This window comes from Canis lupus, chromosome 4, assembly GCF_048164855.1.
Source record: "Canis lupus baileyi chromosome 4, mCanLup2.hap1, whole genome shotgun sequence".
NCBI lineage: Eukaryota > Metazoa > Chordata > Mammalia > Carnivora > Canidae > Canis > Canis lupus.
The window spans coordinates 75,910,938-76,016,158 of NC_132841.1; the positions used below are offsets into that span (position 1 = coordinate 75,910,938).

The window sequence follows — 105,221 nt, forward strand, 5'->3', positions numbered from 1 at the left end:
TGAATAAATAAATAAAATCTTAAAAAACATAACATGTGCATATTCCAGGACTAAGGTGCACATGATATGACATATAATACATAAAATATGACATCTACTCAAACGCTTGCTTCCCCCATTTAATAATCAATTGCTGCCTGGGTTGCTTTCATCTGATGGCGTGTCACTCACTTAAGTGCAAAGATTGAATTCCTACTGTGCGCCCGCACCACCCGCACCAGATAAGGATGGGTAACACACCGGCATGGGTGCTGCAAGGGGCTCCAAGGAGGAGGGAATGCAAATGCGGCTAGGCTTCACTCTGCGGAGGAAAACGTTTCCCCCCTATTTCGGGGTATGCTGTAGGTTTCACTTCTCTGTGGGAAGCCCTGCCTTTGGTCTGCCACTTGTTTCTATGTGAGCTAAGATTTGTTCCTGTTTATAATTCTCCAAGAAAGCTTAGGGCAGCATTAGGAGAAAAGAGTGACTTTAAACTACCGTGTGTAAATTAAAATATTTCAAGGTCTAAAGGCTTCCATCTGTGTTTATGAATAGATGGAGAATTATTCGACCTCAGCATGACAGGAATTCTTCAATCAGTTGGGAGAGACTCTCCCAAGGAGATCTGACCCACACCCTAAAGATTAAGTAAAAATATGCTGATCGCTACAGAACCTTAAGAGCATGATGGAAACAGATGTTATTTTGTTCTCATTCCCTCACTGGTTCTTAAAAAAAAAAAAAAAAAAAGCATGTTTTATTTTTTTCTTTTTTTAAGGGGCACCTGGCTGGCTCAGTCATTGGAGCATGTGACTCTTGATCTCAGGGTTGTGAGTTCAAGCCCTACATTGCGTGTAGATCCTACTTAAAAAAAAAAAAAAAAAAAAAAAAAAAAGTGGGTTTTCATCATTGAGTCTAAACTGCCCCTGGAGGCAGCTAGTCTTTCCACTCTTTAAAACATTTCTTTGGGGACACCTCTGTGGCTCAGTGGCTGAGCCAGACCAGGGGATTGGCTCCCTGCAGGGAGCCTGCTTCTCTCTCTGCCTATGTCTCTGCCTCTCTGTGTGTCTCTCATGAATAAATTTGAAAAATTAAAAAAAAAATTTCCTCACTTACTGGTTATAGTTTCCTGAGAGTGCATGAGTGGTTGTGTCAAGTGTCCAGAATGATCACATTGCCAACCAACTTGATCATCGATGGATGTTGAAGAGTAGGATAAAGTAATTATTATAACACATGATGACTTGAAGAGAGATAAATTTGGTGCAGTCGATTAGATATAAAAGCCATTATTTCTAGTCCAAGGATTGAGCTAGAAATTAAAAATAAAAACAAACAAGCAAAACCCAAAACCTCTTTGTTAAACAAAGTCCCTGACCCTAATGGTCTCCTATTCAGTGTCCAGGCACCCATGGGGGTGAGGGGTGGATGGTGATGATGGAACACAGGATTCCTTCCTCATCTCTTCCTCGCAATGAGGTTGCTGCCCCCACAGAGGTGGGCAGCAGTCATGGGATTAGCTGGGGAGAGCCGAGGTGTCAGGGGAGTGGGCATCAGAGAGGAGGTGGGGAGAGGATGGGAGGCAGGACTGTGGAGGAACTGAGGCTCCAAGACCCTTGGGCTTGCTCCATGGGCCCATTAAATTTCACTTAAAAAACATACATTCAAGATAAAGTGATTAAGAATTTCAAGGTTGTGACTGCAGAGCATTAAACCCCAAACACTTCTAAGTGCCAGCTCTGTGTAACTGCACTGGTTGCGTGTCCAAGAAGCCAGCCCTGGCCATAGATACCCAAGCTAACACACAATGGTCGAAGACCATGGAAATTCAAAGTCCTTTGAAAAGAAAGAAAGCAAATGTTGTGCCCAAGATTTCGAATCTGAGAAACCACCAAGGGGCTGACACTGATGCAAACACACGAGGGTTTATTTACAAGCTCGAGCTTGGGTCCAAGTATACCCGACAGGGGAGCAGGGACTTGGACCCCAAGGTGGGTTACAGCTGGGTTTTTATGGGCTGGTCTAGGGGACCTCCAGAAGGGGTGGAGGAATTTCTCAAGTTCTGTTTACATTCTGATATGGGGCTTTCAAGGGCATTGAGCTCTGTTTTTTGTTGTTTTTTTTTTTAATTGAGCTCTGTTCTTATTCTAATATGGGGCTTCCTGTCACTGGTTTGGGCTCTGTTCTCATTCTAATATGGGGCTTTCTAGGACGTTAAGCTGAAAGCTGTTTTCTTCCTGTAACTGAAGTAAGGTAAATTTCAGCTCTTATTCACAGGGGCCTGGGATGGCTGTACTTGTGCTAACGCTGAACTTAACGTGGAATGGCCTTAATTTTTTTGGCCTCCACAGTAAAAATTTGCCCTGTCTTTTCACTTTAAAAATAAAAACTGCTGTGAAATAGAAAGTGATATTTTAGTCTGAACAATAGCTTCATTCCTCACCTCAACATCTCCCTAAAGAGTGTCTTCCTTTATGAAGACTGACCTGGCCTTCTCAAATAGAGTTGACTGCTTTCGTTGCACTCCTTCCTAATTTGCATAATCACAATGTTAAAAACTTGGATTTTGGGGGGTGCCTGGGTGGCTCAGTGGTTGAGCATCTGTCTTTGGCTCAGGTCATGATCCCAGGGTCCTGGGACTGAGTCCCACATCGGGCTCCCTACATGGAGCCTGCGTCTCCCTCTGCCTATGTCTCCGTGTAACTCATGAATAAATAAATACTTTTTAAAATTTGGGTTTTGGAATCAGATAAACCTGGGTTGGAATCCTAGCTCTGTGAGTGATTAGTTTTGAAACCTGGGCCAATTACTTGCATCTACTGTGTCATCTGAAAACCAGGTGATGATGCTACTCAACTGTGGCTCCAGGGCCACCATACTGGGGAGGCTTGACGATGAGAATCTAACTGGATGTGCGGCTACAGGACTTGTCCTGAAACTGCAAAAGTAAGCACATTCGTTTTGACTTGGGTTTTATGTTTATTTGGAATGGCTTTGGGAGGCGGGGGTGGGGGGGACACACTCATGGAGATCAAGAGGGTAAAAGGCATTAGTCACAAGTGCCTGGCAGCAAAAAATTAACCGCAAATATTACTTTTCTACACTAGACTCAATTTCCTGAGAGCAAGGTCCTATCATATTCACTTGGCTCTAACACAAGTGACACTTGGGAAATAAGTCAATTGGAGAAGGACAAACATTATATGGTCTCACTCATTTGGGGAATATAAAAAATAGTGAAAGGGAATAAAGGGGAAAGGAGAAAAAATGAGTGGGAAATATCAGAAAGGGAGACAGAACATGAAAGACTCCTAACTCTGGGAAAGGAACTAGGGGTGGTGGAAGGGGAGGTGGGCCGGGGGTGGGGGGGTGACTGGGTGTCGGGCACTGAGGGGGGCACTTGATGGGATGAGCACTGGGTGTTATTCTATATGTTGGCAAATTGAACACCAATAAAAAGTAAATTTATAAAAAAAAAAAAAAGTGACACTTGGCACCAAATGTGAAATTTGAATGAATTTCTTTGCGATTTTCACTAAAATGAGGAATTTATCGGTAATTTGGGAGTGGATAACACCTTTTTTTTTTTTTTTTTTTAATCTAAATTCAATGAGCCAGGGCGCCTGGGTGTCTTAGTGGTTGAGCATCTGCCTTTGGCTCAGGACGTCATCCCGGGGTCCTGGGATCGAGTCCCACATGGGGGTCCCTGCAGGGAGCCTGCTTCTCTTCCCTCTGCCTCTTTCTTTCTGTGTCTCTCGTGAATAAACAAAATCTCTAAAAAAATAAATTCAATGAGCCAACATACAGTACATCATTATGAGTTTATTTTATAAAAGAAAACAAATTAAGGGCTATTGTTAGAAACGCCAAGAAGCAACAACAGCAACAACAAAACTGGAAAGATGAGGTCGACAGGACCTTTATGATCAAATATTCAAACCTATTCCTAGGTGCCTGTTAAGGATGATGGGTCTCCTCTCTGCCTGGATGCAAAGTAGCCAACCAGGACGTCATCGGTGTGGACCTGGAGCTCACACGGCGGATTCGACACACCACTTATTTTTTTTAAGATTAAAAAAAAAATGTATTCATGGGAGACACAGAGGCAAAGACCCAGGCCGAGGGAGCAGCAGGCCCCACGCAGGGAGCCCGACGCGGGCCTGGATCCCGGGTCTCCAGGGTCACGCCCTGGGCCGCAGGCGGCGCTAAAGCGCCGAGCACCCGGGCTGCCCCGACACACTTTTTAAAGTTTTAAAGCCAAACGGCCAACGAGGAGAGGAGAACGCCCGCCGGGCACCGCGGCTCGCGGCTCAGCGACCGCAGCATCATTGGCCCGCAGCGCCGCCCCTGCCGCCAACCGCCGCGGAGTCCGGAGGGAGCGCTCTCGGGATTGGCCCGGGAAACCTCTCTCCCGGTTCATTCAAGAGGTAGCTCGGCGCGGGGCTAGGCCGGCGGCGCCGCCTGCCCAATCAGAGGGCGCGGGGGGCGGGCTTTGCCCGAGCGGAGCCAATCCCCGAAGGCGAACCTCCGCCCGCGCGACGCGCCTGCGGCGAGCGGGGGGCGTGGTCTCCGGCCGCGGGCTCCCGACTCCCCGGGCCCGCGCGCGGGGTGGGCGGGGCGAGCGGTGTCGGCGGCGGAGCCGGATGCGGGCGTCGCCGCGGCCGCCGCGGCCCTGGGGATGGGCGGAGCCCCGGCCGCCAGAGCTGGTGGCCGCCGCCGCTGCCGAGCCCGAGCGGCCGCCTCTGCTCCCGCGCGGCGCTGCTTCCTAGGGCGGCGGTATGCTGGGGAAAGGGGTCGTCGGCGGTGGCGGCGGCACCAAGGCGCCCAAGCCCTCGTTCGTGTCGTACGTGCGCCCGGAGGTGAGGGGGCGCCGCGCGGCCGGGGCGCGGGCTGTGGAGCTGCCGGGGCGGGGGGCGGGGGGCGGCGGGAGCCCCCTCCCCGCTGCGGCCGGGCCGCGGGCGCTTCCTGCGCGGCTGCCGGAGGGGAGCCGGGCGGCCCGGGGAGCTCGGGGGCGCTCGGGGGCGCTCGGGGGCCCCGCGCGGGCAGGCAGGTGCCGGAGCGCCGGGCCCGGTCGTGGCGACCAGGTGAGGGGCCCGAGCGGGGAAGGGGCCGCGGCCCGGGGCGGGGGGGGGGGGCGCTGGGCGCTCCGGGCCGCCGGCGTCAGGGCGGGTGGGCCCTGCCTTTGGAACCGCTCCGCTGAGGCTTCGGGGCTGCCCGTGTCCGCTGCGTGCGGCTCCGGGAGCTGCTGGGAGCCGCCGGCGGGGTCCGTGCGCCGCCTCCCGCCTCCCGCCTCGCGCCTCGCGCCTCCCGCCTGCCGGCGGCGCAGCCCTCCCCTTCCTCGGCGAGTCCCCCTCTGTCATTCCCTCCCCCTCTCACCGCCGTCTCGCCTTCCTCCTGGAGTTTTACGGTCAAGTTCATTCATTCACGAGCTGTTTTCCCGGAGCTCCTGCACCGTCCTGGACGCCCGGGACGCGTACACAGAACTGCGACCCCTGCTCCCCGGGAGCGTATTTGTTGGCGGGGCGGGGGGGGGGGCGCGAGTCGACGCAAGTAAAATATAAGCAGATGAAACGGTTACGTCAGGAGGGGATGAGGGGTCAAGGGCCGAGGAAAGAGAGGCGCCGTCGTCCTCCCCGGCACGGTGGCATCTGAGCAGACCTGAGGGCTGTGTGTGGGGTCTGAGGGGGAGTGCGCGGCGCTGGAGGCACAGCGAGGGAGCCGGCCCCGGGGAAGCCGAGTGGGCGAGGGGGGCCCTCGGGAGCCGGGTTAGAGACGCCGGAGCCTGTAGGCCCCGCCGCGGGCTTCCCGGGCGGTAGTCCCCGCTCCAGGTGCCTGATGAGGCGCCGTCTCCTGAAGGTTCTCCGGCGCCCGCCCTCCCCGGTACGTGAGGCAGCAGCGTGCAGGAGGAGCACCGAGCCCCTCACGGTCCTCAGCCGCCTCCCCGCCCCTGCAGGCAAAGGCCGGCGGCTGTGGGTGACAGGTCTTGACTGGGGACTGTTCTGCAAGAACACCTGAGGCCTGAAGCCTTTACACGCGCCCCTTCACATTCACGATTGCATGTGTTTTCTCTCTAGTTGAGAATACTCTTTTTTTTTTTTTTTTTTTTTGAGCATACTCTCCAAATCGGTTTTATTTTTAGTTCTACTTTGAAAATAAAAACCACTTCCTCCTTAGATGCTTGATAAGGAGTCAGGGTCATCTTGAATTTTCAACGGGCTTCCCTTGTGTTGTGGGTAAGTAGATGTGGGTTTCTCTTCGCGTCTTTTTTGATGCGGCCCTTGTTGAAATTCAACTGATCTTTAACCTTTCCTCTTCAGTGAGATTAAGCTACAAATGGAAAGTCTTCTGAAATGTGGCCAGAGTTCAAGAATGTTCAGATTTTTCATCCACCAAGTGCACATGTTGTAATTAGACATGTTTTCCCTCTTTGCCCGCAGTGCCTGATATATATTTCCTTTGAGGGATAATTAGGGAAGGGGAGTGGTTCAGCCCCAAAATGGTCACATTTTTCGGATCCTTAGAGTTCGCAGTTTTGTTTTCTTGCCATGAAATAGTGCTGTGTAGACACTATGTTTCTTTGTTGTAATCCGTCTCTAAAAATATTTTGTAAGGGAGGAAAGGGCTCTGACCTAAATTGCTTACAGTTTAAAAGATAAGGGCATGAGGGAGGGGACGAGAAGCAGTTTGTTTTTAAGTGTATAGCTTTTCCTAGACATCATATTGTTGGAAATTGGAGTGTGCAGCTTTGAGGCTTACCTCTTAGAACAGAGTCTGCTAACCTCATGGCTCACTCCATAACAGGAGTCCCTCAGAACACTTTCTGGACTGTTCTGTTTCTACTTCATACTGCTTTCATCTTTACTGTGTTTGGTGTATGTCTTCCAATCACTTATTTCTTTGTATGTGCTTTGCTCTTGTTAGCTGGGAAATCACACGTTTCTCAGGCTTTTTTTTTTTTTTTAGAGATTTTATTTATTTACTCATGAGAGACACAGAGAGAGGCAGAGACACAGGCAGAGGGAGAAGCAGGCTCCATGCAGGGAGCCCGATGTGGGACTTGATCCTGGAACCCCAGGATCACACCCTGAGCCAAAGGCCGACGCTCACCCACTGAGCCACCCAGGTGCCCCTATCTCAGGCACCATTTTGCTGGTGGGTCACTGAGCTGTCAGAACAGTCTTCATGCCGTATGATCTAATGATACCTGTGCCTGGTGTTGAACTGGTTCTTGGCTGACCAGATCTTGGAAGGCTCAACAGTGGCTTTCTTCAGTATGCCAGAGTCTGTCAAGAGTCAGCAACTTTGTGTTAAAAGCAGTAGCACTTTACTGGATAAAGGATTTGAGGACGATGCTTTTAAACATGATGGCTTTTTTTTTTTTTTTCTTGTGGTTAGACGGATTGACATTGAACAACCTGAAAGGAAGGGTGGTAGTTCGAACATGGATCTCTGCCAGAGTTAACTTGGGCTCTTCTGTCATTGATTCTAAGTCAGTGAATGTGAACATTAAAGTGCTGAACTGTAGTTCAGGACCTTTGGTCGTGTTTTGTAAACGCTGCCCGCTGCCCGGAGAGTTGCAAATCAGTAGAGCTTGTAAATGGGAAGCTTGGGAAATTGAGGTGAATGGGAGAGAGAGAGCGCGCGCGCTGGGTCATTCTTGGTGGTACCAGATGGCTGGTACCTAGAAACATCTCAGCATCACCACCTCAGCTTAGTCCCAGGCAAACAGTACAAAGGACATTGTGTCTCCGTGCAGGGGAGCCCCTGAGTGCTGAGCTCCCTATCAGGGAGGCATTTGGTTATAGTTTGGAAGCCAGATCTATTTTTCTTGCTAAATAAAACACTTGTTTGAATTATTATTTCAGAAGCCATAAGTGTTCATTTCATTGTGGAAAAATAAGAAAATATAGATATGCAAAGAATTTAAAAAAAATTATAAACAACTCAGACTGTACCCTGTCAAAGATGTGTGTGGGTGTATGCATATGTTTTTTCTAAAATGGGCTTAATATTGCTGATCATATTATTATTTTTTTTTAAGATTTTATTTATTTATTCATGAGAGACACATGGAGAGAGAGAGACATAGGCAGAGGGAGAAACAGGCTCCTCACAGGGAGCCCAATGTGGGACTCAATCCTCATACTGGGATCACGCCCTGAGCCCAAAGGCAGACACTCAACTGCTGAGCCACTCATGTGTCACTGATCATATTATGTTTTAATCTGCCTTTTCCCCAGAAATCTATATTGTAAATGTCTTTTCATGTCTGTTGTTAACCTATAATGTCATTTTAGATTAGACCCACAACAGAAACACACATTGTGGTGGGGAGATGTTAGATAGCACAAAGAGCCAAAGAAAGCAGTGTGTGTGTGGGGGGGGTTTATGTGTGTTTTTTTTTAAGATTTTTTTTTTTTTTTTTTTTTGAGAGAGACTGCATACACAAGAGAGAGGGTGGGGAAGACAGGCAGAGGGAGAGAGACTCTCAAGTGGACTTCACACCCAGTGTGGAGCCTGCTGCGGGGCTGGATCTTATGATCCTGAAATCACCAGCCACAATCAAGAGTCCCACACTTAACTGGCTGAGCTACCCAGGCGCCCCGTGATTTTTTTTCTTAAGTTTATTTTATTTATAATCTTTACACCCAACATAGGGCTCAAACTTGAGATCAAGAGTTACATGTTCTCCTAACTGAACCAGCCAGGTGCCCTCTATTTGAAGATTGTTAGATTTGGGGGATTATTTATTTATTTATTTATTTATTTTAAAGACTTTATTTATTTATTCATGAGAGACACAGGCAGAGGGAGAAGCCTCCATGTGGGGAGCCCAACATGGGACTCGATCCCAGAACTCCAGGATCACACCCTGGGCTACTCTTCCTCTGTGATACAAATATGGGCCCTGTGAGGTTAAATGTCCTGCCCAGCACCACAGAAGTATTGCAGTCCGGAGATAAGAACTGTCCCCTGGAGCTAGCAGTGCCTGTGGTTAAGCCAGGCCCATAGGAGGGTAGGGAAGGTTTTTTTTTTTTAAGGATTTTATTTATTTATTCATCACACACACACACACACACACACACACACACACACACACAGACAAGAGGCAGAGACACAGGCAGAGGGAGAAGCAGGCTCCATGCAGGGAGCCTGACGTGGGACTCGATCCCAGGACTCCAGGATCATGCCCTGGGCTGAAGGCGGTGTTAAACCACTGAGACACCTGGGATGCCCAGGGAAGGTTTTTATGTAGATGGGAGGAGAAAAAACAAGATTGAAGAAGGGTCAAAAAAGTTCAGATTTAAGAGCCAATTTTTTATTTTCATTCCTCAGGGAAAAGAATGCATTTGATTGCTTAATCTTCATTTAGGGTCATATCTTTTCATGGAGAGAAGTGACCTTATCTATGATCTTGTGTTTTTCCAAGAGATAATGGCTGGGGTTATATATCAAAATAATACAATGAATAGTTAAGAATATTTGTTAAGGGGATCCCTGGGTGGCGCAGCGGTTTGGCGCCTGCCTTTGGCTCAGGGCGTGGTCCTGGAGACCCGGGATCGAATCCCACATCGGGCTCCCGGTGCATGGAGCCTGCTTCTCCCTCTGCCTGTGTCTCTGCCTCTCTCTCTCTCTCTCTCTCTCTCTCTCTCTCTCTGTGACTATCATAAATAAATAAATAAATAGATATTAAAAAAAAAAAAAAAAAGAATATTTGTTAGGCACTTATGTGTGCATATCTCATTTCATCCTTTCAGCTCTCTTAGGCAGCAGACACTGCTACTCCCTTTTGTGTGTTTAGATGTAGAGAGACCCACTGAAGTTAGTACCTTGTGGGGGGGAGGGGGCGGTAACAGCTGGCAAGAGGTGGTGCCAGGATTTATTTATTTATTCAATTCATTCATGAGAGAGAGAGAGGGGCAGAGACACAGGCAGAGGGAGAAGCAGGCTCCGTGTGGGGAGCCCAACGTGGGACTCGATCCTGGGTCTCCAGGATCATGTCACCCTGGGCTGAAGGTGGCGCTAAACCGCTGAGCCACTGGGCTGTTCTGTGCCAGGATTTAAATTCAGGCAGTCTCACTCCAGGGCTGTTCTTCCATCCTTATGTTTATGAATGCAGGTAATTTTATAGTGAAACATGCCTGTAGTCATGATTGGCATTCACACACTAAAGTGCTTTCTCATTCACGTTCTCCAGTAGTGGTTTCTTTCTTGGCTTTTGTTAGCTTCTCCAGCAGGTGACTGAGAGGATTCAGGGCCCCTTGGAGATACAGCTAATTCAGCAGATATTTACTTAGTACCTGAAAGTACCAGGCTCTATTTTAGATGTTGGGACTACAAAACAGATAAAATAATTGAGATGATTATTTTTTGGTGGCACACTACTGTTTTGGACCACCAACTTTGACGGCTTCAGTGGATCCATAACTAGAAGACATTGGCTTATCCTAAACAGACTTCCTTGCTCAGTCCTAGCAAAAAAAAAATACCTTTAAAAGCAAGATCTAGATCTGTCATTTTCCTTTTGTAAAGACTTTTTTTCCATTCCAAACTAATTTTTTTATGCCAGAATTTTCTTCTGGACCATAGAGGTCATTGACAGTGATTTAAAGGACATCAAAAGTTCTTCCTAAAAGATCTTCCTAAAATGATCACTTTCTTAGCTGTGGCTGGCTTTAGCCTGATAATCTATCCAAAGCTTCCGCTTTTTCTCTCCTGCATGTGCTTCCTGCGGCATCTCCCTGGATCTTTTCCAGTACCTCTCAACTTCTGCAGATGGAGCATCAGAAGATGTCATGAGGCTATGTCAAGAGATACTTCCTGTAGCCTGATCAAACAGCTGCCACACAGACACCCTCTGTCTTAGAACCTAATGCTCTTCTGCAGCCTACTTCCTTCTCTGTTATTAAAACCAGGACTGCTTTTAAAATATTAGGTTAGGGGTAGCCCGGCTGGCTCAGTGGTTTAGCGCTGCCTTACAGCCCAGGGCGTGATCCTGGGGACCCGAGATCGAGTCCCACGTCGGGCTCTCTGCATGGAGCCTGCTTCTTCTGCCTGTGTCTCTGCCTCTCTCTCTCTCTCTGTCTCTCATGAATAAATAAATAAAATCTTTAAAAAAAAATAAATAAAATATTAGGTTAGGATGCCTGAGTGGCTCAGTGGTTGAGTGCCTTCATTCCAGGGCGTGATCCTGGAGTTCCAGGATCGAGTCCCGCATTGGGCTCCCTGTGTGGAACCTGTTTCTCTCTCTGCCTGTGTCTCTCATGAATAAATAGATAAAATCTTTAAAAAATATTAGGCTAAGGGCAACCCATACTTAGAAGTTTCAAGTTCTAGATTTTTCCCTGAGCATCACCAACAGGATATTTGATATTCTTGGAATACTTCACATTAAACCATCCTGTGTGACATTGTTCTTTAGTGAGAATTGGGTTTTCACAGGCCAGAGCTTTTGAAAAAAAAGTTTTCTCTTGAGCCATCTGGGTCAATGTGGCTTAGTGGTTGAGCATCTGCCTTTGGCTCAGGTCATGATCCGGGGTCCTGGGATCGAGTCCCGCATCGGGCTCCCTGCAGGGAGCCTGCTCCTCCCTCTATGTTTCTGCCTTTCTCTGTGTCTTTCGTGAATAAATAAAATCTTTAAAAAAGAAAAAAAAATCTTATTTTAAATTTTCTTTTTTTAGAGGAAGGAAGGCCCAGAGGGAGATGGAGAGAGAATCTGAACCAGGCTCCATGCGCAGCGCAGCTCAGTCTCTCAATCCTGAGATAATGACCTGAACTGAAATAAAAAATTGGTTGCTTTACCAACTGAGTCATCCAGGTGCCCCAACCAGAGCTTTTTTTTTTTTTTTTTTTTTTCTAAGATTTATTTATTTGAGAGAGAGAGAGAGAGAGTTTGCTCATGCCTGCTCTGCTCAGGCAGGGAAGGGCAGAGAGAGAGAGAGAGATCCCCAAGCAGATTCCCTGCTGAGTGTGGAGCCCAGTGTAGGGATCATACCACAACCCCAAGATCATAACCAGAGCCAACCCTGAGATCACAACCAGAGCCAAAACCAAGAGTCAGATTCCCAACTGGCTGTCCACCAAGGTGCCCCCAAAGCTTCTTTTTAATCACTTAAAGATGTATACCTATTTTTATGATAAAGACAATGTTCAAAAAAGACAATATAACGAAGTTGCAGATACCAGAAGTTAGAAAAATAAAATTACCATCAGTTGTGCTACCTTAACCAAAGCAATTAGTTCCATTGTTTAGTATGTTCTTGCTTTGTCTGTGTATCTCATATAATTGCAATCATAATATATGTAAGAATTTGTAACCCGCATGTGGTTGTCAAGTTTGAAGATAGTACTGCTGACCTGTCACAGTAGAGCGTGTGTTTTTTGAGTTATTTTTCCAACAGAAAACCATCTTAGTTTCTAATAAGTTACCGTTGTGACTTCTGAGGTGTTTTGGGGAGCAACAAAAACAGTGGGTTTGCAGTTTAATGAATCGTTTAAAATAAACCTCTTGAGATAGGTTGGGAGGTAGGATTAAACTGGAACAATTTTTATAATCTCTTCTGTTGCTTCAAGAGGATGATGAAGGGGCTAAAAGTGGAGAGGGATCTGGAGTGGAGTGAAGCTGCTCCAGAGCAGGGAGGACCATAGGACCTCTTCCTTTCCTTAGTCTGCTCTGCGTGCCTCCGGGGCCACAACTCTAGGGAGGGCAAACAGCCACTTATTATGGCTATGAGTGAGGCCAGTCCTTTAAGCCTTGGTTGTATTTCTACCTGGAAAATAATAATATTATCTGATAGGTATGTGAATATTTATGAATATCAAATATGATTCTGCAATCCTTAGAATACTTGGCACATGGTTAGGCTTCAGTAGATGTGGGCTACTGTTACTACTATTCAGAAGTTGTGGGTCAGGGCCACTTGGGTGGTTTCAGAAAGCACTTAATCATTAATCTTAGAATACAGAAATCTTTCCCAGCTAAGGTATTAACAAAAGTATTTAGTTGTTGTGGTTGTTGCCATAGTATCATGCCAGGAGAGTTCACTGGGTGGTAACTTGCTTAGAGTATTTTTCACCATCTCTAAAAGTTTCTTTTCCTCTTTTCTTTGTTCCTTTATACATTTGAGAATGATTTGGTTATATTTAAAATTCCAACCTAATGAGAACACTTACTAGATGACTTTTTTCATTGTTGACATTTGGCCTTTGGCATTTTGCTCATTTCGTTCTCTGGACCCAGTTTCCCTCTTCACTCATTTCCTTTTTTTTTTTTTTTTTTTAAGTAACCTCTGTCCCCAACATGGGGCTTGAACTCATGAGCCTGAGATCAAGAGTTGCATGCTCTATTAACTGAGCCAGTCAGGTGCCCCCCTTATCTCTCATTTCTAATGACTCTATCGTAGGCCATATTTTGTCTATTTATTGCATCTGTTCAGTGATTTTTTTTTTAAGATTTCATTTATTTATTAGAGAGAGAGAGAGAAAGAGGCAGGGACACAGGCAGAGGGAGAGGCAAGCTCCATGCAGGGAGCCTGGTGGGACTCATCCCACTCATCCAGGTCTCCAGGATCACGCCTTGGGCTGAAGGCGGGGCTAAACCGCATAGCCACCGGGGCTGCCCTGTTCAGTGATTTACTTAAGATACCAGTAAGTAAAGTGAAATTACCTCTGGGAGTAATGCAACTTTTTATCTTTTTCAAAGCCAGTTGCCAGACCATGCAGTTTTGATTTCATATGTAAATGCTTTTCATAGCTTTTCGTTTTGTGCTCATAACATCATAGCTTTTCGTTTTGTGCTCCTGACCATCATTCCTTGTAGACCTGATGGGGGAGGGGGTGGGGGGTGGGGGGGTAGCCTTTTGGAGGTGGCATCTAAGCCCCAAGTTGTTCTCATTTGGCAACAGGGAAAGTCTTCAGCTCAAGAAAAGTAGGGCTTGTGTATGAAACCCTGGCCACCATGGTAAAATACTTTCAAGTCTACCTTTCCTTCTTTTTTTTTTTTATTTTAAGATCTTATTTTTAAGTAATCTTTACACCCAGTGTGGGCTCAAACTCAACCTGAGTTCAAGAGTCCCATGCTCTACCAGCTGAGCCAGCCAGATGCCCCAGTCTATCTTTCCCTATGACAGATTGCCACCGCTCTTTGAGATGATGGTCCTGAGCTGCTTTTTGCTTTTCTTGCTAAGAGAGTTTTAATACTTCTGAGAATACCTTGAAGAGAGTGAGCCCAGTTTTTGGATGAAAAATCTCACTGAATTCCTACCTTTTCTCTAGACAAAAAATTGAATTCCTGTTTTGCTTTAATCCCTCGAGATCTACTTCCAGTGTGATTTTACCTCTTATAGACTTTTTTCCCTCAACTGTAACATTGGGTGATTATCTTCACTGTAGGCTTATTTTGAATGTGAGAAGAAATAAACTTGTATACTCAGGACCTGACACATGGTGGATCCTCAACAACTGCTAGATGCTATTATTATTAATAGTAACTTGACATGGGAATATTATTGATTGTATGCCTGCCATTTGCACTGTTAGAATTTGGAATGTGAAAACAAGTTTGGGCTCTGAGGTGGTTCACGTTCTGTTAGAGAGACAGCATGTCAACAGATGGCTTTAATGTACAGAGGTAGGTGCTGCCTGTTTATGAAGGAGGAGTGCACAGAATGCTTTTGGAGCACAGAAGGCTTGCTGCAGAACCTGCGGCAGCATCTGGCCTCATTTGAAGGCTATATAGAACTTGGAAAGGGCATTGTGAGAGTGGGTGCTAGTGTGGGGGAAGGGGATACATGCAGTGGGCAGGCAACAGGGACAGCTCCCAAGGCTCATAGGCATGTCGGGACCAGGTGGTTGGAGCATCTGTCTCATACCTTATATAAGGCATGGTGGGGGTGCAAGTGAGCTCAGTCCTGAAAAATAGAATTGAAGGGGTGCTGCTAGGATATGCAGGGTTGTTTTCTGCTTTACCATTAAGTCAGTCTGGCCCTTTGTGAGGCTGCAGGTGCCTTCTCATTGGCCTCTGGTTCTTCTTGCCCTGAGACCGTGGAGAAGCTCCTGCTCTGAAGCTTTGAGCTCCTCGCCAGCTATTCAGCTGACCTAGGATTTATATAGCAGTTCTGGGGGGGTCGGGGCAGGAGGTTGGTGCACAGGCAATGCCATGTGTTTTTGCAGCTGCTGTTAGTCACATCAGTTGGCTGAAAGGATGACATTTGGACAGTGCCGTCATTCCCAACTGCTACCTTTCTCTCGAGCTCGTACGCGTTCCAGTGCTGCCCTCTTTACTTTCAACGTAATGTGCTTGTGAAGAGCATGGCTTTGGAATCAGAGCTCTACGACCTGGTGCGTGGATTTGGTCTGGCTCTTTAACTGTTCTGAGCCTGTTTCCTCATCTGTGAAATGGCAGTGAAAATAACAGTATCCAGCTCTGCAGATTGTTGTTAGCCTTAATTGAGGCAATCCACGGGAAGTGGCTAACACAGTCCTCAACATGTAGCCAGCACTCATTAAATGTTCATTGCTGTGGTCGCTGCAGCTTCTGTGTGTGCATGCGTGTTCTTTGGGCCACCAGAGCAGGTCTCCATAGCAACAAGATTTCCTACATTTCCTTCTAACATTGTTCTTCCTTGGTCTTCTCAGAGGCTTGTGTCCAGAGCCAAGGGCACTGGCCCTTTCCCAGGACTGTGCCCTACCTGCAGTGGGTGCCTTTGCTATCCACCCAGAGGGTCTCCCTTCCTGCACAGCGTTCTCTTCCAGTGAGCTTTTCTGTGTGGATTCCTTCTCTGTCTTCCTTTTTTTTTTTTTTTTTTTTTTTTTTAATTTTTATTTATTTGTGATAGAGAGAGAATGAGGCAGAGACACAGGCAGAGGGAGAAGCAGGCTCCATGTACTGGGAGCCCGACGTGGGATTGGATCCCGGGTCTCCAGGATCACGCCCTGGGCCAAAGGCAGGTGCCAAACCCCTGCGCCACCCAGGGATCCCTCTCTGTCTTCCTGTTAGGGTGTTTTGTCTTGGGGGTGCCCAGGAGGAGCTACCTAGGGTTTGGGCAGCATATTATGTCCTGGGTGTTATGTCCAATCCAGTTTGGCTTTTGCCCTTTTAAATTAGCCTTCCTAGCTGCTGCCAGCAGTCCTCCCTTTCCCCAGCAGCCATTTGTACTCCAAACTAGTCACAGTTTCCAGGGTTCCCTTGGGGGAGACCTCTTTTGCTGGCCTGTCTTTATTTCCATTCATTCTGTGATCCCTGCTAGCATCTCCTCAAGTGCTTGGAACCACAGACCACAACTGCTTAACTGGTCTGTCTACCCAAGTCACCCTGCACACCATAGCCAGGTTCCTGCTAGATGCAGCTTTCATGTGTGATTTTCCTATTTAAGAGTCCTCCTGTCCACCTGCCTCCTCCCCACATCTTAACAGCTTTTCCAGACTCACTGCAGATTCCTTTCTTCTTTTGATTTGTTGAAAGAGTGTTAGCTTGCATTTGGGAGGCCAAGGTGCTGCTCATTTCTTTTCTTTTCTTTTTTTTAATTTTTTTTTTTATTTATTTATGATAGTCACACAGAGAGAGAGAGAGAGGCAGAGTCACAGGCAGAGGGAGAAGCAGGCTCCATGCACCGGGAGCCCGACATGGGATTCAATCCCGGGTCTCCAGGATTGTGCCCTGGGCCAAAGGCAGGCGCTAAACCGCTGCGCCACCCAGGGATCCCTGCTCATTTCTTTTCTGTGTGACTTTGAGGGAGCCCCCTTTACCTCTTTGGCTCTCATATCCTGATTCAGAGAGTTGACTTAGGCAAGTGATTTTAAACCTGTTTGCACGAAGGGGCACCTGGGTGGCACAGTCAGTTAAGTGTCGGACTGTTAGTTTTGGCTCTGGTCATGATCTCAGGGTCGTGGGGTGGAGACATGCATGGAGCTCTGTGCTCAGCATGGAGTCTGCACGAGACTCTCCCTTGGCCCTCCCATTGCTCACGCATGCACGCACACAGCCTCTCAAATAAATCTTTTTTTTTTTTTTTTTTTTTTTTAAGATTTTATTTGGGATGCCTGGGTGGCTCAGTGGTCTGCCTTCGGCTCAAGTCATGATCCTGGAGTCCTGGGATCAAGTCCCACATTGGGCTCCATTCATGGAGCTTCTCCCTCTGCCTATGTCTCTGCCTCTCTCTCTCTCTCTGTGTTTCTCATGAATAAATCAAATCTTTTTTTTTTTTTTTTTTTTATTTATGATAGTCAGAGAGAGAGAGGCAGAGACATAGGCAGAGGGAGAAGCAGGCTCCATGCACCGGGAGCCTGATGTGGGATTCGATCCTGGGTCTCCAGGATCGCGCCCTGGGCCAAAGGCAGGCGCCAAACTGCTGCACCACCCAGGGATCCCATAAATCAAATCTTTAAAAAAATTTTTATTTTTTCATTTGAGATAGAGCAGAGAGAGAGAGCATGAGTGGGGGCGGGGGGCAAGGGAGAGGGAGAAGCAGGCTCTCTGCTGAGCGGGGAGCCAGATGTGGGGCTCAATCCCAGGATCCTAGGATTATGATCTGAGCCAAAGGTGGATGCTTAACCAATTGAGCCACCCAGGGGCCCCTCAAATAAATCTTTAGGGAAAAAAAAAAAAACTATTTTGTACAAGGAAACTATTAAAAGATTATTTATTTATTTGACAGAGAACATAAGCAAGGAGGAGGAGCAGGGGGAGAGGGAAAAGCAGGCTCCCTACTGAGCAGGGAGCTCATGCTGGGCTTGATCCCAACACCCTGGGATCATGACCTGAGCCAGAGGCAGATGTTTAACTGACAGAGCCACCGAGGCACCCAAAAAGAAAGAAAAAAAATTCTTTTTTTTTAAACAATGTGTTTCTTTGAAGAATTTCTTCAAAATACACTGTCCCAAGTCCTGCTTTAGAGAGTCACATATATCTTAGGGACAGGAAAGGATGTGTGAGGGAGTGGGCACCTGCTGTAGGAATCTGCATTTTTTGTTGTTAACTATGATCCTTTCCCTCATCCCCATTAAGAACTGCCATTTCAAATGAAGTCATGGAGGAAACCCTAATGGAGAAAGAAAAGTGAGTTTAGTGGGAAAAGCATCTGGCCAGTGAGCGCTTCAGAGGGCCAGAGCCACCTTAGCCTGTGTTTGCTGGGCTTTCCTCACTGGCATTCTCCCTTTCTTTTTGTACTGGGTACAAAAGCTACAGACTGTAGCTCTGGGCTCTTGGTTGCTACAGTGTCTCTTCTCTACTCAGGTATAATCTCTCCACATCTGGGGGTGTTCTTTTTCCAACAGAACCGTAAGCTCCTTGAGGGCAGGGCTGTGGGGCTTGAGTGGCCTTGTGGAGGTCAGGGCGGCTTCAGAGAGGGCTGTGGCCATCCCAGAGGGGGCCTCAGAAGGTAGCTGGTAGGAGCATCATTCTGAGGCTTTTTTATTTCTCCTGGAGAGTAATTTGGATAGCTGAGGTAGACCTTTAATGTGGTTGCTGATTCTATTCTTGGTCTTAATGCCCCAACAGTCAGTCATCTGTTAAAGTGATTTTTTTTTTAAATTTTATTTTAATTTATTCATGAGAGACACAGAAGAGAGGCAGAGACACAGGCAGAGGGAGGAGCAGGCTCCATGCAGGGAGCCTGATGTGGGACTCAGTCCCGGGACTCCAGGATCACGCCCTGGGCTGAAGGCAGGCGCTAAACTGCTGAGCCACCCAGGCATCCCTGTTAAAGTGATTCTTGTCAAGAAGCCTAAATGAGGGATCCCTGGGTGGCGCAGCGGTTTGGTGCCTGCCTTTGGCCCAGGGCGTGATCCTGGAGACCCGGGATCGAATCCCACGTCGGGCTCCCAGTGCATGGAGCCTGCTTCTCCCTCTACCTGTGTCTCTGCCTCTCTCTCTCTCTCTCTCTCTCTGTGACTATCATAAATAAATAAAAATTAAAAAAAAAAAGAAGCCTAAATGAGTAATACTTTCACTGCCATTCAATAAATGATGAGCTGTCAAACCAGAGTGAGGGATTTAATTTGAGTCTTTGTGAGTACTTTCTTCCTTAAAAAAAAACTGAGATAAGGGGGAAAAGCGGTCTAAATGTGAAAGAACTTAAAATAGGCACATGCATAAGTATTTTTTTTTCTTAGCTGTTAGGATGATACACTGTTGGAGGCTGTTTCCTGTTTCCCTGTCCTGAACACTTGTTACATTTGAGAGGATACTTGATGGCATTATTTTGTAATAGGACAGAAGTTTAAGATTGGCAGTTAGTTACCTAGGGCTAGGAGTGGGCTTGGAGGGTTGGTGGCAGGGAGAATGGAGGGGATGAATGCTAGTGGGTACCATGTTCTTTTTAGGTGTGCTGAAAATATTCTAAAATGGTTGTGATTATAGTTGTACAACTCTGAATATACTAAACACCATTGAATTGTGCACTTTTAAATAGGTGAATTATAGGGGCGCCTGGGTGGCTCAACAGTTGAGTGTCTGCCTTTGGCTTAGGGCGTGGCCCCGGAGTACCAGGATCAAGTCCCACATCGGGCTCCCCTCAAGGAGTCTGCTTCTCCTTCTGCCTATGTCTCTGCCTCCCTGGGTCTCTCATGAATAAATAAATAAAAATCTTAAATAAATAGGGGCAGCCCTGGTGGCGCAGCGGTTTAGTGCCGCCTGCAGCTCAGGGTGTGATCCTGGAGACCCAGGATCGAGTCCCACGTCAGGCTCCCTGCATGGAGCCTGCTTCTCCCTCTGCCTGTGTCTCTGCCTCTCTCTCTCTCTCTCTGTCTCTGTCTCTCATGAATAAATAAATAAAATCTTTAAAAAAAAATACATGAATTGTGGGGTGTATAAATTTGTCTTTCTGGAGTTTGTTGTTGTTAAGTAAGCCCAATGCCCAATGTGGGGTTTCAACTCACAACCTTGAGATCAAGAATCACATGCTTTACCTACTAAGCCAGACAAGGTGTCCCTGAATTTATTATGTCTTAGTACAACTTTTACAAAAACAAAGTAAAAACCAAAAGTACTAAATTTTTGTTTTAAGCTTTCTTAGGTGTTGGAATTCCTGAGAACAAGTTCTGGCTTCATCACCTGTTTAGCTGTATGAGCCCAGTCACATGATTATTATTATTTTTTTAAAGATTTTATTTATTTATTCATGAGAATACACAGAGAGGAGAGAGAGAGAGGGGCAGAGACACAGGGAAAGGGAGAAGCAGGCTCCATGCAGGGAGCCTGACGTGGGACTCGATCCTGGGTCTCCAGGATCACGCCCCGGGCTGTAGGCAGCGCTAAACCCTGTAGGCAGCGCTAAACCGCTGAGCCACTGGGACTGCCCCCAGTCACATGATTTAACCTTTTGGAGCTTCATGGGCCTTATCTATAGAGTAGGGGTGAGAATACTTTACAGAATCACTGTCAAGATAAATTACAGGGGACCTGTGAAAGTGAACGTAGTAAAACCTCCGGCAGATTATATATTTATGTGTTTAAGTTAGGCCTATATTTTTGTGGATAATAGATGCTTAGTCTGAAATGTTTTTGAGAGTTCCCAACTAGCCATATGCAATGAACACTTATTAAGGCTGAGAACTGATTTGCATGGCGAGTAAATAGCAGGATCCTCAAGACCAGATACGGGAATGGCTCAATCTGTCGTCTGTTACTCTGAGTCCAGACAGAGATTGTCAGTTTGCCTCTTACTGCATGTCTGCTTCCCTGGCTTCTGTTTTCTTTCAGAGTAATTGTTGTTTGTATGCCAAAGACAGTGTATAGTTAGTAGAGTTGATCTGTGGTTAGCAGGAAAGCTGTTACCTGTGTTTTAGCCAGGAGTAAGCCTCTAGTCAGGCTGGCTCCAGAGTGATTGAAGCCCTCTGGCCAGGAGCAGAGAACCAACAGCCCTGGGAATCAGCTCCAGGAAACAAATCCCGCCTTGATTTCCAGCTCCTAGAACTGGACTGTGGATAGATTAATTTAACTTCTAGCCTATATCTTCAGTGACAGACCTTCAGATTTAAAAGTCTGGCTTTGAATATGCACCTGCCCCACTGATGGGACCAGAATATGTTTCAGAAAGCCAGTGAGACGTGTGACAAGAGTTCAGTAATACTGGCACTAATCATATACTTAGGTAGTCATTTTTATTTTATTTATTTATTTTTTACTTTTTTTTAAAATTTTTTTAAATTTTTATTTATTTATGATAGTCACACAGAGAGAGAGAGAAGCAGAGACATAGGCAGAGGGAGAAGCAGGCTCCATGCACCGGGAGCCCGACGTGGGATTCGATCCTGGGTCTCCAGGATCACGCCCCGGGCCAAAGGCAGGCGCTAAACCGCTGCGCCACCCAGGGATCCCTATTTATTTATTTTTTAAAGATTTTATTTATTTATTCGTGAGAGACACAGAGACATAGAGGGAGAAGCAGGCTCCCTGCAGGGAGCCCAACGTGGGACTCAATCCCGGGACTCCAAGATCATGCCCTGAGCAGAAGGCAGGTGATAAACCGCTGAGCCACCCAGGCATCCCTAGGTAGTCATTTTTAATAGAGCTCTTTTTAAAAAATCTCTTAAGAACTATGCTTCGGATGAAAGAATATTACCAGGATCAAGAATTATTTGTCTTCTTTTTAGGTTTTTCTTTTATGCATTCTTTCAGTAGACTTCTGACAGTTTACTATCTGAGGCTAAAAAATACAAAACAGAGGAGCACAGGGGAAGGGAAGGAAAATGAAACAAGGTGAATTCATAGAAGGAGACAAACTGTGAGAGATTCTTTTTTTTTTTTTTTTTTTAGATTCTATTTATTAATGAGAGAACGAGAACGAGAGCGGCAGAGAGAGAAGCAGGCTCCATGCAGGGAGCTTGACCTGGGACTCGATCCCGGGTCTCCAGGATCAGGCCCTGGGCCGAAGGTGGTACTAAACCACTGAGCACCCCCAGGCTGCCCCAAACTGTGAGAAATTCTTAATCAAAGGAAACAAATTGAGGGTCGCTGGAGGGGAGGAGGGTAGAGGACAGAGAAACTTCGTGATGGGCGTTAAGGAGAGCACATGATGTAATGAGCACTGGGTGTTATTTGCACCTGATGAATCACTGACCTCTACCTCAGAAACCAATAATACACCATATGTTAATTAATTGAATTTAAATACAAAAATGAAAGTTAAAAAAAATATACGGGTACAGCCTCAGCCCCCAGTTTGTGTCACTGGTTAGGAAGGCAGACAAGGTAAGAGATTGTTGCAATACAGGAGAGGGGGTGGATCAGAGAGCTTCGCAGAGGTCTTGAACCGTGTGGACAGTGGATTGACGGGCCATTGGTGGCCGTGTGGCTGTGGTCAGGGCATCGTGAGTGGGCATACTCAACCAGGGAACACAGGCCTTGTGAGGAGGAAAGAGGACCCTGCCAAAAGAAGAGACTTGTGGAAGAGCAGCCAGGCCTGTAACTAATTTCTAATTTTTAGGTGTCAGTATAAATGACACTTCCTGAGGGCAGCCGTCTTCTCTGACCCTGTCTGAATGTGATTAGATGCCGTGCTCCCATCAGGCCTGCGGCCTGTCCTCCAAGCGCAGCACCTTACACACATCTTTATTACGGCTTGTACTGTGGTCGACCCCTGTGTGCTCCAGAGAGGTAGAGGCAGTGTGTTGTGTTCTTTCTGGGGTTCTTGTGCTTGAATATAGCAGGTGCATTAGGAGTGATTGTTCAGTCAGTAAAAGACTATGTGAAAGGGCAGGAGTCAGAGTCCTGGAGAAGGATGTGGTTGGCAGGAATACAATTCTGATCAGGTAAACTGAGGCTCAAGTCCCACTTCACATAACCTTTGTCCACCTCGTTTTCCTCATCTGTAGAATGAGAACAGTAATAGCTGTTAACAGAGTTGTGAGGATTACATGAAATGATGTGGTCTTTATACAATCTTGTCAGCTTCTGGTACTTATTGCATTGTTCATCCAGTGTTCCAGTTATAACTTATTTGTCTGTCTGAAGTTAGTGAGGGCAGAAGTCAATTCTTATTTATCTTTTTATCCTCAGCACTTTGGTATTGAGGATGCTCGGGAGCTGTTTGTTGAAATGAATTGGTATATATCAGAGATGGGTCACCTTGCAGCTCTGAGTAACCAGACGCAGAGCCCGAGTGTTGACGTGCTGGTTTCGCTCCTCAGGCTCATTGGAGCCCTGTACTTTGGGCCACTAAGAAATCTAGTTCTGAGGAGAGATCACAAGGACAACTTTTTCATGCCTTGCCAGCTCTATGATATGGGTTCCAGCATGTCTCTGTTGGGCCATAAGCTTCCGGAAGAATGAGCGGCAGTTCTCACATCTTGTCTGGCATAGATTGCTGGCATAGGAGTGCTTCTGGCTCAGCATGGGGCAGGATTTTCAGATGATGTGGGGAGAGTGGCAGCTGCAGGTCCTGGGTCCTAGGTCCTGGGGATGGTTGATCTTTGCAGTCGGAACAGGAACAGATGCAGTTCCTTTTGATCTGTGGGGTGGACAGTGCGGAAAGGGGAAGACTTGCTATTCATGCCCTTATCCTCTTTTTAAATTAAAACAAACAAAAAGAGTAGCCAAAACATTGGAGCAAATGATAAGGAATTAACAAAACAAACAAAAAACCCCAAATCCCATCCTAGCACTGTGGCTGGACTGTTCTCTATTTCTGCTCAGCCACTGTTCTGACTGAATTCAGGCCACTGGGATACCCTAGTTTTGAAAATGTGGACATGCTGAGACTGCTGGCAGCCGTCTGTGCATTCTTCTGTGCTGTCATGGCACAAAATGTCCACACTCGGAGTAGCAAGAGGTGCTGCACAAAGCATTTGGTCCATTTTACTGCCACATTTGTTGAAAATTTGCATAATTTTCAAATGAGTTCGTTCTCAGGAATCTTGCAGAGTTTGAGAAAAGTCTGTCAGTATAACTAGGAAAAACAGTCTGTGTGATTATTAAAGACCCATACTTTTCTACCTTTTTTCCCTACACATTGAACCAAGATAGTTAATTGGGTCAGTAAGGACTTTTTTTTTTTTTCAGATTTCACTAATTTTTTTTAATACTTTATTTAAATCCAACTTGCCAACATATAGTATAACACCCAGTTCAGGGTAGCCCTGGTGGCGCAGCGGTTTAGTGCCGCCTGCAGCCCAGGGTGTGATCCTGGAAACCTGGGATTGAGTCCCATGTCAGGCTCCCTGCATGGAGCCTGCTTCTCCCTCTGCCTGTCTCTGCCTCTCTCTCTATGTCTCTCATGAATAAATAAGTAAAATATTAAAAAAAAAACCACCCAGTTCAGTAAGGACTTCTATCCCATGTTTCATAGATCCAGAAGTAAGATTGGCACCATTTGCTGATTAGGCAGCTGGGCAGGAAGCATCAGAGTTGAAGGATAGTGGGACAGAAGGAGTAAAGGGTTAAGAGGAAGTCCAGGTCCCTCTCTGAAACCAGGTGGCAATTTCAGGAAGCACAGAGGCAGCTGTCACTAGACACGAGTTGAATTGGCGGTAAGATCCTGGGATGACACCAGCCCCATCCACGGCTGTTGCGCTCCTGCTGGACAGGCTTCACAATTTCTAGTCTTTCTGGATTAATACCACATGCATGACAGTCTTTAATGGAATGCACTCTTTCTCCAGTACTTTACAATATGGTTAGAGCATTTGGTGATGCCATCCATTAGTAATGGCCCAAGCCTAGGTATTGTATCTTAAGCCATATGTTTCTCTGGTCCCTGGTCAAGTGGTTTTAAAACCTCTCACTACTTATTCGTTACTAATTAAATTAGTCAAGAAAACCTTTTGAACATATACCATGTACAAGGTCTGTATTGGATTCTGGGGATATATGGTGATCAAGGACCTGCCCTCAGAGAGTTTAGATTGGTGGCTAGATAGACTTAAATGATTATATAAACAAATGTGAAATTGCAACTGTGATGATAGGGCTAGGAGGGAGAGAGATACGTGGGGCTGTGAGAACCTGTACCAGAAATGGCCCTTGTCCTGAAAGCTGACGGATACACAGAATTCACAGAGGAGGAGAGGAGCATTCTGTAGGAGGAGCATCCTGTGGGAACACCTCTGGATGGGAAGGAAGGTGGCAGGTATGAAAGGCTGAGAGAAGAGCAGTATGGCCAACATGCAGACTAAGGAAGAGGAAAGGTAGGAAACCAGGGTGGACAAGTAGGTAGGGGCCAAGCTGCACAGGGCCTCGTAGACCACATCAAGGCACTGTCTTCATCCCACCAATAATGCAGAGCAAACTGCGCTGAAAGGATCACTGCTGCTTTGGTGTGGAGCATGGATCAGAAAGTGGACAGATACAAGTAGACCAGCTGGAAAGACCACCTTCACATGAGATGGTATCTTGAACTAGGTGATGCTGGTGGAGATAGAGGATTCTAGAGACACTGAACAGGTAATATTGATGGAATTTGGTAGTAGATTGGATACTGAGGCTGACAGAGAAGGTATAAAGGGAGACTCTTAGGTTGGCTTCTAGGCTACATGCTCCTGAAGGGAAGCACGGGATTGTCCAGGCAGTACGTAGCAGTGTTAATTGTGGTTGGAGCCTTTTCTAGAGTGTTGTGAAGCAGAGAATTCCCATTGAACCCTTGAGGGTTTGTTGGGGTGACAAATCAGAGACTTCTGCCTTTGTGGACCCAGAGAAGTAAGTCACAAGAGGTGACTCAGCTGGTGTTGAAGAAGCCCCAAGGTTCTTCCCCACGCAGCCGGCCTTTACTCCTGTGGAGGAGGTGGTTTTCGGTTTTTCCCCTTTGGCCTTCTTTTGCATGTCTACAATACTCTTTGAGGTTTCTATAGGCACTTTCTATGATTCTTGGTTGGACTTGGTTTCAGGTGGGTCTAGCAGATACATTCACCGATCATTTTGTCGTGTTTTTCCATCGTTCCACGTGAATGGCAGTATGGCATCCTCTAAGGACACAGACTGAGCCAGCTACCGTGTTGGACTTGCACCTCCACATGTACTAGTTCCGTGTCCTCGTCTGCAAAATGGAGATAACAGTGTGTATAATAACCCCACTTCAAAGGCTTGCTATAAGGATTAAATGAGTTAATAAGTATCAAACGCTTTAAACAATGCCTGGCATAAACAACTCAAATATTTATCATGGGGCACTTGGGTGGCTCAGTCAGTTAAGTGTTTGGACTGTTGGTTTCGACTTGGGTCATGATCTCCGGGTTGTGAGATTGAGCCCTGTGCATGGAGACTTCCTATGATTCTCTCTCTCCTACTCCCTCTGTCTCTCTTCCCACCTAAAAAATACATATATTTATCATATATTTATTCACCTCTCAACCTCAGTAAGGGCTGGTCCTTATAAGTACCCCCTTTGGCATTTACAGAGTGGACATTTGTGATTTCTGCAGTCCACAAGTGACCCCTGAGTCATGATTTAGTAATTCATAGTGTTGATAGGGAAGAGATTGTATTTACTTGCCTGATTGTAAAGATCAAGTTGGACAGCCTTTAATCACTCATCCAACAAATTTTCCCATGAAGACAACAGCTTATCCACACTCAGAATGCAGCATGATCAGGAGTAGGATGTATGTGTGGGAATTTCATCGTGTCTTGTAACCCACTTTAGGGTTGTCTGTCCATGTCCAGACTCAGCACACCCAGATGTGGGTGCTCCTGTATGCTTGTTGGGAACTGCTTCCCCTCTCTTCCATTCGACTGTGTTTCTTAGCCCAGAATCAACAAGCAACGGATGTTATAACTCTTTTCTCTTACTCAGATGCATTGAGATATTATCTCCATGTTTGTCAGGTTTTTTTTTTTTTTTTAATTTTATTTATTTATGATAGTCACACACACAGAGAGAGAGAGAGAGAGAGGCAGAGACACAGGCAGAGGGAGAAGCAGGCTCCATGCACCGGGAGCCTGATGTGGGATTCGATCCCAGGACTCCAGGATCGCGCCCTGGGCCAAAGGCAGGCGCTAAACCTCTGCGCCACCCAGGGATCCCTTTTTTTTTTTTTTCTGTGCAGTTCAGAACACTATTGTGAAATACAGAAGTGAAGGAGCAATACGACATAGCCAGTGGGACTCCATTCTCTTTCCTGACTCCTCCCCACCACCCAAACAGATAGCTTCCCAAAGTAAAAAAAAAAAAAAAAAAAATTCAATTTTTTTGAAGGGAGGGTTTTTTTTCAAAGTTTATATTTTAAGTAATCTTTATACCCAATGTGGGGTTAGAACTCACAACCCTGAGATCAAAAGTTGCATGCTCTTCTGATTGAGTCAGCCAGGTTCCCCTTGAGGGATTTTTTTTTTTCTTTTTAATGATTCTCTTTGTATACACTGATTTATTGGTGTCCTTTAGGCTATTTCTGTTCTTAGGACTGGTGTCTGTTTTGATTTAGGAAGGAGTATTTGATGGCACCTCACGGTACTTATTTTTTTACGATTTGTAAGAATTGGATAATGTGGGTAGCCCAGGTGGCTCAGCGGTTTAGCACCTGCCTTCAGCCCAGGGTGTGATCCTGGAGACCTGGGATCGAGTCCCACATCAGGCTCCCTGCATGGAACCTGCTTCTCCCTCTGCCTGTGTCTCTGCCTCTCTTTCTCTCTGTGTCTCTTATGAATAAATAAATAAAATCTTAAAAAAAAAAAGAATTGGATAATGTATATTTATAATTATTTTGAAGTATTAAGCAGAGAAGGGTTAGATACTAGTAGTGATGTTTGCCTACAGTGTGGCTCCTTAAATTCCACTGCTTAAGTGCTTATATAGGTTTATTCTCGGTGTGCTACCAACTTTCAGTAGAATCAGTCAAGAAAGCTTTACTTTTTGTACGGTATACCCAAGCAGTCCCTTCCTCGGATGTGGTGTTCTCTTAAGGGAGCCTTTAGTTTACTCTCTGGGTCTTGTAGTGGGTTCAGAGTATTTTGTGTTTTTTTTTTTTTTTTTAGAGTATTTTGTATTGCAGAAGACGAGACACAAAATGACCATATCTAAGTCATTGTGGGCTTTTAGAACACAAATCCTATTAATAGAAAAATGCCATTTCTTTTTCCTTTGCTTCAGGTATTCCTCTATACTCTGTCTTACAGAATTAGGGCCAACTTGGGTGTTGCTAACTGGGAGTTTCTGATCTGCAGAAAAGAAATGAGAATAGATTAAATTACTTTATTGTGGGAAACAGGACTGAGAGAGAAGTAGAAATTATTTTAACTTGTGTGACAGAATCTGGAATAATTGTAACTCTTACGTAGTATTTTTGAACTCTACTCATCAGAGGAAAGGAGGGGAAATGAAAGAAATCAAGAAACACAGATACTGTCGTGTCCAACAGTGATAACTCCCATTTACTGAACTGTGTGCCAGGCATTTGCATACATTTTACTTAAAGCCTCTTATTAGGTAGTATTGTTTCCGTGTACATAGAAGCAAATCAAAACTCAGATGAAATGACACACCCAAGGTCATGTAGGTAGCAGAGCTGGATTTGAACTGTGGCCCCAGATCTATAGTCTTTCTGATGTTAGGGCATGCACTGAGAGAAGTTTGGAGAAACAAGGGGGAAAACAAAATTTATTAGTATTCTGCTGTATTAAAAATACAGCTTTCTGGGCACTTGGGTGGCTCAGTGGGTTAAATGTTGTCTGCCCTTGGCTGAGGTCATGATCGCAGGGCCCTGGGATCAAGTCCAGCATCAGGCTCCCTGCTCAGCGGGCAGTCTGCTTCTCCCTCTAACCCTCCTTCCCTCCTGTTGGTGCTGTGCTCTCTCTCATGCTCATGCTCTTTCTCTCTCTCTCAAATAAATAATTTAAAAAAAATACAGCTTTCTGCTGTAAAAAGGGTAAATTTCATCCTAAGATGCACATAGATTCCCACCTAATATGGGGATGCAAATACATTTTCCTCCCTCACATTTTCTGTTTTAGCAGGGAAAACATGTATTAAATGTCCATTTGAGAGTGGTAGAGCAACTTTAAGGAAATAAAATGTCTGCGTTGTGTCTTTGTAGCACTTTGATGCCAAATGCGATTGAAAGAAATTGTTTTGGAACCTTTAGGAACTTGGCTCTTGGAATTTGCCTTTCTGGCTAGATGAAATTAAACTGAGAATAAAACTTTAGTTTTTGACTCAAAGCCCTCATAAACACTGAAGGGTTGATATGAAGCATTTTGGCATTTGTAAGCCTTCTGGCCTATGAGAGCTTCATTGTAGGAACACCCTCCACAGCTCCCCCCATCTTTTCAAGGTCAGCAGCCTTCTGGCAGGGCCCATTTTCTGCCTTTCCTGAGATGCCCTACGTCTGTCACAGTTTTGAGATGAGCACCTTGGATGTGAACTTGGTAAGAAACTAGAGAATTTACTTTTTGAGAACCAATGGAATGAAAAGCAGTTTGCTTTTCAGCCTCTCAGCAGATTCTCAGGAGTGTTAGCTGACTTTAGCTTTCACGTGCTTTTGTCCTGTATGTGGCAAATCCTCGTACAGTGAAGTGCAGTTTTCTTAAGGGAATTATTTTAGTTTGTCCTAATCAATTCTGTAATAGGAGACTATTAGGAAACTACGAGCAGTGGATATCACAGCCATTTCCCTTTTCTTTTTTTAAAGATTTTATTTATTTATTCATGATAGTCACACAGAGAGAGAGAGAGAGGCAGAGACATAGGCAGAGGGAGAAGCAGGCTCCATGCAGGGAGCCCGATGTGGGATTCGATCCCGGGTCTCCAGGATCGCGCCCTGGGCCAAAGGCAGGCGCCAAACCGCTGCGCCACCCAGGGATCCCGCCATTTCCCTTTTCTAGTAGGAAACCAGGGACCACATATGTGACAACTAGTACTTAGCAGTGAAGAATGTGAGCTCTGGAGCTCGTTGGGGCTTGGGTTGTACCCTGGTTAGTGACTTATTTCCTCTAAAAAGGAAAGTTCCCAAACCTTTTTAAGCCTCAATTTCTTCATCTTTAAAAGGGAGAGAATACCAGTGGTAGAGTGGTCGTACGGATTAATGAGATACCGACATGGGACGCCTGGGTGGCTCAGCGGTGGAGCATCTGCCTTCAGCCCAGGGCATGACCCTGGAGACCCGGGATCGAGTTCCCCATCGGGCTCCCTGCATGGAGCCTGCTTCTCCCTCTGCCTGTGTCTCTGCTTCTCACTCTCTCTGTGTCTCTCATGAATAAATAAATAAAAATCTTAAAAAAAAAATGAGATACTGACAGAGCACTTACTTGGCACATAATAGAAGCTTAATAAATATTGGCTATTATTATAGTTAAAGTGTGCAGTTGAAGTGAAAACTGAGCCTGACAGATTGTGGAGGGCTTTGACCACTGTGCACAAACTTGGGCATATCCTTTTTGTTTTCATGATTTTTGGCAGTGGTTAAAGTAGATGAGATTGCTATACAACCTGTGTTGTGGATGAATATAGTCTTGTTGTAATTCTTTAGTGCCATTTGAGGCAGGGACTCACATGCATTTGATGATTTTTCTTGGATGCTGGCTTTTCAGTGGCAGAGTGAACTTACTGTTTTTCTGACCTCTACTTTTGTGGTGTGAGCACCGAGGGCAGTATGAGGAGTAGTGGCAGTTTTAGTAGAAAGTTGAGCTCTGCAAGGAATCTTGGTGGTGTTTCTGTCATCCTCCTCCAGCGCTGAAATTCCTACATGCTTCATAGTAAAAAAAAGTATGTGGCTTCTGAGTGACTTAGCTGCTTTGTGTGTTTCCTCTCTTATCTATCAGATCAATTATTGGTCAGGAACTTGTTGCCACCATCCAAATGTATTTAACATTATTCTAGGGAAGAAGAGGAGTCAATATTTTGAAAGTGAAAGATGTGTACTAAGCTTTTGGCAAAGAAGATGGTGGGTGGGAAAAGGTCTGCAGGAAATGTTCTGGTAGATTGATATTCATCCCTCCAAGAATTCAGTTGCTTGTCCTGACAGTGTTCTGGAACGGAGAGAGTGGGTCTGTAGGAGGAAGCTTTCTTTTCTGTTTCTAGTGAGGGAAAGCTGTCAAGGACCCTGCTTCCTTTCCAGACACAAATGCTCAGGCTCACCTCACGGTCATGATTTTGACCTTGTATGGATCTCTTGTGCATTATCTCAAAAGGCAGGCAATATGGCTCTTAAGTCCATTCTTTTAGATGGGGACATTGAGGCCTGGAAACTTGTCCAAGACCCCTCTGATATCTTTGTAGGCTAGAACCTACCCAGGTTCCTATTTAGTCCTGTGCTTTTTCCTGGAAGACCTGTATCAGAGATAGTAAAATCTATATGCTTAATTCACTGCCCTGCTTGAAATCCTGCATGTGCTCCCCACTACCCACAGAATAAAGCCCAAGCTCCTTAAATGGCCTAAGGCCCAGCACTCACCCTGCCCTCTTTCACACCTATTACGAAATTACTTGCTTCTGTGTCTTTGCACCTCCTCTCTCTGCTTGACCATCCCTTGAACTGCACATTCCTTCAGAGCCACTTGCGTAGAAGCACTTGTTTGAACAGTCTCCCTTCTCCTCCCTCTTTTGGGGGAGTTAGGCCCCTCTTTTATGCTCCAGGAGTTCCACATCTGTACCCTTATTTATAGCATCCATCATGTTGTACTGTGGTAGTACAAGAGTGCTGGTGTTGTCTGTTCTCCTCCTGGACCACAGGTGCCTGTTCACCTAGCACTTGGTGGAATTCATTTAAATTACCTTTGTGTTGGGGATCTCTGGGTGGCTCACTGGTTTAGCATCTGCCTTTGGCCCATGGCATGATCCTGGAGTCCTGGGATCGAGTACCACATCAGGCTCCCTTCATGGAGCCTGCTTCTCCCTCTACCTGTCTCTCTCTCTCTCTCTCTCACATGAAAAAATAAATAAAATCTTTAAAAAAAATAATTACCTTTGTGTTCTTATAAATCTTTTGTTTCCATGAACAAACCTCAATTACCTTTAGAAGCCAGCATCCTTTGCTTAAAATATGTATGTATATACAAATACATATATGACTTAGTTTAGAAATGACAAGGCTAATCAGCTGAATGATGGCAAAATCCTATGTTGCTTTGTGGTTTGGAGGCCTCATGTGTTCTCAGTCCTTCTAAAACCTACACACTTGCAGTAGATGCTAGTTCTGGCATCTGACTCCTTGCTGCCAGTCTTACTTGTGAGGTAGTAGCTGTGATGTTGGTTGTAATCCTATAGCTGTGGCTATATTGTACATTGACATGTTGAATATGTGATTCTAGTCATTTACAGTTTCTCTATTTTGAACATAATAGACCTAAGTCAATTCCCTTGTGACAATCAGAAACCACTGTATGCCTAATGTAGGCAAACAAGGATTTATTGGAGGGATGCAGGTGTAATTCACGGAACTGTGGGCCAAAGATGTGGTTGGGCCTCAGTAAAGCCTGGGAAGCCGTGAGAGTGTAGGCCATGGTTGTTTGTGTGTCTGGAGGAGGGGGCTTTTATCTCACATAACCTTTTCATGGTTTTTATTCTCGGCAGAACAGCTTTCTCTGCTTTACCAGATCTGTGTGACCAGGTCTACAAAGGTATAGTTTAAGCAGCCAGCTTGATTAACTTCTTTTAGACCTTCAGCCAGATTAATTCGGGACGTAAAATAATTAGCTCTTTGAGGGGCTGCTGTCTGTTTCCCAGACATTTGATGGGGAGGCCATGGTTCACTCCAGGAACATAGGGGAGCAGAGAACAGTTGTATGGGGAAAGAAAGTTTTCAGTAGGACAGAACCCTAGAAGTGCCTCCTGCTTGTTTTCTTTATGGAATGCAAAGAGAGAATTCCACCAACCATTTCAAAAATTCATGTAGGTAGTTTTAAGTAGTATAAATTCTTTATCATCAGAAGAGGCTACTTCTGCAGACATAACAGTGGGGTTGTCCTCTCCAAGCTGGCTGTTCTAATGATTTTATTTATTTATTTGACAGAGAGCACAAGCAGGGGGAGTGGCACGGAGAGGGGGAAGGAGAAGCAGGCTCCCTGCTAGGCAGAGAGCCTGATGTGGGGCTTGATCCCAGGACCCCAGGATCATGACCCCGGGGGACAGCAGACGCTTAACTACTGAGCTACCCAGGTGCCCCTGGCTGCAGTGTTTGAACTGAATTTCAAGCACTAGTCAAGATGATCACTAGTTTTCTGACAGCTGATTGAACTTAATGACTAGTTTTGCTTTTTCCTGTGAGAAATATGACAGACCTGTCAAAAATAATTGTGCTTTAATTTAGTTCTGTGCCAATGACAGATGATGAAAACTCCATGAGAATTTGTAAATTACCAAAACACTCGTAGCATTTCTATATGCAAGATGGACAACCTAGTGCAATGCATCAGAATCATCTGGGGAGCTTTTTGCAAAACCAGGGGCCCAGCTGCATCCCTAGCACTTTGATTTTCTTACACTTGTGAAAAGTGCCTATGCGTAGAGGTAACAGGATCCCCGGATGATATGACACTCCCCAAATCTAAGAAGCACTGCCTCTTCAGGACTTAGTTTATTGGCATCTTTTGGGAATGTGAACATTAAACATCTCTAAAATACACCATACTTAAAATCGGTTCTCTGAGGGACACCTGGGTGGCTCAGTCCGTTAAATGTCTGACCCTGGCTCACGTCATGATCCCTGGGTCCTGGGCTCCAGCCCCATGTGGGGCTCCTTTGCACTCACTGGGGAGTTTGCTTGTCCCTCTGCCCCTCCCCCTCCTCGTGCTCACGCTATCTCAAATAAATAAAATCTTTTAAAAAAATGGATTCTCTGAAATAGCTCTGATTTTCTTCTTCATCCTCAAGATAGGCTGTCTAGCTTCTTCCAGATAGGCTGCTGCTTCTTCTTCTTCAGCTGTGCCCAGGTTTCTTTTAATGCCACATTCCAGCCTGAATTCCCAACTTCAGGGAACTCCTACCACCCAGAGCCTCAGGCCAAAGAACAAAAACAAAACTCATTCATTCTGATTTTGTTAACAAAGCTGGTTGTGTTGTAAAAATTTTCCACAGTTAAGATTTGACTGGTTGCATCTCCATGGTGTCATTTAACATGGTTTTCTGTCCCAGTGTTTCTTATAAATTAGTAGATTGACATAGAAACTCAGGCTGACAGGGTACTTGAGTGGTTTGGTTGGTTAAGCATCTGCCTTCTTTGGCTCGGGTCATCATCCCAGAGTCTTGGGATGGAGCCCCACATCAGGTTTCCTTCTGAGCAGGGAGCCTGCTTCTCCCTCTCCCTCTGCCTTCCCCCCTGCTTGTGCTCTCTGGCTTTCTCTCTCTGTCAAATAACAAAATCTTTAAAAAAAGAAAAGAAACTCAGGCCACTTGGGGATAGATATTTTGGCAAAACTACTTAATAGATGGTGTGGTGGATTGCCTTAGGAGACCCACCAAACTCTTTGTTATGTTAACATCCATTTACGACCTTTGCTTTGTTCTATTAGTTCATTAAGGACTGCTAATTATCTTTGAATACCCAATAAACAGGGCGTGATCCCGGGGTCCTGAGATCGAGTCCCATATCAGGCTTCTTGCATGGAGCCTGCTTCTCCATCTGCCTGTGTCTCTGCCTCTCTCTCAGTCTCTCATGAATAAGTAAATAAAATCTTTTAACCCCCCCCCCCCAAAAAAAAGAAACAAGTGACATAGAACCTGGCCTTGATTCCTTATTAGAAGTGATTGTATCCCATTGCACCGCCTTGTGGTTTTAGGTAATTTGGAGTGTTGCCCTCTGTCTTCCCTGAGTCTTGGTATGTTACAGAGTAGAAGGGTCAGTACTGACTTGCTTGACGCATTCATATTTTCCTTTTCTTCTCTTCAAGCCCTTTACATATGTCCATTTTCTCTCAAGAACACATAATCATTATTTGTTTTTTATCTTGATTCTCACTGGAGGAAGAGAGCAGTCATGCTGTGGAATGTCTCTCATTCCCTTTCTGACTCTGTATTGGAGCTGCCTTACTTTCTGTGACATTTGTTCTTTTAGGAAGGGAGTTGTCCCCTCCCGGTCCCTCCACTGGGGACAACTAATAGTTGTCAATCCTAAATAATTTAGTACATTGAACTAATTTTCTGGAATTCTCTGTCTTCCTTTAGTTAAAATACATTTTTTAAAGATTTTATTTATTTATTCATGAGAGACAGAGAGAGGCAGAGACATGGGCAGAGGGAGAAGCAGGCTTCTCGCAGGAGCCCATGTGGGACTCGATCCCAGGATCCTGGGATCACACCCTGAGCCAAAGGCAGATGCTCAACCACTGAGCCACCTAGGTGTCCCTAAAAATATATTTTTAAAAAGTAGCTTGTCAAAAAAATCCTGAGGGTATATGTTTTAGTGTGTATTCTGAAAGACGACTTTGTTATTCATGTTGAGTCCTTAAACAGAAAAATATTACCATTTGTTCTTCTCTTTTAGGAAATTCATGCAAACGAGAAGGAAGTAACAGAGAAGGAAGTAACTCTTCACTTGTTGCCAGGTAACGGTCGTGTTAGCTTCAGACCTCATGTGCAACTCAAAGCCAGTGATATATGATGTCATCCCTAGTATTGCTATATATAAACTCCTTTGTTTTCATCCAGAAAGCTTATAACAGCGTGAGTTGGACAAAAATATCAAGATCTTTAGTTAAATCACTATATACCCGGTCTGAGTATTACAGCATCTGCCAAGAATTTTTCTTGTTTTCCTCTCCACCCAAGCAGATGAAAATAAACCTGGGAAATTCACCTCTTTCACAAGCAAATTAGGCCTTTTTCAGGTCACTGTATCTGGAGGCATCCAGTATTCTGGTCCTCACTCAGGAAATCCTGGTCCCCCACAGAGCCCTACATCTCACATGCTCTTCCTGCTGCCCAGGTGTAGCTGCCCTGGACTAGCGCAGCTGCCTAGGCCTCCCCAGGCAAGCTTTGGTGGGTGGCCTCACCTGTGGTCTCTGCTTACATATCTGAGCGTGTAAGTGCCAGGCAGCCTTGGGGTTTACTAACCCTGAGCCTGCAGGGGCTTTATTCTGACATCATCACTAAGAGTCTGAATTGGTTAGTTATTTTTGAGATGGAAGAGAGACTCTGTACCTGAGGTTAAGCTTTAATCATTTGTGAATTCAGAAACGGAAACTACTTGATGGTTGTATCCCCTTAAATGTGTGCGGGCTCTCCTGGGGGCTGTGCATTCAGTTCTTCTTCCATTTTCTTTTTTCTAATCCAAGTAGCTTTTTTTGTCAGTTTTTTAAGGTATATTTCCCTAAACCAATAAAGGTCTCATTTTGGTACTTTTTTTTTATCTTATTCCAGTTTGTTGAGAGAATATGAATATGTACAAGTTACTGACTGATCCACCTTTGGTAAATATATTGGGATCCTGGAATTAAAAAAAAAATATTTCTAAGTTTCAGAGGGTTTTTTGTTTTTTGTTTGTTTGTTTGCTTGTTTTACAATAATGACTTAAACCTTAATTCATATACCACATTGTCCTTCCTTTTCTTGGGTCATAGATCCTGAAACTAACTTTCATTTTAGTGTTACCTTCTCCCATTCTCTGTATTACCTGAGGACTCTTCTAGATGTGCAGCCTCCATTTCCCAGACTAGAGCATGATCTTTTCCAGCTTCTGCCTCCCATGATTCAAGACTCTGCACATGTGAGCTGATAGCTATGGTGCAGCACGTCGAGCTTGCAGAGCCTCACGGGATGTTGTATTAGCCAATGCGTTCCGGTGTCTCTAGTTGCCAGTGCATGGCCACGGACTGACATGGCTTGCTTGGGCTTAGGGAGATACTCACTATTAAAAGCTGTTTCACATTAGGAGTTGAAAGCACGGGAAGTCTTGTTCACATATCTTCTATCTTGAACTAGTTGAGGCACTTTTTCTGGAACTATTTTAAACCCTAATGAGGCCCCAATTCATTGTTTTCTTTAAGCTCTGTGGTCCCTCTGGAAGCTGCCCTGGTGACTGAGCCACCTCCCATATTTCCTGAGTAATTAACTCCTTGGGAGATGGAAACATATACCATGAGAGGCATCCCTTCATAGTCTCAGTGTCTGACACTCTTCTTTATTTTCATTTTAAAGTTAGACCAAGTGAATTTTGAGTCCAAAAATAAATTGAAAGACATTGAAGATAATATCCAGAGGGATTCTGAGGGGAGATAGTTGTCTGTTGAAAGAGAAGAAAATTCTTTTTCTTTTTTGTTACAAAACATTTGCACTTGATTTTTATTTCTTCCCTACCCATCTCCTGCTCTCATCCAAATGTCCAGCCCTCATGAACTTCTCTGCTTCCAGGGAGCAGTGAATGCTTACTTATCCTGAAATCCTCATCTCTACTGTAAAGAGAAGAAGTCCCCTCTAACTCCAGGAAATAGAGCTGCTCGTGTAGGCTGGGCACCTCAGATGGAGCAGGAAAGGTGACACACTGAGAGGAAATAGCCTCCAACTAAGAAAGAGAGGAAACCATTTTTTTCCCACAAACCTCTGACCTCCCTTTTCCTCCCATCCTTGTCTGTGGAGCCAGAGTGCATGTGTCTTGCTGCACCTCTTGTGTGAGGAAGCTGCCTATGAGCCCTGTGGCTGGGAACCACCCTGCTTTCTCTTAGCAGTTCCGGAGTGAGAGATGATGGTCCACTCTCACCACAACTCAGGCTGGAGCTCCATATTCTAGAGCCTTGCTCATTTCATTCATTTAGGGGATCACTTCTGTGGAACGCCTGCTTGGGCCCAAGTGACAGGAACACTGAGGTCTGCACTTGCAAGCATCGCTGAGATCATTTCCACGTATTGGAAATGTTCCTTATTCACAGTGAGAAGATAGGAAGTGCGCTATGTGGAGGTGTAGCTGAGCCATTTTGGTTTTACTTATCAGTGGTCTCTACTCTGCTTCATCTTCGTTCCTGCATTTGCAGCTCCTGCTGTGCTGCCAAGTGTGGAGTTCTGAAGGGCTGCCATATATCATGTGTTTGCCTTTACCGTGCATAGAGCTGGGGAAGCCTTTAGTGTTTGCATACTGTGTATTCCCTGAGGACTCTAATGAGGACTTGTTTGGTTTCCATCAGGTGAACAGCTGCTTTGTGAAGCCAGTACAGTGCTGAAGTATGTCCAGGAGGATTCCTGTCAGCGTGGGATCTATGGGAAACTTGTGTGCACAGACTTCAAGATTGCCTTCTTGGGCGATGATGAATCTGCGTTGGATAAATGATGTGTGTGCGAGCTGTATTTGGCTGAGTTGGGGGGAGCAGTGCAGTTGTGTCTCCATCATCTTTTTCCTCAGCTCTGCATTACTCTATCTCCCTCCCCACCCCCAACACACATTAAACACAAAGGACAGGAGTCCTCACTGTTATATTGTTCTCTATCCCTTGGGATCTCTCTTCAGGGTAGGACCACTCTAAAATTTCCTCCAGTGCCTCAAGTCACGCTGGCTTGCATCTGCCTTCAGAGGTTGACACTGTCAACTTTTTTGTTTTTTTTTTTTTCTGTATTTCATCACAGTAGGTAGCATTCACTGGAATCACATCTCCCCAAATATACAAGTTCCCTGTGTTTCCTGCCCCTCAAATTCAGGAACTGAGTTCAGTTGTGAAACTGATGCTGAATGCAGCACTTGAATTTGGGTTTACTTTGCCCTGAGTAGCGGTGTCCTTGTAAGACTTATCTCGACTTGCGGAGAATGGGCAGCGGGACGAGGGAGAAGACTGCCTGCACCACTCAGGGAGCGCTGTATGTTGATGCAAACCCAGCTGTCCCGGCCCATCCTTGCTGCCTTGGAGCGTGGCCTTCTCTGAGCGTGGATCCGCTCTCATGGCTTGGCTCCGTGTCCTGTACACATAAGGACAGCATTCACAGAAACTTGAATCTTTCAGTGTTTTCTTCCTAAGCCTGGCTTCATGTAGCTGTCATTCACTAGTTTGCATTTATGTAGAGAAAATCTTAACCTCTCAAAATGATTGTGTGTGGCATGGGCTGGTTCACTGGGACCAGCCCAGGAATGGCAAGTCATGCCTGGGTTTGGAAAAAAGTGCTTACCAGCTTTCCTTGCACACTTCATCTTCCCTTTCCTAGAGAATGTGGCTCCATTTCCCTGTTTGTTTTTTAGAGTGTACACTCAATTTTTTCCCCAGTTTTTTTAAGATATCATTAACATATAATGTATTATTTTAAGGAGTATAACATAATGATTTGATACATGTGTATATATTGCATAATGAATACTGGAATAAGTTTAGTTAACATCTGTTATGTCATATAGTTACCAATTTGTTTTCCTTATGATGAGATCTTTCTTAGCAACTTTCAAGTATATAATACAGTATTGTTAACTATAATCACCAGGCTGTATGTTACATCCCATGATTTGTTCATCAGTTTATACCTTTTGACCACCTTCACCCATTTCTTTCTCCCCATCTCTGTTTTTCTTAATGTGCAATTGGAAAATGGCGATTTGTTCTGCCTATAAATGTTTAATAGGGCATAGAAAGGAGTCACAGTTGTTTCCTTTTGAATCTTTTAGGAGGCCCAATTTAAGAATAAGGTTATAGGAGAAAATGACATCACACTCCACTGCGTTGATCAGATTTATGGAGGTAAGTATCTTTTCCTCTGGGGTGTTGCCAGCCTTTGAAATGATAATGATATGGTCCTTTACAGTTTACTAAAGTTTCTTTACATATTTATTTTGTTTAAATCAGTTGTATGAATGATAAAATTGAGATGTGAAGTGGCTTATCTGGGACCACTTAGCTAGAGGAGTTTGGACTTGAATTTAGAACCTGTTCTAATATTCTGCAGTGCCATCATATATGCTAGATCATACTTGTGGCTGTCTGTGTTATCTGTGTAGGTTTTACTCCAAAGACTAATCTGATAAAGGTTTGTTGCACTACATTCTGAGTCTTTTCTGCTAAGGGTCAAGCCTCTTTATGCTTCACTTCTCTTTTTCTGCAGTAAGGGCTTTTTTAGAAATTATTCAGTAGCCTTTTATGATGGTCTCGACACCAGTAGGTGCTGCGTGGTCCAAACTTTGTGGCAGGGAGGGAAGTGTCAGGAGAGCCTCTGTCCATAAACCTAAGGTTCCACTGTCCTGACAGCATGTCCTTAGTGACCCCCTTCCATCTTTTATAATCTTAGCTTCTGGAGTCAGAGAGCCAGGGTGGGGTCCCTGCTGACAGTGCCATTTAGAAGACAGCACCTTTTCTCTCACTTTTGAGAGGTGTTAATAGTCTACCTTGTTTCCTCAACATTAACTTTTGACTTATAACATGATTTCCCTTCCCGATTTCATTATCTATATATAGTGTTTGATGAGAAAAAGAAACCTCTTTTTGGACAATTGAAGAAATACCCTGAAAAACTCATCATCCACTGCAAAGACCTTCGAGTGTTCCACTTTGGTCTGAGGTACACAAAAGAAGAGGAAGTCAAAAGGGTAACTAGTTGCATGTATTTGTAGGTTTTCTTTCCCATCAGTGTCCCCACTAGCTCTTATTTGTTGCTTATATTGCACGGAAGTGGAGGGGGAGCATTTCACTCTCTATAGTTGAAATTGCTTTATAATCATATATGCTTTGATTAGAATTGAGAGAGAATTTGGTGAAGCAAGCCTGCATATTAGGTTGGCATATACTACCTTTAATCCTTCAGGTCATGATGGTTTTATTCCTGGTACCTCTGAAGGATGGGAGGTGGTACCAAGGTCAGGAGGCAAGCCTCTCCTCCCACATCTGACAGTCTCTCCAAACAGTAGTAGCAGAAACCCCCAACTCCTGAAATGGATGAGTTCATATCTGGGAAGTAGTAGAAGTATGTGGGAGGAGGAAAAGGTACATGTGGCCCACAGGCAAAGCCAAGTTACCAAATGAGGCCTGTGATTTTGGACACTAAGGAAAAAAATCTCATTGCTGCAGCAAGTCAAAATACATAACTGGATGAACTGGTTACAGTGGTCACTGTAACTTCTCAGATTTCTTACTCAGATATTGAAGGTCTCAGACTTGCCATGGTCATACTAAATCCATCCGGGAAAACCTGAACAGGGGCCAGGTCATCTGTTGTTCTAGTGACAGTTGAGTTAAACACACTTACAGGTAACTCCTTGGTTTTCTTTCAGAGAGTGTGGTACTTCAGTTAGAATAATGAACATGACTCCGGTATCTCTTCTGAGCAGGAAAAGAGTGATGTAGTTAGGGGAAAGTCCTTGAGAAGCCAGAAACTTCATTTTAAATGATGATTTTAGTCATCTGTCCAAACTTTTGTTTGGAAACTTTAAACCAAAAGCACAATGGATTGGTTTCTTTTTCTGATCTTCTAGAAAAAGGTCCTGAAGGCCACAAGTGGATCAGAATATTTAAGTGTCTTGATTCTTGTCTGATATTAGCTCTATGTCTCTGATGTGTCAGATTTTTAGAGTATCTGCATATGGCACTTAAGTTTTTGTAGCACCTTGTTTCTGAGGAATGAGACTGATTTTAAAATTTCCCTAGAAATTGAGGGGTGCCAAGGTGGCTCATTTGATTGGGTGCCTGACTCTTTTGACTTTGGTTCAGGTAGTGATCTCAGGGTTGTAAGATCAAGCTCCACGTCGGGCTCCACAATGAGTCTACTTATGTCCCTCGCTCCCTCCCCTTTAGCCCCATGCACACATGCGCTCTCACTCTTTCAAATGAATGGATAATTTTTTTAAAAAAATAGGCGACTTCCCTGACTCGGGCCACCTCTCCGAGTCATGGAACCTCGCCTGGGAGCACTCCCCATTAAAGCACTCTCGAATCTAAAAAAAAATAAAATTAAATTTAAAAATAAAAATAAAAATAAAAAAACACATTTTTTTTTTCAATTTCCCTAGTGCTTCAGGGCCGCCTGAAGGTGGCTCAGTCAGTTGAACATCCGACTCTTGGTTTCTGCTCAGGGCATGATTTTAGGGTCATGGGATTTAAGCCCTGCCTCAGGCTCTGTACTTGGCACAGTCTATTTGGGATTCTCTGTCCTGCTTCTCCACTCCTTCCGGTGCTCATTCTCTCTCTCTCTCTCAAATAAATGAGTAAGTAAACTCTTTAAAATTTCCCTAGAAATTCAAAGCTCTTAAAAAACCTGACAAAATTGTTAACATTCTGTTTGTCTGGAATTATTCCAAAAGATAATATAGGGACCTTGGAGTTTTCTGCTGCCCAGAGGAGCCTATTAGCATGACTGAAACCTAGACAACTTAGTATTTATCTGCCAAAAGCATGACTTATCCATTGTTTGATTCTTTTCTAGATTGTCAGTGGCATAATTCATCATACCCAAGCTCCTAAACTGCTTAAAAGATTATTTCTGTTTTCCTATGCAGCTGCTGCACAAAACAATACAGGTGAGTCTCCTGGGCTCTCATTTGCAGGTAGGCAAACCTTTTAAATTCCTACATGAAACTAGCAGGCAAAAACCCATCCATGAGTTTCTTTTTCCTCTTTCCTAGCAATTGATTGCCTCTTGCTTGGGTAGGTCATTCAAACTTTTTAAAAAAAGTTTCGCTTTTTTTTTTCCCCTGTGATCTTTGTTGCTTTTTAACTTATCTTTAGGTTTATTTACTTTTTTGTGAGGGATTATTGGTTTGATTGTTTCTTATGAAAGATAAAATCAGCATATTATAATGCTAATGTGAGACTGGAGAAACAAAATTCAGACAAGTTTAAAATAATCCCTGTTTATCCTTGTTTGTTTTTTTCCACCTTAATATATTTAATTTCATTTCATAACACTCTAGGGAATGTCTTGCATTCTAGAAAGTTTTTATTTTTATTTATTTATTTTTAAGATTTTATTTATTTATTTATTCATGAGAGACACAGTGAGAGAGAGACAGAGACACAGGCAGAGGGAGAAGCAAGCCTCCATGCAGGGAGCCTGATGTGGGACTCGATCCATGGACTCCAGGATCAGGCCCTGGGCCAAAGGCAGGTGCTAAACCGCTGAGCCACCCAGGGATCCCTAGAAAGCTTTTAAACAACCAGAACATGCTCTGTAGCAAATATTTTGGGGGAATGGAACAGTTGTATGTGAGAGAGTATTTGACAACACAAGTATGCTTACATAACTTAAAATTCCAAATGTTTTCCATTTGATTCACTGCAAAAGGGAGCAGTCTTTTAACTAAGAAACTTTGGTCGATTAGCTGTTAATAATGCCTAGCACTATACAGTGTTTCCCCAGATGTCTGTCTTCCCCTTCCTCTCCATCCTTCTCCTCGGTTTGTTTACTCACTCTGCTGGTCAATCTTAACATCACGTTGATGTTGAATGACTCTGTACTATGTACTTTTCATCAGGGAAGTGGTATGTTACTTTAACAACAGACATGGGGCTTTCTGGAGTGCAGAATTGAACTGCTTATTTGGTCAACATTTTGAACACTTGATATGGGTCACGGCTGTGGGGATGGAAGTCGATAGGACTAAATCCTTGTCTTCTATGAGCATCACGTCAAGCACAGACAGCTGAGAGATGTGTTCTCTGGTGGAGGGGCTGGTCACACCAGAGGAGGGAGGCTTTCACAGGCTATTACAGGCTATCACAGGCTGTGCCGGAGCTGATAGTGGAGGATGTGGGCATGTGGTCATGGAGGAGTATTTTAGGCAGAGGGCTCAGCATGTGTAGAAATGTAGATACCTGAGAGAAAAGGTTACATTTTGGTGACTTAGTAGAAAAGCTGTGAATTTTGGGGTCTGTCCCACCAGAGTTCAAATCCATGCCCAGCTGCTCAATAGCTGTGTGATCCTGGGGCTGACACTAAATTCTTGGGGCATCTGTTTTCTCATTTTAAAAACAGCGGTGTTAAAGCCTCTATTAAAGTGTTGTGAAGATTATAAATTGTTAAATGCATGGCACATAGGGTGCAGTCAGTTAAGTGAGGGTTAATTGAAAGTATAACTGCGTATTTTTCAGGGTGGATTATGTTCAGAGAATTACACTAACTTAAGATAGTGCTTGCTTTACTGTTAGACTGAACATAAAATTAGTTTCTTGGGGATCCCTGGGTGGCTCAGCAGTTTAGCGCCTGCCTTCGGCCCAGGGCGTGATCCTGGAGCCCCAGGATCAAGTCCTGCATCAGTCTCCCTGCAGGGAGCCTGCTTTTCCCTCTGCCTGCATCTCTGCCTCTCTCTGTCTCTGTATCTCTCATGAATAAATAAATAAAATCTTTTAAAAAATTAGTTCCTTAATTCAGTAAGTTCATCTTTGTGAATGACAGGTGTTTTCACTGTAGCTATAGGTATAAGTGCTGAGTAACTGGCTTATTACCACAGCTTGTTGCAATATGAGATATACAAAATATAACTTATTAATTACTATAATTTATATAAACATTTATTGGATTTACATTTGAAAAATAATACTCTGTTTTTAGGAATTCTACGTCTTCCTTATATCCTGACTCTTGGTTCAGATTCAGCATAGGACAGTTTCTTAACTCCCCAACACTATGTTGATCCGTGTTCCAAAACCCTTACCTTGATAGACTCTGGCAGTTTCTTCACTTTGTGGTATGTGTGTGTGTGTGTGTGCGTGCGCGCGTGTGCACGTGCTCGTGCCACAAGGCCCAGGATATGTGTCATCTTTTATTCTGTTTTCCATCTTTTTAAAAATCTTCCTTCCAGTCCCCATTTTTTGAGAAGTAAATGTTATAAATGATAGATGCTAATTGACCAGTTAGCTTTTGCATGGAGCAGCAGTTTGTAGAGGTGGGTACTTTGCAAACTGAACATCTTTAGTTACTTTCTAGCTTGATAATTCACAAAAAGTGCTTTGGCTGAAAGGTCCTGAATACTCTGGGACATGGCATTTTAGGGAAGGACTTACCTGTGTTGCTAAAAGAATGATCTACTCTTGAATAGCATGTTACAAATATTTGTGTCCACCGGGAAATTTTTTTGGTGTCTATTACTTTATCCTTTACAGCTGCTTGGGTTTGGATTCCAGTTCTGCCATTGCCTAACTCTGTGACCTTAGGCAAGTTCATGACCTTTCTGTGCCACATCTGTAAAATGGAGAAATTAATATTACCCTACCCTGTAGGATTGTGAAGATTGAGTTAATAAAATGTAGTATGCTCAGAACAGTGCCTGGCACACACCTAAGTGCTATGTAAGCTTAACTACTGTTTTTATCATTATTCTTATTCTCTTGTGTACGATAATCTGGCTTTATTTTAATGAAATAAACTAGCACGGAGGAGTTTTATCAAACACTATTTTCCCAAAACGCTTGGCTTTTTTTAGATGTGCAAGGACTTGAACTAACTGATTTGTTTAAAAAGCTGAGACTATTTTGGTGTGTGTCACCCAGCAGTCTTTGGCTTGGGAGAAGACCAAGAACACATCTGCTGGGCTGCAGGAATAGTGCTCCTGGACATTTCCTCCTAGCAGGTAGCAGTAGCAGGGCAGGGTGAGGGGCAGAAGACTCCATCTAACCCTTACCCTCCCACAGCTGTGTGATCTGATGATGCCCTTTAATAACTGTCACACTGGAAAATCCTCTTGTTGGCAGTGCATCTTCAAATTGAAGGAGGATTTACATTCAGGGACCTGACACGCTATTCAAATGAGTTTGCCATCTTATGCACATATTCGTAGGGCTGAAAATATTTTATTATTTTAGCATCTGTGCCAAGCCTGTCTTCTGGTGCTTCACAGCATCTTTTATGTTATATAAATTATCTCATGGTCAGATGACTGAAAAATGGAGCTATAAATTACTTTTGCAAGGAGTGGAACAAGAACACCTCCTTTCTTCCAGTATAAAAAGACAGACCCTTAGTCATAATTTTGGGTTAATGACAAAAAAAAAAAAAAAAGGAACAAGGTTAGGATTAATCAGTGACCTTGCTGTGCTTGGATAAAAATGGGCTTAGTGAACAAAATTAGGGCTTACAAATCCACTTTCACATCATTAAAATACCTGTACTTTACACAAGATTTTGTCTTTTTAAATTTGTTTTGCTAGCCACTGATCCCAAGAACCATACTGTAATGTTTGACACCCTTAAGGACTGGTGTTGGGAATTGGAGCGGACCAAAGGCAACGTCAAGTACAAAGCAGTGAGTGTCAATGAAGGCTATAAAGTCTGTGTAAGGTAAGCATTCAGTGCTCTTTTTTTTTTTTTTAACAGCTTCATTGAGGTAGAATTCTCATGCCATACAGTTTACACATTTGAAATATACAGTATCTATTCACAGGGTTGTGCAGCCATCACCACGGTCAATTTTAGAACGATTTCATCAGCTCCAGAAGAAGCCTCATACCCCTTAATAGGTGCTCCACACGTGCCCTCACCACCCCCAGCCCTAGGCAACCTCTGATCTACTTTCTATCTCCATAGTTGACATATTCTCAAGATTTCATATAAATGGAATCCGATAACAAGTGGTCTTTATGTGTGGCTTATTCACTTAGCATAATGTTGTCAAGGGTCATCCATGTTGTAGCATGTATCAGAATTCCATTCTTTTTTATTGCTGAATGATATTCCAGGGTATGGATAGACCACATTTTATTTATCCACTCATCAATTGATCAGCTATTATGAATAATGCTGCTATAAACATTTGTTTATAAGGTTTTATGTTTTCATTTCTCTCGTATATATGTATGTATATATGTTTATACGTGCACATATATATTATGTGTGGAATATATATGGAAACATATGTTTCCATTTCGTGTGTGTGTGTGTGTGTGTGTGTGTGTGTGTTCACACACCTAGGGGTAGAGTTGCTGGGTCAAATAGTACAAAATGTTTTTCACAGTGACTGCACTATTTACACTCCCATCAGCAATGTAGGAGAGCTCCATGTTTTTCATGTCAATACTATACTTAAGAAACCCTTAAGATGTCCCTTAAAACATTTAAAAGTGAATTTGTGTCTTTGTTTTCCTCCATTATAGTCTGAGTAAAATTATTAGAGGCATTTTTCAATTTGTGTATTTGCTTTCCTTTTACTTAGCACTTCATTTATTCAGCAAAAATCTTTGGTGGGGTGCCTGGGTGGCACAGCTGGTTAGGCGTGCGATTCTTGGTTTCGGCTCATCATCTTGGAGTCTTGCTCAATGGGGAATCTGCTTCTCTCTCTCCCCCTTTATCCTTCTGTTACTGGGTGTGCACTCTTTCTCTCTCTCTCAAATGAATGGATAAATCTTTTAAAAAAAGAATTATTTGAGTGGCTGCCATGTGCCAGGTAATGTCCTGACTACTGGAGGTACAACAGTTAACAAAGAGCCTAAAAATCCCTGCCCTCTTGGAACTTTCACTCTGGTGGGATGAAAACAATGATAAAATAAATGAGTGATTAGAACGTATTAAAAGGTAGTAAGTACTATGGAGAAACATAGATCACACAGGGCTAAGGGGGTGCTGGAGGTGTTGGTGGGGAGGGATGGTCAGGCACCGGAGACAGTAGAGGCAAAGACCCTGAAGTGGAGTCTTGTCTGGCTTCTGTGAGGAACCGCAAGGAGTCCAGGGGCTGGGGAGGAACCATCAACTGGCAGAGTAGTAGGGGGTGAGGTCAGGGCAGAGAAAGGTAATTAGATGGTTTCAGGGAGGAGGCTTTCAGAATTTATGGTGCAGCGAGTAGTTTGAGCAGAGGCGTGATGTGATCTGACCTTCATTTTTAAGGGATGACTCTGCATAATCCTTTTCTTTTTTAAATATTTATTTATTTATTTGAAAGAGAATATGCACATGAGCAGGAGAGGCAGAGGGAGAGAGAGAATCTCAAGCAGACTCCTCACTGAGTGCTGAGCCTAATGCAGGGCTCCATCTCACAACTGCAAGATCATGACTTGAGCCAAAACCAAGAATTGAACACATAACTGACTATGCCACCCCAGTGCCCCTGTAGACTCCTTTTGTAAAATCTTGAAACTTCTCATTTTGGAACGTACTCCCCAATATCCTGCTAGCAGTTTCATAGATTTATATTTTTGTGGAGCTTTTTGTATTTATGGTTCTCACAGACCTGTTCAGCTCATCAGTTTTGATTTGGATCAGTCTCAAACATTTATAAAGTTAGCTTTCCTGACACAGCACAACCTGGAGTGACAGTGGGGAGGGGCCTGCAGAGCAAGTGTCACCTCCCCATTCCCCCTCTTTCCTAGTCACAAAGGATGAAAAGGGGAAGCTAGCTCTTGCTCAGAAAGAAGTTAGAAATCCCTGCACCTAGGAATTGATAGTTTATGATATGATGCTGACACTGATAGAAAGCATCCCCATTCTCAGAATTGTTTTTTAAAAATCCTGGCATAGGGATCCCTGGGTGGCGCAGCGGTTTGGCGCCTGCCTTTGGCCCAGGGCGCGATCCTGGAGACCCGGGATCGAATCCCACGTCGGGCTCCCGGTGCATGGAGCCTGCTTCTCCCTCTGCCTGTGTCTCTGCCTCATTTTCTCTCTCTCTCTGTGACTATCACAAATAAATAAAAATTAAAAAAAAAAAAATCCTGGCATATGTTGATTAAATTCATTGGTATTTGTGTAGTTGTCAGCACATCAAAAATATATTTGGTAGAAAGGCAGGTGGAGGGATCCCTGGGTGGCGCAGCGGTTTGGCGCCTGCCTTTGGCCCAGGGCGCGATCCTGGAGACCCGGGATCGAATCCCACGTCGGGCTCCCAGTGCATGGAGCCTGCTTCTCCCTCTGCCTATGCCTCTGCCTCTCTCTCTCTCTGTGTGACTATCATAAATAAATAAATAAATTTATAAAAATAAAATAAAATAAAAAATATATTTAAAAAAAGGCAGGTGGAGAAGGAAGCTTTTAAATATTTTTTTTATTTCAGAGAGTGCAGGAATGTGAGCAAGTGGGGGAGGGGCAGAGGGAGAGAGAATCTTCAAGCAGACATGCCACTGAGCATGGAGCCTGAAGTGGGGCTTGATCTCACAACCCATGAGATCAGAACCTGACTGGGGGGGGTGCGGGGTGGTTACCTGGGTGGCTCAGGTCATGATCCCAGAGTCCTGGGATCAAGTCCCACATCGGGCTTCCTGAATAGAGCCTGCTTCTCCCTCTTCCTGTGTCTCTGCCTCTCTCTCTGTGTTTCTCATGAATAAATAAGTAAAATCTTTAAAAAAAAAAAAAAAAACCCAAAAACCCTGATTGGAAACCAAGAGTTGGACCCCCAACTGACTGAGCCACCTAGCCACCTAGGTTATCAGGGAAAATGGAGCTTTCTCAAGGTTTTAGTGCTGGGAGCACTCAGCACAAACACATACCCTGTGGACTGCCCCACCCATGCTTGCAGTCCCCGCACCCTTTTCTGTCCCATGGAGAAGATACAGGGCAAGCTTGTATCTTGTGCCTTGTGTCTCACATGCACCACTATAGTGCTGCCTCCATGGTCTCCGCCACCCACCCTGGTCCCCCAGCATCCGTTCTCTGTGTCTCAAAGGGCCCTTTGTGGTTTGATTCCTGCCTCACGCCCCTCAATACCCCCTCTGACCATACTAACCCCACTCCCATAGGCCTGCCTGTGTGGTCTCCTATCTGGAATGTTCCTTCTGCTTTCAGCCACACAAGTGTGGTTACTCACATCTTATTTGTCAGCTCTTAGCTCAGATGTTACTTTCATAGGGAACCTTCTCCAAGGCCAGGTCTCTTTTTTTTTTTTTTTTAAATATTTTTTATTTATTTATTCATGAGAGACACACACACACACAGGCAGAGACACAGGCAGAGGGAGAAGCAGGCTCCACGCAAGGAGCCCGATGTGGGACTCGATCCTGGGTCTCCAGGATCACACCCCAGGCTGCAGGCTGCACCACCAGGGCTGCCCCAAGGCCAGGTCTCTGTGAGAGCGAAAGCTTCTTTTCTGTTCAGGGCCTCTCTTCCCAGCACTTCCTACAGTTGTAAGTTTATTTGTATTTGTATTACCGTTTGGAAATGTTTGTTTCTGTAGCTTGTCTGCTCTGGAGAATCAAGTACACTATCATGGGGGATTTTTGTTGTTGTTTTGTTTTGTTAATCATTATATCCTCAATACCACATACAGTGCCTGGTTTTAAGAGGCACTCAATAAATAGGAAACAGAATGAGTAAATTAATGAAAGCCCTTCCCTCAGTAGGTAGATGGCACTCCAGTCAGTTTTGATAATAGGAAACTGAGCATCTACTCCATCTTTTCTGGAGGTCAGGGCTGGCTTACCAGTCTTCCTTCTCCTGAAAAGCCTTCCTCTCATCTTGCCTCCCTGCCAGAATATCGGAAGGTCTGTTACCCTGTAGGGCATGTGTAACACGATGGAGCCTGTGAATTGACACTGCCGCAGGAAGACCTTGCTGCCCTGCTCTTGTCCTGCTGAGGGTTTCCTCACCCTAACTGAGGCTGGGGCGGATCGGACAACTTTCTTTCAGTAATAAAACATCCTGTATTTGGAAAAGTTTATTTTGTATTTGAAAACTCATCCTGATGACTAAACTGACTGCTCTTCCAAGGAGGGAGGGTTCACTGTTTGTGGACATTGGGAACCTCACAGCAGAGAGCCCTCGGAACTTCCTAGTAGTTCACTGGGACAAAGGAGGACATCTTAGACTCCACTCACTGGTGCAGAGCTGTCCATCTCTGTGCCAGCCTCCTTCCAGGAGCCACTACATGCCACATACACTAATACACTTGGTTCTGACATTTTTCCCTTTTTGGTAAAAGACTGTTTATAAGAGGAAATTAACTGGCTAACCAACATTATAAAAAAAATTTAACCTCACTGGTACTAGTTGGGGAAGACATGCAAATTTTTATTTTTTTATTTTATTTTATTTTATTTTTTTTAATTTTATTTATTTATGATAGTCACAGAGAGAGAGAGAGAGAGAGGCAGAGACATAGGCAGAGGGAGAAGCAGGCTTCATGCACCGGGAGCCCGACGTGGGATTCAATCCCTTGTCCCCAGGGTCGCACCCTGGGCCAAAGGCAGGCGCTAAACCGCTGCGCCACCCAGGGATCCCGACATGCAAATTTTTAAAACCTTGTGGCCCCATCTCTGTAGAATGAGCCTCTGGGGACACAGCTGGGACTTGGGCCTAAACCCACCCCACACGTAGGTCTCCTGTAAAGGCTGAGAAACTGTGGTCTGTTGGTAAGTTGCCAGCTAGAGCAGAGCTGCTTCCTCAGTCACCTGGGGAGTTTGTTAACATGCAGATTCTGATTCAGTTGAGGTTCATCTTGAGAATGTGCTGTCCAGGTGATGTTGCTGCAGACTTGGAGTAGCAGGATCTTCTAGAACAACTGCCGTCATCCTGCCTGTACACTGGGAAGCTTTTGAGCTTCAGATTTTTTTCTTCAAGCTTCTGATACTTAGTAGTTCTGGGGTGGAGCCTGGACATAAGGAGGTTATTAATATTCCCATGTAATTTCTTTTTTTAAGATTTTATTTATTTGAGAAAGAGACAGCACAAGCTTGGGAGGGAGGAGCCAAAGGGAGAGGGAGAAGCAGACTTCTTGCTGTGAGAACCTTCCTTCTTGGTGAGCAGGGAGCCTGATATGGCGCCTGATCCCAGGACCCCAGGATCATGACCCGAGCCAAAGGCAGACACTTAACCTACTAAACCACCCAGGCGCCCCTTCCTTTGTGATCTTATTTTATTTTATAAATAAATTTTATTTATTCATGAGAGACAGGGGGAGGGGGCAGAGACACAGGCAGAGGGAGAAGCAGGCTCCATGCAGGGAGCCCGATGTGAGACTGGATCCCCGGATCCCAGGATCATGCCCTGGGTTGAAGGCAGGTGCTAAACCCCTGAGCCACCCAGGTGTCCCTCCTCTGTGATTTTAATGGGCAGCCTGAGTTCATTGATTTGTGAAGGGTTTTTTTGGGGGGTGGGGAGGGGTGTTGTTTGTTTACTTCAGTGATAACACCTGAAGAAGGGATAGCTTACCACTATGCATTCAAGGGGACATACAAGAAAATATTCTGAACGTGTCAAACTTCAAAAGCCAAGTAATTCTTAACAGTTTTGATGGTTTGAAATACCTTGTCCTTGATCAGTGTTTTCCAAAGCTGGTTCTGTATTATATAATGAGAGCTTTTTTCTTTTTAATTACTTTAAAAATTTTTTAATGGAAAATTTCAAGCAGTATAAAAGAAAAGAGAATACAGTGAGTTCCCTTTTATTCATCACCCTCCTTCAACAATTATTCTTATGCCTAATCCTATTTTCTCTGTGCTTCCCTTGGGTTATTTTGGAATAAATCCCAGACCTCATCACATTTCATTCATGAGTATTTTGATATACATCTCTAACAATTAAGGACTCTTTTTATAAATATAACCATAAAACCATTATCATACCTTTCAAATTTAACATTAAAACCCTCAATGTCGGGATTCCTGGGTGGCGCAGCGGTTTAGCGCCTGCCTTTGGCCCAGGGCGCGATCCTGGGGACCCGGGATCGAGTCCCACGTTGGGCTCCTGGTGCATGGAGCCTGCTTCTCCCTCTGCCTATGTCTCTGCCTCTCTCTCTCTCTCTCTGTGTGACTATCATAAATAAATAAAAATTAAAAAACAAAAAAAAACCCTCAATGTCATTTAGTAGCCTAAGTCAGTGTTCAAAACTTTCCCCATTGTTTTTATAAATTTTTAAACAAATTTTCAGCTTTTTATCTGTTTTTTTTTTTTTTTTTTTTTTTTTAATGATAGTCACAGAGAGAGAGAGAGAGAGGCAGAGACACAGGCAGAGGGAGAAGCAGGCTCCATGCACCGGGAGCCCGACGTGGGATTCGATCCTGGGTCTCCAGGATCGCGCCCTGGGCCAAAGGCAGGCGCCAAACCGCTGCGCCACCCAGGGATCCCTGTCTCATCATCTAATACTTAAGGAATTTACTTTAAACATGTGACATGCACACAGGTGCCATCTGATTATTTTCCATTGTAGTTTTTGCACTATAGACACCTTCTTATCTCCCATGAGGCTTTATTTCAAGCTCTTTGAGTGCAAAGTGTTTACAGCCCCACAGTGATACAACTTAGCACATTTCTTATTCATCGAAACCTGCATATGCTAGCTAGAGGAAGAGGTGGTGACCCTGTATATCTTTGATATTTGCAACTCTGAAAACCTAACTTTCCCACATCCTACCACTTAGCAGGTTATTTTTAGAACCTAAGTTTTCTCATATAGAAACGGAAGTCATACTGGTTAGGTTTGGGTCATAGCTTTACTAATGCTTAGTAGTGGTATTACCTGTGAAGGGCCTTAGGGGTACTGTCTCAGTTTCTTTATCTGTGAAATGGAATAATAGTAGTACATACCTCATAGAGTTGTTGGGAAGATTAAATGAATAATTTGTGTTAAGGAATCCAAGTCTGGCATATAGGAAGCACTTAAATGTTTGTTGTCAGAGTGCGTGATAAAATGTCTAGGCATCAGTCATCATAATTATTGGTTTATGTTTTAGTCCGCCTGAGAACATGAGTGCTTAATTGCCACCGTGTGACAAGAAAGATCTCTCTCAGTTTTGGAATTCATCTACTTTTAGGTATCACATATTCCATTCCCCTCATTTCAAGGATGAAGAGACAGACCCAGAGAAGTGGGGGGCTTAACTAATGGTCACATAGAATCAGAGGCAGAGTTAGGATTTGAACCCAGAGTCCCAACTGATTTAGCCAGAGATGGTTCATTTGTACTGGTTCTTCTTTAACTTTGAAATAAGGTTCGTGCCCTATCACTTTGCTTCACTTCCTCAGTTCATTAAAGTTGAGCTTTCATATTTAGTGCATCACTCCAGGACAAAAACTGATGACCTCTCTTTCTTCTAGATTGCCAGCATACTTTGTTGTCCCTATTTCTCTTCCTGAAGAGGACGTGCTACGCTTTCAGGGTCACGGCATACCAGTAAGTACATCTGGAAACCCTAATAGCCATGGGTTGCTCATCAACCCATTCTGGCAAGTTATTCTATTTAAAACCCTTGGCTTTGGTCCTCTGTCCAAAAGTGATCCAAAAATATCTCAGGGACTCACTAAAAGAGTCTCAGACATGAGGCTCCCTGGGACAGCTCTGAAGTTTTCACAGATGCAGTAGAGTTTTTAGCAAAAACATTTCAGAGATTGAAAAGGATTACATATCTGCCTACTGTTGAAAGCCAACTTGATTTTATACCTGAAATCAATTTGAGGCTAAATCTCAAAATAAGTCTGAGGGTCGTAGGGCTTAAGATTCTTTTTTGGCCCCACTCTTCATTTTTGAGTGGGTGTGGCCATGTTTTCTTCCAGAGACAACATGGAGAGCTTACTTAGTTTCCACAGAATAGACTGGGATGGGAGCCATGTTTAATGTGTCACTGATCAAAGAAAGCAAGACTCTGGCAGTTATTCCAGTTTCTAATTGGTGGTTGAGAGTTGCCAAGCCTTCAGGGAATTTAATAAGGAATGAGAATTACAAATAAATGCTGTACTGTGCTCATGGCTTTTTCACTGAAAAGGTCACTCCTGTATGGGAGGCGAGATGTTTAATGGGGTCACATGCCCAGAAGCCTGTGTAGGCAGGGCAGGTAATGAGCTTGGTCCTTGCAGTGAACCAGAGACCCTCCACTTGAGTTAAGGGGAGCTGCTCCTCTGTGCCAGCCAGTTTGTGCCATGTGGGAATATGGGCCTGGTTTTGCCAAATATCCTGATTTCTCAGGGGAAGCCAGAGATTAGGATTTTTATGTGAGTCGTGACTTTTCTCAATTTCTAAATGTATGCATCTGCTTCAGATGTTAAAAAAAGACAGAGTTGCCCAGAGTCAGCTCATGTCCCACTAGTTTGTAACCTTTGAGAGTGGTGGTTCTCACACTTCTGATCTCAGCACTGTATACTCTAAAAAGCTATTGAGGATTTCAAAGACTCTCTGTTTATGTGGATTATATTGTTTGATATTTGCCATATGACAAATTAAAACAACATTTTAGTTTATTTTAGCAGTAAACTTACATGTCAGTATAAAAAAATTTTTATGAAAAATAGCTGTTGTTCAAAACAAAAACATAGAATTGCAGTGTTTTACAGTTTTGAAAATAGAAGACCACTGGATTCTTATATCTGCCTCTTTCTTCAGTCTGTTGTAATAGGCAGTATGGGCTTGATAGAAGTACATGAGGAAAATCCAGCCTCACACAGATCCATATTTGGGAAAAGGAGGAATATTTATTAGCCTTTTCAGATAATTGAGAATATTGTTCTTTGATGGTGCACCAAAAAAATGATAAGTGGTGGTTTCATAAAGGTTAATTGCATAAGGAATCTGAAAACATGATCAATGAATTTTTCATTCTTTGCTAAATTAAAATCCATGGGGTCTGCCTTGTATTTGGAATAGATCTTAAAACCTGCATGATTGTATGATATTACATAGTGGTCATTTGGGAATTGGGGTTATACAGATCATCCAAATATTAGCATGTTTCCTTCTATAAAAATCACATTCATTAACATCACTCTTGTCTCATCAGAAGAATCTGTATATTTTGGGAAGCAGTCTAGCAAGAGGTAGAGATTAGTTTCCTCAATTCTAAGTTTGTTTGTTTTAAGATTTTATTTATTTATTCATGAAAGACACAGAGAGAAAGGTAGAGACACAGGCAGAGGGAGAAGCAGGCTTTCTTCAGGGAACCTGATGCAGGACTTGATTCCAAGACCCCGGGATCATGACCTGAGCCAAAGGCAGATGTTCCAACTACTGAGCCACCCAGGCATCCCCACAATTATAAGTTTTGCTTGAAAGTTCAATATTTATCATTTTACCAGTTTGTCGGTTGTTTTCCTTGAAGAGATAGGGTCACTTCTTTCTTTTTTGTTTTTTTATTTTGGAGGATGAACGCTTGCCACATACCAAAGTCTGAATACCCATTGTTTGACTCTCACTTGTTCTTTGAATTCCATGAAGAGAACAGTTCATTTACCTCTCACCTCAGTCACATAAATGCTTTTCCTCAAGCTAAATGTTGTGCTTCAGTGCTTCCTTCCCACTTCATCACATAAAATATAAAGCATGCTAATATTAAATATTAATCTGTAATGGTCAAGATTAATAAAAATAATTTTTAGTCCTTCATTAAGGACATTCTCAAGTAAAACATTTTCTTTGCCTACGAGTGTATGGTAGCAAAGAATACAGTGGTGGCCAGTGCTGTCTGATAGCAGTACCTTGACTAGGCCCAGGCACCAGCACGGCTTTGACATCATCAGTGCAAATGTCAACACAGTGAAAAGGACAAATTACCTCTTAGTATTATTCTCATACCACCCGAAAGGGTTTTGGGACCCCTGCCCTCTATCTATAGACCACATTTTGAGAATTGCTATTTTGGAAGAATGAAAACAAGGGTCTTCGTTCTTTAAGCCTTTCAGAGATGAATTGGGGAAAAGAAGGTGAGCTCTGTGGGAAGAGACAAAAGATCAATTGTCTATACGAGTGTGAGTAGACTGCCTTTCCACCGAGCGTTGTATGAAATTTAGATACTGTCTTCTCTCCAGGCCTTGAGGCTGAGAAAAACAGGTGTTCTGATGAGACCTGCTGGGGAGCCAGCAACATAACTTTGATAGAAACAGTGAGCAGGGGTTCTCACTTCTTAAATTTTTTTGTATTTATTTTTTAAGATTTTATTTATTCATGAGAAACAGAGGCAGAGACATAGGTAGAGGGAGAAGCAGGCTCCCTGCGGGGAGCCAGATGCAGAACTCGATCCCAGGACCCTGGCATCACAACCTGAGCCAAAGGCAGACGCTCAACCACTGAGCCACTCAGGATGCCCTTCACTTTTTTAGATATGTCCTGAAAGTTGTTGGTGGGGTTTACATGAATGGACAAGAGAAAAATATTATACAAGATGGAATTTACACATTTCCCCAGGGAACACAGAGCTCTCATGATACATAACATAAAATTTATCATTAATGGCACTTAGTGTATGCGTATTGTTATGCAACCATTACCACTTTACAGTTCCAGAACATTTCTGTATCTCCATGCTTTTTCATCCTGATTTTTCAGCTAGTGTACTTTTCTTTGCCTTTTCTTATTTTCAGTGACGACCTGCATCATTTGTAAGTTCAGGCATATCCATGCTGCCACTCTAGTGACTTTGGCCTCTGCCCTCTACTGTTCTCCAGTCCCTGAGTATTGATCTTTCTTGGCTGTGGAGCTAGTGAACATCCATAAAGATTATTCAAACCGAACAGCAGAGTATTACTTAATGAGATATGTGAAAGCCATATGTTACCTTGCCTCAATTGGGCCTTTCTTCTGTTCAGCAGTCTGTTGTTTAACTCCTTTTGGATCTTGTATCATTCTTCCCTAGGGCTGGTGTAAGCCATTTTTTTTCATTCTCTTTAAGTTTGTAATTCCATTCTTTTATACTGAGAGATGATGTTACCCTACTTCCGTGGGATCTTAGACAACCAGTGACAAGACCTCCCTTGGCTTCTCCCTTCACTTCCATTGTTTTTCTCTGTGCTTCTGTTTGCTTCTCCTGAATCTAAACAGCTGCCTGGCTCTTGATTGGCTCTGCCCTTGCCTTGTCTGGAGCCTGCTTCTGTCAGTCGTCCCCTTGCCCCATGGATTTTTCCTGGTGTTCCGCTCTATCTGAAGGTACACTCAAGCCTCCCCCTGAAGAAGCCCCCCCTCTGTGAGTTAAGCTACTGCCTTGTTCTCCCTCCCAGAACTGACAAACATCTTTAAAGACTTGATACTAATTTTCCCTACTTGACTCTACTCATTTCTTCTCTTACTATGACCTTTGCTCCCTGCTCTGCTGACAGACCCTCCAGAAGTCAGCGGGCCTTGTACATCCCACCTCTCCACACCAGCACTGCAGGTGTCACACTGATTATGGTCTCAACCTTTTTTGTTTCTAAATTCTTGTCTTGTGTGGACACACTGTGCTCTCTTGGTCCTCTGACCTCCCTAATGGTTTCTTCCTTCTTACATTGCATTCTAGCTTCCACTTTGTAGGTGTTCCTCTGAAGCTCTGTCTTTGGCTATATTAAGAGAGATACCTTAAGATGATCAAGTAATGAATAAATTCTCCTTCCATTTTAAAAGTTAAACAGGATTAATAAGCAGTGATTGATGTCTGTTGTCAAGACATTTATATTAAGGGATACCTGGGTGGCTTAGTGGTTGAACATCTGCCTTCAGCTCAGGGCGTGATCCTGGATTCCTGGGATTGAGTCCCATATTGATCTCCCCATGGGGAGCTAGCTTCTCCCCCTGCCTATATCTCTGCTTCTCTCTGTGTGTCTCTCATGAATAAGTAAATAAAATCTTTTTTTTTTTTTAATCTTTATTTATTTATGATAGTCACAGAGAGAGAGAGGCGCAGAGACACAGGCAGAGGGAGAAGCAGGCTCCATGCACCGGGAGCCCGATGTGGGATTCGATCCCGGGTCTCCAGAATCGCGCCCTGGGCCAAAGGCAGGCGCCAAACCGCTGCGCCACCCAGGGATCCCCTAAAATCTTTAAAAAAAAAGACATTTATACTAAGACACCAGACAGAAATTATACCTATTACACATGCTTTTTGTTAAATTCCAATGAGAAGTCTGTCTTTCACCAAGAATTTTGCTTATTTTCTGTTTATTTTTTCAAATAGAGAACAGTAAGGGAATTGCCTCAGAGGAAGTGAGACCGGTATGGATGTACCTGCAAAAGAAAATGAGCTATTGATGGTTGAATATCACCAAGAGCCAACTCTTTCTACCCCAGGAGGAGAGATCAAAAGGATAAAGGACACATAATTTCTTAGAACCTGTCACCTAGTCATAGCTTAGAGTGTCTCCCCTTTTATCCAAGTGAGCTGCACCAACTAGGGGGACAGGATTGCTTAGGCTTTCAAAATACTGCCACCATTGGCAGAGGGCTAGGAACTGTCTGGTAGTTTCTGTACGTTGCTTAGCATGACACTGAAAAGGAGGGGAAGGCAGCAAAGGGCACTTTGAGTTGTCTCAGTGTCCTAACACTTCCAACCTCATTGAATCTTAAAAAGTCAGAGTACGGCTTGGCCCTGAGAGGAGAGTCCTTGCTTTTCAGCATTTCCTTTAGTTCTGTGTTTCTCTGTCTTCACTCCCTGGGTCGGGGTGTCCTATCTTCCACGTCAGCTGGCAGCCAGCTGCCATGTCCAGATCCCCAGTCTTGCCTTCCCCTCCTAAACTTGTAACCCCCATCTAATATGCCTTCTGGATATCTGCACACAGCTGTCCTATTGGCACTGGACGCCTAATATACCCAACATTGATCTGTCTTCTTCCCCTGAAACCCCAAACCACTTCCGTTTCCTGGCTTTCTGAGTTAGTGTGGAGTATCACCTGGATTGTGTGCTGATCTTGAACCTCATGGCCCTGACTTCTGCTGCTAGCATGGCCAGTGTGTGGTTTATACCATTCATTGCAGATGAGTAGCACATGGTACCGTCTCTGGGTAGCAGAATTATAAAAGGCATCTTCTTCCTCTCGGTTTACCTTCGAGCTAAGGCTGAGGACTTGGTCAGCAGAGCGGCTGCTGGGCTATAGCCATTTTCAATGCTTAACCAGGCCTTTATAGAGCACAAAGTCCACAGGTGTACTCACCTGCCCCAACCAGCCTTGCCCTCTCCTCCACCCCCAGCTCCACCGACAGATTACTTTGTCCCAAGATTAGTTCTTACTTCCTTCTGTTCCTGCAAAACAGCAAACAAACAAAAACTCCCACCATAGCCAGAAAAGTGCCTGCACACCTGAACCTATCACGTACGGTCATTTATATGATTTCTTCCTCTCTTGCCTTCCTTTGTTGTTCCTTGAAATTCTCTTCTCCCATTTACCACATCCTACCTTTCATTATGTTTGTAAATTTATTTCCCTTGGGAGTATAAACTCCTCGAAGGCAGACACAGTATCTTAGCACTTTTCACATCCCCTTTGTATATAGCGCCGTGCCTGGCGTGTACGGGTTGTTGAGGAGCCAGCTTTCTGTTCTTTCCGGGTGAACTTTCTCTGCTGACAGGGACTGCCCCCTTCTTGCCACCCAGCTAGAGCACGGCGTCTAGTCAGAATGCTGCAACCTTTAAGTGCAGCTAGAGAAGGTTATTTGGTTCTCCAAGCCTCAGTTTGTTGCTCTTGATGGGGCTACGGATCATAGCTGTCTCAGAGCGTGACTGTGAGAATCAAATGGGTTAATTGAGTAAAATGCCTGACAGAGCAAGCTGCACTCCAGTGAGAGCTACTGTGCTAATAATGGTGGTGATGCCATTGTCCAGGCTCCCAGCACGAGAGCCAAGTCAAGAGGGATATGTTAGACCATAGGCAAGGCTGAGTGTGCTTGTCTTGACCTGGTTTGTTTTAAGACTAAATCAGTGTTTTTCATTGTACATAGTTACTCTTGGGCTTAACAAAGTTGAATATATCCAGCCATTTCTTACTGAGGTTAAACATTTCCCTGTATGAATTTAAATGCTAAGCTTACCTGACTCCTGCTGGATTGTGTATGACTGAAAAACCTGTATTCCCCTTTGCAGATATGGTGCTGGTCCTGCCACAATGGATGTGCCCTTTTGAAAATGTCAGCACTGCCCAAAGAACAGGATGATGGCAGTTTACAAATCCAAAAGAGCTTCTTGGATGGGTCAGTACTAGTCTACATATTGTTACCAATTAGCTTAGTTCTTGTTTTCCCAGAAGCAGGGGAACAGTTCTTAATAGTACATTCACTCCTGTTTACCTGCTAAGTTAATGCTCAAGAATACCACATAAAGTGGTTGTTTTTAATAACCTTGAAAGGAGGGACACGTGACTGGCTTGCTGGTGGAGGATGCCACTCTTGATCTTGGGGTCATGAGTTCAAGCCCCACACTGGGTGTAGAGATGAAACTTTGAAAGGATAACAGTATAACATAATCATTAAGAATGTCAACCACATTGTTTCTAAAGACGCACACCAAAGTATTTAGGGGGTAGTGGCATGATGCCTATAGTGGTAACATTGGTCAGATCTAGCTCATGGCCTATGTCACTGTCCTTTAATACTTTTGAAAAATTTCAAAATATTAAAAAAAAAGAAAATTTTCAAAATATTAAAAAAACCCAAAGTGGGTAAATTAAAAACAGAAAAGAAGAAGACTTTGAAGTTATATTGCCTTAGGTTCAAATCATGGCTCTTTCAGTTTATAATCTTCATGATCTTGGGCCAGCAAGTGCTCTACATGCTTCCTTTGCTGACTGGGAACGACAGTCCTATGCTAGTCCTGTAAGTGCTCAGGACAAATAAACTATTTCTAATTCACATCTACTTTTCTTTCTTTTTTTTTTTTTTTCCACATCTACTTTTCTAATCTCATGTTACTTTTTGATCCCTAGAATTTACAAGACCATCCACAGGCCACCCTATGAAATTGTTAAAACTGAAGACCTGTCAACCAACTTCCTGTCCTTGCAGGACATCCAGACTGCATACTCTAAATTTAAACAGCTGTTTCTGATAGGTGAGAAGAATGCTGAGCAAAATCTTTCTGTCACATGGGGAAGAACATGCCATGTGGATCAGGTGAAAGTTGGTGCCTTTTCCCTGGGCTCCGTATGCACCAGGGGCTCCTGGCCATGAGGGTTGGTGTCATGGCATGGAGGACTGGTGGCCAAGAGGCCGTGTTGTTGCCACATCCGCCCCCCCCATTTTTCTCCAGGCTTTTGCCCCCCTGCCCTTTCTCATGGCCATGAGCACAGGCCCACCTCTTTTCTGTCTCCATCTCCAGCACCCCAGGTGTCCAGAGATGAACATGGGCTTCTCCCTTTAAAAGTTGTGTAACTGTGCAATACCGGCATCCACAGGCTGTCTCACAGTGACTTAGAAAAACGAAGGGTCTGTTTATTTTCATTGGTGGTTTTTTGAATGGACCCTCCCACCCCCACCCTAAGTGAAAACATCTCTTTTTCCTTCTGATTAAGCAGAAATGGACAGTGTAGGAAATGAAATATGCACATCCCAGCCACCCCCACTTCCCTGCCCAGGCTGCCCACTGTGAACAATTTAGGACTGGAATCCTGGTTAACCTGTTCAGTTACCTGTTCTCGTTCTTCAGTGAGTCTGTATTACCATCTGAGATTAGTCACACTTACAGGTAATTTTTCCTAACTTGGATTTCATAGCCTAACAAATTCCATCTATTTGAGGATTCATTCATTCAGCCACCATTTATGGCATTTCCATCATAGGCACTGACTATGGAGACATTTGAGATAAAGATGAATACGATACCTGGGGAAACAGCAGTGTCCACTTCTAATGAGAACACATTGCGTTGTGTGTTATAAAATAGATTTATAAAAAGCAGGGACTTGGCAGAGAGTCCCTTTTGCACTAGTCCCATTGCACTAGTTCATTGGTTTTGGGGGTCTTTTGAGGGGGGTAGGTAGGTTTTTTGGTTTGTTTTTTGCAAATCTTAAATTTTGGGTGCTCTACACATTCAGAGAAACTTCTCCAGTAACAGACTATAAAAAGGATCCCTGAAAAGTAAAGTGGTCCCTGCTCTAGCTGTTGCAGGACTGTGCTTCTACACTTCATCCTCATCTTCCAGGACTTGGAGAAGCGTCTGCCTTGTCACTGATTTGAGTTTGCAGCTTTGACATGTATCAGACATCCATGAAATGCAGGGCTCTCTCTATCAAGGTGGGGGGATGAGGGGTAGGAGCGTGCAAGGAAAATGTGTTCATGTATTTAGGGTTCTAACAGAAGCCAGGTCTCTCCCTTTGGCCGGCCGAGTCCAGATCACTAGTAGGAACAGTATAGGGCACTATTTTCTGCCTAAAACATGTTACTCTCCCTGTTGAGTTCTAAGGTAAACTGTGACTTTATAGACATACTGTGGGGTACTTTTTATTTGAGCAGTAGATATCCAAAAAATCCATTTTTGACTGCTACCTCCTTCCTGGGGCATAGAGTTCAAACACCATTTCAGCCGAAGTCTGGAAATGTCCTTTTCTTAAAAGCGGAGATCTGTGCTTGGATTCTACAGTCCAGGTCTGAGACTGACTGAACAGCAGGCTTGGGTAGCATGGATTTTGCGTGGCAGATGTGTCAGGGAACAGTGACCTAACTTCTTACTCTTTTTTTTTTTTTTTTTTTTTCAGATAATAGTACGGAATTTTGGGACACAGATATAAAATGGTTTTCTCTGTTGGAAAATAGCAGTTGGCTTGATATAATCAGGTATTTTAAGCTATTCTTTTGCTCATGAATTTTATGGTTCTCTGATTCAAAGTAGTGAAGCAAATTGACAATTAATTTATATTTCACAGTTAATGGTTCTTAGATCATATGGTCTATTCAGGGCTCAGCTGGATTTTACATGTTATGTGTTCTGTGCTCATTTGATCTGAATTTTTGGACATACTACTGCTCACTAAGAGATCTCTGTAGGCTCTACCTGAGGCATGGAAAGACTGCAGAGGAGGGGGCAAGGCAACCCAGGATCCTAACCGAAGCAGCTGGCCTGGCCTCCAGGCAGGAACCAGGACTGCCAGGGGGAGGGATGTTGATTTTTTACTGAATACCTTTCTGAATTATGTGTCTCGTGTATATTACCTGTTGAAAAAAAATAATATCATTTTTCTCATAATTTCATGATTAATCTCAATTTGTCATTTTGGGTTTGGGAATTAGATTGAGATTCCTGGAGACAGAATTACATTCCCTTCCCTACTGCATATTTTGAATAGCTCCCCTCTGTTGCTGTTAAGTAGTAGAGAGGGTGAAGGGAAGCACAGAACAGAATGGTGACCAGGGGTGTGAGAATAGCTCCAACCCTAGGATTCTTTTGAGGAAAGAGAAGAATTCTTCCCTTGACCTGGCCTGGAATCTCTCTGTCTGTTCTGCCAATAAGGTGTGTGAAAAGGAGTCTCAGCCCTCCAAACACTTACTAACAAATACCTGTTGAAGAGCCTGGTGCATGTCCCATAATTGGTGTTTTTGTTTTTGTTTTTTGTCCTGTAATTTGAATGTATTATTGTAAACGGTGATAAATGTCATACAGAAAAGAACACTTCATTATGTGGGGTAGGTAGAGAAGGTTGAGCATCTCTAACCAAATGAAGAGTCGCTACGAAGGCACCCCTGCTGCAGGCAGACAACAGCATATGTGAAGCCCCTAGTTATAAGTCAAGAAAAATCAAAGCTGTTAAAGGAATAGTGTGGAGAGAGAGAGAGACAAAAGAGATTTCTGGGCATATTGGATCTTATCAGCCACACTGATATGTTTGGAAGTGACCTTGAATTAAATGATGTGGTCTGGGGCACAATTTCCGATGTGGGCATTGGCGGGTCTTACTAGGACTCACGGGCCAGACTTAGGCGTGAGTTCTCAATAAGAGTTTGTAGTTGAGAAGTCACCTGGGAACATTTTAACATCAATTTTGGGATTTCCTTCTGAAAATTTTCAGTTTCTAATTAGCAAATGAAGTGTCTTGAATATCTGAATAGTGTGTGTAAATGGTAATTTGCTTCTTTTCTGTCTGGAGGATTTCAAGTGGAAAAACCAATGAGATTGTGTCCCTTAGTCTTCAGTTTTCTGTCTCTAAACTTCTCATCGTTTCCATGAGGAACCATCAGGAACTAACACCCCTTTTCTTGTCTCTTTCTAATTTAGACGTTGCCTGAAAAAAGCAATAGAGATTGCAGAATGTCTAGAAGCACAAAACATGAACGTTCTTCTTTTAGGTAATATATTTAAAGCAACAAAGAGTGGTTTTCATTTTCCTTCACTCAAGACTCAATTTCTGTACTCACAGCTTTATGGAATTGGAATTGTCTAATAAAAGGAGTGAGCTTGTGTAGAAATCCCTCCCATTCTTTTCTATCCTGACCTTGGAATCCTTTGTGTTTGAGGTCAGTGTTATGGTTTAAAAATAAATACTTCATTTAGAACTTGGCAGATCTGTTTGCAGCCCAAGAAGGAATTGTTTGGTATCTTCACCAAAGCTCACATTTCCAATGCTTTGGGTTTTGTTTTATATTAACTTGGTTGAAGTTAAAATCTTTTGATAATTCCTTTTCTATAAAGTAACCTGTGGCTGGTTTAACTGTTATTTTTATTATATACCTTTGTGTTTGACAACCTTGTGCAGTTGCCCTTGAAACTTTGTGGGTCATGAATTCCTTTTCCTCAGTGGGCTTAATTAACATGCTTAACATGCTGACAGGACATAAACATTCAGAATGTGTAAAAATAGGTATAAACTGCTTTTATTTATTTATTTGTGTATTTATTTATTTTTAAAGATTTTATTTATTTATTCATGAGAGACTCAGAGAGAGAGAGAGAGAAAGACGCAGAGACACAGGCAGAGGGAGAAGCAAGCTCCATGCAGGGAGCCCAATGTGGGACTCGATCCCAGGACTCCGGGATCACGCCCTGAGCAAAAGGCAGATGCTCAACTGCTGAGCCACCCAGGTGTCCCCAAACTGCTTTTATTTAAAGCCTCTGGCTGGAATTGGTTAGATCTGCACTAGAATATTATATTTGCTGTTTAGAATATTTTCAGCTCCTTATAAACTGCACTTCCAATTCAGTAGATCCCCTCAGGCTTTTGCCTTGCTCTGATGCACTCCGTGACTGCTGAAATTTAGCCTCTGTGGGCAGGTTGGAAAATGAGTCTGCCTGGGGCTTCTGTTCCACCTGAAACTGGCTTACTGACTTCAATTTTAAGACATTTATTGAGCACCTGCCGTGTGCAGAGTTCTATAATTCTGCCATCTAGAAGTTTACAGCCTAATGAGAGAGTTGACCTGAGCACATAATTGAAAAATACCTACCCACCAGTGGCAGAACAGAGTACTGAGTAACTGGTGCAAAGGAGGAAGGATAGAGATTGGAGTCTGAGAGCAGAAGTACCCAGGGCCAGACTGAACCACTGAGAGTTCCATAAAACGAAATCTGAATCTTTGGCTAAGGTATGAGAAGTCACTCACTCCCAGATGGATGACTAAGTTGTCTCATCTGAAATCTCATTTTCTAGCCCCTCTTCCTGTTACTAATGACATACTATTTATATGCTTCAGATTCAAGAAGGAAGATCCACTTAAAAATGAAACTTGTTTCAAAAACCAGTAGCACCCCATAGACCAAACTCTGGTTCTTTTAAATCCACATGTTCCCTTAATTTAGACTTGTCGTTTAGAAGATAAAGAGAAGCACAAGCATAAGCCTGGATTGTAAACCCTGCCTCACAGTTACAGGGTCAGAATGAAAGAGTTTTCACAGTGGAAACACCTTACCTACTTACTACCTCATTTTCAAGTTTCTCTAAGTGCACTGCTACTAGCACCGTCATCCTCATGGACATTTTTAAATAGCAACTTGAGTTGTACTTCTTTTTGTAAAGAGGAAACCACGGGGGTGTAGACCCTACCTTTTAGGATCTGAAAATTCTAAGGCAGGTTCATGGATGGTAGTATGCTTTCATTTGCTGTGAGTCATGAATGCACATGAAGCAAGCGTGTGAGCAGAATTTTTGTCATCCAGGTTTTTGTACGGTGTGCTCAGGGGTGGGTGCATGGAGGTGGACCCAAAGGTGTTTCTCCTCCGGGTGACACAAAGGGCAGCAGGCACCTCTGTGCTCTCAGCCCGAAGCAGAGAGAATTGTGGAGGTGGGAATTAGGGATCCAGAGATCTTAAATTTCCTCCAGAGTAGAGGCAATGGAGAAATTGGGAATGGCAGAAAGGAGCTCTGAGCCGAGTCTGAGAAGCAGCTGCGTCTTGGAACAGTGGGTCCGGTGAGGACTTCTGCTTTGACACAGCAGCTGGAAGAGGTTGAGCTGGTCTGTGAGGCCCAGAAGACCCCCCATCATGTGGATTGTTCTGCTCTCATTGTGTGGCACCCCAGGATGCCCCGTGCTGACAGGGGATTTGGCAGGCCGCATTTTATTCATTCTGTTAGCAGATACATGCTTAGTGCCAGAGTTTGCCGGAACCTGTATGAGTCTGGCCAGAGCGGTTTGTCTCTCAGGCTGAAAACACTGCCTTGTTTCCCTCTGGCCCTTGCCTCCAGGGAAGTAGGGCTTACCTGCCAGTAGTGGGCAGACTTTGGTTTGGGGAGCCCTGCTCTTAATTGTGCGGGTATGAGTGCTCTTTAAAAAAAAAAAAAAAAAAAAAAGATTTTATTTATTCATGACAGAGAGAGACAGGCAGAGGGAGGAGAAGCAGGCTCCGTGTAGGGAGCCTGATGTGGGACTCGATCCCTGGTCTCCAGGATCAGGCCCTGGGCTGAAGGCAGCGCTAAACCGCTGGGCCACCAGGGCTGCCGGGTGCAAGTGCTCTTTGCAGCTTTTAGTAATGTCATGCTCTCCTGCCTCTCTCTGCTGGCGCTGGGGCCCCTCCCAGAGGAGAATGCTTCAGACCTCTGCTGCCTCATTTCCTCTCTGGTACAAGTGATGATGGACCCCCACTGCAGAACCAGGGTTGGTTTCCAGAGCCTCGTCCAGAAGGAGTGGATCATGGGCGGCCACTGTTTCCTGGATCGCTGCAACCACCTCCGTCAAAGTGACAAAGAGGAGGTGAGTGTCCACCTCACAGAAGTGCCTGGTCTCTTACTTAATACTCCCCTTCACATGGAGGGTTACTGCTTGCAGAGTGTGCGCCTATGGGTGTGTTAGGGAGGCTGTGTTCCCCTTACTCTCTGAGGATTCTGAATTCTTTAAGCAGTATTGAAACCCTTCCCCAAGGAAAGGGAGGTTAGTAAGCATATTCAGATCCCTCTCTTCTAAATTGTGTACACCAAGGGTGGATATTTATTTCATGGTGGGAATAACATTGATTTATAAACCTTAAAAATGAATTCAGAGAGACTCCCACAGTTTCTGTTAAATTAGGCTTTGCAAAAAAAAAAAAATGAATATCCAGTATACAAGTTTCTTACAGAAAATATATGCTAGTACATAAATCTTTTTAGACTAAAGCATGGGGTTAATTAATGCCATCCGTTACCAGGACCTCCTTGGCGGTGTGTGTCCACTGTGTACACCACTCTTCTGCTTCTGGCCATGTGAATTGCTCCACGCCCGGACCCTGAATTCTAGGCATCGGAAAGTTAGCGCTATTGTTTAGGCCCCTTAGACTTCCCAGATTGTGGTGTACTTATCTCAGCTGCAGCTGTGCAAACTCCTTTGGCCGCATTATTAATGACTGTGGAAGGGAAAATGAAAACAGGTGAACTTTCTTTAATTAAGTCACCTGCGAAGTTCCCGTATTCTAGAAGCAGGACTCCTGGTGCTCTTACTCTAGATAATAAACATTGCTTGCGGTGGGGAACAGCCTGGCGTAGCATGCTATGGGAATGGAGAACCCATGGCTCCTGCCCTCCACGTCTTGGTGTGTTCCTGGAAGACCCCAGCTTCTCTAGCTAGGCCTTGAGGTTTCTTTCAGGCCTGGTCTCTGCTCATCTGTGTCCCATCAGGCTAAAGGGAAATCACAATTTTCAGTCTTGGAATGGACTTTGCCTTTCTGAGGAACTTGGCAAGGTTAGTGGGACTCAAATAACATGATGGGCAGAGAGAGCAGATACTTTGTCGAGAAGAGTAGGTTTTGGGTATCTCGAGAAAGTGAGCACTGACAGGTACCACGTCCAGGGGGATGTAAGTCCAAGAGCCCATCCAGTCTGATCTACTTTCACCCAGCTTTTGGAGAAGTTGTCCAAACTTTCCGAGCCCATTTTCCTGATTCTACAATAAGGTTCAGATATTTTCCACTCTGTTTAAATGCTTCATTGAGCCGAAAAATGAGGGGTGAAAGTTGTTATATAAACATTTCTTAGCATCTCAACATCAACATGTTGGAGTTGTTGATTTTTCTTTTTTCTTCTAATATGTGACCACTTTTATTTCATTTCTTAAATTTTTAAAACTTATTTTCATTAAAAAAATTTTTAAGTATATTTTTAAAGATTTATTTGGGTGGGGGCGCAGAGAGAGAAAGAGTGCTCATCCCAAGCAGACTGCACTGAGCAGGGAGCCTCACGTGGGTCTTGATCCCACGAACCATGAAACTATGAAATGAGCCGAAACTAAGTCAGTTGCTTAACTGACTATGCCACTCAGGTGCCCCAGTCTCTTAAATTTTTTAAATTGTATTTTTATACTTTAGTTGACACCATATTGGAGTTTTAAAGGAAAATTCGGTGGTCTGCTTTGTGATATGATTGGTACAGCCCTGGATTTGATTCATAAACTGGATTCCCAACTCCTGTCTCTCTTAGCTGCATGAGGTCTCAGCAGCCTCCATAAGGGAGAGGCTGTGACTTGGCTTGTCTTACCCACTGATAGGATCACTGGCGACTCAGAAGGATAAATACTTTGTGAATAACAAAGCACCCTAGAAAACTATCTCTACCATTACAGACTCACCTCTGGCTAGCTAATAAACGAGGCTATCAGTTAAAAACATCTGTGCCAAAAAAAAAAAATCTGTACACTTGTGAAAAAAGCTTAGAAACTCACCTTTGCTGCTTCTGCCTTGTTTCTCATCCTTTCTTCTGCACCATCAGTGGTGGGGGTGGAAAAAGGAATATTGACAAAATATTTTGAGTACAGTTTTTTGGTAATCTACAAATGAGAAGAATGGAACTCTTTTGGTGGGGAGGTAACAGTTTCACTTAACTGGGGTTCGAGTGTTCCCTATCATCAAAATCAGTTGCAAGTGTTCATCTGTCAGTGCTTAATCGATAGTGAGATTTTACATACTTCATCTTTGAAATATCTTTTACACAGATCAATACTGCCAAATACTGATACTAATCTACAGGCATGTGACTTCAGTTGAGCATATCCATTGCTTTGACTGGGGCGGAGTCTACTCTGTTTCCCAGAGAAGGTAGTGCTCAGAGATGGTTATTGTACGACTGTTGAGATGGCTGCCCCTTGGGATAGCTGGCCCTGGACTTTTAGTGCCTACTCAATAATATGTATCTTGTTTTCACATAGGTTCCCGTGTTCCTGCTGTTCTTAGATTGTGTGTGGCAGCTGGTGCACCAGCATCCCCCAGCATTTGATTTCACGGAGACTTACTTGACTGTTTTGTCAGATAGTCTATACTTACCTATTTTTAGCACCTTCTTCTTCAATTCGCCTCATCAAAAAGATATTAACATGGTAAGAGTCCCTCTTAGGAATCTGTGTATTTTTTTTTAAAAGATTTTATTTATTTATTTGACAGAGAATGTGCGCACAAAGTGGGGGTGGGGCAGAGGGTGAAGCAGATACCCCACTGAGCAGGGAGTCCAACACAGAGCTTGATCCCAGGACCCTAAGATTATGACCAGAGCCAAAGGCAGACGCTTAACCGACTGAGCCACCCAGACGCCCCTCGGAACCTGTGTATTAAAGAAGCCCTGGCTCACAAGTAGTTGCAGTAGTTTGGATGATAAATGTATTTCTAGAACACTAAGTACATACTGGGCCTTGTTTTGAGTGCTTCCTGGGTTTTGATCATTCTCAGAGCCCCCTGTGAGGTCTACATGCTTATCCCTGAGGAACTGAGGCACTGAGAGGATGAGAAACTGACCCAAGGCCACACAGCAAATATTGGAGCTGGGAGCAAGTATTGGAGCTGGGGAATTATGGAAAATTAAAAGTTGTTCTTTGTAAAGATGGCCAGGCTTCTCTTCCATTTACCTGATGCCTGGAGTTCCTCTGAAGAGAATAGAGACAGGCAGAGCAGGGAAGCTAGACTTTTGCTTGCCATCTGAAGCTCCTTTAGCCGCTCTTGAGGCCTTGCTCCTGGGAGTTTTACTTTCTAACCAAGCTTAATGCTGCCAGCCTCCAGGTTTGCCTCAGCTGGCCCTTTGGAGCAAATTCCTCAGTGAAGGGGCCCAGAACCTGGACCTCTGGTCACACAGCCCCAGTTCCAAATCCCAGCCTATCGCCCACCAGCATCAAGATCTTAGGCAGTTTAATTCAGTTTTCTGAGCCTCCGTTTCCTCGAGTCTAAAATATGAGAAATAGTGACCTCACAAGGTTGTCGTGAAAGTGCCTATCAGTGGCTGGCACATGGCCCACTGGAATGTAATGTGACCTTCTTTCCTCTCTCCCTACCCAGAACCTTAAGTGAACAACTACTGACAGCCATACGTAACCTTTAAAAATGAGGGACCGGGATCCCTGGGTGGCGCAGCGGTGGGATCCCTGGGTGGCGCAGCGGTTTGGCGCCTGCCTTTGGCCCAGGGCGCGATCCTGGAGACCCGGATCGAATCCCACATCGGGCTCCCGGTGCATGGAGCCTGCTTCTCCCTCTGCCTGTGTCTCTGCCTCTCTCTCTCTCTCTCTCTCTCTCTCTCTGTGAGACTATCATAAATAAATAAAAATTTAAAAAAATAAAAAAATAAAAATGAGGTTACCCATGAGTGTTTGGTCTCCAGTCAGGAGTGCCCTTCTGGGGCCCGTCCCTCAGCATTGTGTTCGCTTTCCTCAGCTTTCCCTGGAAGCCATCGTGACCTGTGCTTGTTTTGGCAGGGTAGGGAACACCAGGATACACAGAGCAAGCCTTTGAATCTGCTCACTGTGTGGGATTGGTCTGTACAGTTTGAACCCAAAGCCCAGATGTTGCTCAAAAACCCTCTTTATGTGGAAAAGCCAAAACTGGACAAAGGCCAACGGAAAGGAATGCGTTTCAAAGTAAGGTGACCCCCTTTATCTGCCCAGAGATCCCCGTGTATGTAAGGATAAAAGTTACAGATGGATTCCGCAACCAGTCTCAAAGTCAGGACTCATGGGCTGCCAACTGTCAGGGCCTGTGAGAACCCTTTGCTTTCAGTACATCAGCCTTTCCCCTGCTGAGACATGGCCATCTGCCGATTGTCCCTGACAATGTCACTGCCAAGGCAGTTGTGCTGCACCGGGTGGTGTGTACCCACTACCTGAGTCTGGTTAGCAGGGTAAAAGGAGTATTGATTGTGGGTTTTGCTCTGTCTGTACCGGCTCATGTCTTCAAAAGCAAGACCTTTCTTCATGAGATTCAGCTACAGTTTTTTTCTGTTAAGAGCTATACTCTGTCTAGCATGATTCCCCCCGCCCCAGGTTGATGTGGCGCAGGAGCAGCCACAGATGGCACATAAGCACATGGGCACGGTGGTGTCCAGTAGTCACAGCAATAGGCATCAGGCCTGATTTGGCCATGGGCTGTCATTTGCTGACCTGTGCCATAAACCCAAAGTGTCACATTATTTGGATGTCCCTTCATATACTTATTACTGATTGTACTAGGTATGAAAACCCCAAAGTCCCTAAAGGATAAACAATTTCCATGGCATCTCCTAGCTCTGTCTCCTGGCCCAGAGTTTCCCCCCACCAGACGCCACAAAGGAAAGCGGTGGTGAATCCCAAGTCAGTGTGTATCTCTGTCTTCTCCACTGCCCTACTTCTGATCCCACCTGCTATCCAGGGAGTCTGGCCGGTCCTGGTGTGGGGGGTGCTCCATTCTAAAGAGGCTTGGCGGCCAGGTGAACCAACCCCTGCATTTGCAGATGATGCCAGCTGCTGAACAACTTAGAACTGTTGCTTTACTCTTTCAAGGGTCCTCAGGGCCAGGGTGGATGTTTCCCTTCCCAGTTTAGTCTCTTGCCTGCCAGCTGGACCAGAACTGTCCTGAGCCCCAGAACAGCTTGGCCTGAGGTCAGTTTTTCTTCGGTGTGCTGTGCCCCCTGGTGGCTGCATGCACACTTCTCACCTGTTCAGGATTACAGAACTGTGCTGGGCGGGAGAGGTGTGGAACCTCAGAGACAGAGAGGCCTAATCCCTTATTTTGCATGGGAGGAAACTGAGGCTCCCCTTTGGAAGACTGGATTTCATTTTTGTGCTCAGATCCAGTTTTTCTGAGTGTCCCTTCTCGTAATCAGGAGCAGATGGCCTAGGCTCCAGGAGCTGACTGGCGCAAGAGGTTTGAGCCAAAGTGGTGGAGAATCTCAGGTTGTATTAGCTACAGCGGACCTGGGGCTGGGACAACAAGGAACTTTGAAGCCTTTGTGTTAGGACATCATGTGTCGAGCTTAGGGCCCCTTGTTAGTGGGCCAACGGACTTGGAGAAGTTCTGTAGAAACTAAAGAGGCTGTGGCTGACCAGCATGAAGCACTCCTTTTTAATTACTGTTCGATGCTGTGGGGCCTGCTTGGGCTTGCAGTCTCAACCTCAACCCTCAGCCTCGACCAGGCATGCCACTGCCACCCTGCCCTTCTCAAACCCACCGTTTGCATAGGGGTTGAGGGTAGGGGCTTCCAAGACAACTGAAATTCTGTTAAGAGCCCAGTCTCTGGAGCCAGACTGATTGTGTGTAAAACGACCTTCAGCACTTTCTAGCTGGGTCTTTGTGTATTCCTAACCTCTGCCCCTTAGTTTCCTCATTGGTAAAACGGGGCAGTAACAGCGACTCCGAGAATTGGCCGAGTCCATGCATGTAAAGCGCTGAGCACAGAACGTGGCAGGCGGTAAACATGTAGCGGCTGTTAGCTTCCACCTGCCTTCCGCGGTCCCCAGCCCAGACTAATTCCCCTTGGTCCCTGGGGAGGAGAGAGGCCGAGCTGCTGACTCCTGGCCTTCAGCTCTCTTGTCCACAGCCTGAAAGGCAGAAGTCCTGGTCAGCTCTCAGTTGTGGCATTGTGGGTGGTTTCCCTTTTCTTCTTTATATTTTTGTTGTTACTCTATATTCCATAACAAAGAATGCTTTTTTTTTTTTTTTTTTTCCCCTCTACAAGGAAGAACCAGTGCAGGAATATATTAGAGAGTTGTAGGGCTAGCCTGCCCATAAAACTCATGACTGTTCTTATTTCAAATGAACACCTCAGGAGCAAAAGAGCTGGGTAGAAATGCGTCTCCCCACATTGCTGACCTCTCCGTTGGGCCCCAGGAGTCCTTGTAACCTTTTACCTCCTTACCCATCTTCACAGCCCCTTCCTGGTGCTCCTCAGTTTAGAACACCTTGCTTTGGCTACAGGTAGAATTACTGAGGAGGGAAATAATGTAAATGCTGTCACGCTTTCTGCCCTGGGCAGCTTGTCAGGTGAGAACATCTGGCCCACTTAGTTCCTCAGATTCCTTCTGCTCCCACCTATCTCTTTGTCCAAAAGAATCTCTGTGACATAAGCCTAAACTCCCACTGGATGCCTGACAACCTACAAACATGGTTCATTGAAGCCACAAGATCTGCAGGTAGTCAGCACTTCTTCCTCCCAGGTGTTCAAAGCTTTCTCAAAGAAGAAACATTTTGCTTTCTTCAAAAAATGAATAGGCCTCACATTCAGACCCCCCTAAACTGGAGGTCCATCTTGAGTTAAGCTTGTTCTTTTTTTTTTTTTTTTTTTAAAGCTTGTTCTTTAAGAGTACTTAGCGTGCCCCTGCCCGGAGAGGAGGGAGTAGAAAGCTTCTCTTCCTGTCACAGCTCACCTTTATGCACAGCTCCTTTTATGCCTGGTTTCACCCATTTGTTTATAAACACAATGTGCATCTAACATTTGCATCATGGAATAAACAAGGCCCCCCGCCCTCCGCCCGCCAAGCCATTTACTGCTTTTTAATGACTCTTCATTCACATGGCAGTTCTGATTTCTCGTGACTCTTGTTAAAGCAGGATTATGCACCCCCACTCCCACCTTTTTTTTTTCCTTTGAAAGGTATGATTTGTAACTGCTCTCAGGCTAACCAGAGATTTCTATTTGTGTGTTCTCTCAAAGCATCAACGACAACTGTCTCTACCACTCACTCAATCTAAATCATCTCCCAAAAGAGGATTTTTCAGGGAAGAAACAGATCATTTAATTAAAAACCTTCTGGGCAAGAGAATTAGCAAATTAATTAATTCTTCTGATGAGCTGCAAGACAATTTTCGAGAGTTCTATGACAGCTGGCACAGCAAGCCTACCGACTACCACGGACTGCTGCTGCCTCACATCGAGGGGCCAGAAATCAAAGTCTGGGCCCAGCGCTACCTGCGTTGGATTCCGGAAGCCCAAATCCTGGGTGGTGGTAGAGTGGCCACCATGAGCAAACTCTTGGAAATGATGGAGGAGGTAGAGCGCTTACAAGAGAAGATCGAGGAGAGACACCACAGCCAGGGGGCCCTCCCGGCAGAGGGCCCCTCGTTGCTGAGGAGCTCGGCCCGCTTGTCCTCTTTGTTTCCTTTCGCTCTGCTGCAGCGACACTCCTCAAAACCGGTCCTTCCCACCAGTGGCTGGAAAGCTCTGGGTGATGAAGATGATCTGGCCAAACGAGAAGATGAATTTGTGGATCTAGGAGACGTGTGATTGTCCACTTAGTGGTCATGAAGGAGGGACGTTGAGGGTTGGGACAGGCATCGAACCCCTTTGCTCTCTGGATGAGTGGGTCACACTGCAGCTTACCACTGCAGCAGGCAGGGAGGCATTTGTCCAGGGCTCTGGAGCAGGAAACCCGGAGCTTCAGGAAAAGAGCTGGTTCTCATGTTTTTATGCTCCTGAAAGACTATGCAATTAAAACCGGATCTCTAGTATTATTAATTGAAAGGAATTATTACTTGACCCATAATCGAACTGTGGCCATTGTCTGATGCATATTATACAGAACCGGCGGTGGCTGGTTTACTACTAGAAAGGGCTTTGGTCTCACATTCTTGGACTCAATATTTTCTTCAGATCTTTTCTGTGCCAAGATAATTTATCCAGTCATTGGGAACAGTGTGTATCTTGCTACCCATCTTACTTCGGAGCAAGTTCAGCTTTATCTGATGTGTGTATGGCAAATTGAAAGACTCAAGTAGAGATATTCAGATGTATGGCATTCATTTAAACCCTAGCATTTTTCCTTTCTCTATCCTCTTGCCGGAGAAAAGCTGGGGAAATTCCACTCATGTTACCCATCCTGACATTTCCAGCCGTCCCTCCCCCTGAATAGACTGTGTCACTTTGTGTGGGGCTGGTGAGCTAGCCAACCAACCACGCTGCCCTTTCTGTGTGCCGACAGCTCCAGGTCTCCCTCTGCCCACTCCGGACCCCTCGCTGCCGTCCCCCCATGCTCCCTGCCATGGTGTGCGGAGTCCCAGGATCTTGCTGCTAAATCTGTTGGTGAAACTGGGGGAATCCCTTTGCCCGAAGGAGCTTCCATTCTTCTGGAACTTCTTTAATGTTTGAAAGTGCTTTGCCTTTTTCTAACAGTGTGCCGAGGCTTGGGGACATTTGTGACGGCAGCCCTCTGCATCAACCCTCACGCGGTCTCCCCGAATCTCTAACCGCACATACGTGAGCAGGATCACTTCAGAACGTGGCTTTCAGAGGGAAGCCATTAAGCAGAAATATCAGAAGTGATGGTTCTCCTTAGTACCTCAATGATTTAAAAGCCATAGAAGAAACTTGACTATGCCTGGTCACCTTGGATCTGCTGTCTAAATGGTATATATATATTTTTAAATGCAGGAAAGTACACTTTTAAGGACGAGTTGTTTTTTTCTCTCAGTGGAACCCTTGTTAAATCCCACAAAAGGAAAGGGGGAAGCTAATGTTGGAATGTCTCAAATTGAATGTTTGCCTTTTATATACATTTGCTCTCCAGTATAGATCCCAATTTGAATGTTACATGTTTAGAAAAAGTTCAGTTGCTTGAGGGCAATAAGAAATTTTCAAACTATTGACAAAGAAATTTCTCAGTTTGCACTGAATCGTCTTTTTGTATGTAGAAGAAATTGCTTTACTCTTCTCCCCATTTGTGTTGACACATGAGCCAGGTTGGTCTATTAAAATGACAGAGGTTGAGGAGAGGGCAGGACTCGGGCATTGGGGGCCAAACACATGTCCGGTCTTGTTGCCTTAAGCGTCTCACTAGTGAGTTCAGTGTTAGGCTTGCAGTAGGGATTTTTAAAATACATTAGTTCATTAGCTACCTTAACATGCGCTCTGTGGGCCTTCCTAAACTAGCACTAGCCTCCACTTCTCTGCCCCACTGCCTCCCTGATACACTATGGAGCTAACTATTTTTGTTACCATATTATAACGTGAATATTTATACAGTAGCCTCTTCAATCTTAGAACCTTAGCAGTTTTCATTCCAAAAATGCCCGGTGTGATGCTTTACACTCCACAAAGTATGGTTCAAAGGCACAAGGTCATGGCCCTTGTCATAGCAGTTGAATGTGCATTGAAATATTTTTCTATGATTTTTTTTTTAATTACAATAGAAAAATAAGCTGTTGTAACATGTGAGGTCATGACAATTTATGTATTTATATTTGAAATCAGATTTCTATAAACTTGTATTTGTGTACAGAATTCTCAGTGGGTTTATATATTGTGACATTTATATTCAAGATTGAGATATGGATTATGCTTAACAGTAAAAGCTGAAATGAGACCTTTACTTTGTTTAAAATGCTGCACTGTGCAAGTTTGGAAATGTACATTAATTTACTGTATATAATATCTTGAGTTTGTTTATACCTCCAAGTTTTTACACTGAAGATGAATTAGCTTTAAAAACATTCAAAACCTTTTTTTTTTTTTTTAAGGGAATAAGCTGTTGGGCTTTATCTGTATAAATGTGCTTTTTATTTTCCAATGTACAATGAAAGTTTATACTTATATTTCACTGCATCATATCTGATTGCAGAAATTAAAGCACAATTTACAAGCAATACTGCTTTCAATGTGGTTTATATAACGTAGGATAATTTTGTTCATTCAGTGTGCGTGTGTGTGTGTGTGTGTTGGGTTGAGTTGATTGGTTGGTTGGTGGTAGGAAACCAACAACCTAATAAATATTTAAAAAAAATTTTTTTTTTTGTTTCTAATAAATATTTAAAATTTTAGGGGCTCCTGCCTGGCTCAGTCAGAGCATACAACTTTTTCTTTTTCTTTTTCTTTTTCTCTTTCTCTTTCTCTCTTTTTCTTTTTCTTCTTCTTTTTTTTTTGGAAGATTACTTATTTATTCATGAGAGACACACAGAGAGAGAGAGGCAGAGACATAGGCAGAGGGAGAAGCAGGCTCCCTGCAGGAGCCTGAGCAGGACTTAATTCCAGGACCCCGGGATCATGCCCTGAGCTGAAGGCAGATGATCAACCACTGAGCCACTCAGAGGCCCCAGAGCATGCAACTCTTGATCTTGGGGGGCTGAGTTGGAGCCCCACAGTGGGGGTAGAGTTTACTATAAAAAAATAAGATGAGGGCAGCCCGGGTGGCTCAGTGGTTTAGCGCCGCCTTAGCCCAGAGCAGGATCCTGGGGACCTGGGATCAAGTCCCACGTCAGGCTCCCTGCATGGAGCCTGCTTCTCCCTCTGCCTCTGCCTCTCTCTCTCCGTGTGTCTCTCATGAATAAATAAATAAAATATTTTTAAAAAATAAGGTGAAATTTCAGGTGGCAATTAAATACTACGATGAACAATAAAAATAGGGCAAATAAAGGAAAAGGGCTTTCTAAATACGTGAAGTTAAATATTACCGCCTCTGCTTCTGAGGGCGAATGTAATTCGAGAAGTCTGTGTTCTTGCTGAAAGAGATCTGAGTTCCCTTACGGGGCGGCGGAAGAGCAGAGGCTCTGTTTCTCCCTGCAGAGAGGAGAGGCCCCTGGCAGGACAGGGTGGTGTGTGCCCCCGGGGATTTTTCGGATCCTCTGGTTTGCCACTGGCTAGATGGAGACCTGTCACTTGGTGTGTGGGGAGAGTTCGCTTCCTTGCCCGGCCCCTTGGAGGGACGAGAGACGGCCCCTCTCGGCTCCCAGGCCCCTCCTGGTCACCACGCCAGCTCTGAGGCATCCCTGCAACTTAATAAGCCCCCATCGCTACCACCTTCTTCCTGTGGTTCTTCGATGACTATTAATTCAAGTCGTAGTTAGGACCCTACTGATGAGCAGGGTTCTTCAGCAGCTCTGGACTTCGGGGGACTTGGCAGTCTCCTGATTTTTGCTTGTTCTTTGGTTTCCAGGCGAGGGCAGTGCGGGGGACTTGGGCGGGTCGAGTTAGCCATATTCCATGTGATGTGAAACAGGATGGGGCAGGGGCTCCTGTCGGGAACATTCCTGGCTCCTGTGCCTTCCTGTCACCTGCGCCGACAGGGGACTTGGGGGCAGAGGGCGCCTGGACTCTGGCCTGTTTTCCAAGCCTCTCCTGTGGTTGTGGCCAAAGTTGCTCAGTAGAAAAGTCTCCTGGGCTGTGCTTGGGGTGCTTATGCCCCCCTGGGGCTCTCGAGCAAGCGTTTATGAAGCCAGCCTTGGGGCCGGAGAGAGGGGCTGACAGGACCCTCCACCCCACCCCACCCCACCCCACCCCACCGTTGCAGGAGCCTCTGTAGTGACCTTGGCCCTCCACACTGGCGATTCCAACAGCCTCCCCAATGCAACATAGAGCCTCAGGAACATTAGGATGGAGGGGGTGAGGGAAGCCCCTGTCTGTGCTGAGGATTCCAGCGTGCGGAGGCGGGTGCGTATCCATAACCAGCCCAGCTGTGGGGAATATCATTTTAAACACCATTTACGGATTGAAGAGGAAAAGAATTTGTTGGAGGTGCTTTTGTGTCTTTAAAAACACAGACGTCTCAGCCCATTTTGTGGTTCAGGCCCAGGTTCCTTTTTTCCAATCCTTCTATTACATGGTCTGCCTCTAGCAATTAAGGGATACGAAGTATATAATCAGGTGGCAACACAGTAAGCTTTCTTGGCCTGCCTTGAAGAAAGCTCTCCAGTTTTGCTAGCTAGTCCAGTTTTTATAAAGCAGTTACCTTTTTTTTTTTCATTGAGATTTGAGTATTACTTTTATAAAGGGCTGTGTGGCTTGCCCCCCACCCCACCCCAGCCACCTCTCAAATCCAGACTGGAGGACTTTTCAAATTACCCTTTTCTCTGAGGTCTGGGGCCGGTGAATGTGGTGCTTCTCCCCGCCCTGCGAGGGTACAGTGTGTGCCATTCCTGGGTCGGGCAGGGCAGGAATGCAGACCGAGCACATTCTATCCCTCGGACTGCCCCCAGGACAGCCGGGCTGGGGCTGGAATGCGCTTGGAGAGCTGAATGCAGGCCCATCCCCAGGACTCTAGGGCAGGACAGTGGCAGGAGGGATGGCCTGGTCTGGAAGTGTCGGGTGGGGACAGGCTGGGACGGGGGACCTGCCAAAAACGGAGGTCGCAGTCTAGATTTTTTTTCTTTTTCTCGAAATGTACCTGACAAACAATGCTGTGTCTGTTTCAGGTGTACGACAGTGGTTTGACGATTCTGTGACTGGCTCGCGGCTCCCCACAGTAGGTGTCGTCACCGTCTGTCATCATACGTCATTATATTATTGACTGTAGTTCCTATGCTGTACTTCTCATCTCTGTGACTTCTTCCATAACTGGAAGTTGGTACCCCTTAATCCCCTTTATTTTGCCTGTGGCCCCCCTATCCCCCCCCGGCAACCACCAGTTCTCTGTATTTAATAAGAGTCTTTGGGTTTTTTTTGTTTGTTCATTTGTTTCGGTTTTTGATTCTACATGTAGGTGAATCTGATAGTACTTGTCTTCCTCCGACTTATTTCATCACGCCCTCTAGTTCTATCCATGTGGCTGCAGCATTCTAGAACTTGGTAAGAGTTTGGGATACGCAGGTGTATGCCAAAACTCGGCAAAAGTAGGTTTAAGATGTGTTTGTGTTTGAATTCACATTACAAGAAAAAAAAATTAAGCAAGCATTGACCTCTAGTTAATGATACTGCCACCAAATTATTTAGAGAGAACTGAACCATTGTCTGCAGTTGACTTTGAATGGCAGCATCAGGGACGCCTGGGTGGCTCAGCGGTTGAGCGTCTGCCTTCGGCCCAGGTCGTGATCCTGGAGTCCCGGGATCGAGTCCCCCACTAGGCTCCCTGCAGGGAGCCTGCTTCTCCCTCTGCCTGGGTCTCTGCCTCTCTCTGTGTGTCTCTCATGAATAAATAAAATCTTTTTTAAAAATTGTGATTGGCAGCAACAATAAGATGGGTTAATGGATGGGCAGAGGGATGGCGATAGCTTAGGTGTGTGATAAAGCAAGTATAGCAGAATGTCAGTGAGGCGATCTAAAGCTGGGTGTATGAGAGTACAGATAGTCATAAAATTCTTTAAACTTTGCTGTATTTGAAACTTTACATAATAAATGTTGGGAAAAAATTTAAATCCTTCAAGAAATAATTATAAACAAAAAAATATATATATAGGGAAGCATATTGGTCCTTTGTGGGAGAAGAGAAACCCTATCCTTACCAAATTACCTGGCCACCGGGATATAATGGACCCTGGGGAAGGAATTAGAATTTTCATGGCCCCCTGCCCTGAGTCCCCTTTTTCCATTTCCATTGTCCCCCTGGGTCATTTTCTGTTGGCTGGATAGTTATTATAAATGACCTCCTCCTTTGAGTGCCTTCTCTCAGTGACGGGATCTTCCTGGAGCAGTCATATGACTTTTTTTGGCTTGGAAAGTTTCAATGGCTGCATCCGTGAGAACACTGGGCTGCAACAACTGAAGCCCAAAAGAGGAGTTGTGTGTGTTTGAAGGTTCAGGTCAGAGACGCTGCTGGATCTCCAAACCTGAAGCCCACGCCATCTGCTCTGAGTGTCCTTGTCCTTTGCCCTCCTGCTTTGCACACTGGTCTCCTGGCCCCAGTCGATGAAGCAGGATGCACCCCCCACGGCAACTCTGATTTCACGAGACCAGTCACACTGCAGCTGGAATCTTGGTCTTCATTCCAAATCCTGGAGCGGAGAGCCTGGGCCAGCCAGCTGTGGGCAGGGTCTGTGTAGACAGGGCCACTCCCATAGCTCCGAGTAGCAGCACGTCCCTGCAGCCCACACTCTGCCAGCAGCTCACTGCGCACTGGTTGTGGCACAGTCATCTTTCTCAGGTTCTCAAATTTTTAACGATATAAATGTCACATTTCTGTATTTCTCCAAATTAACTCCGTCCCCCATCAGAGGCCGTGTGGTGTAGTAAAGAGTGGGGTTCTCTGAATCAGAACCCCTGACTTGCAACTTATGAACCGTGGGACTTGGGCAAGGTCTCTGTTTGCTCATCTGCAGGATGGCAACATTCCCAAAACCCACCTCACTGAAGTGCTGGAGGGTTAGGAGTTCCTGTTAGTGTCTGTTGCATAATAAATGCTCAATAAATGTTAGCTAGGCTTGTATTGTGTGTGTGGTGGTTAAATACTTTATGTAAACAGAGAGGGGTGTGTATGTGTGTGTGTAAATTTAATCTCCAGCCCAGGAGCTCACTGTAGCATTTGAAATACCATAAAGAGGAATCTAGGTTCCAAAGGTGGCCCATTAGCCCTTCAGATGTCTTTAAGATCTGCCTCAGGATTTGTTGAGCAGCACCCAGAATGTTAAAAAAAAAAAAAAAAAAAAAAGGATTTTACCATTTTCAGTGGTAAAATGAGTGGATACTTGGGATCCGTGGTTGGCTAGGAATCCCATAGGGGCCCCATCCTCAGACATACGGATAAAACTCCACCAGGCCCCGCAGCATAAGCATTTTGCAGCAGAGCCCGAGCTCTAAAAACCCCATTGGTCCAGTGGCCTCCACATCACCCCAGGGACCATCAGCTTAGCTGGTTCTGCTGTCCAGGGGCGTCTATCTTGGGAGTGAGACTTTCGTGCCAGGTCCTGGCCCGAGGACAAGGAGAGGGACCTCTCCCACAGCCTCGGTACAGGAGACAGATGGTTTTGGGCCGTTTCTACACGTGCACACCCATCTAGGGACTTGGTCCGAGGCTGGCTTTCGTTGTGAGACGCCCCCTGCTAAGGAGGGGGGTCCTAGAGCCAGGGAGCCATAGCCGCTGCCCACCTCTGCCTTCTGGCAGCTACGGACATTTGCCAGAAGAGCATCATAATTGCTCTATAGCCACGTTGACAGGTCAATTCGTGACGCTCCCCGTGGTTAGGCCCACCGGATAGCGCACCGTAGTTAGATTGCGGGCACTCCTCCCTCGCTCCTTCCAGTTGCTCGGGAGGCTTGGGTGTAGGAAGCCTGCCTGTGGCCTTGGTCCACCGTGGCTGCCGCCAGGGCTCCCAGCCTGGGCCCCGTGGCCAACTCTGAGACAAAAGTTGGGGTACAAGTAGTTTATTTGTCGAGTGATCCTGGGCAGCACAGGGAGTGGGGAAGCAGGACGGGAAAGCCACATGACACAGAGGACCCGAATGAGCAGGGTGTCACTGTGCCAACCTGCGCGGGGCCCTCATGAGGACCCTCTGAGAGCCCATATGAATTGGGGGCGGGGGGGATGTTGATCACAGCCTGTGTCTTCTCCCTCCACGTTGTCTGTGGAAGCTCCTCTAGATCAGGTGATGGAGTTCCAGTGCGTTCTTCTGTAATAGCCGCTCAGTGGGCACCCACAGCAGAGAGATTCCCTGGTTTCTCCCCAAATTCCAAATGCGGGACTGCCTGGGCCTCCCTTCCTTGTAGAGGAGTTCTGTTTCTGGATCCTCAGAGCCTGAGCACACTTCTGAATGCCCTTCCTGCTTCCACCAGGCCTCAGAGCTTCTGCTCGCAGGACCCGATTGCCCAGGCTGCTGGAGCCGGGCCGCACGGCTCCCTCGCCTCCCAGGAACGGCGAAATTTGCTCGGTCGGTCACGATCCCATCCGTAGTAAAGTGGCCCGTTTTGGGGCAGCCCGGGTGGTTCAGCGGTTCAGCGCCGCCTTCGGCTCGGGGCGTGATCCTGGAGACCTGGGATCGAGTCCCACGTAGGGCTCCCTGCATGGAGCCTGCTGCTCCCTCTGCCTGTGTCTCTGCCATTCTCTCTCTCTCTCTCTCTCTGTCTCTCATGAATAAATAAATAAAATCTTAAAAAAAAAAATCTGAGCCTTAAAAAAAAAAAAAGTGGCCCATTTTTTATTTAATTGAATGAAATGTAAAAATCAGAGCGTTTCAGTCCACAGAGCACCTCTGTCTTCACCATCCGGGTCCAAGAGCCCTGCCCCGTCACTAGCAGTCCCCAGCGGGCCGCTCCCGGGGAGGGGACAGCAAGGATTCAAGGAATAAATGCTTTGTGATTTAGGGGAGGAAAAAAGAGTTAAAAGCCAAGAAATTAAACAGCTTCTGTGTGTAGTAGGTGGTGAGAAAAACGTAATGCAACACATACCATTTCCTGCCGCTGCATAAGCGGTCTGGAGCCCAGGTCCGACCTCGCGCTCCCCTGGCGCCCGGAGAAAGGGCTCAGGGGCTGCGGGTGCAGGAGCGAGGGGCCAGGTGGTCGGCAGAAGGCGGTGTAGACACTCGAGTTCCAGCAGGTCGGGCGGCCCGGTTCACAGATATGGTCCCGCGTTAGGGGGCCCCCCTCTGCTTAGACCAGGTGCTGGAGGATGCTTGCGACTGGCAGAGAGGACAGGCTGTGTGCAAGGAAGCTGCCCTATGATTGCACATTTCTTTTTTTTCTTTTTATTCATTTGCACTTTTTTTTATTATTATTCATTAGAGACACAGAGAGATGCAGAGAGAGAGAGAGAGAGAGGCAGAGACACAGGCAGAGGGAGAAGCACGGGCCTCGATCCCAGGACTCCGGGATCAAGCCCCGGACTGAAGGCGGCACTAAACCACTGAGCCACCCGGGCTGCCCCCCACCCCTTTTTAAAAAATTTTACTTATTTGCACATTTCTTTTCCTTCCTTCCTCTCTCCCTCCTTCCTTTCCTCTTTTTTGATAACAGCTTTATGGCGGCATAATTCACATACTAGACAATTCACCCATTTAAGGTGTGCGATCCACCAGTTTTCCATAGATTCAGTCACGCAGCTATCGCCGCGATCCACGATAGAACATTCTTGTCACTTCAGAAAGAAAGCCCTACCCATTAGCTCTCACTCCTCAACCCCCCTGCTCCCCAAGCCTTAGGCAACCACTAATTAATCCAACTCTCTGTGTTTGCTGTTTGCTTGTCCTGGACATTCCGTGTCAGTGGACCCACACGAGTGGTCTTCCTTGATGGCTTTCTGCCACCGGGCGTAATGTTGCCACGGCTCACCCACGTTGTAGCACGTATCAAAACATCAGGCCCTTGTGTGGCCTAATGATAACCTCTTCTATGGAGATGGTTGGGCTTACCCATTCATCAGTCTGGACAACTGGGTTATTTCCACCTTTTAGCTAGTATGAGTAATGCTGTTGCAAACAGTTGTATGTGAGTTTCTGCGTGGACTTGTGTCCTCCTTTCTCTTGGGTATGAATCTTGGAGTGGAATGTCTGGGTCAGATAGGAGCTCTTTGTTTAACTTCTTGAGGAACTGCCAGTTTTCCAAAGTGGCCGCACCATTTTCTATTCCCATCAGCCGTGTATGAGGGTTCCAATTTCTCCACATCTTGCGGGCACTGGTTATTACCTGACTTGCGCTCTAGCCATCCTTGAGGGTATGGGGTGGCATTCGTTTTATTTTTGTTTTCATTTCCCTGAAGATTGATTGACAGTGTTGGACATCTTTTCATGGGCTTGCTAGCTATACCTATGTCTTCCTTGTAGCTGGAGAAATATCTGTTAGGATTCTTTGTTCATTTTTTAACTCTATGGTCTTTTTGAGTTAAGAGTTCTTTATAGGGGAAAGGAGAAAAAATGAGTGGGAAATGTCAGAGAGGGAGACAGAACATGAGAGACTCCTAACTCTGGGAAACGAACTAGGGGTGGTGGAAGGGGAGGTGGGCGGAGGGTGGGGGTGATGGTGACGGGCACTGAGGGGGGCACTTGACAGGATGAGCACTGGGTGTTATTCTGTATGTTGGCAAATTGAACACCAATAAAAAATAAATTTATATAAAAAATAAGAGTTCTTTATATATTCTAGATACAAGTTCCTTATCAGATAGATGATATGCAGATATTTTTTCTGTGGGTTGTTTTTCCACTTCCTTGATTGTCCTTGCAGCACAAAGGTTTAATTTTGATGAAGTTCAATTTATTTTTTTAAGTAGGCACCACACTCGGTGGAGCCTACTTAATACATGGAGCTCGAATTTGCGACTGTGACATCAAGACTTGAGCCAAAATCAAGAGTCAGACGTTCAACTGACTGAGCCATTCTGGTGCTCCCAGTTTATTTTTTATTCTTTGGTTGCTTGTTCTTGGAGTAGCATTATATAAGAATCCATCCCCAAATCCAAGGTCATAAATATTTACCCTTTATTTTCTTACAAGAAATTTTTTTAAAAGATTTTATTTATTTATTCATGAGAGACACAGAGAAAGAGGCAGAGACACAGGCAGAGGGAGAAGCAGGCTCCACGCAGGGAGCCCGACGTGGGACTCGATCCCAGGTCTCCAGGATCATGCCCTGGGCAGAAGGCAGGGGCTAAACCATTGAGCCACCCAGGGATCCCCTGATCTCATTTCTCCACGTGTTTCCCTCCAATCTAATCCCCATTCTGCAGTCAGAATCTTTCTATAATGTCATTTGGATCAGGTTACTTGCAATTCTCTAAGGCCTTCTCAATGCCTTGGGATGAAGATGCAAATGCTTAACCCCCTAAACAAGGCCCTCCCTGCCCTGGCCCATGCTGGCCTCCACATGATAAAACCAATGATTAGAAAAAGTTTGAGAGGGATGCTTGGGTGGGTCAGTGGTTAAGTGTCTGCCTTCGGCCCAGGGCATGATCCCAGAGTCCTGGGATCGAGTCCGCATCGGGCTCCCTGCATGGAGCCTGCTCCTCCCTCTGCCTGCGTCTCTACCTCTCTCTGTGTGTCTCTTGTGAATAAATCAATAAAACCTTAAAAAAAAAAAAAAAAAAAGAGAAAAGAAAAAGTTTGAGAAAGAGCCCAAGGACAGAGTCCTAACACATATTCAGCACTCAATTTTCAGATATGTAAGGCTAATTTTGAGACAGAGCAGAGACTGGACTCAGGTGCCCCGCAAGCCTGACCGTGACACCCAGCAGTCCTTGATAGCTGGCACCCTATGCCTCTGGAGTAATAAATCTCACAGGAATGCGGAAGCAGGATGCTTACCAAAGGTGAGACTCAACTACAAAGCTGGTGAAGACCAAACCAAACCAGTCTGCCACGGTGGACCCCAGGCCCGACCTTCCACTGACTTTTTACCTCATTCTAATGCCAAGAATCATGCCCAGGGGTGGAGATGTAACATGCTAATGAGACCTAAGCTGCATGGGAAGCTCGTTCTGTCCCTGCACCTGCTTTCCCATCCTCCTGCATCTCCCACTGCCCTAACATGCGTAGACGGCACTCCTTTCCCACCTCAGTCTTTGTAAAAACTTTTCTGGGCATTTGTTGGAAAAATTAGCATGAAGGACCCTTTCCTTGGTGCTGTCTCCCTTTGCTTGAGCAACGTCTTGCCTGAAACTTCCAGTTTGGCTTCCAGGAAATTTCTATTGCTTGCAGAGCCCGAGGAGCCTCGCTGGTAACAATCTCATGGCCAACAATGTAATCAGGCCTAGGCTTTCACCTGGATACTTTGCTGCAATTTTTATATTAACTCAATACCAGTTTTATTATAGATCCTTTATCTATTCTGAAACCTTTCTAGGATTATATTGCTGTGTATTTTCTTACAGTATCAAGAGAGGAATTTGAAATATCTATTTATTAGATGTTACATATAAATAGTTGAGGTTTTTTTTTTTTTTTTTTAGTTTTTTTTTTTTTTTTTTTAGCTTTTATTTAAGTGATCTCTGTACCCAATGTGGGGCTTGAACTCATGACCAAGATCAAGAGCCACATGTTCTACTGAATGAGCCAGCTAGATACCCTCTATAATCCTAAAACTTTTTTTTTTTTTTTTTTTTTTTTAAGATTTATCAGGACACCTGAGTGACTTAGTGGTTAAGCACATGCCTTTGGCTCAGGGTGTGATCCTGGAGACCTGGGATCGAGTCCCACATTAGGCTCCCTGCATGGAGCCTGCTTCTCCCTCTGCCTGTGTCTCTGCCTCTCTTTGTATGTCTATCATGAATAAATAAATAAGATCTTGAAAAAAAGTAAAATAGTTTGCCACTTTAGAAAAAGAAAAAATAAAATAAAGATTTATTCGTTTGAGAGAGAGAGTGAGCGAGTGGGGGCCTGAGACAGAAGGAGAGGAAGAGAGAGTCCTAAGCAGACTCCACGCTCAGCATGGAGCCCTATGTAGGGCTTGATCCCACTACCCAGAGATCACTACCTGAGCTGAAACCTAGAGTAGGAAGCTCAAACACATGGGCCATGCAGGCGCCCCTAGTCCTGAAATTCTTTTTGTTTTGTTTTGTTTTGTTTTGTTTTGTTTTGTTAAAGATTTATTTATTCATGAGAGATACAGAGAGAGAGGCAGAGACACAGGCAGAGGAGAAGCAGGCTCCCCACAAGGAGCTCAATGTGGGACTGGATCCCAGGATCACGACCTGAGCTGAAGGCAGACGCTCAACCACTGAGCCACCCATGCCTCCCAGTAGGGGGAAGTATTGGAGAGAAAAAGTGGCTGTTTCCAGAAGGAAAAGAGCTCTGTATTTGTAAAACAATAGTCTTCATAACAACATGAAATGTTAAGCTCAGAAAAAAATTGTTATTTTTAAGTTTCATAGTTTTCTGTAACTTCTTAGGAAATCAGCACTGACTTCTCCCTTTCTCTTTCAAACAGCTAAACTTGGGGCACCTGGGTCACTCGGTTGGTTGCGTGTCTGCCTTTGGCTCAGGTTGTGGTCCTAGGGTCCTGGGATGAAGCCCATGTCGGGCTCCCTGCTCAATGGGGAGCCTGCTTCTCCCTCCCCCTCTGCCTCTGCCTGTCGCTCACCCTGATGTGCTCTCTCTCTGTGTCACATAAATAAATAAGATCTTTAAACCAAAAAACAGCTAAACTTATTCTTTATTAGCTATCTCATAAATTCTATTAGTCACTAACCCATAAAGAGTATAGATTATCTGCTTCAATGCTGCCATTTTAGAGAGGAGGAACTCAAGCCCAGAGGGGTGGCAGGACTTGATAAGTGCCTTGGGGGGGGGGGGGGGTTTAGCTGAATGCCATCGTCAGCACCTTGCTTGGCCAGTGCACTCTTCTCCTCTGCCCCAGTCACCCATCCGCCGTAGGCCCTCCCCACATCTGAGCGTGTGCCCCTAGGACTATTCAGAACAAAGTCTCAGAAGTACAGCAAGCCTGACAGTCCAGTGGAAATGTTCCTCTCTCTTCGGCTGAATTTCCTAGACCTTTACACAGACTGGGGAACCTTGAGTCTTTCCTTGCATAATTAATCTCACTCCTTGACTTTCAACGGAGGAGCGTGGGTAGGACAGGTAGCAGAGGAGATAGGCCCATTCCCAGGGAGGGTTGCTTCAGGCCTGTAAATGTTACAGATTGTTTATCTGGGACTTTAAATACCAGAGCCCATCCAAACAATAAGATTGCTGAAAACAGCTCCCCCCACCCCACCTCCATTAGTATTCATCTTTTCTGAAACACCATTGTGGGGCGCCTGCGTGGCTCGGTTGGTTAAGCTTCTGCTTTCAGCTCAGGTCTTGATTCCGGGGTCCTGGGATGGAGCCCTGGGGTCAGGGTCCCTGCTCAGTAGAGAGCCTGCTGCTCCCCCAGCTTGTGTTCTCTCTCTTTCTGTCAAATAAAATCTAAACAAGACAAAACACACAAACCAAACAAACACAAAAAGCCACACCATTGTCTTAGTGGAAGAATGCAGGGTGTGCTTACAGTGTGAACTATCAGGTCTGGGTGGCCCGCTTGGCCACGTGGCCTAATGCACCTTATAAGGGCAGATCGTAAGGACAGTAATGGAAGGAAGAAGAAAGTGGCCCAGAGTGACAGGCAGCGGCCAAAATGGCTCCCAGCCATGATGCCTTTATTAATCTTCTCTCCTTGAGCATGAGCTGGACCTAGTGGCTTTTAACAAATAGGGTATGGCCAAAGTGATTAGGTTGCAAGAGGCTGTGCCTTTCACCACTCTCTCATTTTGGAGCACTGTCTGAGGGCAGCGAGCTGCCACAGTGTGAGCTGGCCGGTGGGGAGGTCCACAGGGCAGGAAACTGGTGTCCCTGGCTAACAGCCATAAGGACCTCAGGTCAGCCAATCACCAGGAGTGAGTCTGGAAACAGATCTGCCCCCAGGTGAACGTTGAAGTGACTACAGTCTCACCTGAAATCTTGATTGCAGTCCTGTAAGGCACCCTGAGCCAGACCCCAGCGAGGCCATGCCCAGATTCCAGACCCATGGGAACTGGGAGATGATAATGGTTATTTTTTGGTTTGTTTTAAGCTACTAAATTTGGGGGTAATTTGTTACAGAGTAATAGTTGGCTAATAGTCTCAGTGGGAAGCTACCTCGTGTCCAGAACTCATTGGACATTTCGTGAAATGAAGGCTACACTGGTGAGCCTCAGACGTTCTAGATGCACAGGCTAAGCAAGAAATTTAAAGGGGAAAGATCTGGTGAGAGCTGATACATTTTCTTAATAGAGCTGTTACTATAAACTGGTCATAGGAATTTAGCCGTAGTCCTATTAGCAGATCACCAAGGATTTCCTAATAAAAAAATGTCACCTATTATTATTTGTGCATGATGCTTTTGAAAGCAGGGTTCTTTTTTTTTTTTTTTTTTTTTTTTAGGGTTCTTGGGGCACCTGGGTGGCTCAGTCAGTAAAGTGTCTGCTTTGGCTCAGGTCATGATCCCAGGATCATTGGGCTCCCTGTTCAGTAGGGAGTCTGCTTTTCCCTCTGCCCCTCACCCCACTCGTGCTCTCTCTCTCTTTATCTCTTGTTCTCTTTCTCTCAAATAAATAAATCTTAAAAAAAAAAAGAAAACAGGACTCTTTTAAAAATTAATTCCTGGGGATCCCTGGATGGCTCAGCGGTTCAGCACCAGCCTTTGGTGCTCCAGGGCATGATCCTGGAGTCCTGGGATCAAGTCCCACGTCGGGCTCCCTGCATGGAGCCTGCTTCTCCCTCTGCCTGTGTCTCTGCCTCTCTCTCTCTCTCTCTCTTTCTGTATCATGAATAAATAAATTTAAAAAATTAAAAAAAAATAAAATAAAAATTCATTATTTTAGAGAGTGTGAGAGAGTGACTGGGGGAGGGGCAGGGGAGAGACTCTTCAAGCAGACTTCCCACTGAGCACAGAGCCTGATGCAGGGCTTGATCCCAGGACCCATGAGATCAGACCTGAGCCAAAACTAAGAGTCAGATGCTCTTCTTCTACCCAGGGGCCCCAGGGCTTTTTTTTTAAGGAAATGAGGATGCATTACAAGTTCTGAATTTTTTTGGTCACTTAAATTAAGTAAAATATTTATGAGTGTAAATCACTTAATAGGGATCCCTGGGTGGCGCAGCGGTTTGGCGCCTGCCTTTGGCCCGGGGCGTGATTCTGGAGACCCGGGATCGAATCCCACATCGGGCTCCCTGCATGGAGCCTGCTTCTCCCTCTGCCTGTGTCTCTGCCTCTCTGTCTCTCTCTGTGTGACTATCATGAATAAATAAATAAAATCTTAAAAAAAAAAAAAAAAAAAAAAAAAAGAAATCCCAACCCTACCCTCTAAGAGCCACCATTACACCATGGGGTAAATGGTGTTGGGAAGTCTTTTAAAAAAAAAAATAAAATAAAATAAAATAAAATAAATCACTTAATACTTAGGCAAATAGATTTTCCCCATTTTCAGCCAACACAGTTGTTTTGCATCCATGGTACGATAGTGTAATGCTCAATAGCACAGAGTCTGAATCCAGACTGCATAGGTTCCAGCCCTAGCTCTACTGAGTTACTAGCTCTATGACTTTGGGATGTTACTTAATCTCTCTTTATCTCAGTTTCTCCATCTGGAAAATGGGGATAACAATTTCCTACTTCATAGGGATTTTATGAGGGTGGAACAAATTAATAAATATAAAGCAATTAAAATAGTATGTGGCTTACAGTTAGTGCTGCCTAGGTATTTGCATGTTACGAGGAGGTCAGAAAGGGTATTGAGGGAGCCAGTTTGCAGCATATGCCGTAGGAACACCGCACCATGATGTGAAAGCGTAGCAAATGCTCCCCCTCCAAATTCTGGCAGACTAGGGCCCAACAGTCTACACGGGAGATAAGCCCTGCTTTGTCTGATTCAAGCTGTTGGAGAAAATGTGATGGCTAATATTTCAAACAGTTAACGGATATGTTTTCTCCCCTCTGCAATGCTTTTTATTCCTACACCATCATAAAGGTGTGCACGCACACACATGCACACACATACACACACTCTCCCCAACCTCTTTTTTTATGATTGATTTTTTTTTTACAAAAGTTTATTCTTTTTTTTTTTTTAAGATTTATTTATTTGAGAGAGAGGCAAGGAGAGAGGGAGAGAGGAGAGGAAGAGAGAAAAAAGATCTCAGGCAGACTCCCTGCTGAGTGCAGGACTTGATCTCATGGCCCTGAGACCATGACCTGAGCTGAAACCAAGAGTTGATGCCCAACTGACTGAGCCACCGAGGCACCCCTACCAAGGTTTATTTTATTCTTGTTTTTCTTTTTTTTTTAAGATTTTATTTTATTTATTCATGAGAGGCACAGAGAGAGAGAGAGAGAGAGAGAGGCAGAGGGAGCAGGCTCCATGCAGGGAGCCCGATGTGGGATCCGATCCTGGGTCTCCAGAATCCTGCTCCCGGCTGAAGGCAGCGCTAAACCGCTGGGCCACCGGGGCTGCCCCCAGTTTATTTTATTCTTAAATGTACAACAAGATCTAAGACAAGATTTCATTCTATCTATAGGTGGCAACAGAGGCTATAAGGGGAACCAGGTGTTTAACCAGGAATTGAATGAAGGATCACCATTGACTCAGGCACATGGAACAGCTTATTTTTGCCAGATTTCTTTTTTTGAGATTTTATTTATTTATTCATGAGAGATACAGAGAGAGAGAGAGAGAGAGAGAGAGAGAGAGGCAGAGACATAGGCAGAGGGAGAAGCAGGCTTCCCCCTGTGAGTCCCTGATACGGGACTCGATCCTGGGACCCTGGGATCACGCCCTGAGCCGAAGGCAGACGCTCAAACACTGAGCCACCCAGGTGTCCCTGCCAGGTTTCTTAATTCCATCTAGGACTAGAGGCCTTTCTCTGTGGTCTTGCCTTTTAGTTCCTCGAGTTTCTTCTTCTCATCTTTCTGTTTCTGTTTGAATGCCTCATCTTCCTTGTCAATCTCCTTGACTTGCTTCTTGGGCTGCTTCCTGCCACCTTCATGGCTAGACGTGGCACCTGCTGTTCCTTCCCCAGACCTCTTCCCCAACCTCTCTTGACTAAAAATCCTTTGGTTGGGAAGAAGAGTCTGTGGAGAGCAAGGAATGGCATGTAGCACCCTGCTCCCTATCCCTACCCCTACCCCTGGAGCTCCCTGAATGCGTGCAGAATGTTAGGACCCCACAATTCACAATATTGATTTGGAGAATCAGAGTAAAAGGAGACCTGTGTCTCACTCCCATTTGTAGCTCTGGGAGGAGGCACATTTCAAAGAACTCTCCAAGCCCCATCAAGGGGGTGGTGGAGTAGATGGTTGGGTGGGCCATATGGGAAGAAAGGCCTGAGGTAGCCCAGGGTGGCAGGGAAGAAGCATAAGGTATTTTTCATACTGCTATGGACTCCATGTGTGACCAAATTCATATGTGAAATCCTAATCCCCACTGTGATGGTAGGAGGAGATAGGGATCTTTGGGAGGCGATTAGGTCATAAGGATGAATGAGATGAGTGCCCTTATAAAGGAGACGCCAGAGAAATCCCTTGCCCCACCCACCATGTAAGGACACTGCAGAAAATCTGTCAGAAGCCAGGAACCAGGAAGCACGCTCTCACCAGACACCAAATATGGGGGTGACTTCATCTTGGACTCGCAGCCGCCAGAACTGTGAGAAATGAATTTCTGTTGTTTATAATTATCTCTATTATGGTAATCTAAACAGACTATGGCACATACCATCAAGAATGATCTGAGGAGCTAAGAAAGAGTCAAGGGGTCTTATAAATAGGAAGGAGAACACACAGCTGCAAAGGCCAGAATAGACCTCCTATCCCATGGCCATATCTTATTATACTTTAAGATTATTTTCCCCTGGAACCTGGATACAACCCTGGGAAGAGGTAGGAAACCCCCAAATCAACTGAGAACATCCTGAATTGACAGTTCAGCCCAAATTAACTAAGATTAAATTTTCAGACAAAGACAGAATGAAGGCTTTAAATAGAAATTAAATCCAATTATAGACAAGTTTATGTTTTTGCAAACCTAAGTTTGTATCCTATATAATAAACTGGCTGGCTTTACTTAGTCATACAAGTTGCAATGTGTTTAAAAAAAACTATAAATTACACCATGAAATTTTCATTACAGTAGAGGTTAAATAATTCAGATTAGCATGTCTTCACTGAGCCATGCATATTTGCATCACACAGGGATTTGGTTCAAGGCTGGGTCAGTGGAGATTTCCCAGAAATATCATCAACATTTCTAACCACACATTTCCACCCAATAACTGAGCTCATCTACTGCAACAATCTTTCTTAAACTAGCATTGCATTCATAAGATATAAAGCATTAGGGGATCCCTGGGTGGCTCAGTGGTTAAGCACCTGCCTTCAGCCCAGGGTGTGATCCTGGAGACCCCGGATCGAGTCCCACGTCGGGCTCCCTGCATGGAGCCTGCTTCTCTTTCTGCCTCTCTCTATCTCTCATGAATAAATAAATAAAATCTTAAAAAAAAAAAAAAAAAAAGCATTAGTCATAAGTATAGCTGCTCCTTGGAGGGCAAAATCAAGTACTTGTGTCCTAATAAAATTTAGTTTTGGGGACACCTGGCTGGCTCAGTCAGGAGAGCATGTGATTCTTGACCCTGGAGCTTACTTTAAAGAAAATTCTTTAAAAAAATTAATTCTTCAAATTTTATTTAGGACACTAATTATTTCATTTATACTCCTGGTAGCAGAATTATTTTACATACTTGAATCAAGGAAAATTGTTATCTTTGCCTTCACTTTCTACATCCCCCAAGATCTTAAAATACTTACAGCAAAGGAGCTCTATTGGAGACAGAGTATGTGGATGATTTTTAAGAAGGGTAACTTGAGAGCTCAAAGTAGCTCTTCATTCATCCAATTAACCAACACTGAAAGCACCTGCTATGGCTAGGCACTTACCTCCCTGCTGGAGGTCTGGAATGACAAAAACTTAGACTCAATCCTCAAGAAATCTACAGTCTAGTAAGTCTCAAAGTAAATTCCATTAAACATAAAGAAAGACTTGACTAAATGAGAGACACACATTCCCCTGGATGGGAAGACTCAGTGTTATGAAGGTGTTGGTTTTCCTCAACTTTATCTTAAAGTTTAACCCGAAAATAAATCCCAAAGCACTTTTGACCACAAAATGATGTTAAAGTTATACTGGAAAAAAAAACAAAAAACAAAAACAAAAACCATGAAACATGAAGAACCTTTAGGAGAAAGAAAAATGAGGAATATTTCCCCTGCAGATAATAATGCATATGATATAGTTACCATATCAGAACACAAAATATGAGAAAAAATAAGAAGTCAAAACCGAAGAGACAGGAAATTTAAAAGAATAGAATTTGAGAGGGGTATTTGGGTGGCTCAGTCAGATAAAAGTCTGACTCTTGGTTTCAGCTCAGGTCATGATCCCAGAGTTGAGCCTCACGGTGAGCTCCCTGCTGAGTGTGGAGCCTACTTAAGATTCTCTCCCTCTCCAGACACCTGGGTGGCTCAGTAATTGAGCATCTGGCTTCAGCTCAGGGTGTGATCCCACAACCCAGGGATTGAGTCCAGCATTGGGTTCCCTGCAGGGAGCCTGCCTCTCCCTCTGCCTATGTCTCTGCCTCTCTGTGTCTCTCATGAATAAATAAATAAAATCTTAAAAAAAAAATTCTCTCCTTCTCCTTCTGTTCCTCCTCCTCCTCCTCCTCCTCTCTCTCTCTCTCCCCCTCTCTAAAAATAAATAAATAAAGTTTAAGAATGAATTCAAGTAGATCTAAGAATTTAAAATATTATGACTTTGTTTTCAATCACTAAACTGATTTTCAGTTAGAACTGATTGTTGAAGGGCCACCTGCGTGGCTCAGTTGGTTAAGTGTTGCACTCTCGATTTCAGCTCAAGCCATGATCTCAGGGTCGTGAGATTGAGCCTTGAATTGGACTCTGTGCTCAGTGGGGAGTCTGCTTAAGAGTCTCTCTCTCCCTCTGCCCCTCCCCCTGCCTTGGGCTCTCTCTCTCTCTCCTTTTTTAAAAATTCATTTATTCATGAGAGACATAGAGGGGAGAGGCAGAGACACAGGTAGAGGGAGAAGTAGGCTCCTCACAGGGAGCCCGAATGGGACTTGATCCCAGATCCTGGGATCACCCCCTGAGCCGAAGGCAGATGCTCAACCACTGAGCCACCCAGGTGTCTGGAGAGGGAGAGAATCTTAAGTCCCTCTCTTTCTCTCTCAAAAAAAATATTGTTCACTAAATACAGTTGGAATAATGATCTAACCATTTGCAAAAATTGAAATAAAACGGAGACTTTCGCCTTATAGTTAATACAGATTAAGGATTGAGTGTAAGAGGTAAAACCATCAAAAAGCAAGAAGAAAATGTAGCTGAATAGTTTGTATAATTATTGGATGGGAAACACTTTTTTAAATGTGACACCAAAGGCACAGCCTTAAAGATTGTTCAGCTGTAGTAGATAATGCTAATTTTCCAAAGTGGTTGTTATAGCTTATACTTCCATGAATTGTTTTAATATATATATATTTTAAAGATTTTATTTATTTATTCATGAGAGACACACAGAGAGAAGCAGACACAGGCAGAGGGAGAAGCAGGGTCCATGCAGGGAGCCCGACGTGGGACTTGATCCCGGGTCTCCAGGATCACACCCTGGGCTGAAAGCGGCGCTAAACCGCTGCACCACCGGGGCTGCCCCATGAATTGTTTTTCTAGAGGTCCAGTTGCTTCATGTCCTTGCCAACAACCGGTAGTTTTGTGTGGGAGCCCATCTCACAACCCTGAGATCATGACCTGAGCCAAAACCAAGAGTCAGATTCTCAACTAACTGTGCCACCCAAGTGCCCTCCTTACTGTGGTTTTAATTTGCATTTCCCTGATGACTAACATGATGGGTACATTTTCTTTGCTTATAAATATGCATACATTCTTAATCCAGCAATCTTAATTCTAGCACTTAATCCTGCAGAAACACACACACACACACATTGGACTTATCCAACGATTATATTTTGATGAAATGAATGTTTTTGGTATGTTTGTACTGTGAAATATGGTTACCTAGTGATAATTACCATTAATATCTTGATGGTAGTTAATCTTAGTAATAGAATGATGGATATAGTACTTAGTAGTAGTAGAATGTACTACTTAGTAGTAGTAGAATGATGGATGATTTTTTTAACCTTTAAACAATACTTTTGGGCAGCCCCAGGTGGCTCAGCAGTTTAGTGCCGCCTTCAGCCCAGGGCGTGATCCTGGAGAGCCGGGATCGAGTCCCATGTCGGGCTCCCTGTGTGGAGCCTGCTTCTCCCTCTGCTTTTGTCTCTCTCTCTTTGTGTGTCTCTCATAAATAAATATTTTTTAAAAAGTTATAAAAATAATAAACAAAACTTTAATTCATTTCTAGTTGTGTCCTGACACGAGATTTTTAAAATATGTTCTTAACTTTTAGACAGTTCCTGAAATTTTTTTAAAACCCTTTCTTTTTTCTTTAAGATTTTTATTTATTTATTCACATTTTCTGAATTTTTCACAGCATTTATTATTTTTATTTCTGGAAGATATAGCAAAAATTATTTCTGTATTATTCTGTAACAGAAAGAAATAAAAAATATAATCCCAAATAACCTAACAGAATACCCACAATTCAATCATTAGCAATGTCATTGGTGGTTAAGTTTTTCATATAAAATGCAAAAGATATACCCAGTGCCCATATCTTTCTAAATATGATGTCATCTTTTTTTTTTTTTTTTTTTTCCAGTAAGCTCTATACCCAACATGGGGCTTGAACTCACAACCCTGAGATCAAGGCTTGCATACTCTATTGACTGAGCCAGTCAGGTGCCCCCAGTTTCATCTTTAAAAAGAATCAGGCTCCTTGGAGAAATGGCTGAGACCAGGGAAAGCACAAGATGAGCCAGGAACATGGGAACATTTTGATAAAACAGAAAGTATGGAAATGAAAAAACAAAAAAGAGATGGGAACAAGTTAAAAGGACATAGGAGCTAGTTTCAAGGAAAGCCCAGTGGTTAAGTCTGGGACAATTTTTGAGCTAAAGATAAACCAGAACAATAAAGGATTATAACTCATTGAATAAAATAGGAATCCATCAATTCATGCTGATGATAATAACTGAATAAATGGGGTTAAGCAAGGGAAGGCCTTTCCTTACAGTGAAATATAGGCTGATAAATGTGGAGGGAGGGTAATTGTTCAAAGATCAACATTTTGCAACCATCACAGTCAAGAATGGTTGGAGCAATAAATAGCAATGATTGCTAAATCTAAGGGGGGAAAATTTGATAAGGAACAGGATATTTACTCAATTCTAAAGCAATTTATATCTCCATAAATGAGCAATTTGGTAATTATACAGTGGAGAAACTGGACATCTGGGTCCATTGAGCAAAATTAACCAACAGTGTGCAAGTTGACATGGTGTGCTTCCAGATCTGATACCCAGAAAAGAACAAAACATCACTTTTGTGCCATTATGGCAAGGGACCCACAACCCAAATCAAGTCATGAGGAGACACCAGGCAAGTCTGACTAAAGAGCATTCTACAAAACAACTGACTTATGTTCTTTAAACACATCAATGTCATGAAAGACAAAGAAATACTAAAGATCCATTCCAGATTAAAGAACTTTAAAGAAACATGACAATTTAATGCATGTGATCATCAGTTAAAACTTGTACTGGGGTGGGGGGAGTTCAATAATTTATTGGTACAATTGACAAGTTTGAAATATGTATAAACTCAAATGGTTCAGAGAAAATGACTAATTATAGAGGGAGAAAAAGAAAATAAATGTGAAGAAATCAGAAACAAATGATTATTCTGGATAAAAGCAGTATGGGAGTTCTCTGTAATTTTGGCAACTTTTCTTTACATTTGAAGTTATTCAAAATAAAGCCTAATAGTAATAATAAACATAGTCGTAGTCATGGGCTTTGTTTGAATTCTTTTATCCTAAACATAAACACACACACATACTTAGATGCATGGAAGTAATTTATCTGGGGGGAGGAATAACAAGAGGCCTAATTTTGATGTGTGTGGGCGGGTCCCTCAGTTCTTGCTTAATGGAAGGCAGGCCGGGGAGTAGAACATGGTAATAGTGGGTCTCAAAAATGGAAGATGGTGGCTGAGGCTGGAGAACTAAATATTGAGAGTCCCAAGAGGTCAGTTTGCTGTCAGACATGGCCCATGGATGTGGACATGAACGTGGGCAAAGTAAAATGGAACTTCCAGATTATAAACAATGGAAGACAGAAGGGATCCATTAGAAACTGCCCTGGGGCAGTTTGGCAGGGATCCCCAAAACTTCCTTTGTTGGTACATTATTTAAAGAATTCAATGGGGGGGATCCCTGGGTGGCGCAGCGGTTTGGCGCCTGCCTTTGGCCCAGGGCGCGATCCTGGAGACCCGGGATCGAATCCCACGTCGGGCTCCCGGTGTATGGAGCCTGCTTCTCCCTCTGCCTATGTCTCTGCCTCTCTCTCTCTCTGTATGACTATCATAAATAAATTAAAAAAATAAATAAATAAAATGAAAAAAGAAAAAAAAATAAAGAATTCAATGGGAGGGATGCCTGGGTGGCTCAGTGGTTGAGCGCCTCCCTTTGGCCCAGGGCATGGTCCTGGAGTCCTGGGATTGGGATCAAGTCCCATGTTGGGCTCCCTGCATGGAGCCTGCTTCTCCCTCTGCCCGTGTCTCTGCCCCTCTTTCTGTGTCTTTCATTAATAAATAAAAAAAATATTTTAAAAAATTCAATGGGAGATTTGCTGCATTCATGTTATCTGTAGGGGTTGAATATTACCTGAAAGAAAGGCAAGGAGCATCTCTAGAGATAATACCTAGAAGTATCTTTTTTTAAAAAATATTTTCTTTATTTATTCAAAAGAGACATAGAGAAAGAGAGAGGCAGAGATACAGGCAGAGGGAGAAGCAGGCTCTGCGCAGGGAGCCCGATGTGGGAGTCAATCCTGGGTCTCCAGGATCACGCCCTGGGCGGAAGGCAGACTCTCAACCACTGAGCCACCCAGGCGTTCCTACCTAAAAGTATCTTAGAGGCTTCAATAACTCTTATAAAAATAAGATTTGTCTGATGTAAAACAACAACAACAAAAAGAAACCCCTATGAAATGGAAGATGGTGTAACCTCCTTGTTTATAACACATCACCTTGTTAGTCTCATTTCTTTTCCTTCTGATGAAACATGAAGCACCATGGCCAGTCCACATGCTGGTACTTCGGGTCCTTAGTTTCAGCCACTAAATCTCATCAGCCAATGAACCCATATCAAAAATCTCTTCTTTCTCAATCTTAATTCCAAACCAAGGTCCTGTTTGAAGATTTGGATTTTAGTTCATAATTCAATAATCTGTATAGGCTTATTTTTCTATTGTGAACGAACAAAACTCCTATATTTTTGACACTAGACATTTTTTTTGTTTTTTGTTTTTTTGACACTAGACAATTTGAAAGCTGCCTGTCAATAAACAAGCCAGCAGACTGCCATTGAAGAGGAAACTTTCTCAAACAAACAGGGCAACACGATGAAGATGCCTGTGGTAAGAGAAATAGGACTGTCACAGCCTATTGGTGAGTCATGGTTACCGTTGGAAATGCATTTTAGATGCATGAAGATGGTGACAATCTGACTCCCTTATCATATGGGAAACTTCAAATATACAAAAAATAGAGGGAGTACTATAATGTATGGATTTATTATATTTAGCTTTCCCTTTGAAACCTCCCCTTGGCCTGGCCTTTGTAAAAGGTAAATCTAACCTATTCATTTTCCTTCCCATCCCCCAACCCTTATTGAAACAAATAAGTAAAACTGGCAGGACAAACCACTAGGTTGGCAATCACTATGATTTAGACTTGGCTAAATGATGTTTGGAAAAGACATTAAGTTTTAAGGTCATGAGGCACTAGTTAGTACAGTTAGTACATGAGGCAAATGTATCTGCCCAAGAAGAGGCTAATGGAATAAAGAAGTTAATGTTGCTTTGAAGCAATATATGTCATTCACCCCAAGGTGGGCACCTACAGTGGGAGAAGATGGCTAATTTTAGTTGAAACTTTCTGGGTTTATGTTACAAGGCTTCCTTTCTTTTACTTTCAAAGCACGTATTTATAGTCAAGTATTGACTTTGCCCAAAAAACTAAAAATAGTAGAGGTAACAAGAAAGGTAAACATATTTCAAAGCCATCTTTATGAAGAAACTTTTTGGGACGGATGCCTGGGTGGTGCAGTTAAGCATCTGCCTTGGGCTCGGGTCTTGATCTCAGGGCCCTGGAATTGAGACCCACATCACCTCCCTGCTTGGGGCGGGGGACAGTGTCTGCTTCTCCTTCGGCCCTCTGCCTTCCCCCTGCCCCACCCCCACTCACGCTCTCTCAAATAAATAAAATCTTTAAGGAAAAAAAAGAACTTTCTGGGAGAATGAAGTCGCTTTCTAGATACTTATATCAAATCTTAGGTCTTAGTCAATCTCAGCTTCTGTAGCTTAATTTTTCTGCCACTGGTGTCTTCTGTTTCCTCGGTGAGTAGCCATTCTAGAGTGTGTTGGGAGAAGTCACTGAAGAAATGGTTCATTTTTCTTTTTTCTTTTTTTATTTATTTTTTTATTGAATAAATGGTTCTTAAAGGGATAGAAAAAAATGGGGGGGGGGATTGAGACCTGATCTTAAGACATAGAATCTATCTTACAGAAGTCACACAGATGCTTGTAAAAGGGGGTATATTGCACTTTGGAATAGTGAACATTTAGGAGTAAGTTAAATATCCACCATCACAGACCTGATCTAGTGAATTGTTTGTCCATTCCGTGAAATACTCTGCAACTAGTAAAGAGCATGAGATCGAGGTAAATGCACTGATATGGAGAGATTCCCAAGAGATATTATTAAGAGGAAAAAGCAACTTGGCAAAACAATGCGTACAGCATGACCCTTTTATATTAAAAATCCATATAATGTATGTGCATGTGTTACATGTAAATGCATAGACTGGGGGTGGGAAGGATGGCCAGTAAACCACAGTCCTGGCTAATTTAGAGGAGGGATGTAAAAATGAGGATGAGGATGCAAGGTGACTTTTATATTTTTGCTTACTAGAATTGATTCAATATGTTCATGTTACTTGTTTAATTTTCTTTTTTTCTTTTTAAGATTTATTAATTTATTTGAGAGAGAGAGAGAAAGAACAAGGGGAGAGGGGCCGAAGGAGAGGGAGAGAGAAAATCCTCAAGCAGATTCCCTGCTGAGCATGGAGCGTGACAAAGGGCTCAATCTCACAACCCTGAGATCACGATCTGAGCTGAAGACTCAGAAGCTCAACTGACTGAGCCATCCACAAGTGCCCCTCACTTGTGTAATTTTCAAAAGATCATTTAATGCATTCGATCTTTCCTGAAAACAAGAAGTAATAAATTCATAATGATATATGGAACTCCTTGTGGGCATAACTCTTTGGCGTCTGACCTCATCCCACCACCACCCTTTTTAAGAGCTAAAAACAAGAGAGATGATTTCTGTGACAGTTCCTTAAATTCATGCTCGGATCACTTACCTGGCTTGAGGTTTGGGTTTGGGCTTTTTTGTTGTTGTTTTTTTTTGTCCTACCCTCACAATTAGTGGGTTCTTTCCCTCTCTCTTAAGGGCATATCTACTTTCCTCTCATCCTGACTGCTGCATCAACTGATTATTTTTCTTAGGCTTAGTTCTATGTCCACTGGTGGCTTCACTTCTCCTATTTAAAATGTAAATTTAAAATGTAGCCTGTAAAATGAGTGTAGGGTCAGCTTTCACTAAATTACTTATTTGGATGAAGGAAGTTGATGAAAGGTTTAGAGTTCTCTTGGCAGTTAACAATTCCCCTTGATTGCTGGCTTGGTGGTTTTACCTCAAGAAGAGGGAAGTCAAGTCCTTTGAATCCAAAGAGAATAGACTCGACTCTGGGGAAGGCTGAGCCAAGGAAACTCTTAACCTGTGTTTCGGTTATCTATTTCTCATGAATTAATGGTTCGTCTCTGCTCCCCATATCATCAGCTGGGACAACTCACCTGGAATGATGAAGGATTCACTTTCAAGATGGCTCACTCGCGTGGCTGGCATATTGGTACTCACTTAAGTGGGAGCTCAGCCAGGGTTGTGGGCCAGAGGCCTAGGTTCCTTTGTAGGTGGATCTCTGCTTGGGTGTCCTCACAGGATGGTGGCTGGATTCCAAGAGCAGTCATCTGAAGCGAACCAAGCAAATGTGCCTGATAATGTTTTAATGACCTATCCTCAGGAGTTACGTAAAGTAAATTCTAGCATACTCTATTGGTTGAGGGAGTCTCAAGGCCGACTCATGCTCAAGAGCAGGAGTTATAGACTGTCTCTCCTGATTAGGGGCAGATGTAGGACATCTGTTTGCCACACCTTGGTTTTAAGAGATAATAGCATTGATACTGGATCTGAAGTGGAATACAAAAGCAGGGGATCCCCAGGTGGCTCAGCAGTTTAGCTCCTGCCTTTGGCCCAGGGCGTGGTCTTGGAATCCCGGGATCGAGTCCCACATCAGGCCCCCTGCATGGAGCCTGCTCCTCCCTCTGCCTGTGTCTCTGCCTCTCTCTCTCTCTCTCTCTCTGTCTCATATGAACAAATAAATAAAATCTTTAAAAAAAAAAAACAAAAAACAAAAGCAGTGAGACAAATGTCAAGAGAAACTCATGACAAATGTCATGAGGTGACGAATGTCACCTTCCCAGATCTTCCTCAATCAGATCTGTAGCTTGGTTGATTACAAATTTTCCAAAACCCACAAAAACACTTAATTTCAAATGCAAGTGGAAAAAGAATAACACATTTTTTTAAAAAACCTAACCAATCATGCAACTCTTCAAAAAAAAATCAACCCAATTTCATTTATTTATTTATTTTTAAAGATTTTATTTATTTATTCATGAGAAACACACAGAGAAAGAGAGAGAGAAAAAGAGAGAGGCAGAGACACAGGCAGAGGGAGAAGCAGGCTCCATGCAAGGAGCCCGATGTGGGACTCAATTCCTGGTCTCCAGGATCACACCCTGGGCTGCAGGCGGCGCTAAACCGCTGCGCCACCGGGGCTGCCCATCAACCCAATTTCAATGTCAAATTTAGGATGATGTATTACTTATTTACATTTCGACTTATCTAAATTTATCTTTCATAAAGCAGGAAATGGAGAGTTAATTATATCCCACTATCTTATTTATTAAGTGTAAGGTGAAGGTTTTTGAATTAAAGTAAATATTGGAAAAAGATTTTGAATTAAAGTAGAAATAGTCATTAAGATTAGGATGAACATTGAGATGTCCCCTATTAAGATAACTTTCTTACATCCTCATCTTATTTTGGTGGAAGAAATAACCCATTTGAAATAGCAGCTTCTATTTTTAGTTGATTATATATTTTTGAAGATTTTATTTATTTGAGAGAGAGAGAGAGGGACCACCACTGGGGAGGAGGGGCAGATGGAGAGAGAGAAGCAGACTCCCCACTGAGCAGGGAGCCCTATGTGGGACTCCATCCCAGGACCCTGGGATGATGACCTGAGCCAAAGGCAGATGGTTAACTGACTGAACCACTTAGGTGCCCCTTAGTTGATTATATTTTGGTAAAATTAGTGTTTTTTTTTTAAATTAAAAATTTTTTTTTAAATTAGTGTTTTGAATGTGAACCCTGTTGCTTTTTCATATGGCTTAAACATACTCTATTCAGAAGAACTTTCCTTGTTCAGTTAAGTCATTTGAAATATATTCTGGGGATCCCTGGGTGGCTCAGTGGTTTAGCGCCTGCCTTTGGCCCAGGGCATGATCCTGGAGTCCCGGGATCGAGTCCCACGTCGGGCTCCCACATGGAGCCTGCTTCTCTCTCTGACTGTGTCTCTGCCTCTCTCTCTCTCTCATGAATAAATAAATAAAATCTTTAAAAAAAAGAAATATATTCTGAATTTTGTTAATGAATTGATGGGCAGGGGTTTTGGTGGTGAGAAGGCAGCAGACTAGTAACAAATATGGAAGAACCATTGGGATAAACCTTATGAGTGTATTGTAAAAATTGCCACACAGCATTGTGAGCTTCTAGAAAGAAATATATAAATACAAAATAATACAACAATTTTATCTTTTAAAGATGGGTAGGAGATAGGAGAAGATATCTCGTGTGGATGCG

General features: G+C 44.2%; 1 protein-coding gene across 1 annotated transcript; it reads left to right on the top strand.

Annotated features, from left to right (window-relative positions):
* The first annotated feature begins 4,620 nt into the window (after window positions 1-4,620).
* Window positions 4,621-77,491, top strand: MTMR12 (myotubularin related protein 12). The gene is given in 16 exon segments (XM_072824994.1): window positions 4,621-4,838; window positions 35,320-35,380; window positions 37,952-38,097; window positions 39,409-39,481; window positions 40,193-40,323; window positions 42,153-42,246; window positions 45,872-46,001; window positions 53,673-53,748; window positions 60,386-60,492; window positions 61,224-61,348; window positions 62,991-63,069; window positions 64,505-64,575; window positions 67,238-67,410; window positions 69,832-69,999; window positions 71,359-71,520; window positions 74,568-77,491. Coding segments are annotated over 16 exon segments (2,247 nt in total). The 5' UTR covers window positions 4,621-4,757; the 3' UTR covers window positions 75,138-77,491.
* The last annotated feature ends 27,730 nt before the right edge of the window (window positions 77,492-105,221 follow it).